The sequence below is a fragment of the Dermacentor variabilis genome, unplaced genomic scaffold, assembly GCF_050947875.1.
Source record: "Dermacentor variabilis isolate Ectoservices unplaced genomic scaffold, ASM5094787v1 scaffold_12, whole genome shotgun sequence".
Classification (NCBI taxonomy): Eukaryota; Metazoa; Arthropoda; class Arachnida; order Ixodida; family Ixodidae; genus Dermacentor; species Dermacentor variabilis.
The window spans coordinates 24,759,622-24,903,800 of NW_027460280.1; the positions used below are offsets into that span (position 1 = coordinate 24,759,622).

Sequence of the window (144,179 nt, forward strand, 5' to 3'; positions counted from 1 at the left end):
AGAATTATGCAGCGTGTGCCACGAAACCTGGTAGTAAGTAACCCAGGTCATCGCACTAGTCGCATTGTTGAAATCGCCATCATGTGAAATGGGCCCTCTAAAGATCACATTGCGACGCGTGCGACTGCACCGATTTTCCTCGTTCTAGTCGCAGCATGTGAAACATGCTTTACCTGCGGGCCTTCTACAGCCCATTAACATACGCTAGAAGCCGTTCTACCGCATTGGTCTCAACCTCCTCGGCCCATTCCCTACGTCTACGTCTACTTCAAGGAAGAGATGGGTCGCAGTTGCGATCGACTATGCTATGCGGTTGACCTTGCTATGCGTTTGACGACTATGCTATGTGGTTGACAGGTGGATGTCTGATTTTCCCTTTATTATGCTGTGCGGTACGCCATCACGTGAGCTTTGCTGACTAGTTGCGCCACTGATGTCGCCAATTTCCCGCTTCATGACGTTATCCTTCATCATGGTGCCCTTAGGCAACTGCTCACAGACCAAGGCCACTACTTCTTGTCCAAACTTGTCAATGACCTTCTTCGTTCCTCTTCTGCCCAGCACAAGCTCACTACTGCATACCACCTGCAGACCAATGGGCTCAGCGGGAGGCTGAACTGCAACTTAACGAATATGCTGGCGGTGTGCGTGTCTGACGATCATCGGGACTGGGACAGCACTTTGCCATACGTCACGTTTACGTACAACTCATCCCGTTACAACACTACCGGTTTTTTGCCACACTACCTACGGTTTCGTCGCCATCCAGCATTGCATTTCGACACGGTACTACCTGCTGTCGTACAACATAGCACACAGTATGCCCGCGATTCTGCCACCCGAGACCATCTGGCATGTTTAATCGTTTATGGGCAACTATCTGACTCGCAATTATCTCAGAAGAACCACTATGACCACAACCATCGACACCTCTGCTTTTCTCCGGGATGTCTTGTAGTTCTCTGGACTCCATCTCGTCGTGTAGGTCTTTCTGAAAAGCTTTTGTCGCGCTACACCGTACCTTACAAGGTTTTACGGCCACTTGGCCACGTGAACTATGAGATCATTCCACCGGACCGTTCTTCACCATTTACCCTGTCATCTCGTTACATCGTGTATGTATCCCCGGTTGAAGCCATACTTTTCCACCGCCTCCTACTTGTGTAGTTAGCCTGCGCCGAGACGGCGCTCCGCCAGCCGGGGAGGTTAGATGTTACGAGCCTCCTCCTTGGAGTAAAAGAAGACGACGATGGCCAGGACGTTGCGCGTGTTCAGCCATCTTGGTCATCTGTGCGAATAGTCAGTTTATAAATCGCGCTTCACTTTCATCTATTTGACATATGAGGCATAAACTTGGAGACTGACGAAGAAGCTAGAGAACAAGTTAAGGACCGCGCAAAGAGCAATGGAACGAAGAACGCTAGACATAACGTTAAGAGACAGAAAGAGAGCGCTTTGAATCAGAGAGCAAACGGGTATAGCCGATATTCTAATTGACATTAGAGAAAAAATTGGAGCTGGGCAGGTCATGTAATGCGTAGGTTAGATAACCGGTGGACCATTAGGGTTACAGAATAGGTGCCAAGAGAAGGGAAGCGCAGTGGAGGATGGCAGAAGACTAGGTGGGCCCATGAAATTAGAAAATTTGCAGGCGCTAGTTGGAATCGATTGACGCAGGACAGGGGAATTGGAGATCGCAAGGAGAGGTATTCGTCCTGCAGTGGACATAAAATAATAGGCTGATGACGCTGATGCTAGGCTTCTCGTCTGGTAGGCAAAAAATGGCCTTCGTGGCAGTGCCACTACATGGCGCAGCGTGTCCAATAAGAAGCGCGAGAGAAGAGTTTTTCTGCAGGCGTCCTCCTGCAATACACGCATCATACATACCTCATGGTGGCAATACATTCTGCCACTATATAGATTCAACGCAAACGCATTACCGTCGACAGCCATCGTGAGAGGGGTTCTGCCGCAATTTTTTTCGTCATTGTAGAGCCGCCCATTCTCAGTGGCACATACTTAGTTACCCAAATTCACGTCAGAGCCGTTCGCTGAAGAGTGGCACACACCTACTGGCACATACTCGTGACCCAAGTTGGCATCAAAGAAATTTACTGAAGACCAGCACAGACCGAGTGGCACCTACCCTGTGCTCCAAGTTGGCGGCAAAAAGTTTCCTCGAACCGCGGTAGCTGCCAAATCCCGCGTCTACAGGGACCCATGTCGGCGTGAAAGAGGTTCGTCGAAGAGTAGCACGTACGTACAAATCGCCTCATACACAGTGAGCCAAGTTGATCCGATGACTGGGTTCGAACCCTGTTACCTCAACACAGCAGCCCTATGAGCTACCCATTCGACCCAGTAGGCGGAGAAATACTTAGATACAAACTTAAACAGATAGATACAAACATAGATAGTAGGCGCCCGGAAAGTGCGTGAAGTGCCTTAAGAATGTAAACGCATTAAAAAGCTTACATTCGCCCACTTCTATATTTGAACGTGATAAATGGCAGAGCTACATATACAATGGGCTCAATGCCATGTCTTACCGCCTGATTATTAAGCATTCGGCAGCAGTGGTTCCGGCTGTGCAGACTGAATTGAGAGGACTTAGATGTGGTGTACTTAGCTGGCGGGCGGAGGAACTACCATCAGCATCAAAACGTGCACGAATGACACTGCGGTAGATGAATGGATGAATGGATGGATGTTATGTCGTCCCTTTCGAATCAGGCCGGTGGGTTGCTGCACCAAGCTTTTTTTTATTTTGCCTAATGCCATTCCAATCTTTTTTTACCAGAGAAAGAATTCCCAGCGTCAACGTTTCTGAATCCTTACTGTGAACTTTCATTTTGTACGCCTCCGTTGTTCGTGTTCTCCCGACTTTTTTCCTAGAAAACCTCCAATCGCACTTTACTAATCTCAATTGCGGGCATGTTTACTATCGCCCTGCTATCCCTAAACCCAAGGGCTTTAAGGTGGGTGGCCTGCATAGTCTAAATCGACAGCTGAGAAGATGTCTTCACATTCTAATAAAACATGTTTCATCGATTCCCTAGTTTTACCGCATCAGGCACATACTTCTCTGTGGCTCATCGGCTGCGCCCGCCACCTCCCGGCAAGACGCCCCACCTAATGTGACATCACCGGACTAGGCTATGCATTCCGCTCACTTGCCTTGTGTAGATCATAATATCATTGCGGGTGCACAATAAGCATTATCTCGAGAGGGTGTCGTTCTAGCTCTTTATTTATTTTTCTTCTGTTTACTGTTGCCGCGGAAGTGTCTAAACGCATGGGGGAATCAACAGTTTGTCGCTGTTTGTCCTTATGCAGCAATGTTTCTGTCACAGCAGTTCGTGCTCTGTTGTAAGATACAGGCCACTTCAGAAATAGGAACCAACAAGCCCGATTTATTTGCTTTGCGCAATATCACATGCAACATAACTCACAAATATTGAAATGCTTGCTGTTTTGTGGGCAATTCGAGGTAAAGCACTGGTTCAAGGTGGATATTCTTTTATCAAAGACTCTCTAACTACTGAACCACTATGTAGACCTTTATTGCATGAGACGCTAAAGGAACTTGCTACATTGCGCATATCTTTCAGTGGTTACCGGGATGCTTTAAGGTTCCCGGGAATTATGCCGCTGATAAAGCTGCGCGACATGAACATCAAGAAAACCGATGTGAGTATAGCGAGTCATAAATATTGTTACGGGAAGGAAGAAACGTTCACCTATTTATAGATGGCTTTTAATGGCTGAGCCAACAAGCGTAGAGCATCGATACTGCTCAACACTTCTTCGTCGTCTCCAAGACCACCATCAGCGTCGCCTTCTTTCCACATTACCGACTGTGACATCACCCCCGTCGGAAAAAGCATCTGATTGGTGTGGCTCATCGGTCTGAGAAAGGTAAGGTTTTAGACGGCTGACGTGGATGATGTCAGAGAGAGGTGAAGGCACCGTGGCATTCAGCGGAGACACTTCATATGTGACAGGGGTCACCTGGCGAAGGATGCGGTAAGAGCCATAGTATCGCGAGAGGAATTTCTCAGAAAAACCAACATGCCGAGTTGGATACCAGTGGCACTTGGAGGAGTTGAGCTGCAAACCAGCGCTGCGACAAACAGAAAGAACAGATGAAAGTCTTTCAAGATGAGTCGCAAAAGTTGAAGAGAATACGATGACGTCATCCAAGTATCACAAACAGATGGACCATTTGAAACCACGCAAGAGCATGTCCATCATCCGTTCAAAGGTCGCCGGGGCATTGCACAAGCCAAATGGCATTACTCGGAACTGAAATAGGCCGTCTGGTGTGACGAATGCAGTCTTTTCACGGTCCATTTCATCCACGGAAATTTGCCAATATCCAGAGCGAAGGTCTATAGATGAAAAATAAGTGGCACCGTGGAGACAATCCAGAGCATCGTCAATGCGGGGAAGTGGATATACATCTTTCTTGGTGATCGTGTTTAGATGACGATAGTGAACGCAGAATCGCCAGCTGTTATCCTTCTTTTTGACGAGAACAACAGGGGACGCCCACAGGCTGGAAGAGTGTTCAATAATCCCTTTGGCAAGCATCCGGTCAACCTCGTTCTGGATAACTTGTCGCTCAGAGGGCGACACCCGGTATGGGCGTCTGCGAACAGGTGCTGCCTCGCCGGTATTTATCCGATGCTTCACGACCGTAGATTGACGCAAAGGGCGATCGTTCAGATCGAAGATGTCGGAGTAAGACTCGAGGAGGCCACGGATCTGTGCGGCTTGTTGGGTTGAGAGGTCCGGTGCAATCATCTTTGTAAAGTCGTCGGTCGGGACTGATGCAGAAGGCGCAGAATGAGCAGTGGTCGAAGACGGCGCAACAGATAGAGCAGAAATGTGGCACTCGTGCGTTGGTGACAACGTGGCAAGAGACATGCCTCAAGGAACTACTTGCGCGCACTGTCCGAAATTTAGGATGGGAAGACATGTCTGATTGTCCGCAACAGAAATGATGGTGTGTGGGAAGGAGACATTGTGAGAAAGCAGGACTGACGTCGCGGGAGTAAGGACATAGTCTCCGTCAGGTACAGGTGGGCTGGCTACAACAGGGATGAAGGTTGCTGCAAGAGATGGTAGGCGTATAAAATCCGCGGAACAAAGCTGAGCTGGAGCTTGAGCAGGAAGGTAATGGGAACAGGTAGGGGTAGGTCAAGTTGTACAACACCGGCGGAACAGTCAATTAGAGCAGAATGGGCGGACAAAAAGTCGAGTCCGAGGATCACATTGTGAGGGCAACGTTCAAGCACAGTAAACAAAACGGACGTGTGGCGACCCGCGACACTGACACGAGCAGTACACATTCCAAGCACAGCCGAAGTTCCACCATCGGCGACCTGGAGCAGTCGAGTCGGAGCAGAAGTAAGTACTTTGTTCAAGCGCGTTCGAAGCTCCGCACTCATGATGGATATTTGGGCTCCAGTGTCGATGAGTGCTGTAACGGGCAAACCATCCACGTTCACGTCCAGAAGGTTCCGATTAGTAGGCAGGGTCAGCAGAGGAATTTCAGGCCGGTGTTCTAGAGCAGCGTCACCTCCAGGAGCTGCCCCAGTTAGTTTCCCGTCGGAAAGCGGCGACGGTAAGCTGGGGATGGAGAACGACGCAGGTGGGGCGAACGGGAGCGGCGACTGTGTGGTGATGGCGATCGGCTTGTCGCAGTGGCTCGAGCGTTGTCAGGTGCGTCTTCAACCTCGGTGGAGAGTGATGGCGGGCGAGGATTCAGGGGGGAGCTGCGGTAGGCGGGAAAGCTTGGTCGAGAGTGGGCTGGCCAGGAACTTCGACAGTGGCGACAGATGTGGCCCACACGTCCACAGTAAAAGCAGATGGGTCTATCGTCATGGGTGCGCCATTCGGCCGGGTTGCGATAGCTCGGATATGGACCGTATTGGCTCCGGTGAACAGGGGCAGAGGCAGCAGACGAAGCAAAGTCAGGACGTCTGGCGGAGCAGATGGATGGAAGACCTACATTGGCAAGTTCTTGGCGAATGACCGACAGAATGAGGGACACAAGCGGCCGGGAATCGTCAAAGCACTGCGTGACTGGCGTGGAAGGAGACGCTGCTTCGATTTCTCGCCGAACGATACGTACGACGTTCTCGCAGTAGGAGGACTCACGCGGTGCACAAATGTCTTCGCACGTCGACGAAGCTGCGGTATCAGGTAGACGCGTAAACTGTCGAACTATGCGGCGACTCTTCGCGTCTTCAAAGCGGCGACATTCGTTAATGATCTCATTGACCGTTGTGATGTTCTTATAAACAAGCAGGTTAAAAGCGTCGTCCGCGATGCCTTTTAAGACGTGGCTGACCTTGTCTGCCTCTGCCATATTGTTATCTACTTTGCGGCAAAGAGCGAGGACGTCCTGGATATACGCCACGTAAGATTCAGTGGACGTCTGTACACGGGTCCCAAGGTCCTTCTTCGCAGCACGTTGGCGGCCGACGGGTTTGCCGAACAAATCTCTCAGCTTCTGTTTACACTGGTCCCAACTCGTAATCTCTTTTTCATGTGTTTCGAACCAAACCCGTGCTGTTTTCTTGAGGTTGAATATTATATTAGCCAGCATAAGCGTGTTATCCCACCTGTTGTGTGCGCTGACCCGTTCATAATTCTGTAACCAGTCATCGACGTCAACGTTGTCAATCCCGGAAAACATGCCAGGGTCGCGAGGCTGGGCCAGGATGACCGTCGGTGGCGACGACGGGGCCGCGGTTGAACTCTCTCCTTCGGATGACATGACGGCCAGGTTACGTCCGCTGCGGAGCTCCGTCTTGCTCAAGTGAGTACCCAGCACCTCCACCAATGATGTTACGGGAAGGAAGAAGCGTTCGTCTATTTATAGATGGCTTTTAATGGCTGAGCCAACAAGCGTAGAGCATCGATACTGCTAAACACTTCTTCGTCGTCTCCAAGACCGCCATCAGCGCCGTCTTCTTTCCACATTACCGACTGTGACAATATGTAACTTTTATGCAAAGGCATCTTCCAGTAATAGTAGAAGGAAATGATGAGATATCAATTTTATTTCCGACATTGACGCGCTTGTTGAATTTCTTATGCTGATGCATCAACTGCTGCATCGCGTTGACTGGGCTGAAACGCTCGTTGCGAATTGTGCGGCAACTTAGGTGAAAACGCCGAACATCTTGTAGAGTGCTCCGAGCACAGAACGAAGACGCCGGTTTAAAATAACGGGGATTGATCAAAGACAATTATGAGCACAGAGAAGCTGCTGGGCCCTTGGCCAATACATGCTCCACAAAATGTGTCACTTGTTTTCAGGAAGTTTGCCGAAACCAGTTGTATTCTTCGTCAATATGAATGCAGATAACGCACGCTGTTTTCTATTTTTAAGCAGTGACATTACTTATAGCCTTTGTTTTCTCTCTTTATTCAAACGGCTGTGACGTGGCTCCATTTCCTCAACGTGACTAAGTGTAACCGGCACCATGCTCTTCTCTCCAACATTTCTTCATATAATTATAATCACAAAACTACGTTGTACTGGCTGTGGCTGGGTGTCGCATTTACGAAGTCCTACTCGGGTTATTATTGCATAGGCATACACTCCTACCCGTAACATTTGCAGCTGTGAAGAAATAATTTAATACCTTCTGTGCATATTCCTACCTTCTCTATGTTTCTCTCTATTTCTCTCTCTCTTCCATAACTACATCTACAAAAAGGTTCGTGACTGCTCACCGCATAATTTTTAAACGATAATCGACCGGGAAATGTGTTAGCCAAAAGTTAACCTGAACCTGTAATGCACTGTTCTTAAGATTCCACAGGACCGCCCGTCTTATTTTATAATGTAAATGAGTATTCGTATATATAATCTTATTATTTTCTATTTCTGCCAATTTCTGTCATGGTTCGCACCAAATAGTTGACTCAACTACCCACGGAAATTTTATCATTTACGATCCTGAATAGGTGCCTTCTTGTGCCCCTGTCTTTCTGAAATTCTCATCTGCTATCCTTGAATGCTAGTAAAAAGGAGGGCACCGAAGGAGGGTCATGCGAAAAAAAAAGAAGCTTTTTAAAACGTGTTCGTTCGCCTACCCTTAGCACCACAGCAAGTGCCTGCCTCTGGAACCCAACTCTTACAAAAGGCGAGCCGTGTTCAAAGCACTGTCGGAGGTGTGTAAGCTCGGCTGCCATGTTCATCGCCTTCGTCTTTCCTTTGAACTCAAAAGGGTTAAAGATTTCTTGCATGCGTGCGTATGCGCGTTTTGACCTTATTTATTTATTTATTTTTAGGACCACCGACACTATTTGGCAATCGGGTGGAAGGAATAGTTTCCTCGAAGTTGTTTTCTCATCTCGCCAATCTGCACACCCCTGTACCAACTGAGAAGAAAAAAAAATATTGTCAAGGCAAAGCAAAAAGACGACACGAGCAACGGCACATTTACATTATTCAAACGTTCAGGCAGCCAATTGCGGCGCAAAAGTGAAAGGAGAGGCAGCGGAAAACCGCAGCCACTCGGTATTTACGTGTTTTCAGCTTGAATAAGGGAGGCGGGACCGACGCAAGGCTTTCTCTCGCCACACTAGCTCTTTAATGTGTTTTCGCCAAATTCTTCTTGTAGAAGTGGCTAACGTGACGTCGCCCAAGGCGTCGGCATAGCAACTGTGACGTAGCTTTGACGTGCGCTCCCGAAATACGCCTACTAGCTGAATGTGCGCTCCTGCTTGGTGTCGTTTTCTATGGGACGCTGGCTTGACGGTCATTGCTCAACTTTGTGGCGAGCTGGTTAAACGTCTGTACCTCCTTCTGTCCTACGTAGATCTCAGCATTCTTTTCTTTCTTATATAACGAATACCGTATTTTCGGCTTGCTCAAAACAAATAATGCGATTTCATTGTATCAAAGGCACTTGCAGTGAGTTAGGATTGCTCAGCCCCCTTTTGAGCTGGCGAGTCCTTAATGTCTCAGTTATCAGCCATTCATCGCAATACAAGTCATACTACGAAGAATATTCTTGAAATCGAGGGTTCGACGGAAGCCCGTCTGGTCGGGATGAAGCATGAAGCATTTAATCATTTTTTTTTGCACTTCTGTTGGTCGGTGTCCATCGTTTTATTGATTCATGAAGAATATTGTTCAACCTTTTTACTTTCCTGATTAAGAAATGAATTCGCGTTATCTTTCTTTAAAGGCTGCTGACAAGAAGAAATGGGGTTAACCGAGGGGCCCGATATTTATTAGTCATATCAGAAGAAGCCAACAAACACTGATATCAAAGACAACATAGGGGAAATTACTTGTGTTTTTTTAATAAATGCAAATAAAGAAACGATAAATTAATCGAAATTAAAGTGGATGAAAAACCAACTTGCCGCAGGTGGGAACCGAACCCACAACCTTCGCATTTCGCGAATGTGAAACTCAGCTTGCAATCTTTACGCACAAATTGCATCGTGTTCTCGATCATTCGTCTATTGCAGATTGCATTTTTTTAAATTTCGCTAAAGCATTTGATAAGGTCTGTCATAAACTTCTACACTATAAACTAAGTCAGCTGAACCTTGGCACTAACGTCCTGAAATGGCTTGAATGCTTTCTATCTGACCGCTCTCAATGTGTAACTGCAGACGGCCATAACTTCCCACTTCGAAGCATAACTTCCGGTGTACCGGAGCATGCGCAGGTGAGTTTTGTGTCTTCTTTCTTTTTTTCGCCACAGTGCTTCCTTCAGTTGATAGTTGGTGTTCGTGTTGTCCATTTCTCTTCTCTTGTGTCCGTGTCTGCGCGCCTTACCCCTTCTTTGCATTATGAATCCTTACCAACTAGCTCAGTTTTCTGTTGTTCTAAGTACCTCAAGGTTCAGTACTCGGGCCTCTTTTGTTTCTCATTTACACTAACGAGCTCCCTTCGTCACTATCATCTAACATTCACTTATTTGCTGATGACTGTGTTGTTTTTCGTGAAATAACTAATGCAGAGGATGCTGACCATCTTCAGCCTGATCTAATTAGCGTAGCTGACTGGTGCAAACATTGGCTAATGGAGCTAAATCTTGGCAAATGTAAAATGATGCTTGTATCCCGAATAACTAACAGCATGCATACATATTACCCAAATAATGTTCCCTTGTAATTAGCTCAACCTTATAGATACCTACGTGTGCATATCTCTGCTAATTTATCTTGAAATGCTCATACCGACGACGTAATCCGCAATGCTAACCGCATGCTTGGCTACCTAAGCCGTAACTTTTCAAGTGCCCCTTCATCGTTAAAAATGCTTCTTTATACTACCTTTATACGTTCTAAACTTGAATATGCATGCGCCGTTTAGGATCCTGCCATTCACAAAATAATTAATTCATTAGAACTCGTGCAATATAATTCAGTTCATTTCATCTTACGTAATTACAACAAAACTGCAAGTGTGTTTGCCGCGAAACCAACCTCGCATTTGCCCCACTTTCTTTTCGTCGTAAAATTGCACGTTTAGTCCTTGTTCATAAATTACACCATCATTCAACACTTCATTTTTCAGCCACAATACGTATCGCCTCGAATCGACCACCGTTATAAAGTTGGTCTTAAATTAGGTAACACGAACTTTCTTGCAGACATTTTTTTCTGCGGTCATCCACGGAATGGAACCATCTTCCTGGTGAAGTCGTATATATTTGCGATAACCAAAGATTTCGAGCAGTTCTAGCTAACATTGTGTAATTGAAACATTTTTTGTTGCTGGTTACTGTATGGTTGTAACCTAAGTACGTTTGCATTTACCGCTTGCTATCTTAGTTTGCTACCAATTTATCATGACCTTGTTAACCCTAGCTAAAACTCTATATTTAGAAGCCTTTGTACTTAAACATGCGAACTACTCATATTTGTTTGATTTCTCATTTGCTGTAACCCACTCCCCTCTATAATGCCTTTGGCCGTGAGGGTAATAAATAAATAAATAAATAAGTAAATAATATGTCCCTGTTCTGGTATAGTAATGAAATTAAATGTTTTTTTACGCATAGCTAAAATAACCAGCAAGACGTGACGCAAGGCAAAAAGCTGCTTTGATGGAGCTTGAAAACCGTCCGGCATCCGTTGATCACATGACAGTATCTTCACAGTAACCGAGAACTCGGCCTAGCTCGTGTAGGCTCAAGCGCTGATGGCGAACAGAACCAGGCCGCGCCGGGTCGAGCCGCGTCGCAATCTTTTGGGCCCGGGTCAAGTACGGGCCAAGCTTAAAGACAGCGGGACGGGCTCGGGCAGGCCAGCGCATGGTACTGTTGGGCTCGGGCCGAGCCCGGCGATGAAAAACCGGCTCGTGCAGTGCTCTACTTTGGAATGTTTGATGAGCAGCAAGGTTGAGTAAAACAGCTCAAATCATAGCCTGCATCTTTGTTCAAGCAAAATAATTCAGTCAAGTTCTTTTTACAGCGAAGCTGTATATGGGCCAGCCTATTCGCCCGTCCGTCCGTCCTGTACGTCGAAAGCTCTTCCGGTGCAACCCCATGTGCATGCGCGAAAGAAGAAAGTCGCAGCGGTCACCCTGAACGTTATCATCTTCCGTCTATGTATAAAGTGCATTACCACTTCCGCGTGATGTTATTAGCCGCGGCGGTCGCTCTGAATGTTATCGTCATATCGTCCATATATATATATGACCTTCATGGCCATATACAGAACGTGGGATGGCGGCGCTCCTTCGCTCTCACTGGAAGGACCAAAAGCATAATAAAACGCAATAATGTACCCCCCAATCGTCGACTTTAACGTGGACCTAGCGCGCCCTGACGACAATTAGATGTATTCTTCCTGTTGGAATGGTCTCGAATACAGTGCAACAGGGACGTCAGGTGCCGATCACGCGTTACCGGCCGTGTATAGATCTAACCTTTGTCAAGAACTTGTCTAGCACAACAGTACAACCAGTCGTGGTGTACCACAGCGACAGGAATCTATGGTCACTGTGGTCACTTTATTCAACCAAAATAGCAATCCTATAGAAACAATATAAATCAGTACAGTTGTCAATATAGTCATTCCAATACAGCTACGCTGGTTGCCCTTCTTCACAGAGTGGAAGGCACTAAATTTTTTTTCCTTGCTCTTAAAGTTAAATTATGGGGTTTTACGTGCCAAAACCACTTTCTGATTGTAAGACACGCCGTAGTGGAGGACTCGGGAAATTTTGACCACCTGGGGTTCTTTAATGTGCACCTAAATCTATGTACACGGGTGTTTTTGCATTTCGCCCCCATCGAAATGCGGCCACCGTGGCTGGGATTCGATCCCGCGACCTCCGTGCTCAGCAGCCCAACACGTTAGACACTCAGCAACCACGGCGGGCCAACATATAATAGAAATATATGTGCTTGACCAATAGGAACGCATGTTGAAGGACAAAGTTCTTATGAATTTGTTCAGATGTCACACAATTAAATTTTGCACAGACCATTTTTACCCTCGAACAGACAACAAATTGAAATGAATCACATGCATCAAAGTTTGCCTGGCGAGTATTATGAAGTAAACTTTCAGTTTTCTTGTAATTTATGATATAGGACAACGCGCCGTGGTTGTGTAGTGGCTATGGTGTTGGGCTGCTAAGCACGAGGTCCCGGGATCGAATCTCGGCCACGGTGGCCGCATTTCGATGGGGGGCGAAATGCGAAAACACCCGTGTACTTAGATTTAGGTGCACGTTAAAAAATCCCTGGTGGTCCAAATTTCCGGAGTCCCTCACTAAGGCGTGGCTCATAATCAGAAGGTGGTTTTCCCACGTAAAACCCTATAATTTAACTTTTTTATGATATAGGACAGTTTATGTGACTGACTTCAATTTCCTATTTAACGTATAGGCTATACTGACCTATAAAAACTATTTTTTTTGTCATAGTACGGAAAACAGGCAGTAGAGTTCGTCTAATCAACACACCGGGACAATGAGCTGTATTTTGTCGATCAGTTTCTCGCCATGGGTAATATGGGAGCCCCTTTCTCGTAAATAAGTGTTTTGGTTTAGAACGTGCGTGTTAAAAGCGCACTGATAGTCCGCGCTTTCTGTGCAACCACCGAAGTGATTGTGAAAAACTTGCTGTTTAAAGGCTTAAGCCTTTCGATGACATGCACCTGAAATATGTACAAAGAATGCACTCGTCCGGCACTTAAAAGGTCGCAAGCATCATGTCAAAGTTGTAATTACCCTTCTACGGTTTAGTCGCGTCCTTGAGTTACGAAACCGGGGAGTGACAAGTCATTTTTGAACGACGTGCTGCCGCTTTTATCGTTATCACAGATGACAACTCGCCCCAACGTACCGGGCTTTGTCGTGAAGCTATGATGGTTCGTTCTTTAGAAATGGTATATATTTTTGTTCAACGACATGGCATACGTCATCGGGGCCGATTTAAAAATATAAAGGTGATGAGTCAGGCAGTGGCACCCAGGCGGAATGAAGTATGCCCAAGGATAGTGGACTTATACGGTCACATTCTTTTGGAAGCGATGATGGCGTTGCAATTTAACACACAACTTCGTACACAGTGCTTTTTCAAATAGGCTAACAGAAGGCTAATAAGTCCTAATATTATAAAACTTACAATTTCTTATAGGAGACACACTCAGATGACTTTAACATATACAATAAGGCATAGAGTTTCTCACTATAATACCTAGAGGGAAATCTGGCGCCACCGTCTATGGGAGTTTCTTAAGGGGGCACCGTGCCGTCATGGGAATGACGGTATATGTGTCTGCGAGGCTCGTGTTGGCTGGTGTTGTAAGAGGCTTCGTCTAAAACGTGGCTTTGGCTACATAAATAACGCGCTCTCAAAGTAAAATCCTAATTAAATGTTTCCATTCACGCATATTACATCTTTACTCACCCACAATGCATGATCAAGCGAAGAAAAGCAAGAACAGACGACTAACTGTTTCAAAGCGAGCGCGAACCTTGTCGTCTGTCCTCCAACTTTAGCGGCCCGCTGATATTTTTTACGTAACATATAGTCGTACACGCAATAGCAAGTTTTCATAGTTAAACAAAACATGTTTTCGCGTAATAATAAAGCTAAAATAGCTTTTTACGCGCTGTTTTAGTAGAAAATGAATCATTGTGACAGACGGAACGGTACTTGCCAGGCGCGTCTTCAAGGTGTCCTGTCTCTCCGAGAACGATGTCAATCCGAAGTCACAATATACCGGCATTCCCATGCATACCACAGCGCAGCAGCGCCAGATTTCCCTCTAGGTAATAGTGAGAAACTCTATGCAATAAGGGGCTCTGTAATTTCGACCGTGACTTAACGTAGGTAAAGGTCGTCCGCTCTTAGGGTGAACACGGCTCAGCGTGGAATCGTAGGGTGCCTCGATGTAGCGCGCCGTCGTACAGGGTGGTGACACCTTTTGGCCTGCGCCGCGCCGCCGTTTTGCTCCGCGGTCGCCATATTATGGGGCGAGTCGCTGCGCCCGTTGCTCCCAGCTTTGGTACAGCAACTTTGTTGGGGAGTTCGCGAAGCTGCTGTGTTGTGCGCCCGGTGCTGGGTGATTCAACTGCGTTCAGTCACAAAAACCCGCATGCCAAGGTGTTGTGTACCGCTGTGTGCCGGCTCGACAACGAAAGGCATGCGCCGTTATCGCTTTTCACGGCATAAGGAACGGAGAAAAGTAATCCGCTTTTACGTACCAGGATTGTGTGGTTAGAATAATGCCGCGAAGCTTGATTTTGTTTGTTTGATCATTCTTAAAGTGGCCGGCATGGCGCATTATCAGTTTTTCTGTGACGCGAGATGCGACCAGATTTATCTCGATTGATCCGAGCCACGCACGACTATGTCGGGTTCCAGAGTTTTGTCGTTGTCTTTAGCACGTTATCTCGAAGTTTCCTGACCAGCTTTAAATTGAGCTCGGCCGAGAGCGGCGGGCATCCTGTTCATCGATGACAGCCGAGCACGTTTGCTGCAATCGCCGCTGCGAAGTTGTGCAGTTCTTAGAAGGCGCAAGTCAGCCTAATAAAGTGTTTCTTTTAGGAGCCTCAACTCAACGTCAACTGGTTGCTGACTTGTAGTAAGCCACACAATTGAAGCCTACTGCATGTTGTGCACCTTATAAACTCTCATGCCCGACAGCACTGAAAGGCGTTCCTTCATAAAGCAGTCAATCTAGTGAAGTAATCCAACGCGGACCTAGCTGTACAGTAGTCATTTCCTCCGAGATCTATGCATGCAAGTAGACGGTATTTTATTTATGTGTGCAACAAGCGCTTAGGATTACGGGTAAATCTGCAAGATCTCTATACACCTGAATTTGCTGGCGCAAGCGCATGCTAAACAAGAATATCGGCCGACGCTCCATTGCCCGCCGTATCTGCGCTCGCTCCAATATAGCGGTCACGAAGGCCGTGTCTCCACCCTTCACGGCGGCGCGCTACATCGAGGCACACTATGGATGCCCTATGGAATCGTAATGTTCCTGTATATGCTCCCGCAGGGAGCAGTGTTGCGCATAGGTGCGGTATATGATACAGCTCTGCAGTGGAGCCACTCCTCGCGCGCGCAGGAGGCAAATACCGCGCGGTGTTCGATTTGCTTTTTTGTCTGCTGGGCGCGAGCTACATGCGGCAACTGTACGTAAGCGCTGAGCAATATGCCACTTTTTAATGGAGGCTAAGCTCGAACGATTGGCGTAGCAAGATGTGCCAACCCCACGAAATTTTTAGTTTGTGTCTACATATATAAACGCACATATACAAACACACGCACGAATGTGCATATAAAGAATAGGACCCCCCTCGATCCCTCGAAATGAAATCCTGACGACGCCCGTGGCTCGAACAGATCAAAAGTTCTCGTGCAAACGCGCATTACCTTGCAACAAAAAGCGGTGCAATGTTTTTCAGCATGCATTAGAAGTTTTCTCGCGGAGACGGAAGGCAAGAAATGTTCCAAAGGGTGTTTAAAGAAAACTTCACACACGACACACGTGTGGTGGAAAATTATGTGAGCACATTTTGGCTGCCGAAACAGTAAGAATAATGAACGTCGCCAACAGAACTATCATGCCTGCAATTATGTCAGTGACTGTTGACCGTCATTCATCAGTAAACGTCGTTCACAGCAGCTGCACGTTTTCGATATATGCCATGCAGACATGAAAAATTAAACGCATTTCAAAGGTTCACATGCGCACATCTTATGCAAAGCTTATTTTTACGATTCATACCGCAAACTTTACAGCTGCTTCATAGCAGCAAATCTGCAAGTGGAAAAAGATTCAAGATGCACGAGCGTCTAGATCAAATTTATTTCGTACAAGGGAATGGATGAGCAATGGATGGTGGCAGCAGGGGATGAGTGCTGGTTCTTGGAGCCTTGCGGTGCGGAATTCGAAGCCACTGGAAAGGTAACAAGGTATTAAGAGTAACAACAGGTTATTTTTATTGGACTAATCACATAAGATGAAAAACTAGCAAAGTAATTATTCACACATTGCAGACTGCAATATGAAAGCACATATTTCTTTATCTCTTCACACTACTCAGGTTAGTTTACTATAACACAGCACTTATTAAACGTACAAAAATCATTTCACATTCCTCACGTCGACTAAGGGTGATCGAACAAGCAACATATTTCGGGCGGTAAGTGCTGAAGCTATTGCAGCTGTCTCATAAGCGGGAGCGCACGATGTTTTCGCTTACTACAAAACAATGAACGCGAGCACATCAATCGACGTTACATGAAAAATCAGAACGTCGACAAAAATTAAAGAAAAACGGAGCAGAGAAAAGCCAGGATGCAGTAGGCAAATTGTGCCAGCTAGTATTTACTCTGTTCTGAACGTACTTTTCTGGAGCCGCATAGCCAGAACAATCGTACAAGCAACAAAGCGAATTGAGCAAGTTGGTAAGTGAACATTCTTGGCGTACATGTGCAGCGCGACACAAACGCGTCGTCCTTTCTTTGTACCGCGTCTGTGTCGCGCTGTACATATACACCAAAAATTGCACAAGTAAACAACCTCTCATGCCAGGCGTACGCATTTCAGCGTGTACAGGAGTGTTACTCGATATAAATGCCGCTTTAGTGTAAACAAGCCGAACCCACCTCTGTGAACATGGCGAACGGACTTCGCGTATCCTCGTCCCTTTCGGAGCCGGCTGGTCTCGTCCGTCCGCATGACAACGCGTAAAAATCTTTGACACCTTCCGTGCGATTTGCGCAGTTTGGTGCACTGCAACCCGTCATACTGGAATACAAGTGTCAAAATGATCTGCTTCGCAGCACTTCATCAAAGTCATTAACTTAATATCCTCGAATACCGTACCTGAAACCCGGAGCCGATCGTTGCTACGCACGCTCGACGGCCCGCTGATTGCAATTTCGATGGAACTGACAGAAACGAGTCGGCGCCGTTACCGTAAAGTTGGCTTCGGAGCGCGCAGTTCATCATTTGACGTCATTTTGCACCAAGTGATCGCGCTCAGCCAATAGCGGTGCGAGCTGCGCCGGAAAAGTTATGCGCAATTATGCTCCCTGCGGTAGCATATACAGGAACACTATGGAATCGCTCCGCGGAGCGCCAGTGTGTCCGGCGCGGCCACGCATGGAAGCGTAGCGGCGCAGGCGCACAGGGTCCTAAGGGAGGCGCTTCGCGTCGTCTGCTACAAAAGCACAGTTCGCAATAGGGGCTTAGCAAATTTGGTTGTGGGAGGTCACAGTGCTTTTCTTTCTTTTTTTATTATTTAACCTAGGTAGAACATTAGGCAGTATAATAGCAAGAGCTTGGTGGCGCAACCCACCGCCCGTTCCAAAGCAGACGCTCTTAACATCCACCCATCCATCCATACAGCGCTCGAGCAAGCCGCTCTAGCTCTGCAGCGAGTACACTTCATCAAACGCAAGCGACTCAGGTTGCTTCACTGGAAGGCACGCCTCAATCACTCGAGCATTTTCCGGCTGGTTTTGTTTACAACTTGCGAACAGTCTGCTTAGACAATATGCATGAACAGAAACAAGCGTCTCAGCGAACAAACGACTTCGAGCTTTTTTTTCTTCTAAGTGATGAGGGTAACAGAACAAATTTATTTTTGCGTGCTCTACATTAGGCCGGGCCATTTTATTTTACTGCCACAGCTGTTGGTGCAGTGCATCCAGAGAAAGCCATCAGGCGCGCTTTTCATGATTGGGGTCATGACGTAATGAGCCTAGCGCGCTGTTTCGCGCATCTCTTAATGCTATAATGAAATTGGTTATATCACTTAAGAAAATGGCCGACACCCGCCATAAATTTCACAGAAATTTAGAGAGGGGTCGTTCAATCGTGCATGTATACTTTTTGACGTTTGTCATCGATTCTACCATCCAGGAGGTTAAAAAAGAGTTCTTCGACAGTAACGAAAGAGTGACATCCGCTGTTCCGCGGCTCTCTTATGGCCGTGTTAATGTCGCTCGTAAGTGTGCGTGGATCGCTTTAAGTTGTGTAGGAAACTGCTCTCGCCGGAATAGCAACTGATATGGCAGTAATCTTATGTGGCATTTTCATCTTTCAAGATCCAATAAAAAGATACAACTCATTTTTTTTTGTCATAGGTTATGCAATATTGCCAAAGCGGCGCCGGCCATTGTCGCGTACGTGCACGTCGCGGCAAGTCAAGTTCTCATTTAGAGGAATCGTCGATGAATCTTTTGACAACATTGATAAGCTGATGTAAAATAGGTGGCGTGGACTTCCTTTTATTTTTGTTTTGTATCTCCCTGAGCTACAGCCTTTGGACTTCACGACAGTAGACAACATAAGAAAATTTATTCTCGCATGTTGTCCTCCACAACATCTGTATCTACAACAGTGGTTCACCTGACAGTCTAGTACACGTTATGCGTCTGAGCTCTCAAGCTACTAATGATCAAAACCCTACTGCAACCGCAGTCCGCAGTGGAACATTTAGAGAAGAGAGCCTCCTAAGGGCACTTGCAGAAGTCAAACGAGAAAATTTAAGTCTAAGATGGGGCTAAAAAGGAGGCAGCCACAAAAGCTGTCATAACGCAAGCACAGTGCTCAAACATGAAATGTAAGCTCGAACCAATGCTTGAACAAATCTGCTTTTGGCCATGTACAAGAACATTTTTGTTGTGTATGAAATAGTCATGAAAAGCATGTTCATCCAAAGTGCACTTCTTTATCGCCTGAACCCCAGGGCCTCGCGGATGAGGTGAAGTTTCTCTTCGTGCATCTGGCGGCGCTCCTGGCGTTCTTGAATGCGCTCAGCTCTCTTCTCCTTTGCTTTTTCCAGCTCTTCCTTGCGAGCCACTCACTCGGCACCAATAGCCCGCATTTCGTAAAAAAAACAATACATCTGCTGCATACGACTGGTACTAGCGCAGACTTCCCTTTTCTTGACCTCTGCTGCAGTGGCGTAGCCAGAAATTTCGTATGGGGGGGGGGGGGGGGGGGGCTAAAGTTGCAGCTCGGCCTCCTCCTTAAAAGGAAGCTTTAGCTCGGGTGCTCCAATCTAAACACATATAGAAGGAGAATTCGTTTTTCTCGGCAACCATTGCACCAAATTTGACAAGGTTTGTCATTGTTTAAATTTAAAAAACCTTAAATTCTAGTGACTGTTTGTTTCGAATTTTTCATTTAGGTTGTCAACTCTTTATTAAAAATTAGAAAAAAATGCAAATTTTCAGAAAACGAAATTATCAAGTTTAAAACTGTAACTCAACAATGAAAAACGATGTCACAATTGGGTGAATTGTATCTAAGTACGTCTACAGCGGACAAAATTTATGTGTTACACATGAATCTCAAAAAATTTAGTATGGAAATACGGCTTTTGCAGTACCCTTGTACACAACGTTACCAAGTCACGTAAGATGCAAACTGACACACCTAATTTGTCCGCTTTGACTGTTATAGTAGATGCCGTTTACAGAACCGCGATATATGTTCTTGATGCAGAGCTATTAGTTTGTAAACGTCGTGCTTCTATTTTTTTTTCGAACTTTCCATTTAAAAAAGTATTTTAAACAAAATTCAGGCCCTAAATCAAAATTCCGCTTCCAACAGACATTAGAATTGAACTTTCTCTCTGAAATGCTACAAATTTCGTTAAGAGCGATCCAGGGGTTATCTCAGAAAAGCCCTTCCGCGCTTTACATGTACTTGAATAGGCCGCGTCGGAGTCGGGCCCGAGCTAAAGCTTTGTCTTAAGCACTTTGCCGAGCGATCAAATACATTAATAATAACTGCATTGCCATTTCCAAAGGTGCTGCAAACGAGTTCTTGAAAGCTACGCACTGTCAAAACAAGAAAATTATGTACTTTTATTAAAAGAATACTCGTATGTGCCAAAAATTGTGCCCAAAATAACTGATATCAATACTTCCATGTTTTTGTCTATTTAATAAGTAAAGAAAATATCAGACGAACTTTAGAATTATATCAGTTCGAAACCAGCAAAGCAGTGCATGCCGCTGATATAAAAAATGTAAAGGCCATGAAATGAACAAGTTGAGGACAAACATGTTACTGAAACTTTGTCGTTCAAGAACCTTGTTTACATTTTCGTAAACATGCAACGGCCAGTGAAAAATATCAATGACGCTGTCATTTGTTCCAATTTATTACGCAGGAGCAGCTGTCACCAGTCGTGTATCGTGAGTGATTGCACCGAAATTATAGTAGCAACAGAGAGCACGTTGAAAAAGCAGGAGTTCTACCAAATATACGAGCGCGAGTTAAATGAAAGTGAGACAATGCAAATATATGACAAACGGGGTACTTTATTTAAGAGTAGCCTCCACGAGCATTCAGACATTTGTGCCATTGACTAAAGATTCGCTTGATTCCCGTCTTGGGACTGCTTGGGTTGCTGCTTCAAAAAGTCTGCTACTAACTCTTTCACGTCATCGTCCGACATAAATCTGGTTCCCTTGAGCTGTTTCTTCAGTTGCCCAAAAATGTGGAAGACGCAAGACGACAGGTCTAAGCTGTATGGCGGATGTTGCAGCGTTTGCCACTTGAACTTTGCCAGTTTTATAATAACCACATCAGCGACGTGGCGACGGGCATTGTCGTGGAACAAGATGACCTCATTCGTCAATTTTCCATGTCGTTTGTCCTTGATGGCAACACGCAGCCGATCCGGCGTTCTACGATATCGGAAACAATTGATAGTATCTCAAGATTTAGCAAATTCTATCAGTAATGGCCCCTGACGATCGAAAAAAAACTTCACCACCTTTCCGGTGGAAACTACGGCCTTTGCTTTTTTGGGGGGGAGGGGGGGGGGGTGAGTACGAATGTTTCCACTGTAACCTTTGCCGTCGTGTTTCATGCTCGTAGTAGTGGCACCATGGTGCGTCCACGATCACAATTGCAGACAAGAAGTCGTCACCCTCACTGTGATACCGGATCAGATGAGTCAAGGCAGCGCTGAACTTCTCCGTCTTCTGGCGGTGGTTCAAACTCTTGGGCATCCATAGCGCACACAAGAGCTGATAACCGATATATTCATGAATTATGGCGTGAACTCAACCGTGACTGATCACACGCTCTACCAGTTCATTGATGCCTATCCTCCGTTCTTGTCATCATCAGCTTATCAACCTTTGCATTTTTGTTGGGGGTGATTGCACGGTGGCTTTGGCCCGGTCTTGGATCGTATTTACAACTTTCACGTCCTTCTTTGAACCGTTTGTTCCAACGCTTCACAGTGGCCAATGAAATGCAATGTTCAACGTACACGGCAGCCATACGGCGGCTAATTTCTTTTGAGGAAACACCTTCAGCTGTCAAAAACCTCACGGCACCACGCTGCTCAACTTCTGGAGCGTCCATTACGTCATGCAACCATGTTCAACCCAGTCTATGAGAGCATTAAAGAACATTTATCCTCCCACCTGCATGTCACTTTTGTAAATGAGAGATACCTGTGTACTACGCGCATGCCTCGCAGATAATGAACGGAACCGTTATTGTGCGGACTGGGTAGGCTCGCCTTCATTTGACTCGCCCTCGTACATTAGAAATGCGAAGACACAATGGAATATACAAATGCGAAGATATAGCTTGATAAAGAGCAAAAAAAGTGTTACTGGAGACAAATTCACTGCATGTATGCATAAAACCTCGCAACAAGTTATTCGAATATACGTATGTCTCCAATAAATATACGTATCTAAGAAAAAATCGCCGTATATAATGCGTCAAACAAGGGAAATAAACATGTTGCGCTATCACAGAGTCACAGAATCCTAGATCCCACCCCCATTCTATCCACTCCCCCCTATGTATCGCGCGCGACGGAAGGCGGCGCGCTTCCTCCCCGCTTTTCTCCTTTGCGCACACAAGACTGAGCCGCCATCGTCGGCTCACCCCCCCCCCCTACGCTTTTACTCGCACCTACAGCATGCGGAGCGTGCTCAAGCTGCTATTGGGCTTTTGGGCCCCTGGGCTTTACACGGAATATAAGGACGACGGCAGGAATGTGCCTGAAGTTCCATATAATTGCTATCGCAATAATATAGTAAGAGTATCCGGTAACTGAAGCGTCCCGTGGCCCATCACTTCATGCAAAAGAAGTAGCAAAGTCGAACTTTCACCATGCGACAATCTGCTGCGCCACGACAATGTCTTTTTGTCTTTTTGGGACGGGAACACGGAATTTAAAAAAGAACGCAAAGGAAAGCATGTTGGCCACAATCGAATGCCTACTTTGGGCACCTAGTCTGGCTACCGAAGGAATTTTGAAGAAAACGTGAGACGCTTGGTCCACCGAGAACCATACGAATACTGGTCGGTATCCCACACCGGCGAGACAAGACTTTCCAGAGAGGCTGCCCTCAAGCGAACGCGATGCAATTCGTCGAGTCCCCACAGTGATATCGGCGAGCGCCATTGTTTTTTTTTCTCGTCTGCTAGCCTTAAAGCGTCCAAAACTCTGCCAGGGGAAAATCCACTCGGCCAGAGAAAACCGAACGCGCGTGGTCGGGACAACACCAGAAGAAACGCATACGCTCTCGCTGGTTCTGGTAGCCCGCGGGTAGGGTAGTGAGAACAAAAAAAAAATGAAGAGGCTCAATGTGTCCTCGCAAATAAAAGTCAAAATAGAAACAAGAAATAAGAACGTAGTTACCTTTGCTGGCTTTACTGTCTTGACATGGATGCTTTGGCCTAAGTGAAAAAAAAATATGTTGATATTTTTATGACATGACGGCACAAATGAACCACCACAACGCTTCGTCTCATCGGACCTCGCTGCGTGCTTTGTCAACTTGTCTGATATTGTGTTGATTTGGCTTGTCTCGTTGTATGTTCTGATGCACGACGTTAGAAAAGTCAATGCACCTTTGGCATCAAATGTTTAAAACAACATTAAACCCACAAAGTTCCGCAATTGAAGATCTAGAGCACAACTTTGGAAATGCAAATTCACCTTTCACATCAAAAGTTTATGCGAACTTTATACCCCTAAAATTTCGAAATTTACATCCATGCGCTCCGTAGATTCTGCCGCCTCCGCGAGCCCGTTCGCCATCAACACGCCCTTCAAAGTTTGTGCTAAGTTGGGGCTGCTTGCGTTATGTGACTCCCGGTGCATGGGCGTTGCCGCGAAATCCAGCCAGAGTTCGCAATGTTCGCGGTTAAATGTTTTTTCGAGCGTGAAAAAGACATTCTAGACAAAATCCAGAGTGATTTCCGGCGCCGGGGGTTGCTTTGGTTGGCGGTGCATGGACAGCACGAAAACTTTCTGAGGGGGGGGGGGGGGTCTGGAGCCCCATAAGACTCCCCTGGCTACGCCCCTGCTCTGCTGGCCATTTCGTGCGTTCCCCACTGTCTGAACCGCTGGCCAGAGTACTGGAGCTTTCGGGTGAAGTTGAGGGCACATCAGCTTGATGAAGTCGCGTTGTAAGTCACTACAAAAGAGTCCCTTTGGACTTCGGGATCCAGGCTGTCATCAATGCTTTCAATGTTTCTCATTTCATCGTCAAATGGGACAGGGCAAGGTGGAGCACCTGATTTGTTGTTCTTATCGCATGCCTTTTCCTTCTTCCTCCTTACCGTTCTTATGCTATTTTCACACCGCTACGGCGTTTTGATGCATCCAAGCACATCAGCCAGATCCTGGGAAACCTGTTTCAAAAGCATTTTCTCGTACTTCTTGAAAGTACCACTTCTGGCACTCGTACTTTGGCACTTCTTGAAAAGGCCAAGCTGAGGAAATTTGTGCTTGTAATAATAATCTAACAGCAGTTTAGTTTCTCCTGGTGTCCACTCGGGAGCTGAAATATAAATAAGGCAATAGTTTACTCAAAGTATAACATGTGTAGGGAACTGTAGCCGGTAGGAGCTCACGACCGCCACCTTTCTTCCCTTGTGGCGCTGGGTCCGTACCCTCTCGCCGGCGCTTCATACAGTGGGGGTTTCTGCACGTGAAAAATGAGTTGCGACTGTAAAACCTCTGCCGAGGTGCCTATGCGTGCGACGTGAAATGATAAGGTTTTTATTCGCGTAAGTAAATGCCTGCTCTCGCGATGGATGGAGCATGCTGAACGCAAAGATAAAGAGGCTTGCTTTGCGTAGTCGAACCGTCATACAAAGTATTTTCAAAGTGTCGACCGGTAGAACTGACGAAAAACCGCACAAGAAAGTATGAAAGCACAGCAAAGGAGTGCGGCACCGTGACGGGTACATACGTAAATTACGTGCTCCGTTCTTGTCCGTCGTTGTCTCACATGCCGCGACACTCTCGTTCACTGAAATGGTCCATTCAGCACGAGAAATTAAAAGAAAATGGTGAAAAGTATTGCGAAATATGGCCCCATGCCTCGTAGTTATTGGCGCCTACCGTCAGGATTCTCGTCAATGCTTTCCCGCGTGGCCAAGGCGTCGATAACGACTGTAGTGAGCACAAACAAAGCCGTGGGATTGACACCGTTATTTTCGCAGCAAATGTTTCGGAGACACGATGCTTACTTGCTGTAGCGGGTAGCGGTGACCCCTTTATCCTGGTCATGAACATCCGCTGAGCTTCTTCATTTATCGTCATGCGGAAGGCAGACACAAAACCACCGACGTGTACTGACCAAACTGACGTGGAATAAGTGCGTGCGGACAGCGCGAGCGCGCGAAATGTGGCGCGAAGCCGGCGCCGGAAAAGTTTGGTCACATGACGCTTGACATCATGCGCTCCCCCTATTTTCTCTTCTCTCGGAGCAGCGTGAATGTTCCATGCGGGAGACGAGAGCGCACGTCCCCGCTACTCCCGTGTGCTGCTCTCGCTGCTCGTTCCCCTTGCTCCTGTTCGCTCAATTGAAAGCGCTATTATAAAAGAACCGCGCAGCAGCGGATGTCACTCTTTCGTTGCTGCCGAAGTACTCTTTTTGCGTCTCCTGAATGGTGGCATCGATGACAAACGTGATCAAGTATACATGCACGATTGAACGATCCCTCCCTCACTTTCTGTGAAATTTATGACGGCTGTCAGCTATTAAGTCAATTAACCAATTTCGTTATAGCATTAAGAGATACGCGAAACTGCGCGGTAGGCTCATCTCGTCATTACCCCAATCATTAAAAGCGCGCCTGGTGGGTTTCTCCGGATGCATTGCACCAACAGCTGTGGCAATAAAATAATGTGGCCCCAGCCTAATAAAGAGCGAGCAAAAAATAACTTTGTTCTGTTACCCTCACCGCTTAGAAGAAGAAAAAAAATGCGAAGTCGTTCATGCGCTGAGGAGCCTGTTTCTGTTCATGCATGTTGCTTAAGCAGGCTGTTCGCAAGCTGTAGGCAAAACCAGCCTGAAAATGATCCAGTGAGTGAAGCGCGCTTTCCCGCGTAGCCACCTCGCTCGCCTGTGTTTGGTGAAGTGTACTCGCAGCAGAGCTGGAGCCGCGAGCTCCAGCGCTGTAGCAGACGACGCAAAGCACCTCTCTTAATGGAAGCTTTAGCTCGGCCTCATCTCCGAGGCGGCCTCTTCAAATACATGTAAAACGCAAAATGCTTTTATGAGGTAATCCCAGGACTGATTTCCATAAAATTTGTTGCATTTGAGACAGAAAGTTAGGTTCAGGGGACTGTTGAAAGCAGAATTTCGATTTATGGCCTGAATATCGTTAAAAAGCTTTTCAAATTCTGAGAACTCGAAAGAAAATAGAACCACGAAGTTTATCCCCGAAGAGCACCGGAGCTAAAGCTTTCTCTTAAGAGGAAGCTTTAGCTCGAGTGCTCCTATATAAATACATGTTAAAGGTGAATTCGTTTTTCTCGGCAACCACTGCACCAAACTGGACGAGGTTTGTTGCATTTACAAAAAAACTTAAAATCTAGTGTCTGTTGGTACCTAATTAATGATTTAGGAGGTCATTTCTTCTAATTAAATATTGGCAAGATCGAAAATTTTCAAAAAACGAGACTATCAAGTTTACAACTCTAACTCACCAACAGAAAATGGTATCACAATTCTGTGAATTGCATCTAATAGTACATCTAAAGCGGACAAAATTGATGTGTCACACATGAATCTCCAGAAATTTAGTAATATGGAAATACAGATTTTGCAGCACCCTTTTAAATAACGTAAGAAATTCACGTAAGGTGTAAAATGACATACCGAATTTGTTAGCTTTGAATGATCCAGTGGATGCCGTTCACAGAACCGCGATATCTTTTCTTGATGCAGAGCTATTGATTTGTAAACTTCTTGCTTCTATTTCTTTTTTCAAACTGGAATATTTGAAAACCTTTTTAACAAAATTCAAGCCCTAAATCAAAATTACACTTCCAATAGTCCCTAGCATTTAACTTTCTCTCTCAAATGCAACAAACCTCATTAAAATCAGTCCAGGGGTTATCTCAGAAAAGCGTTTCTGCGTTTTACAAGTTTTTGAATAGGGCGCGTCGGAGTTCGGCCCGAGCTAAAACTTTCTCTTAAAGGGCCCCTGAAAAGGTTCGGAAAAATTTTGTGAAACGTCTCATATTAAGATAGCTACGGGCGATTACAAGTCATCCTCCTCCATAGCCATGCATTTTCTCCTCAACTCGTTCGCCGACTAATCGGGGCTGTGCTCCGCCTTCACTGGTTCTGCGTCTTGATGGCACGTCGTGTCGTCGACTTCCGGTTCTCTAGGAGCGAGCGCGCGAAGCCTCTCGAAACTCTCCGGCTTCGGCTTGGCAGTCGACCCCAAACGATAGCTATCGAAGCAGCGTGCGTTACAAGCATTCTGTCCCAGCGCCGAACGTGTCTGGTATTCCGGTGACCACAGGCGAGCTGGGCGTTTCGACCCAACGGTGGAGGCATAAACTCAAGCTGATCAAGGAACTTTAGCGTAGACGTACGTGAGCTGCCTGATCGGTCTCCACGGTCCAGCCACTCGTTGGCGCAGAGCTTAACCAGCCAAACAAAGAGCTAATATTGCTCTAACCAAGTGTAAAACATTTTAAACAGTTACAAAAACAACGTGTTAGCGATTACACTTCTCCGAAAAAATTACGTATCAAAAGCTGTTGTACGATTTCATTTTTGGTAGCTCATTTCGCAGCCAACTATGTAAGAATTATGCGTGCAACGTATCACTCAAAAATCTTTGTTAGAAATAGTGTCGCGTAGTAGTGACGGTGAAAAATGATGCAGAATAAAAACCGGGAGCTACAAATTTAACTCTTTATTAGGCGAACTTGCGTCCAGCAAAAGCAACACTCAATCGCAACGATAGCGGCGGCCAAAATCGGCGATCGTCGAAAATCTCATCTGCCGGCCAAGCGCGTCAGCTTTCACACATCAGCCGTGGAAAGTTCCAGCGTATTTGCTGGTGCCCGCGTGCCTTCCAGAAACTACTGCACAACTTATGTCGCGTATGCAATCAGATTATACAAGGAGCGTCGACAACAGACAACCGACAGAACCATCAATAGCATTCACGAAACTTCGGATACGTGCAGGCGCGTCCTGCACAGAGTGATAACGTTTAGCATTTGTTCGTCGGTGAAATGCGGCCACCGGATACCGATAAGGTATCCCTGTCAATGTAATTACGCTTGTTGGTACATGAAAGAAACAGGAAAAAGTGGATAGAGAAAATCAGCAAGAAGAATTAAAATACCTGTAGCACTAATAAAAACATCTAGAATAGCTAAAATTTACGTAATTAATAGCTTCTCTCCTATCGATTCTTGATTGTCAAATCTTGCCCATAGAGCGCCTCATTTATTATTTTAGGTTGTTGAAGTATTTGGAGGCCTTCACATTGAGTGTATTGCTAGAAAAATTTTCACTTGTAAAGACCGTGTTCTATTGTAACTGGTTTCAACATGTCAAGTATGCCTTTCTCGACATTAATGAAATGACATACCGTCAGATAATACAAGCTTGAGAATCAGGAGGTTTTATTAGGTGCCTTTCGTTGCCCTTTGCCAGGTCGTACTAGTGAAACAATTATTCGAATGTATGGGGTCAGCTCATTTGCATATTATAAGAAACATATATTAAACAGATCATAAGAAGCAAACAAGCACTGACACCAAGGACCACATAGAGAAATTACTTGTGCTTAATAAATGAAATAAAGAAACGACAAATTAATGGAAATGAAAGTGGATAAAAAAGCAACTTGCCGCAGGTGGGGAACGATGGCACAATCTTCGCACCGTTCCCCACCTGCGGCGAATTGTTTTTTCATGCACTTTTATTTCCATTAATTTGTCGTTTCTTTATTTCATTTAGTAAGCACAAGTAATTTCCCGTATGTTGTCCTTGGTGTCAGTGTTTGTTGGCTTCTCATGATATGACTAATAAAAATTGGGCGCCTCAGTTAACCCCCTTTCTTCTCCTTTTATACATTAAACCGGTTATTTTCACAATTTATACACTGCAAGTAACCACACACAAACAATGCCAGTTTATTGCGTTCAGCCTACTATGATGTTTTGACTGAGAAAAACATTCAATTTGATCTCTGAGGCACAAAACAATTGCTGTGTCATATTATTTTATTGCACAACACTGGATACAGTAGCCAACCGTTATTAAAACTCAGAAATTAATAGCACAATGCATATGATCTGGCAGACAGAATTTTATTGCACTTTCCTAATTCATGCCTTTTTTTAATTGCACAAAAGCTACTGCACTGAAATAATATACTATTACATACTTAAGAAGCATGATTTAATACTGCAATAATAATCAATCAATCAAACGTACATTATAGTGACCAGAAACAGCTAGAGAATTAATTTATGGGGTTTTACGTGCCAAAACCACTTTCTGATTATGAGGCACGCCGTAGAGGAGGACTCCAGAAATTTTGACCAGCTGGGGTTCTTTAACGTGCACCTAAATCTAAGTACACGGGTGTTTTCGCATTTCGCCCCCATCGAAATGCGATCGCCGTGGGCAGGATTCGATCCCGCGACCTCCATGCTCAGCAGCCCAACACCATATCCACTGATCAACCACGGCGGGTAACAGCTAGAGAGCCTTCGTACTGCTGCACTGAAAAAGCAATATGCGAGACAAAATGTACAGAAACATGAATGTGGTGGACAAAGCAATGCGAGACAAAGAAACCAATAGGGTAAAAGAAAACGAGCAAGGGTAAAAGGGAGTTAATCATACACAAGTGTCTACAAATACACAAAACACAGGAAATGAACTCTGAAGTATGTCTACACAGGCACAATTATGACATTTTTTGAAGTCGAGTCAGATATAGCAGTATTTAATGAAACAAGGCCAGGTAAAGAATGCGGAATGCTGCCAGGTGTACTGTTGCAGCACGAACAATTGCACATGATCAAGAAGCTTTAGGAAATGTATACTGCCATGGAACACCACATACAGGAAGAAAAGGTCTGATTAATTAAATCTTCAGTCTAGAGTTGCAAGTTGAAGTATACTTGAGAAGGGTGAACTGTGGTGGTCAGAATGGCAGAAGTGGTATTTGAAGATACATATAAATTTATTCTGGGCGCGTGAAATGAGGTCGGAATTAGATTTGCACGTTGTACCCTCCTCTACAGAGGCATACTCTAGTAGTGGAAGCCGCAGAGCAGAATACAATTTCTGAAACAGAACTTGTGAGTGGAAATAATGCAATATGTGACATACAATTCTAAGAGCATGAAGGGCACGTTGTGTGATTATCTCAGTGAAGAGAAGCTTAGCGTTTTGTCGAAGTACACACCACGATCTTTCATTTCATTGACCCTGGGAAGTGGAGCACCCCGAAGGGTGCATGAAAATTGGATATGGTGTGTTTTCCGCATATAACTTAATGCCATAGTATTGAAAACATTTAAGAGTACCTTATTGTTTCTGACCCAGTTTGAGAGTAAAAAATCTCATTTTCAGGTTGATGCTGTGTTGAACACTGTATAGTTTTATGTCGTCGGCACACAAAGCCATGCTGTTCATTTATTAAAGTGTTCTAAGCACTAACAGAAAGCAAGGAATGCAATACTGATTCCAATACTTTTGACACACTGCAGAGTATAGATACAGCCAGGCAGAAAGTAACGTTCACTCGCCAGTTGCGAACTCGATGGACGCGCTACACTCTGGAAAGAAAGGAGTGAGGAAGAAGGAACCAGCCGTTTTCTTCCTTATGGCCAGTGAGTTTCTCCTTTACATGTTGCGCCCTCCTGTAGCAGTCCAAAGGGGAGGAACGTTTCTCTCTTGCGTGTGCATCTTGCGTCACCACCGCAGGTGACCCTAACATCGGCTACAACAACTTCTTTTCGACGGAAAGTAATACTAAGTAGCATAACCTGAGGTCTAAACCTCTCATGACAAGTGACCACCAGGGTCAAACCTCTAGCTCGAACGGGAGCTCCGATACGAGAATAGTTAACCTCAAAGCAGCGCCCGGCTGCTGACGCACAGCGACACAAGCCGTATACAGGCGTCTCGGCCTAGACACCGTAGATATCAGCCAGTCTCTCGTTTAGATGCTTGAAATTAGGATGAGGAGGAAGTTAAGCTATCTCAAATGCACGCATTTTTAGCCATTTTGAAGCGCCGTCCACGACGGCTGCAAAGCGAAACTGACTGACTGAAAAACTTTATTGTTTGAAGTATTTACAGGGAGCGTGTGAAGCAGTCCTTAAGGGGCCGTTCCTTATAGAAACTAGGTGGGCACCTCATTACAGGAGCCCATTGGCTGTAGCCGCGGCTCGGGCACGGCCGACCAGGGCCTTCTGGCTCGCCAGGTCGGAGCAGCCGAGCAGGGCCGCCTCCCAGTCCTCCCGGGTAGGGTTGGGTATAGGGGGAAGGTGAGGGGTTGATTGGCATGCCCACACCATGTGGAAAATGTCCGAAGATTTTTCCTCACAGTGCGGGCACTTCCCTGTGCACGCAGGGTCGAAATGTTTTTGGATTGCCGGGCACAACAGTGTTTTAGTATAGAGGCGAAGGAGTAAACGCTCATCCGCCTTCGTGAGGCCCTTACAGGGCTTAGGAAAGATTGCATGGCCATATTGGTAGTGTTGGGTGATTTCCTTGAAGGTAAATACCGGATTGGGGTCGGAGTCCACAGCGACGGGAGGCGAAGGCGATGCCCGGAGAGTGAGCGCGCGGGCAGCGGCGTCGGCCGCTTCGTTGCCCTCGAGACCCTCGTGCGCGGGTGTCCATACTATCGTGCGGGGCGCGGGGACCCCGAGATAATTGCTGCCTTGAAGTAAGCGGTACGCCAAATAGGGAATAAAGCCCCTTTCAATGTTCCTGCAGGCCCCTCGTGAGTCGCTAATAATGACCCGCGAGTCCTGATCTGCGGCGGCGAGCGCGAAGGCCACCTCTTCCGCATGTGTTATGTCTTGTGCTTTGAACGTAAGGCCGTTCACCGCGGTGTTTTGGTGGACGACTGCGGCCGTAAACCAACCCCCATGGTGTGGGCCGGAGGCGTCCACGTAGAATACTCCGTGCTTGTTCCCATAACGACGTGCCAATGCTTCCGCCCGCGCGAGGCGCCGGCCACAATGGTCGTCTCGTGTCATGTTGGCCGGAAGAGGGCGCACGTGCAGGGCGTATCTCCAGATTTCCGGGATGCGCACGCGCTCCTCCGTCAGTGTTGGATGGTGGATGTGTAGTCGGGCAAGAAGGCGGCGACCCGACGGCGTCGTTGAGAGTCTTGTGTAGTGGTTTGTCAAATGTGCTTCTCGGAGTTCCGCGAAGGTGTTGACCATTCCCAGGCCGAGGAGGCGCTGGTTGGATGTGTTGATCGGGAGGTCGAGAGCACGCTTGTAAATTTTACGGAGAATCACCTCGAGGGCGTTCTCGTCACACCTGCGAAGGTGGAGGTAAGGAGTCGAGTACAACACTCGACTGGTTACGAATGCATGCGCCAGCCGCAAAGCGTCTTTGCACCGTAACCCCCCGCGTTTATTGGAAACCCGGCGAACCATGCGGCCCACCTGGTCCCCCACCTTGCGCAGTTTGGCCAGTGTTGTGTCGACTCGGCGGTGTTTATGAATAAAGAGACCCAGTACTCTGATCTGGTCGTATTCTGTGATGGGTCCATTTGGTAGGGACAGTTCGATTTTGGTAGTGCACTTCGGCGAGGGGCGAATGTGCACAAATTGCGATTTGGCCGGGGAGCATTGAAGGCCGCAGCGGCGGGCGTAGGCATCTACGATCTCCGCCGCTTGCTGCAGGTTGGCTTCAATGTCTCCTACCGATCCATGTTTAGCCCAGATGGTGATGTCGTCGGCATACAGCGCGTGCTGTATGCCTTCTACATTCTCCAGCTGAGCCGGAAGTTTCAGCATTGCCAAATTGAATAGTAGGGGTGAGAGGACCGCGCCCTGCGGGGTACCTCTGGTGCCTAATTGGTAGGGGCCGTGTTCTTCATCTTGTATCCGGATGTACGATTGCCGGTCGGAGAGAAATTGTTTAACGTACTGAAACGTGTTGTGTCCACAGTTGGTTTGGGAGAGGTGTGTCAGAATTATGTTGTGTGTGACATTGTCGAAAGCCCCCTTCAAATCGAGGGCGAGTACTGCCTTGTCATTGAGGGGGTATTCGACGGGATTTAGAATTTCGCGGTCTAGTTGAAGCAGAACATCTTGCGCGGACCGGTGCGGGCGGAACCCGAACATGGTGTCTGCGAAAACGTTTTGGTTTTCCAGATACTCGGACAGCCTATCTCGCACCATAGTCTCCATCAGCTTTCCCGCACAAGACGTGAGGGAGATTGGGCGGAGGTTGTCCGTGGTTATGGCTTTGCCGGCTTTCGGAATGAAAGTGACCAGGGCGGTCTTCCATTCGATTGGGAGGATTGCCTCACCGAGCCAGATTGAGTTTATGTATGCGAGGAGCGCCTCGTAGGCCGGGTCGGGAAGGTTGGTAAGTAGTTTCACTGTTATTTTGTCTCTTCCCGGCGCCGTTCCTCGCTTCATTTTAGTGAGGGCCGCCTTCAGGTCATGGAGCTGGAACGGTTGGTCCAGCTCCGCGTTCTCGGAACCTGCATACGAGTACGCTGGCCCTCGGGGGTCCTGTTGTATACAAAGGTATTGATCGCGTAGTTTGCATGCTAATTTTGAGATGTCTCCGTCGAAGCTATGGATAGCCCGTTGGAGATGTTTTTGTGTCTCGACTCTGGTTTGAGTCGGATCGATCAAGGCGCGAAAGAGACGCCAGGTGCTCCGGCTAGACATTTGTCTAGCGGCCGTGTTGCATCGGTCCACCCAATTCGAGTCGGCGAGCTGGGCCGCGTACTCTGCCGCTCATTGGGTGAGCTCGGCGATGCGAATTTTGAGCCTCCGATTGTGTTTTTGGCGGCGCCACCTACGGACGAGGCTGTGCCGCGCCTCCCATAGGTGCAGGAGGTGGTTGTCGACCTCCGGCATGGCCTCCGATAGTTGAACTTGAGTTTCCGCCGAACGAAGGTGCGCAACCAATTCTTGCGACCACGCGTGGTAACCTTGTTCGTGGATAGGGGCCGAATTAGTGTAGTTTTGCCGGAACTTGGTCCAGTCGGGTAGGCGGGCTTGGGCGTGGGATCTTGCCAATGGTTTGCTTCTGACGGTTGTGTTGAGTATGCAGTGGTCACTGCCGAGGGTTTTCTCGGTGTTGGCCCATTCTGCGTGTCTAATGTTTTTGGTGAAGGTAAGGTCCGGACACGTGTCCCGAGTCACGGAGTTACCCACCCGCGTTGGATGTGCAGGGTCGGTGTGAAGAGTCAGGCCCAGCGTGGACGCAAGTTCCGCTAGCTTGCGCCCGCGCTTTTCTTCACGCATGTACCCCCAGAGTGTGCTGTGAGCGTTGAAATCGCCCACGATCACCAGGGGGTCCCTGCCCGCAGCCTTCAGGCAGCGACTGAAGAGGGCTGCGAAAGTTACATTTTTGAGCTTGGGAGAACAATAGATGTTGAGTATATATAATGGTGCGTTTTGTTTCTTAAGCGGAAGAAGGGTGACCATCACATAGGAATAATCAGTATTGAGTTCCAAATCAACCTGGTTGGCTGTATAATTTTTGTGCACGCAGATACAGGAAAAGGGGTCCTGCTGGAACGTGGTATAATTTTTAAGGGTGGCGTCACTCCCTGGCTCCTGGAGGGCAACCACCGCGGGGAGTGAAGCGAATGTTGACAGGAAAAGCCGGAGGTCCGCCCGCTTGGCGCGGAAGCGGAATCCCCGGCAGTTCCATTGGGTAATTTGGATGGGGGTGGCCGAATTGGTACGGAGAGAACGCTTAATTTGAGGGCTGTCCGCCATGGGCATTGAAGGGAAAGACCGATTGCAGGGACGCTGCTCCGGAGCCAGCACTCGCGGGGAGGGGAGCATCCTTCCTCCAGTCCGGAGAGCGAGCAGCTGTGATTGTCTTCTACTCCAATTTCAATGGTGCGTCGCGACGTTTTCGGACAGCGGCCAGACACGTCTTTTATAAGACTGCCGGTTCGTCGGACGCCACGCGAGGATTGAGCGATGTGCTGTGCGACGATTGTCGGTATGCTTTCAGGTATTTTGGCGATGGCGGAGGTGATTGCCGCGGAAATTTGACTTTCCAGGGTGTTGAAACGGGCATCTATGCGGGCCTCTAGACGGGCCTCAAGTGCAGCTTCCACGCTCTGTGCTGCATTCGGTGCCGCGGGCTCACTCTCCATAGCCTCAGTTGCGGGGGTAGAGGGGGGAGTGGTAGGCTGTTTTGACTGCGATTCCAGGAGCGTAATTTTTTTTATCAGCATCTCAATTTGGCCCTCGAGAGCTGCAATCTTGGCTTGCTCGGCACTGCGTGCCGCAGGGGGGGAGGAGGTAGGGGAAGAGGAGGCAGCCCTGCCCGTACCGCTCACCTGCGTTCCGTGTTTCACGGCGTTGGCCCAGGCCCTGGCCTCGCCTCGTGGTGGCGACGTCGACAGTTTTCCAGTGTCGCCGTGTGGTGGCGGCTGCGTCGGCGGTCGCTTGCCGGCTCCTCCGGTAGAGCTTCTCGGTGCCGGCTTCTCGGTGTTGCTGTCGTCCCGGCTCGGTGACTCACCGGGGAGGCCAAGATGGCGGCTCTTGTTCTTGGCCGCCATTTTCCTCTTTGTCCCGCCCTTCGGGGCGACCATCTTGTGTGTGCGGAATTTTGCCGCACACTCACGTGTGTTTGTGGCGTGTCCGCCGCCACAAACAGAGCACCGTGGAACACACTCGTGAGGGGCCCGCACCCCCTCCACAAGCGGGGCTTGTTGCCCGCAGAGTCCGCACGTGTTCTGCTGCGTGTTGGGACAAGCATCCGCGCGGTGGCCGACAGCCCCACACAGACCGCAGGCCGGGATTGTCCTGTAGTAGGTTTGCACTGGGATGAGCATGTTCTCATAGTGCACAAAACGCGGTTTCTCCCTCCCGGCGAAGGTTACCCGAGCTTTGTTAGAGGAGCCGAATTTCCTCACCTCGACAATGGTGCCTGCTCTCCATTGCACCTGCTCTCGAAGCGATTCAGTGGTGTCAGAGTTGCTGACGGCGATGACGCCGTGGCAGATATCGCCTCCGTCTTGCCTAAGGTATCCGTGGAGCGGAATCGGCCCACGGTCGGTGTTGATTGAGAAGTCCCCGAGGAGCCGATCTGCCGCTGCCGGGTTCGGAGTGTGGATAAATATCAGGTTTTGTTCACGGGACGGCAGAACCGTAACAGACCTTGCCACCTCAGGCCCGAGGTAGGCCGTAATGGCGGCACCGTAGCGGTTCTCCGAGAAGGCTTGATGCAGCGACACATGTTCGCGTGGCTTGAGCACGACCACGAAGTCATCAGGGCCCGGTTTTGGAAATGGCCGAGGCTTCCATTTGGTAAGGGCCTTGCGTTTGCTTCCCGCAGCGCGCGAAGCGGGAGGCTGCGTCTTGCCGGCCGGTGTGCCGGAGGCTGAAGCGGCGATGGACGCCGCCGTCTTGGCTTGAACGAGCGAGCGACGCGCGACCGCTTCATTGAGAGATTGGTGCCGAAATGTCGGAATAGGAGCGGAGTTTTGATCTTCTGATGTTGAAACCGTCGTCCAGGCCATGGCGTCGGGATCGTAACCCCTCAGGAATGACGCGGCAGCCGCCATTTTACCTCGGGAGGCCGGTTCCACGCCGCCGGGAGTCGGCGTCGCCGTGTGGCCTAACGGCGTCGCCCACGTAGGCGGGTGTAATTCGGTCGTAAAATCTTCAAAAGTGGTCCCACCTGGTGAACATTAGTATCCACGTGGTCCAGACGGTTTGCTGCGTCGATTGACGTCGGTCTTGCTGGGGTGCAGAGGATTGAGCCGTGACTCCAGCCAAAAATCGACGGAGCCGACACACCACACGTCTTACGCCGTCGCGCGCAAGCAGCGTCTCCTCTTCAAAGCGAAAGCAAAATACGTTTGCTGGCGCCGTCGGCACGTTACTGGCCGGTGTGAGCGCATCACCGCCGCAAGCGACGCTGTCAAATCCGCAGCTGGAGCACAAACCCTGCAACCAGAGCAAGGAAGCGCTCGAGCGCGCCATGCAACCAGATATACAGCTGTATATCCAGCGCCACTTGCATGCCGGTTCGTCTGCGTCTCCAACCTCGAGCGGCGGCTTCTCCGTGATGCATCCTGTAGCGCGCACGACAATACACAGACAGGAAGCACTGATCGACAATAGAAGATATACTTCCCAAAAGGAGGGATACAAGTAAACGTACAAACAAGAAGTATCCAGAAAATAAATTTGAAAAAATCTTTCACAAACTTCTGACTTCCGCATTGTAGTTTTGCACATACGGCTGCCGGCATCTGTGAAGAAAAGGAAGCACTCTCGAAGATATCATGTATAGGGACGATTGAAACTACAAAGCACCAAAAGCCCAATGAAAGGCACAAGGGCACGAGGCAAACGGGTATGCCCAGGCGTGAACGGGAGACCCAGCTAATGGTACATACATGTGTACGGCAGCGTTGTGCACTGTGTCGAGTGCCATCATTCTAGAAAGCTGCCGGGCACTGTCCAACTCGAACGTTGGTGCCGAAGCGAAATCACCCTCTCTCTAGCAGAAAGCACGGCTAACACGGCGCAGACACAGCTTTGCAGTAGAGGCGCTCGGAGAGAGACGCCATACTCCAAAGTCGGCGTTATCCTTCCCGGTAAGTTGTCGCGACGGTTACGCTTCACCCACTGTATTTACGCTATGACTATAGTAGTTGCAGCCTAGTAGACAGTATCGCAATAATCTTCGTTACCTCGACTCTCCTGGAGACGGATATAACACAACAGACACCAGCAGTTACACTTCTGAAATCGTCAATCCATAGTGAGCAGGACCAGTCACACCAACCGCGGTGAGTAATCTTTGGTCCTCGTATGTAGTAGTATCCTGACATCATGGCGAGTAACTTCTATCATAGGCTCCTTATATGCTATGTAAGCATATACATCCGCTTTCCTCTAATATCGCATGTAGCTTCTAAGCGCATAGAAGCGAACGACGTCCTCGACGGAGCCGAATACGTTTAGTCTGTGGACAGGAAGGCAAAACATGATTTCCAAGGCTTGCTGAAAAGTGGTGGCTTCAGCGTCCCGGTCAGATTCATCCCTACGCTATACGCCCGGCAGCTGCCGGCAGCTGCCGGCACGACGTTCTCCGACTCGCACGCACGCTGTTACGGTTGGCGTGTAACACCCCAGGGAAAATGGATGCTCGAAAGACCCTGCTCCACCGAAACGGAGGATGGATTCCTAATTTGATATGGTTGTCTCGTGTGGTTGCCGGTCTGGCAGGCGCCCTGCAGTGATGACAGGCCCCTTTGAGTGTGCGACGAAGGGGAGAATCCATTCCCCGAACTGTCCAACTCTAGGGGAGAACGCTTCCCGCGAACCAAAGAGGACCCGCGGGTTGCCGCCAGAGGAGGCAAGCCCGTGCCAACTCACCTGGGAGAAGGGATCTGACGCCTATCCCCGACCAGACTCCGTGGGTTGCCACCAGAGGAGGCAAGCCCGTATAAACTCACGTGGGAGAAAGGATCAGCCGCCCATCCACAACCAGACTCAGTGCCTGTCACGTTACGTTGACGTCAGCAAGATCCCGCCTGCGATTTAAGTGGGCCTATTTAAGGGGACTCGCAATGTACTTTTTCAATTCATTCAATCCCTCACCAACCATTGAACAAACAGTGCAACTTTCGCACTGGAAATCGTCTCGTCCTTGCCTGGTCGCCATGGTCTACCGGATGCCTGCAGCCCGCCAACCACGCCACGCTACCTAATAGTACCGCCGGTTGAGGTTCGATAAACAGGCGTCGCCACAACTGGTTGGCAGCGGAGGGATACGTTACCCTGGAGGCCCCAACTTTTGACGACATCTAAGAGATCGCCTCCTCTTCGTCCTAGTGTCAACGTTCGGAAGGAAGGTGTCAGGATTCATCACTGCATATGGTGAGTGCACGGCTTTTCTTCACTAAGATATCACTTGGCTTTACGTATTTTAGGGGAAGTACAAAGCAGTAATTTTTCTTTAACCGTTGGCGCAAGATTTGAGTACGTCGGGGTTGTTACAGAGTGAAGAGTTAGCAACACTAAGTGCAGCCATGAACTTGAAGATACTAAAGAACCCATAATTGCTTAGCTTCGCCAGAGAATTGGGCCTCCAAATTGCCGAATCAAAGAGAAAGCCAGCCGGAGATCATTGAGGCGATCGAGGCGAGCGGGACAGATGACGATGAACTGAAAGAATGCCTAGAGAGCATTGCGGATAAAGAGGAAGAGCGTAAGCGCCTACAAGAAAAAGAGTGCGAGCGGGCAGCACGTGAGGTAAAATAAGAGCGCGACGTCGAAATGAGGCGCCTAGATATTGAGTTTCTGAAGGCTCCAAATATTGAAAGACCTAGCACAGAGGCACGAGAAAGTGTGCACAGAATGACAGACTTGGTGGCACCTTACGCAGTAGGAGGGGACGCAGGTCTTTTTCTGGTGCAGTTTGAGCGCACGTGTGAGAAGGCAAAATTCGCGAGAAACATGTAGCCGCAACGCTTGCTTACGTTGCTGTCACGTGAGATAGCTGATATCATTACCCGCATGGGGAAAGAAGAATCAGACGACTTCGATAAAGTCAAAGCGAATCTGCTTAAAAAGTATAGATTATCAGAAGAAGCATTCAGGCGAAAATTCAGGGAGGTCGAGAAGGCCAAAAGTGAATCATACTCAGATTTCGCATACACCTTGGAGGTAAACCTGGAAGAATGGCTCAGAGAAGAGGGTGCACTCGGCGACGCCGAAAAGACAATGCAGTCCGTTGCTTTAGAACAGTTCTACCGTAGGTTGCCAGAAAATTTCAAGTATTGGGTTGAGGATAGGCCAGGCGTGGACACTATCACGAGAGTGGCCGATCTCGCTCAGGAGTACGTAACTCGCCGTGCGTTCGAAAGCAAAGAAGCTCCTAAGAAGGAGATGAATAAATACAGACCCGGCAAGCCAGAGCGTTGGTCAAAGCCGAATCAGTATAAATCCAAGGAAAGGCCACATTCGGGGAAAAATTAGTGACGAGCACAACTGACGAGAACAACAAGGAATAGGAGGAGTAACCCGAACAGAGGGCAGAAAGGCAAAAAAAAGCTTTCGAGGCAAAGAAACCAGTAATTTGCGACAACTGCCAGCAAACGGGGCATATCGTCGTGGGGTGGAAAAATCCCAAACTAGTGTTGATGTCACTAACTAGTAACGAGGAAAATCTGAAATTTCTAGAACCGTACATTTGAGACCTCGTGGTTAACAGCAAACCGTGTCGGGTGCTTCGCGGCTCGTCAGCCAGAATGGACGTGATGCACCCGTCGTACGTGGCGGAATTCCAGTTCACGGGAGAATGCGCTTGGATAAGGCAAGCTGTAGGGAGCTCCAGTGTTTGTCTCCCTGTGGCAAAGATTCGTATCGAAGGCCCTTTTGGAGTACTGGACACTGAAGCCGCCGTCTCGGCACCATCTCCCACCACAGTATTCATATTTGTTTTCTAACAAATCTGAGGATTTGCTGCGAACCAAGCGAATCAGGTTTAGTAAGGGAATAGTGCAAGCCCTAACTCGTTCCAAGGCAAGCGAGCTCACGGCCAACGCAGTGTACGAGTGTCCAGTGGTGGACGAAACAGGTTTGATGGAGAATTCGTCAACCAACACCAAACAGGACATCCCTATATGAGATACTGCGGAAAGCACACTTTCGAATAAAGAGGTTAGGAAAGCATCGGAGCTTGAAATGTCTCGAGACGCAGAATTTAGAAGAAAGTTAGTGAATCGAAACCCTGCCACATTGATTGCTGAACAGGAAAAAGATTCCACCCTGCGTAACCTAAGGCCAGACGCGAAAGAAGGTGTGGGCAGGCAGAACGTAAAGTTCCTCAAGAGGGCAGGCGTCCTCTATATGGAGTACACCAGTCGAAAGGGAGTGCAATTCGACGAACTCGTGGTGGCGCATCCCTATCGTGAGCAGCGCCTGCACCTGGTTCCCGGGATCTTTTGGACAGGGCATCTGGGCATTCGTAAAACAAAGGACCACTTACTGCAGTAATTTTTCTGGCCCGGCTGCTTCCGGGAAGCGAAAGCATTCGTAAGAAGCAGCGACACATGCGACGCATAAGCAAGCCCGTAGACAAGGCTAAAGCGCCCATGAAACTTGTTCCCATTATCACGGAGCCGTTTCGCCGGCTCATAATAGACACAGTGGGACCACTTCCTCCAATGCCGTCTGGCTATCGGCATATCCTCACTTTGCTATGCCCCGCAACGAAATTCCCAGAGGCGGTGCCCCTCAAAGAACTAAGCTCTGTGGAGATCGTCGACGCGCCTTTGTCTATCTTCGCCCAAGTGGGGTTTCGGCAGAAATCGAGTCAGATAAAGGATCCGTCTTTACGAGCGCACTGACTTCGACGTTTCTGGAAAGGTGCGGTATTAAAATCATTCATAGCTCAGTGTACCACCCGCTGTCAAACGCAGTAGAGAAAATCCACTCAGTCATGAAACTGCTTTTGCGAGCCCTTCGTTATGAGTACAAACCCGATTGGGAGGTATGCTTTCCTTCAGCAATGTTCGCGCTTCGAACTGCACCGCATGAGTCAACAGGGTTTTCACCTTCAGAGCTCGTTTACGGTCGCTGCCTTTGGTCCCCTCTTCACATTGTTCGAGAAGCCTGGGAAGGCAGGGCGGACGATCCTGTGGTTGTGGCATACGTGCTAGAGCTGCCAGACCGACTGCACACATTTCAAGAATTGGCAGGGCAGGAAATGCGCAGGGCCCAAAACAATGCTAAGCGATACTATGACAGGACGGCCCGAACGCGACGCTTTGAAGTTGGGGAAAAGGTAATGATCCTGAAACCCTCATTGAAAAATAAACTACAGGTTCAATGGGAAGGACCAGTCGACATAATTCAGAAATTATCTAAAACAAACCACGTAATCATGGTACCGGGAAAACGAAGGACCACCACAACTGCACCACAACAATCTACTTAAAGCCTACCGGCAGAGAGACGCCATTGTGAACATGTCGCTTAACCAATCTGAGGAGATGCCTGTCGACTTTGCGGAGTTAGCATCAATAACGGGGGCAAAAGACATTCACGAGACCATTGACCAGCTAGTAGAGCGAGCTGAGTTGAATACCACTCAAAGGACCGAACTGAGGAAAGTCGTGCTTGAATTTAAACACATATTTTCAGACACACCTGGCTGGACCACTGCGATCGTTCACGATATCGAGTTAACTTCACCGGACCCAGTTAGTTCGCAAGCTTATCCCCTTTCACCTCGTCAACGTCAAGTCATGACCGCTGAAGTAAACAAGATATTAGATATAGGTGTAATCGAGCCAGGAGAGAGTGATTATACCTCGCCTCTTATCTTGGTTGAGGTCCCAGAAAAGAAGCCTCGACCGTGTACCGACTACCGCCGGCTCAACTTAATCACGGAGGACCAGACCTACCCAATACCGCATATCGAGGAAAGGCTTGAGAGAGTGAGCAGTGCTACTTTCCTCTGTGCGCTTTATTCAGAGGGTACTGGCAGGTTCCATTGACCGAAAGGACAAGCAGGCTTGCGGTGTTTATTTCCCCGATGGGAACCTTTCGGCGGAAAGTCCTGAGCTTTGGATTGAAGAATGCTCCCTATTGTTGTTGTGTAGCTCCCTAGGTGCTACGGGGAATAAAGGACTTTGCACTTACGTATCTCGATGACATAGGAATCTTTTCTTCATCATGGGCGGACCATATAGAACACCTGCGAACCGTGTTGTGTCGTCTACGAGAGGCTAACTTAACTCTCGAGACTCCCAAATTCCAATTGGGGCGCGCGGAGGTAGCTTATCTAGGTCATGTAATAGGGCAAGGCTACCGTCGGCATTCCGAGGTTAAACTGGCCGCAATAGACAACTTCCCGCAACCACGCACCAAACGGGACAATCAGTCATTCCTTGGTTGGGCAGGTTACTACCAAAGATAGATCCCGCGTTATTCCGTGATAGCAAGTTCTTTAACATATGTTCTTAGAAAAAGACTGCAAACGGTAAAGTGGGATGACTCAAAAGAAAAGGCTTTTAGTATGGTGAAGAAATCATGAACGAGTCAGCCAGTGTTGAACGCGCCCGACTACTCTAAGCCATTCATTCTTCGGTGTGATGCCAGCGACAGGGGTGTGGGGGTGCTGCTTTGTCAAAAGAGAGATGACGAAAACGAGCACCTCGTACTGTACGCCAGTAGAAAGCTTTCAGTTCGTGAGGAAGCATACAGTGAATCAGAAAAGGAATGCGCCTGCGTAGTATGGGCAGTGCAGAAGCTAGCTTGCTATATCGCTGGTTCAAGGTTCACCCTAAACACTGACCACTGTCTCCTCACATGGCTGCATTCCACGGCTACCAAAAACGGCCGTCTTTTGCGCTGGAGCTTGGCTATTCAACAGTACACCTTTGATATTCGCTACAAGAAGGGTAAACTTAGGGCAATGCCTGTGGTCTGAGTCGCTGCCCCTAGAGTAGTGAAAGCCTCGTGCACACTCCGGTTTCTGTGGCATTTTTACGTTTGTATTTCTTTCATAGGTTTTTATTTTATCGCGAAGCTGTAGTTGATTGTTAGCCGATTTTAGTAACCACGTCTTAACGCTTTCAATAAATGGTTGTTTTTAATGTTTACGGGCGGAGGACACGCGAAAGGGATGGGAAAGCTGCAGCGGGTTTTCTTGTTTTCTAAAGCCTGGTGTGTCTTGGGGGAGGGTGGCCTTGTGCTCGCTTACTTTGAGTTCTGGGGTCCGGCACTGTTCTGGGTTGATTGCTTGCCCAAACAGGAGAAAAAGAGTTGCGGGGTCGTGCCGCTTCCGAAGCTTTCTGGGGGGGGGGGGAATAAAGTGCCATTACCAGATCTTTGTCATCCACATCATTTGTGGTTCCTTTGGCTTTCTTGACCTTTTCACTTGACATTTTAAAGGGGCTAATAGCATACAGCATCATTGTTGGCGCGGATGAGCACGGGTTTTAATTGATATTTTCGCTTTATTTCTACAAATCCTTACACTAGGAGGACACGAGCATTAGAAACACTAGCGGTGGCTTCCTCTTCCGTACTTTCTCACCTCAACTTTGTTTTAAATTTGCACTGTAAACACCGTGCACATGCACAATATATTTAAATATACACAGGACAAACTTTATTATAATTCGAAATAGATGGAGGTAGCCAATTAAAAATTATTTTTAAAGGTATGGGTAGCCTATGCCTAGAGAATGAAGATGTTGCTGTGTGTTCACCACGCTTCAAACTGCTTTGCGTGCTTTTGTGACCATGAAAAAAAAAGTTTCGTAGAATTTGCAACATTTATTCGGGCTGGAAACATCGTCCTTATATGTATATATATATATATATATATATATATATATATATATATATATATATATACATGCATGCATACATACACAAATTTTTTGAGTCCGCCTGCAACTTCTTTCGTCCACAAAACCGAATAACCCTTTGGTAAATTGAACTGAAAATACAGAATTTAATGTATTAAACAGTTGGGGGGGGGACGCATGAGAATTCACCCATATTTCGTCCTTTTTGGTTCCAGATGTTCTTGATGTTAAATTTGGTTTACTTTAGGGAATTTGCTTTTGCAGTAGCGAAGCCGTGCTTCGCGTTCGTGTAGAAGAAGAATGCATCAGTTCTAATAGCTTCATGTCTTTCATGCATTTTCTTATGGAAACAGCAGTGCGATCTCTTCTAGTGTATATATGAGCGCCCAAATGTTCTGGTTAGTGCTCTTAAGTATACTGTAGCTGTTGACATGCATTGTTGTTAGGCAGACATCGAGTTTGTGGGCAGTAGCAATCTTTATTAAAATTTAATTGAATTATGGGGTTTTACGTGCCAAACCCACTTTCTGATTATGAGGCACGCCGTAGTGGAGGACTCCGGAAATTTCGACCAACTGGGGTTCTTTAACGTGCACCGAAGTCTAAGTACACGGGTGTTTTCGCATTTCGCCCACATCGAAATGCGGCCGCCGTGGCCGGGATTCGATCCCGCTGCCTCGTGCTCAGCAGCCCAACACCATAGCCACTGAGCAACCAAGGCAGGTTTAATATTTATTTACCATGCTGCTTACGCACCCCAGAACAAACAGTGCACATTCGAATGTGTTCTGTAGTCCCAAACCATTACAAAGCATATCTCACGCCTTTTTGCAGTTCGTATTGCAAATTCTTTTTTTTTTAAGTTTCAGATGCAGTCAAAATTTCTGTTCCACACAGGCACTAATGAGTATAAAGTAACCAGTACAAAGCAACGCAACCCATGCACTAAAGAGAAGCTACTGCTTGCTACAACAAGGCCATTGTGTGGACTTTGGCTGCTACTACAAGGTAAAAGCAGTAGGTTCAGAAAAAAATATGCTACATTGGCTTACTAGTCTTGAGATATGGTCATTTGTTTGCAGCAGATGACATGAATATTTGTTCATATTTATGGTTCAGCATAATTGATTCGAACACAAAAGAAAATACTACATGAATTTGGCTAACCTGTGCTGTATCTCATGTGTCACTGTTCTGCCCCAATAGAGTGTGCACCAAGCACATCTTGGTCATCACAGGAGCACCCATCTACACCAGCAGGAAGGGGCGGGAGCCGAATTTGCAGCGCTTTTAAACCAGGAACAAAGAAGCGGATGTAGAATAATTTGGATGAGATATCAAGTATACGGAGGAATGTGTCTAGACTGAAAAGTACTTCAGCCATCATTCCACCTGCATGGATATTGGCCGAGTCATCCAGGTACCTCAAAAAGGGCTTTCTAGAAATTCTTGGCGTTCAGATGCACCTGCAACCTCTGAACAAGCACGGAGGACGTTGGCCAAAAAAGTTCCGTTACTTTGCCCTTCGTCAATCAGCTTCCTCGCTATGTCAAATACCATTTGTGCCAAGGATAACTTTTTTCTATGAATGCAAGCTTTTTCATTCCCCATTCTTGTTAGAGATCGTTCTTCCTCATTAAAGCATCAAGGTCAACCGATTCCTCGCTCATACTTAATACCAGTCACTGTCTAGTAGCATGACATATCTGTAGCAGTATTTTATAGTGTACGTTCTATGTGCAATTCCTCTCCTGAAAAAGCTGTTGTAGCATCGGCACGTCTCTTGCATTAAGCTATGCACCCTGTGCTATTTAGCATTTTAATTTTCTTAATTATTTTAGCATTCAGTGCTTGCAGAGCAGCACAGTGGCTTCATTTTTAATGCAAGCTTTCTCGTTCCCATATTCCTAGTCTCGTTGACTATTGCTCTTCTTCCTCGATAGCCTGGGTCTTTACGCAAGGTACGCTGGACTAATTGATTGTAGAATCTGGTTTCGCTGTCCCACTTGGTCGGGGTCACCGTATTACGTTTCTCAGAAGTGGGGGCCTCGTAAGTTGCATTGGGAACGAGTCTCTCGAGGCACAGCGCGCCGCATAGTCTGTGGCGACGGCTACCCACTTGTTCCCTTGAGGATGTGGGGGAGAGGCAAAGAAGGTCCATGCCGACACGGAAGAAAGGCACCGTGGGATAATCGATTGAATGAAGGTGGCCAGCGGGTTGCGCACATGGCCTCTTTCGTAAGCCGTAACGTAACATCCATCAGAGCTAATTTTGCGACGATAAATAATGTCGTCATGGAGCTCAAAGTTCTGGTTGAGCGATCGGGTTGTCCAAAAGTCTCAATGATCTGGTTTCAATGTGTCAATGAGCGATCTGGTTGTCCAAAGACTCAATGATCAACCGGAGAGAGGCGTCCTTTTGCTGCTTCGTAGCAATGTCGCGAAAGTAAGAAATGTCCAGAAGGCGAGTGTTGGCATCCTGTTCGTCGTTGTGAGGAGGATCGACGGGATGACTAGACAAGTAGTCGGCGTCCAGATCTAAGCGGCCGTACTCGTACATAACAACGAAAGAATACTCCGGAAGTCTGAGGGCCCAGCGACCAAGGCGGTCAGCCGGGTCTTTCAGTTCGTGATTATATTGCACTTAGTGTTACACAGACGAACGATAGGGACAGGACGCGGACGTACGTCCGCTTCTTTAATCGCAATATATCTCTAATTGCAATATACCGTCTAAGCGCAATATAATCATGAACGTCCACCAACTAGCCCCGTTCATTGCTTTACTAAGGGTCTTTCAGTGACTATAGCCAGCACAGGGCATGACGGTTCATGGTGACAGAAAATAGGCGGCCAAACAAGTAAGGGCTAAATTTAGCCACTGCTCACACCATAGCGAGGCGCTCCCGCTCGGCAATAGAAAAATTGCGCTCTGAAGGGGACAAGAGGTGACTGGAGTAGGCAATGACGCGCTCGACTCAATTTTGCTGTTGCGCGAGGACAACACTTATGCCATGGCTACTGGCGTCTGTGCGAATTTGAGTAGGTGCAGATGGATGAAAGTGACCTAATATTGGAAGCGTTGTTAACAAGCAGATGACGATGTAGAAGGCGTCGCCTTGTTCGCGGCCCCAAAAGAACGCAGTGCTCTCCTTGAGAAGGCCAGTCAGTGGCCAGGCGATATCCGCAAAATTTTTAGCAAACCGACGCAAATAGGAACATAATCTCACGAACCTGCACACATATTTTGCTGAATCAGGTGCAGGAAAGTTCTTGACTGCGTGAATCTTATCAGGATCAGGATATATACCGGAAGCACTGACAAGGTGGCCAAGATGGCACGTACAAGAGTTAAGTTGAAGGCCAGCCTCACTAAGGAGTTCAAGAAAGCGGCCAAGCGACTGAGGTGACTGTCAAACATAGGGGAAAATACGATGACATCGTCTAGATAACATAAGCAGGTGGACCACTTATAACCCCGAAGGAGAGAGTCCATCATTTTTTCGAAAGTTCCTCGGGCATTACAAAGTCCGAGAGGCACAACCTTAAAATAGTAAAGGCCACCAGGTGCAACGAAATTGGTCTTTCTGGTCGAGTTCATTAACCGAAATCTGCCAATAAACGGATTTGAGGTCGATTGAATAGAAGTGTTTCGATCCGTTAAGGCAGTCAAGAGAATCACAAATGTGCGGTAGAGGGTACACATCCTTTTTCGTAATCTAGTTCAGTTGACGGTAATAGACACAAAATCGCCATAAGCCATCCTTATTTTTGACCAAGACAACCGACGATGCCCAAGGACTCGAAGAGGCCTCAAATACACTTTTGGTTAGCATTTTGTCTACTTCATCTTGGATAACGTGGCATTCTGCGCGGGACACGCGATGAAGTAGCCGGTGGATAGGACTAGTATCACCGGTGTCAATCTCATGGGTCGCAACGGAAATCTATCCCAACGAGCGATCCTCTAAGTCAAAGACATCGCGGTAAGTAAGACTGCAGGACGCGACAAAGATCCGCAGCACGTTCAGGAAGCAGGTCTTGAGCAATCATCTTCGAAAATATGCCTGGATCGAACGTTGCGGAACTGATCGGACAGCAGGTGGTTGCAGACGAGCACGGAACATCCAATACAGATACAGTGGTATCGTCGATGGAAGCGTTGCCGAGTGACATGCCTTTCGGAATAACTTGCGTATTTAAATCAAAATTTAAAACAGGAAGCAATACGTCGTCATCGGCGATGGTCACAATGGTATGAGGAACGGCAACTGTGCGTAGCAGGCGAACATTCACATTAGGAGTTAGCACATAGTCAACTTCAGGAACAGATGGGTAGCACGTCAAAGGCATAGACATGGCGGCTTGAGGCGGCAACCGTACGAAGTATACAGAATATAAACGAGGCTCAGCTGACTTTTTAGGGTAGGAGTGCATAGGCAGCTCCAGTTGGAGGAGGCCACCAGCGCAGTCATACAGTGCTGAATTCTCTGATAAAAAGTCGAGGCTGACGATCAATTCATGGGAACACCGCTGCAGAACAGCAAATAAAACGGAAGTGTCGAAACCACCAGCAGTTATTCCGGCACTGCTCATGCCAAGCATAATGGACGCTGCTCCATCAGCGACCTGGTAGCACGGATGCGTCAGGTGTAAGGACTTTCTTCAGGCGGCAACGAAGATGGTTTCCCAGCAGAGAGATATGGGCTCCATTGTCAACAAGCGCTGGGACAAATACACCGTCAACTTCTACATCGACTGTATTGCGTGTGGTCGGCAGGCTGAGAGACTATGGCGGAGACGTCGACAAAGCGGCGTCACCTCCGGCAGCTGCATAGTTTTCCGGAGCTATGCGCCAAGGTCGGAATGACGGCGACTGGCGACGGGACTGGCGTGGCCTGGACGCCGGGGACGACTTTGCGGTGAACGGGACTGGTTACCACTCGGCGACGGTGATCGATGGCGCCAAGCGGTCGTACCGTCAGTGGCGTGCAAGTTCGGCTCGGCTTGCGGCTGGATATGAAAACCGCCGTCTGGAGGAAGGCTGTTCGAGAACGGCATCGAGGGCCAGTGGTTGCGACAGTATCGGGCGACGTGACCAACGCGGCGACAACTGAAGCAAATAGGTCGGTCATCCGGTGTTCGCCACTCCGCCATGTGCGAGAACCTCGAGGCATCCATTGATTTTGAGTATGCACGATCGAAGGACGTTCAGTTGGCCGGGAATTGGCCACAGTGCAAGCTAACTGAAAGCCGACATTGGCGAGTTCTCGGCGCTCATTAGCTGTACAAGGGCAACCATAGCAGCGCATGTATCCTGTACTGGTGGGTACACACCAGCGGGACGCATGGTTTCCAGTTCACGGCGCACGATCTTGGTCAGCTGCTCTGAAGGCTTCTCCTGCCGCGGAGGGGAGTCCTGTCGGTCTTCACACGGTGATGTTGCAGCCGTATTGGGAAACTGTGCAAATGACTGATGGATACGACGGCTTTTCACTTGCTCCCAACGCTTGCACTCCGCGATAGTGTCTGTCTTTAACCGAATGACAGTTCTTACAAATGAGTAAAGTGAAGGCGTCATCAGTGATCCCTTTTAAAACATGCCCGACTTTTTGAGACTCCAGTATTTAAGTGTCGGCCTTGCGGCAGAGTGCCAGCACATCTTGTATATAGGCGACGTAGCCTTCGATGGACGCCTGAACTCATGATGTCAACTCTTTCTTGACGACGACTTTCCGACCCCAGTGGTTTCCCGAAGCGATCTCGCAGCTTCTGATTGCAGGTATCCCAATCACGGAGTTTTTCGTGGTTTTGAAATCACACTCGCGCATTTCCCCCCATCTAAAATATTATGTTCATCAACATTACTGTGGAATCCCACTTGTCGTGGCTGCTCACCCGCTCCTATGTCTCTAGCCAGTTGTCGACGTCGGAGCCATCGGCGCCGGAGAATGTTCCTGGATCACGCGGATGCGTGAGTGCGACATTCGACGCAGTCGACAAGGCGTTGCCGAACAAGCCACCGTTTCTGCTAACATCGGTGAAGAACCGAAGCGGCGGCCACTGCGCCATTCGAGTCGTTACCCAGTGTTGTGACTGGAGGTTAGAAGATGTAGAATTCACTTTGCTCGTGGAGGAGTAAATGAACGTGAGACTGGGCCCGATATTCAGGACGATTTACAAATGCGTTTATATTTACATATTTGCAAGAAAAGTCAAAGTAATACAGAAAAAGTTCAGGATGAAGTTGTAGCAGCCGATCACTCCCGCCGTCCGTTATTCCTTTTATGTCCTGCGTGGTCATTGTTCAGTCACTTCCCCGAATCCGGCGTCAGGAGACCGACGACATCAGGTCCCACAAATCGGAGGTCTTTTGCCGTTTCCCTCCGAAGGGAGCTTTGTCGGAAACGAACACACATCACTGGGCACAAACAGGGAAATGGGGAGCATACGCTGACTCAGTTCGCACACTGACTCCGTCCTAGGCGTAGACATACCAATTTGGGCAGCTGACAGGTGATGAACCGTATCATTGCACTGACCGCGTCCCTGGCGTGGACGTGCCAAATTGTGCGGCTGTCAGGTAATGGACCGTATCCTTGCTAATTGCCGAAACTTCTCCTGACCGAAGTCCTCCCATGTTGGCCATAAATCATCTGTATTGAGAGCCATTTTGACGAGGTTGCCAACCCGTTCCCCAAAATCGCGCGAGCCGCGACCACAGGGGGTCGCAGGGTGAATGGCTGATCACAACAGTCCGTCTACTGCGAGGAAGAGGGCTCGAAAGGAGTCGTATTTGTGCTATGGAAAACGTTTGCTGATTCGTGTAATTATTTGTGAAGACGTTTGTACCAAGCACCCTAGATAACGCGTAAGATTATTAATTTAACACGTAAACTAAAGCGGGCTAGAAGGTCTACTCCCAATCCCATTCTCATTGATGGTATCAGAAACAATCTCACACGCGCAATGCACGAGTAGAAGGACTTCTTTTTCACAACAACATTACCTAACTTTATGAATTATGAACCGAGAAAATTTTGTGATTACTTGAGCGATACTGACAGGCACGTGACGCAGGCTTCCGTTGATGTTAACTCTGTTACAGATCAACAGGTTATCGCTCAATATTTCAATACTTATTTTACTGGAGTGTTCTCTAAAGCAAGTACACGTGTGAATCTTCGTCATGGGACAGTTCTAGCATCGCAGGTTTATTTTATCTCATGTCACGGTGTAGTCCCAATGCTGTGAAACCTCAAAACAAAATCGACTTGTGGTCCTAATGGTTTACCCAATATTTTCCTTCACCGATACGCCGAAACTATTGCTAAATTTCTTGCGATATTGTTTCTATGTTCACTGTTGAGTGCAAGGCTGCCTGATGAAGGAAACACAGCTCAACTTGTACCCGTTAATAAAAAGGTCACCGTTGCTTATTAGAAAATAATCGCCCAATATCCTTAACATCTTCTTGTTGTAAATTTTTTGGAACCCTTCGTTAGCAAAACGCCTAATTCAATTTCTTGAAGAAAACACTATACTATCAAGCTTTTAACACTGATTTAGAAGAAATTTTTCTGCAGCAACACAATTGGCAACACTAGTTCATTCATTCACAGTATGCATAGTAATAATGGACTATATTGACAAAATATCTTTAGACTTTAGCAAAGCGTCTGACAGAGTCATGAAATGTTGCTCAGTAGCTAAAAAAATACTACCTGCCTGACATTTTGGTCTCTTGGGTTTTTATTACCTACATAATCGAACGCAGCTTGTTTCAGTTCATGGTTGTGACTCCTGTAGTCTTCCTGTAACATAAGGTGTGCCTCAAGGAAGTGTTCTGGAACCCTTGCTGTTTCTTTTATGTATAAATGGCATTGTCTCTCTAATTACTACTCGAATTCAAATTAGGTTATTTGTGGATGAAGTTTTAGTTCCTGAAATCAGAGGTTTCCATGATCAGGTTGAGTTAAATTCTAGCCTTGCTAATATATCTAAGTGGTGCACAGATTTTGGCATAACAGTCGACACCGATAAAGCTTTTTATCTTTGTGTAACGCTCAAGAAAACTCCCCTTCAGTATACTTATAACCTGACATCTTTTCCTTTGAAACAGGTGACCGATTATAATACCTAGTAGCATAGGCGCAAAGTTTTTGTTTTTCCAGGAGTAGCTGGGGCCCGACCAGCTTTCCTAACCCTATATATACATATATTAGTTGAGGCCTCTCGGTCACCTGGCGATATAAAACAATATCTCTAGTCATTTTAGAGTACCGTACCCATGAACACCGCCCCGAAAGCGGCGTTGTTCGCGTGTAGGGTATACTGTAATATCTACAAGGTGTTTCAGCGAACCATTTCAAAATTTTTTTAAAGTTTTTTTTGGCAGTAGCTCAATTCTATTTGATGAGCCAGTCCACTCGCAGCGGCGGACAGTACTTGCGCAAAAAATTGAAATGCAAAATCGACGAATTAATAAAAATTCATTAATTGACTTTTTAGCTAATTACCTTATGACCCCTATTGCAATTTAGAAATTCTAGCCGCGGGCTTCGCAAGGCGGATCCACTTGGACCGAATTCTGAGGCCGACAGCAGTTTCGAGATAGAATTCCCGAAATTTACGGAGAAATACATTAGCGTTCCAGTTATTGTGTGCTTCAGTGCATAAAACGATGTTTTCTTAACAAATGAACTAGAACGACAATGCATTTCTCCGCAAAGTTCGGGAATTTATATTTCGAAACTGGCGTCATCTTGAGAATTCGTTCTAAGCGGACCCGCCTTGCGAACTCCACGTCTATAATTTGTAAATAACAATATGGGCCATAGCGTAAATAGCGTTATAAACTTCATTAGCAAATTTTTATTAGTTAGTCCATTTTCCATCTCAAATTCTTGTGCAAGTATTGTCCGCCGCTTCGAGTAGACAAGCTCATAAACTAAAATGGTGATATCTGCCAGAGGCAACTTTTAAAGATTTGTGAAAATATGCGCGGAAACACCCTGTATATATATATATATAGTCTGTGTGTGGATATATTTTTTCTACTTCAAGAGACTTCCTATGACGTCGAAGTGACGTCATCCAAGTGACGGCGTTCTACAAGAATTTACAAGACCTCATAGTAGGAGACTGTTCAGTTTCACAGCCTGAGTCCTCTTCTCCCACCACCAAGAATTTGGCGTCTCTCGGTGGTTTAATCTTCCTGCGTCTAAAACTCCTATAGTTCGCTATCATTATTACTGCTTCGCATTTGCGGTGAGACTGCAGCCTCTCTGTCTTCTTTTTTTTCTCTTCTTCTATGAGTCAGAGTAGAAGCGTTCCTGCGCATGACTGCCGTTGATTCTGATATCGAATGAATCTGGCTTGGCCTCATTTCCGTTACTGAGTGAAATATACAGGGCGCTCTAACTATCGTGCACCAAGATTTAAAGAAAAAGCAGTTGTGATACTCGAAGAAAACATAGTGCATATTGTTTCCAGTGCAGTGGAGTCACCGCCAGTAATTCTTCCCTTCCTGAAATTTAATTCGACAATTGCAAGTAGTTATCTTGTTCGAGAAGTACTGTCCCAATGATCAAAGTGTCAATGAGGCATTTGTAGGCACCCTCAGGCGCCTCCAAATGACATCTCACTGCTGTGTTCTAAGCGACGTACTAATTGTGTGCAATTTTTTTCGACTGGCAACAAACCTTACGAAATATGAAAAATACCATGTGACTGCGCTCCCACCCGCATCATAAAGCAGCGACCTCAAATAAGCTGATTGCAAGTGACTGCACTGCCTGGTCGCAAACACGAAGAGACAGCGCATCAGCTTGATAATGGTAGGGAAGGAGCAGCAACAGCAGGGTTCGCGGCTTTGCAGCTATTCCTCCCTCTGTATACGCCACACTTATTATCTGTCTCTCAAGGCCGACTGATCACTTTGATAACAAAAGCCCCTTGATAACGAGGCCGAAGCGCCGCTCTGACCACGCACGAAACGCAAAAAGCAATGTAATAGGCATCTTTCAAAATACCAGCTTTGCTCGCCCCGCATCGACAGCGTGCGCACACAAATATATTTCGTACCAGAAATTTTCTTCGGACCAAAGTCAAATTAAAGAGATGGTTTTAGTTTTCATGAGAATGTACACGTGCTGCAAAAACAAGTTCATGGCATGAAACAAAGGCGAAATAAACAGACCGGGAAGCGACCCACGTGTTCAGAAAAGGCAAAACCAATGCGTTCAAGAAAGTAAATGTAGCACTTCTACATGAGCCGAATTGGCAATCGGGACGCTTGCACAAAAACAAACAAACAAAACTATATCAGATATCTGTGTGCCTTTATTATCTATGAATTCGTAAGCACCTCTGAACCCCAGCTAGAGGGAATGTTCTAATAGATCTCCTTCTGCAGCTATACGCAGTACTGAATCCGCTTTATCACATCTTCAGTGGCTTCTGTGATGGCCAATGCTCGAATTCTATGGAAGCCATCCGTTGTCATTGTCTTGAGGTAACCTGACGTGTATCTCTATCATGTAAGCACGAAATATCACATAACCCCAAAGAAAGAAATTGAGTGGAGGGATGTCATGTGACCTAGCCGGCCAATTTGCAGGCTCGTACTTTCTCATTTATTGCGCTTGAAAAGTCGCAGCCAGCCAGTTTCGTGCTCTGCTGCTACCGTTTGCTGGCGCCCCGCCTTGGTAATACCACAGAAGTGGAGGACGTGACAGCAGGACTCCACTGAGAAACTCATCCACCACTCCTTCAAGGATTTTGTCCACGTAACCCTGTCCAGTCAATGTGTGATCGAAGAATATGGGACTGATTTTACGCACCGGCTGAATCCACGCGCCGGCGTAAATTCGGCACCTCACATTGAACGACCACTGGTACAGGTGCCGATTGCGCTTTACCCAGTGTGAATTGCAGTCACTCCAATAGTGTGCATTATGCAAATTTACCTGGGCGTTTCTGTGAAAATTGGCTCCATCTGTGCACATGATGTTGCTCAAGAAGTCTGGTGACTCATCGGCTTTTGTGAGGACCCAGTTCGAGAAATCTAGACGATTCTACAGTTCTCTATCTTCCAAGCATTGGTGCTGGTTGGGGTGGTACGGGAGAAAGGCCGTTGTTTAGGATGTTGCAAACTGGTGACTTGGAAATAGGTACCTGGGCGTCCACGCTAATATGAGGGTTTGAGGCCAAAATACAAAAACATCCGTGCGTAGGCTAGGGCTCAAAGGTGGAGTCCGATGCCGCTGTTTCTTGAGGCTGTCTGTTTATCTCAGGTTTTCATAATTTCTGATGATAGTAGATGCGTTTGGTCTACCGCCACATATCCATCACTGATATATATATGTATTTGCGGCCTTCCTCTTGTCATTTGCAGCTCCCAAGGCAAGGATTATTATTACCTTAATTTTGCTCATTATAGAAAGACGTGGCGACTCGGATGAAATAAAACGCACCTTTAACCATTTGCACTGACGTTGTCCATTCGCTTTTGTGGTGATAGGTTTTGTGGCAAGAAAAAATGAACCATCCGTGCACTGGCTAGCCGATTCGCCCGTCCGTCTATCGCATGTACGTCGAAAACTCCTCCGCCGCAACTCCACGTCAATGCACAAAAAAGAAAGCGAAAAGAAGCGTGACTGGCTGCGACCCAGCCAGCAGCAGTTTCTCTCCGGCTCCGAAATGGGTAGGCCGGGCGGCATACGGACTCCTGAGGAGCAGGCAACTTTCGATCAGCGAAGCCGTGGGCAGAACCGGGAATGAGCTCGCGTACGCCGTCCCGATGCACAAGGCCGGGCACAAGCACACGCTCTTGCAGCCGAGCCCAAGCAGCAATCGTGTACCGAGTTTCCGGCAGCCTACCAAGCAGTCTTTTAATGAACCATCGGGATTAACCCAGTGATAAACACCGCGACCGCCCGTTTAAGCTTCGCTGGTTAACCTTCTGTACTGAGTGCTTGGGCGGTGATTTTTTTCTTTATTTCCTCCATTTCGTTCTGGCTTTGTTTATTTCGAGGGCATTGCTTTATGAGGCGGATGGGAGCGCAGTAACGTGGTTTTCACCTTATTTCGCAGAATGAATTATCTGTCGGAAAACATTAGTACGCATTTAGTACGTCCCTCAAAATACTGCACTTAGATGTCCCTTGGGTGAGCCTACAAATGCCTCATTGATACTTGGATAATTATGATAGTACGTCTCTGGTTGGATAATTATTTACAATTACCTAATTAAATGTTAGTGACGAAAAAATTACTGGCAGCTACTCCACTGTACTGGAAACAATATGCACTAGGTTTTCTTCGAGTAAGGCATTGCTTTTTTCTATCTTAGTGCATGATAGTTAATTGGGACACCCTGTATATGTTTATGACCTCTGTATGCAATTGAGGATCACTAATAAATGTTGCAAATTATTATAAGTGTTATGTTTAAAGAATCGTTAGTTTTGCTTACTGGAAAGATAAGCGATACTGAGACACATATAATTCACGCGCATTTCACACGCCCTTGATAAAAGACTCTGCCGAAAGGGTTTCAGGATCAAAAAAGTACGCAAAGCATTTTGAAGCGAGGTGAACATACAGCGACATATTCATTCTGTAGGCATATGCTATCCATACCCTAAGTAATAATTGTTAATCGGCTACCTCCTTCTCTTTAAGAATAAGCTTTGTCCTGTGTATATATTTAAATATATTGTGTATGTGCATGGCGTTTACAGTAGAAATCTAAAACAATGTTAAAGTGAGAAAATACGGATGAGGCAGCTGCCGCTGGTACTGCTATTGCGCTTGTTCTCCTACTGTCAGGATTTGCAGAATAAAAGCAAAGTATGAATTAAAATCCGTGCACGTCCGCGCCAACAATGAACCCGTAAGCTATTAGCCACAATAAGATTTTGAGTAAAAAGGTCGAGGCAAGTAAAGAGAAATCTGAAATGATCTGGGTGACAAAACTCTGGCAAGGGCACGTTAGGTGGGGGGGGATAGCCCCCCCCCACCCCCCGGAAAGCATTGGAGGGGCCTCGTGGCCCGGAGCCCCACCCCCGTAGTCGGCGCATACGCCTAGTAGTGACAACCACTAATTATCACTCTTGGAATCTGCACATTGATATCATATTCTCGTCAGCTTAGCGCAAATTTTGTTATTTAAAACATAAACTTCGGAATTCTCCTCCTAAGGTCAAACTTCTTGGCTATTTCGCATTCATATGACGTAAGCTTGAATATTGTTCTATTGTTTGGGACGCTTACACGAAACTTAAAATTAAAAAGATAGGAACGTCCCAGCGAAAATCTGTGAGGTTTATTTATTCTAAATTTAAGTAAACTGATTCTCCTTCTGAACTTACGAAAACTAACATTGAACTACTTGAATAGCGAAGATAAAAATGTCGCCTGAATTTTTTACCTTACTTCTTAGCGGTAAAAGGGCTATTGATCAGACACACTTTCTTTCCCCATTGTCTACAAGAGCAACGCCCAATTACCAAACAGTCTTTCTAACCCAAATAACATTTATAAGTATTCCTTTTTTTTCCGCGTTCTGCGTCCGACTGGAACGGCCAACAGAACCTTATCACGCACTGTCCGACTAGTTGATGATGTCTTTTTGTGTCCTTTTCAGAAATGCTATGATGGTTTTTTTTATTTTTGTTGTTTCTTGTGGTACAAATATATTGTAAATTGTATTGCCCGTCTTGCTTGGACCAGATTGGTCTGCAGTATGTAATAAATAAATAAGTAAATAAATAAATAAAATCCCACCTTTACCTGTAATTTCCTGCTTCTTGCATTTACAAAAATCGAGTAAGCTGTATCAGGGACGCTGGGGCAGGGAACAGGTGAAACGTCTTGTGCGTGCTACGGGAGGTAGAAATGACGTACCCAAATACGCAAGTTACATTTATTCGCGCATTAGAAAGCCTACATGCAGTTACATCCAGCGGGCGTCTTGTGGTCTAATTTTGCAATCATATTCGCTACCTATTCGTGCCGTTCCTCTTGTAAAGGATGTTTGGGCAATATAGAGTAAAGAAATGACCGCCCTACCGGTGGCTCCCGAGACTTGCCTGCGCTGCTCGAGCCCTCGTGCCCTCCGCCTCCGCTGCTCGAGCCCTACAGCATATGGCTGGGGCTCCTGCGCTTCGCTCTATCTTATGTGCTTGCGCTTCCTATGCAGACGTGCACGTTCCAGCGGGGTAAAGGGGTTCGATATACCTGTTTCCTGCAGCCCTGTGAAATCCTTCAGCCCAGTCGTGGCTGCGCATGGATGTCCGCGTGGCTGAGAATAAACGTGAGGTGACGTAATGATATTTGGAAGAAGCAATGACGCGAGCGACAGCACGAAATGTTCGCTCCCCGCTGCCGGAGCTCTTCATCACGTCAGCTTCGTGACACTGAGTGATCGTGGTCATCTAGTGAAATCTGTTCATGTTTCAATGTGCGGCGCGTAACACCATGCTTCATAATTTAATTAGTGAGCGAATGTTTACAGTAATTTATACAGCCAATGAAAGGACCTTACTTCGTGTAATTGAGTAATACTTTATTATCGCTATCAATGCTACGCCCTTGGGGCAAAATTGCGACTTATGTTATTTTGGTACTTTCACCAGCTCGTGCTAAGAACATGCCACCCTCATTTGGAGCAAAATAGTGAAGTGGGCAAAGTGTCGCTTCACCGGAAAATTACAGAGGAAGGCGACGGCGTGGCATTTATTCGCGCATTTCGCAACATAAACGAAGAAAGAGTCGTTCTGGTTAATGTTATTGCAGGTCGGTATTTCTAGCGAGGGGGCAGGGACCACATGCAGCAGGCAAACTCAATCATGAGTAGACAGATTCGGTTTTACTGCGTTTCATTTCATTGACTATTTGCCCCACCTGGTCTATGTGAGCAGGAGGGTCGCGCAGCCGCTCACTTTGCTCTTTTGCTCGCTCTGTTCGCGAGTCGCGTTTTCTATTGAAGCCTTTTTAAACACATTCAGTCTCACTTCCTCACGCGCAGATTGAGCAACGAAAAACAAAACAGACTAGAGAGGAGAACAGATGAATCTTCTGAGAAACAGAGACGAAGTTCTGCCTGCGCTGTGAGTTGTCCACAGCGGCTAACATTAAAAGACGAATACAGGTGGGTTCTTGAAGGGGGAATGCGACGAAGAAAGTAATTCTGGTTTCACAAGCCGGCGTCCCGAAACAACAATACAATAGGTTATCCCATTTTCTTTCTTTCCCGAAAGGCTAACGATCCGAACGACTAGACTTTGCTTTTTCCCCCTGTGTCTGTCAATGTCGGACGCGCCCGCGGCGCACATGGAGAATACAAGATGCAAGGTGGGTCCTCTGGAGATGAGAGGAGCATAGCCTTACTTTGCTAGCTCCCAGAAACGTGTGCTGCTTCCAAAGAGCGAATTGATTTACATTGGCATTGATATGGAAAAATAAAGAAAGTTGTTGCGGCTGTCGAGCTCTCGGCATAACAACACCTCTGCAGTCTTCACAACGACAGAAACGTGGGCAAGGAGCTAGTATCAAGAATGAGAACGCTTCTAAATCACTCGTTAGCCTTTATTCGTTAGCCTTTATTCCACTCCGAACTACAGAGGCCAGCACGTCCGTGACGATGTCCAATACCTAAATATTGACATAAGCTTTTTACAGCAAGCTGTCTGTGGCTAGGCTCGGGCGGATGGCATCCGCGCGAAGACCAGTAATTTTTCATACGTGGCCCAATCCCGAAGCTAGTGCAATACCGGGCTGACCCGCGGCGGAGGTGAAGCAGGCGTTAAGCACTCCCCATGCGTGGGCGGATCCCGAAGTTAGTGCAATGCCAGGCTCACCCACGGCGGAGGTGGAGCAGGAGTTAAGCACTCGCCATACATGGGCCGACCCCGTACATAGTGCAATACCGGGCCGACCCGCGGCGGAGGTGGAGCAGGCGTCAGGCACTCCCCATCCATGGGCGGATTCCGAAGATAGTGAAATACCGGGCCGACCCGCGGCAGACGTGCAGTTGGCCATTAAGGGGTCCGCTGGTCATCCTTCTTCGCAGAGTGGAAGGCCAGTGAGTTTTCCATAGAAAGTAGCCCTGCTTCGGAAAGCTTGCCTCATAGATTGTTGTGTGTTATAAAATATTACGATAGGTGCCGCGTGATGACGACCAAAAAATGTCGCGGTTCCTCCAGAAATGCGAAGCATTGATAGCGATAACAATTTAGCAGACAGCTATACGAAGTTAGATGGTAGTTCTGTCGACCGTACAAATTTGTAAACATTCGCTTACTAACTACGTTAACAAGTATGGCGTCCCGCACGCACAAGCAAATATGAACACATCACATTCGATGATTGCAGACACTCGCTTTCAGAGCGCTGGCGTGAGGAAGAGCGGCGACAACAGCGAGCGAATTGACCTTCGTGCTGCCTCTCGCTTCAACGCGAACTAAACGACGAGAACGCAGGTCACACGAATCTATGAGCACTCAGAGCACTTTGTACCCACCGCAGTTCATTTTCAAGATAGGGTCTGCGTATCCGCGCTACACGTAACCCCTCATTCCCATTACTCCGGTGCCTTGCGCGCGACGGAAGACGGCGTCCTTCATCCCCGCTTTTCTCCCTCGTGCGCGCGAGATTCAGCCACCATCGCCGTCTCACTCTCACCCGCTTTCACTCGCACATACCGGATACGGTGCGCAGCGACGATGTTATCGCCCTTGGACTTTAGACGGAACATTACGGTGGCGGCCACGGCAACGACTAAAGCAGAAACCAGCGCAATGGGGGTACACAAAACACAAGAAAGGCGACAAGCACTAGCGCTGACTTCCAACTGGCGTTTATATGACCTCGCGCACTATATGACCTTGCGCAATATATGACCTCGCGCAATATATGACCTCGCGCAATATATGACATGAAAACTGTTTACAGCGCAAACACATGCAACCACAAAGTATAAGGGACAGGACAGGTGTCCTGTCCCTTATACTTTGTGGTTGCATGTGTTTGCGCTGTAAACAGTTTTCATGTCAAGTATGCACCAACTCGCCCAGAAAGAAGCTTTAACGCAATATATGACCTCGCGCAATATATGACCTCGCGCACTTGATCTTGACCATATACAATTGTGCAAGTTAACATGAGCACCACAAATAAACAAGAGCGCGCCAAGGCCTAAAGCGGACCCCTGCCCACAGACCGCAAGTAAGTAAATTCTTGTAAAGCTTGCTTTTTACTATCTCGACGTTATCTTAGTTACCTTGTCATGAGCTTACCTTGTCGTCTAGGATTTGTGTGTCTTTATGTATGTATTGTATAAGCATTTCAGACATGTTTCCAGAAAGCGCATTCAAGCACAAAAACTAGGACATGGCACTGGAAGCAAACATAAGATTCTGCTAACCAAAAAACGTCATGAGTCACTTTAGTATACATATAAAACACGGGGAAGGCGGGAGATGCAAATTCACGACGACGAGTAAAATGAGATTAGCAAAACGAATTTCCATCTCCCGCTTTCCCCGTGTTTTCCCTGGATTTCTACGGCTCCTGTTTTCACCTTATTCTCGTTTTGCTCATTGTCCTCAGTATACATGGGGTAATTTAACAGGTGCCACACTACGTTTGAATGAATGAATGAATGTTTCATGTTTAACGGCGCGAGGGCCAGGTATGGCCACAGAGCGCCATGCCCGTGGTAATGAGTTAGCATTGTAGCTATGAGTTCTATGAAGTTGATGTGACGTGGCTGTAAAGGGGCCTTAAAAATGGTCACTCTAGAGTGTTTAAAATGTATGCGTAATAAGATTATGGCGATGACAAATTATGTGTACTATGAGCATTAAGGTGCATTGCAAAATAATGATACGATATACAAAATATTTAAGATGCTAAAATTGACTAGAGCACCACTGCCTCGTTAAGCCCTTGAGACACAAGGGCCTGGAGGCATGTGCTATACAAAACAACTATCACAGCGGTATCCTCTGGAAAGAGTATGCGCTACGAATTTAATGGGCTTATAACATGTAGCAGATCATTTAAGAAATCGAGGACTGCTTTGGGGTTAAAAAACGGTTCTTTACCAAGAAACATAGCCGGGTGAAGAGGGACGCAATAATGGTATGCAAGAGGAAAATGTTTCTTTCTTTCAGATTCGGCTTTCCGACACTCTAAGAGGACGTGGAGGGCGGTCAGCCTCTCACCACATCGACCACAGGTTGGAGTTTCATTTCCAGTAAGCAGAAAATAGTGAGTGCCAAATGTGTGCCATATTTTGAGACGACAGAATATGACATCTGTTCTCCGTGATTTTGTTACGGAGGGCCAAAAACCTATCTGTGGCTTTATAACGTGCAGTTTATTATTTATTTCTGCATTCCGCATGCGTTGCCGGTGGTTTCGCAGTTTCTTTCGTAAGAAAGGCTTCAGATCTGTGACAGGGACAGCGGCCGTAAAAATAATAGCTAGAGATGTGAGTGATGTGGCCATTTTATCAGCTAGTACATTACCCTCGATGCCTCTGTGGCCAGATACCCAGCATATTACATGTCTATGTGATTAAAAAATGTTGCATAAGAGTGAGTAAAGTTAAATGAAAACAGGATTTGTATGCTTTTGTAAAGAAATTAACGTTTTTACAACACTTTACGAGTCTGTGAATATTCTTGCTCTGTCGAGTTTTAATTTCTTTATATGTTTTACTGCAGACAGCACTGCATAGGCTTCTTCGGTGAAGATACTTGTTAGTGGGTTCAATACGTCAGATTTAGAAAAAGAGGGTCCGACAGCAGCATAAGATACACCAGCATGTTGACGCGTCTGTGTAGAATTCGGAGCAGGAGTAATTCGATTGAAGTTCACGGTAATGCATAGCGATTTCGAGGTCAGGAGCGTGCTTTCTGACCTCTACAAAGGATACATCTTAGTCTATCACCTGCCACTCCCAGGGCGGTAATACCTTAGCTGGAGGCATTAGGCGATGTTCTACAATTGGGATATCCATTTCTTCGCTGAGTTCTCTTGCGCGCAGTGACAAAGGAAGTCTCATAGAGGGTCTATTACGAAAAAGTGTTTCACACGTCAAGTCTTTAACGGTTCTGTAACACGGATGTATCTTATTAGAGCGCACTTTGAGAAAATAGGTGAAGCTGATGTATGTTCTCTGACAATGGAGTGGCCAGACGGATACCCAGATGGTGAACGGGGCCTAACATCTTTAGCGCACTCGGTGCGGCAGAGTGATATACTACGGCACCATAGTCCATTCGTGATTGAACCAGGCCCCTGCAAAGATCCAGTAAGCACTTCCTGTCGCTACCCCATGTTGTGTGGGATAGGATTTTGACTAAGTTCATTGTTTTTAGACATTTTGCTTTGAGACATTTTATTTGTGAAGTGAAAGTAAGCTTGGAGTCAAGTATAACAGCTAGAAATTTGTGCTCGTTGTTGACTGTTGTCCGCCCAGTTCTACACAAGGATCTCGAACCAGGCCTCTCTTTCTTGTATGGAGAACAGAAGAACTTTAGGGGGGGGGGGGTTCATTTTAAAACCATTTTGGTCTGCTCACTTGGACACCTTGTTTAAGCCCTGCTCTACCTGTTTCTCACACACTGTAAAATCGCAGGATTTGAAACCTATTTGCATATCGTCCAGGTAGACAGAATAAAAGATGGCTGATGGTAATGATGCACGAAGCGTGTTCACCTTAACGACCAAGAGCGTGCAACTGAGTACGCCCCCCTGGGGTAACCCAGTTTCCTGTATAAATGTGCGCGACAGTGCATTACCTATTTTCACCCGAAATGTATGGTTGTCTAAGTAGCTTTATATAATGTTTAACATATTGACGTGGATGCCCAGCGCCGAAAGGTCGCGCAGGATTCCGTACCACCAAGTTGTATCATACGCTTTTCCATATCAAGAAACACGGATAAGAAGGATTGTTTGTTTACGAAGGCATGGCGAATGCTTGCTTCGATGTGCACGAGATGGTCGGTTTTAGATCGCCCTTCCCTAAAGCCACACTGAAATGGGTCAAGCCTTTTGCTGGACTCTAGGAAATAGACGAGACGGCGATTGATCATTTTTTCAAAAAGCTTACAAAGCCAGCTCATAAGCTCTATACGACGGTAGCTAGTCAGCAATGAAGTAAGTTTACTGTGCTTCAAAACAGGGATCACAATAGCTTCTTTCCATTTAGATGGGAGATAACCAGCAGCCCAGATAGTATTGAAAAGTGTGAGTAGCCTGATTTCTGTGCCGGGTTCATGTGCTTAAGCATATCGTACATGATTCTATCGGGGCCCGATGCAGGGCTCTGACATGCTGATAAAGAAGCTTTAAATTCGGCAATGGTAAAAGGGCGGTTATAACGATCGTTTGGGATACATTTCCGATTCAGTGGCGTAAGTTCTTCTATTGCTTTATGTTTCGAAAAGTCCTCCGAATAATGAGTGGAGCTAGACACGCGCCCGAAGTGTTCACCAAGAGCGTCGGCTTGATCTTCCAACTTGTTTCCCTGCATTACAACAAGGGGCAACGGATGAATTTGTTCTCCCTTAAGTCTCCTTAGCCCATTCCATACTTTTGCCTCCTGTGTGCATGAGTTAATACCCGACAACAACCTCTCCCAGCTTGTCTTCTTAGCTTGCCGTCGCGTTTGCCTTCCCTGTGATTTAATATTTTTTTAATTTATCAAATTTTCTGCAGTTGGGGATCTGCGCAGTATGGCCCACGCTTTATTTTGTTTTTTCCGCGCATTCTTGCATTCATGATTCCACAACGCAACTCGTCTTTGGACGAGCTACCGCTTGATTCATTCGCAGCGAAGTCATTCGCTCCTTCGATGATAAAAGCGGTGAAATACGCTACCGCGTCGTCAATAGTAAAATCGGAGATAAAATCTCGTGACAGGTAGGTCGATTCCCTAAAATGGTTCTAATTGGCAGAAGCTAGCTTCCACCGTGGCGCATGTGGAGGACATTCATGTTGTACAATTAATTTTAAGAGTACAGGAAAATGGTCACTTCCATAAGGATATTTAATAACACTCCATTCTAGGTAAGGGATAAGAGCTGCCGAGCCAATAGGTAGGTCTATCGAAGAATGCGAATTCTCATAGATATTATAATAAGTCGGTTCGTGTTTACTGAAGACACATGTACCCGTATTTACTAAAAAGTTCTTTATCAGTCGACCTCTCGCGTCGCATGTGAGTCTCCCCACATCGTGTGGTGAGCATTAATATCTCCCACGAGTATGTAAGGCTCGGGAAGCTGGATAATGAGGTTATAAAAGTCTGTCTTTTCAAGATGATGGTTTGGAGGTATATTAACGGTACAGTGTTTAACTTATTAAAAAAGCACCGACGATTACGTTACTTCCTAATGCGAAATTTGAGCGCAGCAAATAAGCTGTTTCACCTTTCCGATAGATTGAGGCAAAGAAATCGAGCAACACATATATGCGCTATCACAGAATTTTTTTTTTATTTTTCACACGTATTCCTTTAACAAAGACTCCACTAGGTAAGCTTCTGCTTCGGCGGCACGCACCTCTGGATTCTGACGGCGACGGCGCTGGGCCTCTGCTCTGGCAGCTCGTTTAGCAGCAGCAGCAGCAGCAGCAGACGGAGGACTTCCATCGGTCGTCTCGCTCATGGCTCAGAAAGAACTGGCAGATAATTTCGCAGTGGCGAACGGCAGCGGCAATTTCGGCTCGGGCGGTGCACATATACAGATCCGCCGCCACCGATCTGGCTCTCTGATTGCCACCGCACAGGGGTTGCATTGGAGGAGGAGCGAAGAAAGGAATTAAGTTCGAGCCGGCGCTTTGACAACCGGAGACTCGCAGGAAGAGGGGGGAGGGGGGCGGCGTGTACACCCAGCGGCAAACGATGGGGGCAGAAGCGCGCGCAGCAAGCGGACAACACGATAAAGAGAGGAGGGAAGAGATAGCAGCGACTGACTGATGCCGCTGACGCCGATAGTGAGTCAACCCCAGCTGCGGAGTTGGTTTCAGGGACAACGCCGCCGATGCCGACACAAACAATATGATACCCTCGCTTCCGAAGCGCTAAGAACCCGGTCTAGCCGTGGGAAGGTGGTCACGTATTCGTCGACGTGCCGGGGCCTACGTGAAATAACCGGCGCGTCGGCAACTGAAGAGCACCCTATCCGCCACACAAGAACAGGGGGGGGGGGACCCTTTCCTCCTCTTTCTGCATGGCGGCGACGGTGTTCTATGCAGTCACGTTATCTTGACTCTCTAGCGGCGTCAGCGGCATCCAGCGGTATCAGTCGGTCGCTGCTAGCGCTGGGGGGATGAAAGGGGGGCGGAGCTGGTTACGAGGCCGACGACAACGCCGACGACGACGCGAAACCCAGGAACGGACGCCAAAGAGCTGCGCTCTAAAAGAATGGCCCCAACTGACACTGCCTCAAGGGGCGTCTGAAGGACGACGTGTCGGCAAGCTACAGACTTGTCGGCTACTATTGCTACACCACCAGAGGCGTTAGCCTCGTCGCGGTCCTTTCGGAAATTGAAGTAATTGCGAAGAAAGTTAGTGTTCGTAGGTTTCAGATGTGTCTATTGAACACACAGCAACTTTGGATTGGGTTGGTGTAGCAGTTCTGTAATGTCGTCGAGGTTACGAAGGAGTCCTCTGCCATTCCACTGTTGTATCTGTGTCTCCATTGTGATAAATGTGTTGTGCGCTGTTTGGTAAAAGACGAGGATTAGCTCACGGGCCTTTTGCAGGCACCGTGACGCGAGTTTTTTTTTTTTTTTTTGGAGCGATGGAGTCGGGTTTGCCGCTCCTTAGGCGCTGATGGCGCCGTCTCGCTGGTCGTTCTGTCCATCGCCTCTTGCGAGGCGCTGGAACCGCGCTCTTCCGAGCGCTGTGTGTGACGTGAAGGCCTCGGCACGTTCGACGAAACCTTTGAGGTCACCGGCCCGGAGGTCGATGGTCCCTTCTTCAGGGGTGGCGGAACAACGCTAGCTGTAGCCGCCGTGTGCGAGGGGGGGGGGGGGCAGATGGCGTAACTGCCGACTCGCTGCGTGTGGGCCGGACAGCCGCCGGACGTCTTTGTGTCGCTGCCCCTGACGCGTCACATCAGCAAAGGTGTTCTTTGGCGGGAAGGAAACCCCCCTGCGTGCCTCCTTGAAACTTACGTTTTCTTTTACTTTAATTGTAACAATTTCCTTCTCTTTTTTTTCCAAGATGGGCACGACCGCAAGTATGCAACGTGTTCCTCATCACAGTTTACGCAGTGGAGAGAGTTCTCACAAGATTCAGTGGTGTGCTCATGAGCACTGCATTTCGCGCAGCTTCAGTGGACTCGGCAGCTCTGGGAACTGTGACCGAAACGCTGGCATTTGAAACATCGCAGGGGAATTGGTACATAGGCCTAACATGGAGCTTGATATACCCGGCCTCGGTGCACTCGAGCAGGACACTTGAACTGAAGGTGAGTATTAGGTGTTTGGTCTCGATTTCTTTACCATCCCGCCTCCTTTTTATTCTTTTGACATTTATTTATTTATTATTACCCTCAGGGCTTACAAGAAGCATAATAGAAGGGAGGGGCTTTACTATATCAGTGCATATCAAATAAATACAAGGAGAAGTGAAGAACGTAGTTATATCGCAAAGAAAATAGAGAAACTACGGGTAACTGAGCACAAAAGTAACACAGCAAAAAGTAACACTTAAAACTCAAGAAACAAGAATAAAAAAACGAAAACACGGAAGAAAAGCAATGAAAAAAACGATAGCAACAGGTGACAACGCCGTAGTGACGCAGTTTTGAAGTAGGTTTATAATTAGTTATTTAGTGCTCTGCGAAAACCGTCTTTATATGTCATAGCGACTGGTGACGCAGGCAGGCGGCTCCACTTGAGACATGTTCTCGGCAAGAATGAATATGAGTAGGTGACTGTGCGCTGCGCAAGTACATGAACTTTGAAGCGATGATCGACACGTGAGGAGATATAAAATGCTGGTGTAATGTACCGGGACTTGAACTCGTGGTTACGATAGTAGATTTTGTGAAAGAGGGAGAGACGAGATAATTTGCTTCAGAGAGAGAGAAAGGGAATGCCAAGAGCAAGTTTCATGTTATTAACCCAAGCAGTACGATGATAATTGTTAAGAATGAATCGTACCGATCAATTTTGCACACTTTCAAGGATATTTATTAGAGTAGCATGCCCAGGGTGCCATATCGAGCATGCGAATTCGAGGTTAGGTCTGACATAAGTGACGTAGAGTTTTTGTTTTAGTTTCGCTGAAGCTAAAGAAAAGTTACGTCTGAGAGAACCAAACATGCGGTTAGCTTTCGACGTAATGTACTCAATGTGCCTTTTCCATGAAAGATTGCTAGTAGTGTGCACACCGAGATATTTGTACAAAAACTACTGGGTCGAGGGGAGAATTATTAAGTACGTAGGCGGGGCAAGCTGACTGGTTACGGTAGATTCTCATTGTTGTGCATTGAGAAGTGTTTAGTTCCATAAGCCAAAGCGTGCACCATGCACTAGTGTTACTGAGATAATGCTGGAGTGTTAAAGAATCGTTAGTGCTTTCAATCTTGCGCTATATAACACAGTCGTCAGCCAATAGACAAATATAACTTGCGATTTCGTTAGGAAGATCATTGATATAAATTTAAAAACGTGTGGGTGCTAAAACAGAGCCTTGAGGTACCCCTGAACCGACCGGAACTTCAGGAGACTCATTATCCTTAATGCTCAGATATTGTGTACGGTTAGAAAGAAACTCTCGAATCCAGTTGAAAACCAGGGAATCAATGCTTAACTGGCCGAGTTTTAGTAGGAGTAAGTGGTGGTTAACTCTGTCGAAGGCTTTTGCAAAGTCTAAAAATATACAGTCTACTGTAAAGCCGTCGTCTAGAAAAGTATGGAGATGGCTACAAAATGTTAATAACTGCGTTTCGCATGAGGATTTACGGAAACCATGCTGACTGTTATGAAAAAATCTGTTTGATTCCACAAAGTCGACAAGATGGGAGAAAATGGTGTGTTCAAATATTTTACATGCTGCTGAGGTCAAAGAAATAGGTCTGTAGTTGTATGGCTTTAGGGTGTCGCCGGACTTATGAAGTGGAACCACCTTGCCTTTTTTCCAGTCTATGGGTAAGGAGCTATTGTTCAGTGATTTTGTAAAAATCAGGTATAATATAATGGAACTATATTCGGTAGTACCCTGCAAGAATTGGGGCGTAATGCTATCAAAACCGCAAGAAGAGGATCTTTTCACATTCTGGTCACTGAAGCCCTCCAAGAGCTCTGACTCTGTCAGCTATAGCAAATCATCATCTGAGACAACGCCACAGCTAGTGTTCATAGTGCGGTGCGGAGTTACTGCCACTTGAACATCCCCAAATTACACTAGACTGGGTAACTTTTCGAATTGTTTCAGATCATGGAGCTCCAAGAGGAGATCACCACTTGCCATCCTTGATGCCTTGTAAGCTGAACCAACAGCCTCAGTTAATGACTTTGAAACTAGAAATGGGGGGAATTGTTCGTACTTGTTTATCTTACCGAGTGAATGACATGAAATCATGGAAGTTGGGTCTTTGACGTCCAAAGAACTGGAATACATCTTCGGTGCGCCCCCTTTTTTGAGGGCGATCAGGAAGGGGGGAAGGAACTTGCCATAGAAGAATGTAATTTTCGGCAATAACGCCTGCCACCCATCGTGGAGGCCCACAAGGGGACACTACAGGGACTGTAAAAATAGGTCCTGCAAACGCCAGCTGTACGTCATCACTATAACCAAATATGAATTAACCTAGGTAGGCTATTCACACAAGGTTAACCCTTGTGCAAAGATTGGAAAGATTGGAAGTAAAGGGAAGCCAGGAGAAGACAGGAAAGGTGGAAAGTGAGAGAAAGACGAAGGTTGGAGAGAGAGAGAGAGAGACAGGAAAAGGCAACTACCGATTTCCCCCGCGTGGTTCAGTCCGTGAGGCAGAGGCCAATGTGTTACTTCCGCCGGGGGGCCTTAAAGGTCCGAACACCCAGCATCGGCTCAACCCCCAGGATCCCCCTTTCCCCAGACACAGCTAAGCCGGGCACGGCTACACGCGGGAAGGTCCAACCCCCGTGTGCTCAGGTACGTGGTGTCGCAAGACATCAAACGCCTGCTGACGTAGACGCCTCTGCGGGGCACACTAGGTTTGATGAGGAGTTTGACGAGTTTCTCTGTATTACGGCAATTAGTGTTATTTCTCGCTTCGGAACGTCTGGAACTCTATAATTACCGGCGAACCTACTGGTAATAAATATTTCAGTTCTTTTCATGAGGCAGCGCGTCACTTATAAGTGGTCTGTATTATTAAATTATTTTTATAATTATAAGGACTGGCCTTAAGGGGCATAATTATTTGAGCTAAGATCGTAAATTTTTTCTGCAAACATCACGCCATTTTGCAGAAAAAATATATGAATGCGAATGCGTAAACAACACTTAATAATTATCCGTGACCGAATGGGATGTACAAAAGTTTAGCTACTACAGGGCATTTCCTTCTTCGTGGCTTGTTGCGAATATTCAATAGAACTGCGCTTATTTCAGCATTAGAGGAGACAATGCAGTAGTCTCAACAGTAATGCTATGGTCCGAAAGCAAAGAGCCATTAAGGCTTGACAAAGGCTTTCACCCCGTTAACACATAGCAATGGCAACAATGGAGTTCATGAGCTCATGTGTCTTATACAATTTCAAACATATCAGTGAGTCTCATATCGAGTGCATTTTGAATTCTCGTACATTGCATACGAAATAGAAAAAAATAAGGTTGTTTGTAGAAAAGAACAATTGTATGGATTTATTATGAAAGTGTGTTTAGCGTTGGCGGCAGTAAAATAGCTCATCACTTCACGGCTATAGTTGGGGCGTACAGGATTTTCGAAGCATCAGTGGCTCGCGTGCTGTATGAGCTGGTGCATGGCGCTAAATGTGTTAGCTCAATGAGAAATGAATTATGATTTCTTTCGGAAAGCACGATATCGCTTCAATAAAGTGCATTTATGAATTTCAGGCATTGGTTGTTAATTAAGGGCATCGGAAATTGGTTTATTGTGTGCATTGCATGGAACACTTGCCCAGGCGTCAGCCCCCTGTGTGGGATGGACAAATTCACCTCTATTTACCCCTTTCATGGCGATTCCGTGGGCGCCGCCATGTTTTACCACGTAGTGAGACGTCCATTGTTTGCCTTAGCTGTCTCCTTTCCTCCGTGTTTACAATATATGTGCAGGTAAGCCCGGTACAGCTCAGCAAACATCTGAGGCCCAATTTAGGGAGCTTTTTGTTCCAAAGTGCTGTTTGTCATTGGCTGGTTGCTTTGTCTAATCATATGTTTAACATCACTATTGGCTACCATCTGTTCTTGCGAAAAGTACCAGCGGAAGAACGTTGTTGTGAATATGAGCCCTGTTCCGGTGGATATTTATTTATTTATTTATTTATTATTCATAGTGCAGCCTCAATGAGGCTATGGCAGGAGAGGGATAAACAACAAATATACAACATTTATAAGCAAGCTTGCGTGAATTGTTTCAATGGTAGTGAACGGATGTTGCTCGGTAATGAATACCAGACTTCAATTGTTGATGGAAAAAAACTGTGTTGAAAGGAATCAGTGCGGGCAAAAAAGGTTGAGATATCTAGAGCATGGTGATTCCTCGTACATTAGGGTTTGGAAAAAGTCAAGTAGTTATCTAGAAAAGAGAGGCGAGGAGAATTGATTAACGTGTGAATAAATTTTAGGGATTCAAGTTTGCAATGCTCTGCAAGACAAGTGTGACCAAGTAGGGGAAGAGGCGAAAATTCCTTGTGGTATCTCCTACAAACAAAATCCACTGCCCTTCTTTTTTTTTGCGCTGATTCTAGTTTTTTGACGTCACAGTCTTTGTATGGGTTTCATACAACGGAGCCATATTCGAGGATGGGGCGAATGAGGGTTTTATATGAATGAAGTTTTGTTTCTTGAGGAGCAAGACGCAGCGCACGATGTAAGTAACCTAGTCTTTTAAAGCATCGTAGGCGGCGATTGGATGCATGATACGAAGGTTTCGCCACAGCTCCAGAAGACATGTAAGCGCCCTCACAGGTCATTACGGCTTGTCGAAACGGTGCGAGACGGGTATACGTTGTTTGTGCTATAACGGGGCTCGAAATGTGTTTCAAGCTGTCCAAATTTTCCGCTTGTCAATTAAATCAGAATCAGTATGCTGTGTTTTAAGTTCTTTATTTGGCAAACACTTTGAACCAGTGGCTTGCCATGTTTCTGAATCAGTAGCGTTCCTCAGTACGGTCTCCATCTGTTTGTTTATGATCTGTCTAATCGCTTACTGGTGCACTTAGTCCCGATAGATTTGTTCTTGCTGCGCGCAAGGCTTGGGACGTATACGTTGTGTACAATAATAATAATAATATTTGGGGTTTTACGTGCCAAAACCACTTCCTGATTATGAGGCACGCCGTAGTGGAGGACTCCGGCAATTTTGACCACCTGGGGTTCTTTAACGTGCACCTCAATCTAAGCACACGGGTGTTTTCGCATTTCGCCCCCATCGAAATGCGGCCGCCGTGGCCGGGATTCGATCCCGCGACCTCGTGCTCGGCAGCCCAACACCATAGCCACTGAGCAACCACGGCGGGTACGTCGTGTACATTCTAATAGCTTGTTGCAAAGACATGTTACAGCTAGTCCCTTGTTCATCTTGTGGACCATCACGAAACGTTCAGCTTCGAGCATTCGTGTGTTTCTGGCGTAGTCGCCATCCCTTATGCTTTAGCGCAGTGGTTCTAGAGAACGCCTATCCACTTATTCTCGATACCTGGATAATAAAAATCACCACTCCTTCTAGTTCGTGAAGATGATCCAACAGCGAAGCTGTGTTAGTCACACCATTCAAGTCAAACTTCGCAAGCAGTTTATATTGTAAATCTTTTGTTTCACCATTGTTTCACATCATTTTCGCGTTTGCGGTAGGCAACTTCTTCCTCAGGAGTACGCACTACTCGTGGTCTTCCCATAGTTACAGCTGCGATGGAATGTGCGGAACCACTAATTCAAAGCTACGTATATTGGGCGCAAGGCCCACCACTGGAAATGCGGGCACCGCAATCGTTTTGACGATTGGTTGGATTGGTTTGGCGATTGACGTGGCTGCCTGCACTTCTTGCTACGTGCAATTCTACGTACTGACGGTGGAACACCGATTCGGCTCGTACAAACACTGAAAATGCCCCCTCCCCTGCACAAACACACGTGCGCGTGCACACACACATATTCAGGCACACACACACATACACACGCACACACACACACCTAATCCACAGCTACATCAATACACAGAACGTCCATTCGCACAATATACTTGCTCTGCAGACTTGTCTGCGTATGAAGCACGGAATAAATTCACGAAATACCAACAAATATAACTGCAAACAACAACGCGTCCAGCGATGCCTTCGCCATTTTACAAATTTTACCGAAAATTTACACGGGAGAGTGTTTCCGCTCTTATGCCCTCTGCTCTCTCGTAATCCCTCTGTTTGATTGGCTAGCGACAAGCGATGCCACTTCATCCGATGACGAAAATAGGCGCATCGAGGGCTTTTTTCTGTCGCCCGACGTAGATATTTAGGCCAGCGACAACGGCGGCTACCGGAAATCTCCCAATGTCAGCGCGCCGCTTTCCCAATGACAGCAAGCTGGGGAGCTCCTATCTAAACGCATGAAAATAGAGAACCATGGCACTCATTTTGATGGAGTTTCTTGCATTTAAAAGGAAAAGTTGATATGTACGAAATGTAATTTCTTGACATGCAGGTTGTGGTTGAAAGCTAAGCCGCGGACAGTGTTTTGATAGTGTCCTCGACCTGGTAGATCTGCTAGGTAGAAATGGTAGGTCTGGTTCTTAAGTTCCTAGAAGGTATACATTTTCCGAGTCAATGGTCAAGCTGTCAACTTTGTTGCAGAGAATCAGGAGAAGCAAATGCCGACACTAGCGGTGCGATAGAACTACCACCCCCAACACTTTATATAGGCTAAGTAGGATAAGCTTACTTGTCCAACGTGGGACACGAACATTCTCTTTCCTACGGATGGTTTCCTTTTTTTCGTTTATTTTTTAAACTTCTCTTGTTTTCTTCTCTTTTCTGCCCTTACCCCATCCTCCTGTGCAGAGTAGCCAACCGGACACTTCATCTGGTTAACCTAGCTGCCTTTCATCTCTTGTTTTCCTTCCTTCATTCTCTTTCCCACTCAATACCCTCATGAAGTCATGATTATGTGCGCTCAACTCGCTCCTTCGCTTTCTTTGGAAAGTTGGTACTGCATAAGAAACTTCACGCAACGTCCAATGCGCCCGTGTGACCTTGTGTCCTTATACCACTTTTCTGCAAACGAAACATTACATAAAAACGGCCCGATCTCGGCAAACGCTGCATAGACAACTCGAGCTTGCATTGTGCGAGCTACAGCTGAGACTGTGGGGCTTTGTCTTAGAGCGCAGCTCTTAGGCGCTGGTGCCTGTGGCGAGCGTCGGTGAAGGCATCCGTCGTAGCCTATCGAATTAGCACAGCGAAGGATGAAAGAGCGAACGCAGAGCGCAGCGGGGGATGAAAGACGGCGATTGCAAAGAGAGCGTCAGGAGTAAAGCAGAGGAGGAGGGTGCCGCGGTACCAAGAGGAGGAAAGTGGAGGAGGAGGGCATGGCGAAAGCGTGCGAAGAAAAGCCTAGTGCCTCGCAAGACGGGCTCTGCGGCCACGATGGCTACGAGATGGCGCCAGAGTAGCGCTCGTCATCTGTTCACCGATGACGCCACCGATACCAAACATGGAAACAAAGCGCTGCATGAGCAGAGGTCTGTCTGCGGCTGCAATTGTGAATCGCGCCCACTTGTCAAGTGCTGCCTCGCGCGATCGTCTGATTAGCGACGCAGTCGCACTACACTTCGCTCCGTTTTCAACGTGCCGCACGAGAGAGATTGTCCGCGCTAGCCCATATATCGCGAAATGAAAACACGTATACAGCTGCGCTCAAAATTTGCACTAGGGAGTATCGTAGTTATGTGTGTATTTTTTCGCTCAGCTGTTTTTCACAGTGCAAGTTGGGTTGCTATTCCCTCACTGTTTCCTTTTTCGTGTGAATTTGGTACACTTCACGACCCACTTATTTGTCGTGAGCCATAACTATCTTTCTTGAGTACGTTTGTTTTTACAGCGGAATGTCTTAGGCTAGTTTCCAGCCTTTCCTGATGCATCGGGAGCAAAAACTATCATAATCTTGGCCGCGTTTACGAGGACATGAGCCATTACTTAAGGTGGTATGAGCCTGTAGGGGGTGTGACTCTATAGGCGAACGACGTAGAGATCACGTACAAGTACGACGAGCCATTCGGCGGTCTGGACATCATAATGCACGGTGATCTGAGACAACTGCCTCCGGTTCCTGCTAACGAGGTCTTTAGGCGTGCACGCGGTGACAACAAGGGGTTCAGCCCGGAGGTCAAGTGACATCATCTCTCCTACTTCCCCTTGCGGCTCGTTGTGCGTCAAAGACACCGCGTTCTCAGCAATCCTCGCGAAAATCGGGGACGGGAGGGCCCTCTATGCGGAAGAGGTGCGCGTCATCGGGAGTCAGTTCGTCAGCGCCGATCGAGCCTTGGTCGTTGCGCGCAGTGGTATGTGACTTTTCTCAACAAATAAGGACGCTGATGCGTTAAACAGACATGTTTCCCTACAGGGTGTGGGAGACTTACACGAGGCTAGAGCAGTTGACGTGTACCTCAGATACAGATCCGACAATGAGTGTGCTCGCGCACAGGTGAAGATGGCCTGTATGACGCATGTCGAAATGGGCAATTTACCCTATATGATAACGCTCGCTCGGGGAAGCCCTACGTAGTGTCGTTCAATACCGCCGTGAAGGACGGACTCAAACGGTGCCTTCAATGTACTTCGACAGATCGAGTACAGGGAAGGCGACGCGTGTGATGCAGTGCGTATTTTGGTGAAATATGACGTGCCAAATACTGGCCGTCTGGCTCAGATCAAAGCCAAGCCCCTCGCGCATGCTCCTTGGAGACGGGAGATAAAGATTATGGCTGATTGAGCGTCCATCAAGTTGCGTACCATCACCCTCACGCTGGATAGAAAGACTGTACTGAGTTGTCGACGAGGGCAGTTTCCGGTGGTTCAAGCTACTACGGTTGCCGTGCAGACTAGGGACGGCATCGTTATCACCACCGTATACGTTCATCTGGAATGTCAGAGAGGGACCTTGAAAAATTTATGAACGACACATTTTGGTGGATCCTCCCGGTGGAGATCAGTGCCATCGCCATTGTGGATGACTTTAACGTCGATGCGTCTCGTGCCGACGGAGAGTGGTTCTTGGCGTTCCTCTTGGGAAGGCTCGACCTTCAATGTTACACCAATACCAACGTCTCCACGACGCGCCATCGGTCGTGCATCAACCTAACTTTCGCTGAGAAGTACTCCAGTGTCGTCACAGAGACCATGGCCGTCTATCATAGCGACCATAAAGAAATAATTACTGTGGTCACGAGATAAACGCTAATACAAACATAAAAAGTGCATACGTGTGCAATATGGTTTTGTTGCTTTATTTTACTTTCTTTATATATATACAGCTCCGCTTGGTCATCCACCTCCACAGAGAGGAAAGGCTCTCACTTTCTTGTTTTTAATACACACGCGGTAATTCTTGTTATAAGCCATTCTCTATCGTGGACAGGAGTCACTACAACTCAAGCGATTCTCTCAACCCACCTTGTGGTTTTAAAAACACCTGCGGTTTTCTGAACTGGATGAAGCTAACGCCCAACGACAATTGGACGTAATTTTTTTACTTTATTCGTGAGTATTCGCATAACCACATGCTTGTGCTGACTCTATAGAAACAACAAAAGCGATATAAAAATAATTGTACATTTATGAAATTGTCTTGCGTGATTTATATTCGCCTGCAGACCCCTCTATGCTGCTGACATTGTGCTAGCCTCCATACGCAGACCCCAGCTCACGCACCGCGGTGTCATTAGCGGCCCTTCTGAGCAGTGCCGTCCTCTGCACTTTGTCAAACCAAAGCCTACGCGTTCGCCCTTTGCTTTCAGCCGCGGTTCTCGCGCATTGCCGGAACGGCGAGTGCAGCGTAGTTGCTTGGTTGGTAACCTATAGTGGTCGGCAGTCACCCTTCCATTCAGACCTGCCTTTCTACTGCACAGATCTTTTAACGCTGTTTAACTGTCCCGTTTTTCTTTCACACGAATCAAGGAATCAAAATAGAAAACACAACGCCGTAGTGCGTGGAAATTTTCGCGCTTACATCCATAAAAAGAAAGAAGGAAAAGAACAGCGCGAGGAGCACACGCTTCTGACGTCGTTAACCGAAGGTTCCGGCCGAAAAGGTCGCAACGCGCCTACAGGCGCTGCTACCAACAGGCGGGGCATTCATTAAGCTCCTCCAGAACGTTCTCACCTGCTCTTGAGAAAATCGATTTATGGCACATGCTGTCGCGGCGGGTGCCGACATTCCTCATCTCCCTCAGCCTGGCGGCACGGATGCCTCCGCAACAATTTCAATCACGCATCTTCCGGGCCCGAGCCGAGGACGGTGAAAGCAAAAATTCGGCGACAAGAAACCTAAGTCGGCGCGAAAGGACTGCTTGCTGAAGCATGCGAAAATACAACAAAAGAAAATACAGACAGAAAAAGCACGAGTTCTTTTCCTTGAAGGAAGTTTTATCTGTGTCATTTCTGTTTTTCTTTTCTTTTTTACTATTTCTTAGTGCTCTACAGCTCTCAGTGCACAGAGCTCGGGGCACGTGCTCTGCTTTGTCAGTATTCATTGTGACCGCACTAGCCCTTATAGGTACGAACTATCTCTGAACAAAGCCCATAGGCAAAAATAAGAGGGAAATCCTTTTTTGAACACGAGTACGGCAGTACGGTGAGGCTATAGTCTAACTTATGTTACAATGCGTAGATTTTCCTCAGTGCACAGTAACATCAGTATTCAGATAATGCAACGGAGGCACGCGTGCGTTTCGCGTTTTAGTGAAAGTCGACTGAAATCAGTCACGTTGAATTCGGAATCAAAGGCCTGGCATTCGAGACGACAGTGTCTTGCTTTCCTTCCGCTGCCCCCCTAATATTATTACTGCAGGACATAGGGGAAAAAATTCAGTTGAATTCCACCGACGCAAAGATATGTCTCTGGAAGTATATATTTATTTTTTGCACTCTGCATATATTATCTCTAATAGAATTTTTGGTCACTGCACCGACGTGCTGGGAACAGAAAGGAGACCTGCTGCTCGCTTCTTGTTTGTTTTGTGGTTCTGTTTTAGAAGTTGGTCTCAGTATTCTGTTGCGGACGCGCAGTGCTTGTAGTAGCCCTGCGGTCCATTAGCGCTGATAAATTAGCGCTTGCTAAAAAGCTGTATGCTGGGCACGTTTATCAGCAGTGTAAACGCATTAACATTTCTCCAGTGCGCATACGAGGTTTATGTCCTATTGCAGGCAGATTTGTATTGAGACCACCACTTCTGCCGATGCACTCTCTCCAAATGTTTTTATGATGTGCATAGGTGTTGGCATATCCTTTCGTTAATGAAATAAGAGCGTGTGTTTGGGAGGAGTAGGCAAGGGGGAAGGAGGTGGCATTGGTAGCGCACTTTCTCCCGTCGACCCTTCCCTTCATTTTACTCGTACAATAAAATCACGCAATTTAGTGAGCATGTGGCGATTTGAACGTTTGCGAAGCGACTTTCATTGAGCCCTTCCTCGTAGAACTGACAAGTGAGCTAGTTGGGACGTATTAATATTGTAGGATGGGAAACGCACGAAAAGTGGTATACAAGACAGACGCTAACACTCAACTGAAACTTTTAATGAAACAGTTCTGGTGTATTAAGAAAATGTCTCAAGGGCTTTGTCAAGATACAAAGCAGTAAAGCTCACAGATCCTCACGTTGGACATGTCCAGTTCGTATATTTTCATAGCCAGTATGAAAACCCGACAGCAGGAATTCCGCAGGTGCCATCCCATACACGTGCCGCCGTGTATGGGATGGCACTTCGACTTTTTGGCTAAGATCTATGTACATGGCTAAACCGACAAGAGGTTGACAAAGAATGAACAAGCCTTACTAAAGGTTAGCAGCATTTGTAGCCTTTTATTTCGTGACGTAACCAAGGCCACTGCCAATGAGCAAGAGGCGCAGCCAGTGAATCTAGCATGATAAGCACGTGTCAGCGGCGCATGCGATTCACAGTAGCCCGGGCGGCACGTAAGCTCGGGCAAACGTTCGAAGCGTATTGGCAGTTCCTCGCCCAATGATGGCCTAAGATCAATAGCGTGGCTCCAATATGGGCTGTGACATCTGATTCCTGGCCCAATAATGGCCTAAGATAAGCAGCGCGGATCGAATATCGGCTGAGCCAGTCTGATAGACATCCAACGCCGGCCCTGTTTGCACATGCAGCAAACAAATTAGCCCTGCCGTTCAACAAGGTGGGAATTATCGGACCGACATTCATGTGTTTTTGCCAACACGGGTTACTAAGTTGGCTTTCTCGTAACAACGCAGGGCTTGCAGTAAGCAAATCTCTTGCTCCTGATTTTCAAATGTATTTTTATGCTACTTGATAAGCTTAACTGACCTTCAAAAAAACTAAATACAAACTTAAATCTGCGGTTTTACGCGCCTAAGCCCCCATGTGATTATGAGGCACCTCGTAGTGGGGGATTTACGATTTATCCTAACAACCTGTGGTCCCTTCCCGGGCACACGATGAATGGTACACGGGCGTTCTTGCACTTCGGCCCCACTGAAATGCGCCCCCCTAAAAAGAAAAGCCAATGCACAACGTAGCAAACAAAGGAAGTCGTGGATCGGTCACGCTAGCCGCTGCTTCATCGTGCAAGGTAACATGAGCTTTTCAGGCGAAACAACGGTATGGAGCAGTTGGCTGCGCACTGTAGATTTAGAATTCACGGTCCGCGGCTTTGGAGGATCAAGACTCTGGGCAGAATCATGAATTGCATTCCCAGGCAGCTGATGGAACAGTTTTTATATAGGGGCCACGCCACCGCAGTTGCGTGCTGTCCTCCCCATTTGCATTTGTACAGGTGCTCGTGACAGGGCTTGGTCTACTGACACCTACATCATCGACTGGGCTCTTCATGATACAGGAAGGATGGGTGTTGACGCTTCAATGGGGAATGCCGCTACTGAAATGGAAAAATGCGTCCTATCTACGAGCTGGCGGCAACTTTCGCCGCCAGCTCTGGACAGGAGAGCACACCTCGTCTGGCCACATGGGACTTTGTCAGCTGCATAGAGTTACTATACTGACTCTAGAGGACAAGCTACCCATAGGGCCCATGCATTGAAATCGGCAACCGCAAGAGCGCCGCCATGTTGCTACGCGCCGAGGTTGCCAGCTCCTGAGACGCTTGCTAGACTTGGTGACAGTAGTCAGTTTTAATCCGGCAACAGTAGCAGCGTAGCAGCATGGCGTCTCGCTTGTACTGTCGTGATCTGCGCGTGCAGCCGTGTGTTTGGGCTTTATAAGTTGGTTCTTTATTCTATGTTGCGGGACGGTGCGGGTGTGGTCCATGTTGGCCGTACAGGTGGCAGTTATGCAACCGAGGGATGATCCTGCTGAAGTTTCCGGTGGTATGCGGTTTTCAGCGGTCACGCCTGTTGCAGGAGTGTCACTCGACGAGGTTACGAGCTCGAAGCTGTGGTCAGATTCATCGTTGGCGTTCCGTAATTCTCTTCGCACGGGCGCGGTATGTTGCGAAAGCCGCTTTCGCGATCTATCGTCGCGGCGATAGATCGGGATTTTTTATTATTATAAGCACTGATCCATTTGGGGTAGGGCACATGTAACCTACAAACGGAAGTATCAGGAGAGCACCTGAGATTATAATAAAGCAGGCGGCGCAGGAACTCCAGGGCACCCAAGGGACAGTGGGGGGATCAAAGCTCGAAGCAGAATGGTACGTAGGTATGGGGCCGCCGAGGCATGTGTGTGCCAGGGAGTGTTCGCACGGACAGCTCCCCTGGCACGCGCAGCAGAGCCTCGCAAGGACGAGATACCTTAAAGGCACCTGCGCCCATGATCTTTCTTTTGCCTCGGTGCAGTGTGCACGATTAAAGAGAATAATATGGAGGGCATCCGGTGCAGTCGCGAATGCGTCATGACAAATGTAGCTCGCGTCGCCTGGCGTGTGCAGTAATACCAGAGTTGGTTGTGTGAACTTTATGCATAATACGCTTTGTTACGGTACCTTAACGCAATGGGTCTAGAGGACGGTGTTGGTACATTTTTTCGTGCCGCCCTAATCCTATACCCCCTACTACAAACACACACACACATACCCCCCTCTTTTTATGTATACATACAATTCCTTGCCATGACGGATCCATAGCCTCCTTTATTTTTGAAAAATAGAGGAGGCTATGGACCAATTGACCAGTTCAAGTTGTCAACTTGTCAGTAACTGTCATAGGAATCACTGTATTAAACACAATTCCACGATCGGATTGTTTACTTTCATTTTTTGTTGTAACACTGAGGACTACATAGAACTTTATTTTGTATATGTGAGAGAAGTATGTGGATATCACGAGCTTAAGCCAATGTGCGATACACAGACAAAGCAGCTGCTACAACATGAACTGCATTGAGGGCCACACAACACATACGTAATTAAAGGTGCAAAATATAGGGGGAAGCTTCAAAATACGCTCTGTAGCACTGCAAAGTGTAACATATATTGTATGTGTACAATAAATGTTCAAAAATACAATGCATCAATGTCCCATTTGCCTTCAAGTTTATTATCAAGTTCAAGTTTACTGAAGTTTATTATGAGCATATGTAAAACAGGAATCTACTGACACACCCGCAGTCAAGGTGGCTGTTCCGAGGTGTGCTGGCTGCCTCAGTGTAAGAAAAAGAAATTGGGTGAATGTCGACACCAGTGCCACTGCTTCTTGCCTCTGACCTGCACGTGCCTCCACGGCATCTTTGTGCACAAGTGTGCTGGCGTGGCGAGGCGTAGGAGTCATCCGAGAGAAAGAGTATCGTTTACATGGAGAAGTGGCTGTTCACATTGCCTGCCGCTTTCCCTCAAATGTTTCCTTGGCGACTAGGGTGACACACCCGCAGTCAAGGTGGCTGTTCGAGGTGTGCTGGCTGCGTAAACGAAAGGAAAAGAAAGAAATTAGATGAATGTCGATACCAGTGCTATTGCTTCTTGCCTCTTACCTGCATTTGCCTCCATGGCCTCTTGGCTTGCAGAGTCTGTATGAGGGAGCTGCTGTGACTAGGTGTAGGCATTGTCTAAGCAAAAAGAAAAGGCCATTCAAATGGGAAATTATTGAAATCAATGCAGTTATGTCTGCTTCTTGCACTCTTCTTGCCCAAAAATTTTCAAACATAGTGTCCAGTACACACCAGGACTTTGACTGCTTTTGCTTTTTACCTGCAGGTGTTGCTGCGAGATCCTTAGTATGGCTGCGTGCAGCATTGTAACTCTTGGTGGAGGCATTTGAAGTGGTAGCCAAAAATATAAAGAATCATCCTTGTCTGCACGAATGCTTTCAATTTCTAAATGCAGTGGTAACTATCACTATTAGTGCAAGGCCCCCCACATCTATGCGGCAAGTTCCATAGCTCGAAACTGAATTTTTCCTTTAGTGTTTCACAAGGCGTCTGATATGTCCACATTAGATGTGATGTGTTTGTTTTTATTTATCCCAGTGTGCAGAGAGCATCATTAAATTGTTTTTTTATTTTGGTTGTCTTGTTCTTTGGTTTATTTCTGAATTTATCAAGCACCAGTCTCATAATGCTAAAATGACTTATGTAATGGCAATCAGCTTTTGTTTTGCAGAAAAACAACGCATTTCCTGACCCATTGTTTGACATCCCCTCACTCGCATAATTTTGCAGAGTATTCTACCTATATTGACTTGCTTGACCTCCACTAAAGAGTCTTGCATTTTCAAATACGACTCTTTCCTTAAAATCATTCGACACTTCTCATAATTTCTGTACCTTGGGCTTCGATACTCTGCATTCACCATTTATGCTTGTTTCTGACTAAAAACGTCTTTTTTTAATTTAGAGCTTAAATTTTACCTTTGGAACACACGGAAGGGCTTGCCATTGCATATCTGCATAAAAGGGAAACATGTTTCATTAAACATTTGCAAAATCCAATTGAAGATTGATGAATGCAGCTTGCAGTGTGATATGACTGAATGAGCCATAAAAGTAACTCATTTCACTTGGTAAATTAAAGCACACATTAGTGTGATGTGCAAGATACGTTACACTAACGTGGTGGGTTCTCTTGCTTATACAGCAAAATAATCGGTACGCGAGAAAAAAATTATTTTTGCATACCCCTTGTACACACTGATTTAAGGAGAATGAGCTGGAGCTGTCCACATGATCTACTTATTTTACCTGCGAGTATCGTCAACAAAAATGTGTCCCAGCTGCTTAGTGGTACTCGGGATTATGTCAGTATTGCATATGTGCCTGTTGTCTAAAGTAATTGAATTTTGAAAATGCTCGCAGGGATCTGAAGTGCATATCTTCAGTTTATGGATACATGTAAAAGACTCAGCATCAAGTGCAAGTGAACGTTCCCGCAGGCCCGGAGTCAATCATGCAAATAGATTCGCTGCACAAATTTGTGACCAGAAAAGATATTCCACATGAAATGGCATGCAAGGAAGTGTTGAAAATATTACACAGTTAATAAAACGCCTACGCTATTAATATGTGGGTTGATGCACTCGTTATGCAAAACGGAGGTGAGGCGTGCAGACAGGACACAAGAGTAGAGTATTTACAAGCAAACAACACGAGCGCCGCCCACATCTCTACTCTTGTGTCCTGTCTGCACGCCTCACCTCTGTTTTGCATAATAAATCCTTACCAAGTAGCTGAGCTTTCTGCCGTTCTAAGTCTCGATGCACTCGATTTCGTCCGCATTAGGCATTCGCCTCTTGATTACTTCGTGGCACAGAAATACTCGGCATCAGGCTGTTTGTCTGCTGTGACCTTTGTAGAAGCATGATTGTTCAAAGTGCAACAATTAAACAGATTCTTTGAGTTGCTTGCGGCTTCGCCAGTACAATTCCGGTGCGCTGGTCCGCCTGTGCAGCAATTTCCTACTGAAGGGAAACCTGCAAATAAAAACACCGCTCCGCGTGCAGAAAAATGCTCTACTGTGACGCTTCTCAAACGATGGTGATGCACCACAAGAGCTGCCTATTCGCGTGATATTCTCAACAAGGAGATACATTTGTTTACTTACATGTGAAGGTATATGCCAGAGCACTTCGGGGCTTCGGTGGCACACAAGGCACGAGTGTGTGTGCCATAGCGTCCGATGTCGACGCGCGATCGCATGTCAAACCTAAACTGTACGAAACTACTACGCATCCAAAAAAACAGATTCGAAACCGAAATTCGCGTCATCCTTTATTGCAAGAATGCGTACATCGTGATTTACATAAGTCTCGGACTTAGCGATCGCTTTCTATAAACTTAATATTAACGTACCACCTTCATAAAGCCATCAGGTATGCGTTTTTAGATGAGAAAGCATAAGCTTGCTTTCAGCTCTTTCAATAGTAATTGCGCTGGCCACATTGACCAGTAGCAACAGGGCGGCGCCCTAGAGGTTCCCACTTTTCCGGCCCAGCTTTTCCTCTAGAGTTGTTCTACTAACTCTATGGTCAGCTGATCGGCCGAGCATAAGAAGCGTCAACATCTTTGACCCGTCGGGCCACGCCAACGCAGTTGCGATGCTGTCTTCGCCGTTTGCTTTCTACAAGTTAGATATCACGATTCCTATGCTTTTCGTGACGACAATGTCTGTCTTGTAGCGGTGTCGTGGCCACCTGAGTGTTTCAAGTGTTATCGTACAGTTGTGATGTACCTATAGCAGATTTTGTAGCTGAGTGGAGATATCGAGGCGAACCCCAGTGCGATGACTAAGGCACAAGAAGAGAAGCTTAACTCAGTGTGTAATGCAATTCTGCGCCTTGAGACAAATAATATAAGCCTTTTGGTATCTGTCAATAAAGTTCTAGAAATGCACAACGCCCTTAAAAGAGACCTAGATACGCTTGCAAAATGCGTCGATGACCTGGAATCTAAATCTGTGTCCATACCCTGTAAACAGCCTTCTGAAACCTGCGAAAACGACGTTAGCAAACTCGAATGAAAAATTCACGACCTCGAAAACCGTTCACGTAGGTCGAATGCATTGCTCTTTGTCATTGAAGACACCGACCATTTAGAAACGCGGGAAAGTACCAAAACTGTAGTTCGAGAATTTTGTATAAATAAGCTAGGTGTTTCAGTCCAGTCTACTGCGAGGGCCAACCGCCTGGGTAACTTCTCGAGTGACAAAAATCGGCGAATAATAGCGAAATTCTACAATAAAAAGAAATTGCGACTTTACTAAGTAATGGCAGAAAGTTCAAGGATACCAACTTCAGACTAGCACCGTACTACTTGGTTGCTGTGCGCGATAAGCGTCGTAAACTTTGGCAGTTCTCGAAGTCGGTAAAGAAGGAGGGTGATCGCCTTCACCTTGTCTTTGTAAATAATGACACTTACGTCTGGGAGACGGATGCCAACTGCGCAATTCGTTTGCAAATGTCTGAGAATGGTGCGCCACCAGTAGAAAATTGAGCCTCGGGAAGCCACGATGAATGAATCGATCATCCGCCTGCCTTTGCACAATCACCTAACCCTTCTCTGCCTCCACTCGGTGCGCTTAGTCGTGATAATTCACTGTGTTTCCTTCATACAAATATAAGAAACATCCTCTAGAAAACCGTCCCACTTTCCTCGCTCATCGACTCGTGTTCTGCATCAGTAATGGCGCTCACGGAAGCATAGCGTACAGACAATGTACCTGACAACATTTTTCTTACACAGGCTTCGTTCAATATTTTTCGCTGCGACAGAGCGAATCGCAGAGGCAGTGGTGTTTTGTTGGGAAAAAAAGAGAATTATCATGTTTACCCATTATGATTACTACGTTCCTTGAGTGCTTGTGGGTGCTGTTAAAATGTAGTAGTGATGGCATGCTTATTGGTGTATTTGATCGCGCCCCAGACATGGGCAGTATTCTTGCTGAAGAGTTTTTCGCATTTTGAGTGAAGTATGTAAGAGATTTCCAAAGTGTTCTTTGTTAATATTTGGTGACTTTAATTACCCACATATTAACTGGGCAACACTATCTGTCGCAGCGAGTGAAAGAGGATATAACCCCGTTTACATGAATGCGACAGTGGCGCATCGCATTTCCAAGCGCATTTGGGAAAGGCGATGCGACGCCGTTTACATGTAGCGCATTAACTATCGCGAGAACGTAGCGCCACATGTTGTTGTATAAGGGAAGTGCAGCCGACTTCCGGTGTAACCGGTTTCCGGTAGTGGGCCGAGTGCACTCCGTGGCCGAGTGCACGTTGGTGGCTGAGTGCCGGCTGTACCAACTACTGAGAGATGACAGAGAGCCGGACGCTTGTGCAAAATCCTTGGGAATGCAGCGTTCCATCTCTCTAGCAGCTCACCAATATTTAATTCAGATATGATGGCAAGGAAAGCAGTGGTTTCCTCTGCGGAGAAATAGATTCGCGTAGAGCACGCTGCGGCGAGCGAAGTTGCCGTGGGGGACGCTATTTTGCTTGGCGTGACAGTCCCGGAGCTAATTCCTTCCCATAATTCCTAATGCGACGATCCTGCATTTACATGCTCCGCGAGAGTCGACTCGCACCCGTAAATCTACCCTCGCCTGGCGCATTAGTGCGATGTGCCTTCCTAGCGCATTACCGCTGTTTACATGAATGCGATGCGCAAGAAATGCGATGCGATGCGACACTGTCGCATTTATGTAAATGCGGCTTGTAACTCATTTCTTCAGTCATGTTTAGATTTTTCATTACCTCAATTTATCATGAAACCGACACGTCGCACTGCTCCAGTATTCTCGATCTCATCCTCACTAATGTTCCTGATTTTTGCAGCAAAATTACTCATTCAGATGGTTTCTCCGTCATGACGTCATCACTGGTAACATAGTCTGTCCACCTCTCAGTAGAAAAATCATCACTCAGAAAATCAAATGCTGCAACAGAGCTAACAAACGCCGGACTGAACTCTTTTTGCGACTCAGTTTCGTTATGACTACCGGTCCCGCACAGTTGACGATGACTGGACTGCGTAAAAAAATGTGTTTACTGACCTCATTAGTAAATATATAGTGATCATAACAATTAGCAGTAAAAATTCTACATCGTCGTTTAACCAGAAACTGGGGCGCCTAACAAAAAAAAAATAAGGGTTTGTACAGGCAAGCCGGCAACTGCAATTTTTCATCATCGTGGCTTACATACAAGCAGTGCGACAAGGAATACCAGGCTCTCCTTAAAACCACTCGATGTCACTTATTCAACCACGACCTATCATCTGTGCTGACTAACAATCCTCGTAAATTTAGGCAAGTTATAAACCCAAGCAATCATCCTGATGTAACGCTCAGTGATCCCACAGGCACCAATGTACCCGAGTCAAGCTGTGCACAGGCGTTAAACGACCGTTCTCGTTTGTATTCATCCACGAGGACGACACTTCATGCCCAAACATAGGTACACTTCCAGCTATCGCCATGCCGCAGATAATTGTTTGTGAGTCCGGTATAATATTGTCACGAGAGGAAAAGCCAGCCAGTCAGTTCTAAGCGAACAGCCGTTTACAGTTCGTGTTTGCAGCAGCTCCCACGCACACTTCTTCCTCCTCGACCTCTAGCGTAACTAGTGCGTGCCATTACCCCTCCCTCCAAAAAAAGAAGAAATAAATAAATAAAGTTGGGGAGATGTTAAATGCCACAAGGAAAAATAAAAGAAATGAGAAAGACAACGGACGAGACGACAGGGGCCGCATCACAAAGTTTGTGGATGAGAGTCAGCGCGAAACGTAAGGCTTCATCCTGGTAACATGAACAATGTCAGAGGAACGTGGTCTACGGGAGTGGTGCGAAGTGTCGGCTGGAATAACTTCGTAGTTGACAGGACTTAGACGACGCAAAACTAGGTAGGGTCCAAAGTATCGGCGCAATAATTTTTCTGACCGGCCTCGTTGACGTATAGGGGTCCAAACCCATACAAGATCTCCCGGGTTGTATGTGACGTCTCGATGGCATATGATGTATCGACGAGCATCTTGACTTTGTCGGGATAGAATTCGTTGCCGCGCAAGGTGCCGCGCCGCTTCGGCACGCTGAACAAAGGCGTCTGTATAGGTTGTGGTAGGTTGAGACGAAGTTGGTAGGAGCATCACGTCGAGCATAGTGGTGACGTCGCGTCCGTAGACCAGACGAAAAGGAGGAAACCCGGTGGTTTCTTGTAAGGCAGTGTTGTACGCGAATGTCACATACGGGAGCAGTTCGTCCCAATTTTTATGATCCGTGGCAACATACATGGAAAGCATGTCCGCAATCGTTTTGTTGAGACGCTCTGTTAAACCGTTAGTCTGCGGGTGATACGCAGTTGCCGTACGGTGCGTTGTTCCGCTCAGCTGCAGAATGTCTCGGACCAACTGGGCAGTGAAGGCCGTACCACGGTCTGTGATGACGACAGCGGGAGCACCATGTCGAAGGACGATATTTTTGATAAAGAAGTTAGCAACATCTGAAGCAGTAGCTCGCTGAACGGCTTGTGTTTCGCAGTATCGAGTGAGGTAATCGGTGGCGACGACGATCCAGCGGTTATCAGCCGAAGACTTGGGAAATGGGCCAAGTAAATCCATCCCGACTTGTTCAAAAGGTGAGCAAGGAGGTCGGACAGGCTGAAGCAGACCGGCTGGTTTTAGTGGTGGAACTTTGCGGCGCTGGCAATCTCGACAACTTCTGACGTACTGCTTCACGGTTTTTGTGAGTTTTCGCCAATAGTACTTCTGCTTGATCCTCGCGAGAGTACGCGTGAAACCAAGATGCCCGGACGTTGGTTCGTCATGGCATGCACGTAGAACGTCGTCGCGGAGAGTAGCGGGAACAACGAGCAGGAAAACGGCTGCCGTAGGGTGAAAGTTCCGCTTGTATAGGATGTCGCCACGTAGGCAGAAAGAGGACAAGTGGCGCGCGAACAGCCGTGGGGGTTGTGGGCGGCGTCCTTCAAGGTATTCAATCAAGGGCTGGAGCTCGGAATCTTGGCGTTGCTGTTGAGCAAGGTTTAAAGACGGAAGAGTGCAAAGAAAACCAGAATCGTCGTCACTATCTAGTGGTGCGGGTTCGACGGGGGCGCGGGAGAGACAGTCGGCGTAAGTGTGTTTCTGGCCAGACTTATAGACGATGGTCACATCAAATTCCTGTAACCGAAGGCTCCATCTTGCGAGACGGCCTGAAGGATCTTTGAGATTCGCCAGCCAGCAGAGAGAGTGGTGGTCGCTGACGACACGGAAGGGGCGTCCGTACAGGTATGGGCGGAACTTCTGGATAGCCCATATGACTGCCAGACATTCTTTTTCAGTTGCTGAGTAGTTTTTTTCAGCAGCGGACAAGGTTCGGCTGGCATACGCAATAACGCGCTCAACACCAGCTTGAAACTGAACGAGTGTCGCTCCGATACCAACGTTACTAGCATCAGTATGCACTTCTGTGTCAGCCTCGGTGTCAAAGTGACCAAGGATCGGTGGTGTCTGTAGACGTCGCTGAAGGTCGTGGAAGGCGTCGGATTGTGCTGGGCCCCAAACAAATGTGACGTCGTCCTTGATGAGTCGTTGCAAAGGTTCGGCAATTTCACAAAAATTGGGTACAAAACGGCGGTAATACGCGCAAAGCCCTAAAAATCGGCGGACATCGTGTTTTGTCTTCGGTATCGGGAACAGAGCAACTGCCAGGGCTTTGTCAGGGTCAGGGCGCACACCGGTGCTGCTGACAATATGACCTAGAAATTTGAGCTCCTCGTAGCCAAAGTGACATTTTTCGGGCTTCAGGGAGAGGCCGGCGGTGCGGATAGCTTGAAGAACCGCCTCAAGCCGCTGGATGTGTTGTTCAAACGTGGTGGAAAAAACAACTACATCGTCTAAGTAGACTAAACACGAGTTCCACTTGAGGTCAGATAAAACTGTGTCCATCATGCGTTGAAATGTGGCCGGAGCGGAACACAATCCAAAAGGGAGGACCTTAAATTGATAGAGACCGTCGGGTGTTATAAACGCCGTTTTTTCCTGGTCCCGTTCGTCAACTTCAATTTGCCAGTACCCACTACGTAGATCCATTGAAGAAAAGTAACGGGCATGTCGCAGGCGATCCAAGGAGTCGTCAATTCGAGGAAGTGGGTAAACGTCTTTTTTCGTGACCTTGTTCAGTTTGCGATAATCGACACAGAATCTTAGTGAACCGTCTTTCTTTTTAACTAATACAACAGGTGAAGCCCAAGGACTTGTCGATGGTTGAATGACATCATCGTCGAGCATTTGTTTCACTTGATGACGAATAGCATCCTGTTCTCTTTGCGACACGCGATAAGCGTGTTGGCGAACAGGTTGGACGGTCGGTTCAGTGATGATTCTGTGTTTGATTAAAGAAGTCTGTTTGACCTTCGACGTGGTGGCGAAACAGTCGCTAAATGACGATAGCAGAGTAAGGAGCCTCTCCTTCTCGTCTTGGTCGAGCTGTGGGTTGACGTTGATGTGACTGGTCAAGTCCACATCGCTGGGTTCCGGAATCGAGATTGTCGTTACCGAAGCACAGGCGTTGGACTCGGCCACCGTTTCAAAGTAGGCCATGGTGGTATGCCTCGCAAAGTGTTTGTATTCGCCACTGAAGTTCGTAACTAGAATCGTGGTTTGCCTATGTTGGAGCTCTACGAGACCTCGTGCGACGCCGACTTCGCGATCCAGCAATATGGTGAGGTTACCTTCGGCGATGCCTATTCCTAGTTGTTCTTGAGGGCATTCAACGAGGACGAAGATGCTACTTCGAGGCGGTAACGTCACGCAGTCATCGACCACGCGTAAAGCCGCGCGGTGATGTGCATCCGCCACATTCGAATCCGAAGAAACATAGTTAGAAAAAGTCACGAACAAGTCACGAAGGTTAATGATCGCCCCATATTCCTGGAGAAAATCCATGCCCAGTATAACTAGCCGAGAATACTTGGGCAGCACAAGGAAAGACGCTACGAAAGTCGAAGTAGAAATTGCAAGTCTGGCGGTGCATCGTCCAATGGGTGACACGAGGTGTCCTCCGGCCGTAATCAGATGTGGGCCGTCCCACGCTGTCAGCACCTTGCGTAGCCGAGTCGCCAGTGAGGCACTCATAACCGAGTAGTCAGCTCCCGTATCTACAAGTGCAGTTACTGGATAACCGTCGATGGAAGCAGTAATAGCAGCAGAAGTTTTTTTTGCAGTTGCGAATGAAGGCGTCAGTGGTACGTCGCGAGGGGATGGTGTCGGCGGAGGATATTTGACGGTTCGCATGACAGCGGCCTCACCCCCGGAGGTCGCCGTTTTCAGTTTCCCCGGCGCGGGCTTCCACCGTTGACTCCAGCGGAATCAAAGGCGGGTCGAGCACGGTTCGGTGACGCGTACCGACGAGGTGAAGGCGACCGTGACTGTCTTCGCTGTTGGGCAGGAGGAAGCCGGTTACTTTCTAAGTATTTCTCGATTTCGTGCGGGCGTTCGCCATAGCGCGGGCAACGGGCGTCCGGATGGTATCCCCGCAGACCAATCCGTCGGTACTGGCAATCGCGATACATGTGACCAGCCTCCCCGCAGTGATAGCACAACGGACTGTTGTTGGGGGCGCGCCATACTGTAGATTTGCGCGGACCAGGATGAAAGGGTGCTGGCGGATTCGTGCGGTGGATTGGACTTTGGGAGCGTCGAGAAATCCCAGCAGGCGGCTGCGAAAAACGGTCCGTCGACGGCACGCAAGCCCGAAGAGCATCCGCGTACGAGAACGTGGGAGGTTCGGGTCGTGTTGGTGGCGAGGGTGAACCACTTTGCCGATTTCTTCTCGAATGACATCCGTAAGAACCGCGGCACTAGGAGGTGTCGAAGCCGATGCATAGGACTTTTGCAGTTCTTCTCGAACAATTTGTCGTATTAGCTCGGTAAGTGACTCCTTGTCATCATTTGCAGGTACGAGAGAGCATGCAGCAGTCATGGTGGTCTGGCGTTCATACTGCGAGAGCCGCTGCCGAAGCATACGTTCCATGACTGTTGCCTCACGAACGAACTGAGAGACTGTTGCAGGAGGATTACGCACGAGGCCCGCGAAAAGCTGTTCCTTTACGCCTCGCATTAACAGACGCACCTTCTTGTCTTCTGGCATTAGTGGGTCCGCCCGACGGAACAATCGCGTCATGTCTTCGACGAACATGGCGACGGTTTCGTTTGGCATTTGGAACCTCGAAGACAGTGCCTGTTCGGCTCTTTCTTTCCTTTCGGGAGTGCAGAAGGCTTCGCATAGCAGTCGGTAAAACTCCTGCCAGCTGGTAAATGAGGCTTCGTGGTTCTCGTACCATACTCTCGCCGCGTCTAAAAGGGAAAAGTAGACGTTCTTCAACTTACGGCGATCGTCCCAGTCGTTAAAGGCGGCGACCCGGTCGAAATGGTCCAACCAGTCTTCAACGTCCTCAAAGGCGTCGCCATGGAACGGGTTAGGCGTGCGAGGCGCGTTGAGAATGCATGGTACGGGAGCATTTGGGATCACCTCGGTTTGGCTTGCGGTAGTTGTTGACATCTTCCTCACGGAGCTTGCCAGGGGACTGTATTGCGGTGGAAGACCTTGGAGGCGACGGCTGCTTCGATAGATTTCTGCCGTCCCCGAGGTACTGGCGTCGGTAGCTTCTGGTTCAGGACCCGTAGGCATACGATGGATGCGTACCCAGCACCTCCACCAGTTTGTCACGAGAGGAAAAGCCAGCCAGTCAGTTCTAAGCGAACAGCCGTTTACAGTTCGTGTTTGCAGCAGCTCCCACGCACACTTCTTCCTCCTCGACCTCTAGCGTAACTAGTGCGTGCCAATATCATTACTTAATAATCGTAAGGTATCATCTGCATCTGATCACGTTGGATTCAACAAGTTACGCAACAGTACATCACAAGGCATTTCGAGAGTCTTGTGCGCTCTTTCTTGGCAAACTTTTTCATTGAGCCAAATCCCTAATGGTTGGAGGACAGCCAAAGTTATACCAGTTTCTAAATCTGACGATCACTAATCACCACTTAAGTACCGGTCCATTTGTTAACTAGTACCGTCTGCAAACCACTTGTACATGTCAAATGTGCAAATTACAACATACCTAGAAGAACATAACATAATCCTTAAATATCAGTACGGCTTTCGTAAGGGACATTCATGTGATGGGCAGCTAGCTGGATTGACTAATGACTTGCTTTCGTGAACTGATGCTGGCAACCAAGCTGACGCCATCTTCGCAGATTCTTTCAAAAGTCTCTGGCCGTGCTCCTGGCCACAGGCTACTTCTCAAATTAAAATACCTTAACATTCACGCAAAAGTCCATTGCATGGATAAAAGATTTCTTGTCATACTGAAATCAATTCACAAATATTAATAACTACAACTACTCCTTTATTCTACAAGGGAGAGTGCTTAGACCTTTGCTTTTTCTACTCTATATTAATGATTTGCCAAGCTACATGTCGCCCAGGGTAAGACTGTTTGCCGATGATTGCGTTATCTACCGTAAAATTTCTACTGACACCAATCATGAAGCACTGCAATCAGACCTAAACGCATTGAATGCGTGGTGTGCAGTCTGGAAAATGACCCTAAATTCTACTAAAACTAAACGTATGTCATTTACACGCTCGTCATCTCGCAGTGCAACGTTATACTCTCTCGATAATTATACTGTTGAGCTTATTACCACGTATAAATACCGAGGTGTGAATTTTAACTCTGATCTAACATGGCAACGTCACATCAATGTCACTCTTGCATATGCTAACGGCACGTTTGTATTAATCAAACACAGACTAAGGCAAGCGCCTTCACACTACAAAAACTCGCGTATACTATATTAATCATACCTAAAACTGAATATGGTTGTGCCATCTGGGATCCAAAGCAGGACTACATCGTACGTAACCTTGAATCCTTGCAAAGCCGTGTCACTCGTTTTATCTTTTCAGATTATTCCCCATACTCTTGTGCTACATCTTTTAAAACACGTGCCGAATTGGATCGCCTATCATTACGACAGGAACGCGCGCGCCTATCACTGTGTGTGCGTCTGTGAACTGATGCTGGCAACCAAGCTGACGCCATCTTCGTAGATTCTTTCAAAAGCCTGTGGCCGTGCTCCTCACCACAGGCTACTTCTCAAATTAAAATATCTTAATATTCACGCAGAAGTCCCATTGCATGGATAAAAGATTTCTTGTCATAATGAAATCAATTCACAAATATTAATAACTACAACTACTCCTTTATCACTTCTACGTACTTCTGCTTTTTGCACTACAGGAAAAACTGCAAAATGTTACACCAACAAGCCCAAATATCTACGCTGATGGCCTATATCACTTTCATAAACTTTATCCTCACGAGCATCGACATGATGAATTCTTTCAGTCACCCTCTGTCATTTTCCCTCGCCGAGATAATCTTTTTAAAGTCGAACGCCCGGTGTGTCACTCAGCTCTTTACGAGCATTCATTTATAACCAGAACGACACCTGACGGGATTAACATACCATCAGATATTGCTACTGAAGCTCACCCTGATAAATTTCAACAAATGCTGTGTACGTATATCAGAACGTGAAGTCTGTACAATGTAAAACAAGCACTTTGTGTAGTTTTCTATAGTGTATTCCTCTGGTACCCTCGATATCCGTCTGTTATTGTTTCCAATTATTCTCTTTTGAGTGTCTCATGTATGCTGAATTTTAGGCGCTTCAATTATCTAATTTCTTCTAATTATGTGCTAATTTGGTTTTATCTGAACTTTGATTTTACTACACAGAGTCGTGTTTGCGTATATTGTCGAGTTTGCTGCGTTTTTCTAACAAATTGTTATAAGAGTATGTTCGCGTGCCGCCCCCCCCCCATGTTATATCCTCTTCCAGAGGGCCTTTAGGGGTATTTTGCATAAATAAAAGATAAATAAGTAAATAAGGAATGGCTCGAGATGGAGCGCATGTGTTAGTGAAACTTCTATTTCTTTGTTTAGCAGCGAAGAAAGGTTCATGCATGGCATGCTGTGGCGACGTAATCATTCTGCTCATATTCAAGTAGGTTTGCTGGTTTGTTGCTTCGTTGCGTGTGTAGTAAGCTCCTTGTATGGAGGCCTCTGGCAGAAAGAAAACTTCGTTGAAAGTTTGCGCTTGTCCGCCTCAACACCCTCTCGTCCTTGCCTGTCTTTGGCAGAGTGCATTTTCGCTTTTTTCGGCCTAATTTTCCGTCCTTCAACCACGACCACCCATCCCCCTCCTTCCCCCACGTAAACCTGGTCAGTGGTATGAATGAAGTGCTCCTGCCGCTGCATGCTGCTGCGTCGAACTGGCTGCGCGCGCAGGCACGGGGGAATGCCCGGTGGGGTCACTATAGTCCCGCTTGTCTCCCTCCGGCGCTGCCGGTAGAACAACGCGGTGAGTCTAAGTCCTGTGGGGGATAGTGTGGTGGCGTTTACGCCGTTTCTTTTTTACTCACCCTTTCCTTGTACCCTTTCCTTCTATGCATGACTAGCAACCGACTGGGTGGCGTGAGTGCTTCCACTCTTGTTCGTTCTTGTCAGCGCACTGCTATCGCGAAAGATGCTCGCTTGTTGTCATCATTCCTACTGGGAAGTCTACACATCAAAAAAACGCAGCAAAATGGCAATGGATCTCTGTGAGTGTTAGAAATAATTATAGGCAAAGGCAACAAATAAAAAAAGTTGGCGCGGGTGTCCACCGTTTTCGATTTGTGATGAACTCGGAAACACAGGAACATGTATCTTACAATGGAAGGAATTAGGAAACGGCGCGTTAAGCAGTGTGTTTTACAAGCAAGATTGTTTGAATGAACTAAACTTCAGGATACTGTTGCCTTGAAAATTATGTCCAGCTACTCAAGCGCTTTTTCTTGCTTCTTTAATTCCACGATTTATGGGCATATTGCTGTTTAATTTTAACATTTCTCGTTGCTTTGTTGCTTTCTTAACGTTGCAATTTCTTTCCATTCAGGTTGCTCTGCACTGCATCGATTTGTCAATTTGAGACGGCCTAGAGCACGGTGTGTGGTGGTGATTGCAATGTCAAGTTGCGTTTGCCTGCTATAATCTTGGGACAGTGATGCGCTGATTATAAATTTCGGTTTACTACAAATTTAAAAGGGCTATTGCTGTGCAGTGATTGCATTTCAAATGTGATATGTTTTTCAATATACTTTATTCAAATGAATTTATATTGACACGTGTACATGTTTGTTTTTATCGGGCGACACGTTTTACCGCCTAACAAATGTTATCGCACAGAGCAGGACGCGTCTGCATGTATGGGAAGCTTCTGGAATGTTATCGATGCTTCTATCCGCTGTGTGTAACCGAACCTTGTGTAATCTGATCGCATGTGTGGGCGACGCGAATAATGTAGAACTTTGTGGAAGGCACGTGGGTCCCAGCGATTACTGTGGAACATTCGACGACTGATGTATAAAAGCCCCCATCGATCCCCCGCCGCAAGACGACGAGGACGACGACGCCTTCCTTGGAATAATAAGCGCGGAAGACTTCACGAAACAGCAGCGAGCAGACTCGGAGCTAAAAGGCCTCGTCGAGTATTTGGAAGAGAACAACGACATTGTCCCTAGGGCATTTAAGCGCGGATTGTCTTCGTGCACGCTACAAAACAACCTGCTTCTGAAGAAGAACTTCTCACCAGTCCGCGCCAGCTACCTTCTTGTTGTACCGCCAGCGCTGTGTCCAGAACTACTGCACGCGTTATACGACGGTCCAACCGCTGGGCACCTCGGATTCTCCCGGACGCTGTCCAGGATACAGGAAAGGTATTACTGGCCGTGTCTGACCGCCGACATCGCCCGTTACGTCAAGACATGCCGAGACTGTCAACGACGCAAGACACCGCCGACAAGGCCAGCAGGGTTACTACAGCCGATCGAACCTCCTCGCCGACCATTGCAGCAGATTGGTATGGATTTGTTGGGGCCGTTTCCGACGTCAACATCCGGGAATAAGGGGATCGTCGTGGCGACGGACTATCTCACCCGCTTCGCTGAAACTAAAGCTCTACCACAAGGCAGCGCAGCCGAAGTGGCGAAATTTTTCGTCGAGAACATCCTGCTGCGACATGGTGCCCCAAAAGTCCTCATCACTGACAGAGGAACGGCTTTTACAGCAGATCTCAAACAAGCCATTCTGCAATATAGCCAGACAAGCCACAGGAGGACAACTGCCTACCATCCGCAACCGAATGGTCTCACGGAGCGCCTGAACAAGACCCTCGCCGACATGCTAGCGATGTACGTCGACGTTGAGCACAAGACGTGGGACGCGGTCCTGCCGTATGTAACCTTTGCTTACAACACGGCGGTGCAAGAAACAACACAGATCACGCCATTTAAGCTGGTTTACGGCAGGAACCCGACGACGACGCTCGACGCCATGCTGCCGCACGTCACTGACGAGGAGAATCTTGACGTCGCTACCTATCTCCAGCGCGCCGAAGAAGCCCGACAGCTCGCCCGCCTACGGATCCAGAACCAGCAGCGTACCGACAGCCGACACTACAACCTCCGACGACGCTTCGTCGAGTACCATGCAGCCCGGCGACCGTGTTTGGGTTTGGACTCCGATACGCCGCCGAGGACTGAGTGAGAAACTATTGTGCCGCTATTTCGGACCCTACAAGGTCATCCGACGTATTGGCGCGCTGGAATATGAGGTCGTGCCAGACGGCATTTCGCATTCACAGCGGCGCCGCGCACGATCTGAAGTGGTCCACGTGGTGCGTTTTAAACCCTTTTACGGACGCGGACGAAATTTCCTTATTTTGTTGTTTTCGTTGCTACGGGTGCTTCTTTATTACTTTCGTTTGTGTGCAGCATCGGGTCGATGCTTTTTAAGAGGGGGGTGTTGACACGTGTAGTTGTTTGTCTTTATCGGGCGACACGTTTTACCGTCTAACAAATGTTATCGCACAGCGCAGGACGCGCCTGCATGTATCGGAAGCTTCTAGAATATTATCGATGCTTCTATCCGGCTGTCTGTTGTCGCCGAACCTTGTGTTATCTGATTCCATCGCGTAACGCGAATGGTGTAGAACATTGTGGAAGGCACGCGGGTCCGAACGATTAGTCTGGAACATTCGACGACTGCTCTATAAAAGCCGACGCGCTTGACCCGCTGAGCAGATTTCCGACGATCGCCGACCGTGTTCGCCGCTATCGTTGTGCTATAAGGGTAGCCTGTTTTTTGTGGGAACAGGTTCGCCCAATAAAAGCTAGTTTTGTGTTTCACCGTATTGCTTCTTTCTTCACCGTCACTACCACGTGACATCTGGTGGAGGTGCTTTACGTCTATGTACCGGTCGCCCCCGACAAGCCGTAATCCAAGCCCAGACCGCAAAGACAACACCAGCGCCGTTCCGGAACATCGAGCAAGCCGCCGTCTTCAACAGCTGCCCCCGGAGCACGGACTTCTACCTGAGAAGACCAAGAAGATTGTGGCCAAGGAAACCCCAATGGCAGCCCCAGCGTCCCCCATCTTGCTGCAGCAGCCCAGGAAGCCTCCAACGTTCCGCGGTTCAACATTCGAAGACCCGGAATCATGGCTGGAAACCTACGAACGGATCGCGACATTCAACAACTGGGACCCCGACGACAAGCTGCGGCATGTCTACTTCGCCTTAGAAGACGCCGCCAGAACTTGGTTTGAGAACAGGGAGTCGACCTTGACAACGTGGGACCTGTTCCGTAGCGCCTTCCTGCGCACCTTTACAAGTGTCGTGCGCAAGGAAAGGGCCGAAGCTATGCTGGACGCCCGAGTGCAGCTACCAAATGAGAACGTTGCCATCTTTACGGAAGAAATGAGCCGTCTGTTCCACCACGCCGACCCGGATATGGCAGAGGAAAAGAAAGTACGCCTACTCATGCGTGGTGTGAAGGAAGAACTTTTCGGCGCAATGGTACGAAGCCCACCGACGACCGTAGCAGAGTTCCTTCGCGAGGCCACCGGCATTGAGAAGACACTCGAAATGCGGAACCGGCAATTCAACCGCCGCACAAGCTCTACCCACTACGCAGGAATTCAATCACTGGCCACGGACGATCTGCGCGAGACCATCAGGGCCATTGTGCGCGAAGAACTGCGCAAGGTCTTGCCTTCGTCGCAGCCTCAAGTGGCCTCTATCGCCGACATCGTGAAAGAAGAGGTGCACGGATCCCTTGGAGTTCCTGAGGTGCAACCAGAACCACCGCAGCCGGAAGCAATGACCTACGCCGCCGCCGTCGCCCGCCGCCAAGGCCCCCCTGCGCGACCGCGCCAAGGTCCTGCAACACCGCAATTCCGTCGTCCGCCGCCGCCGCCAGCGCGCCCACCCGTCGCCCAGCGCACCTATGCGAGGAAGACGGACATTTGGCGAGCCCCCGACCACCGCCCGCTCTGCTATCACTGCGGAGAAGCCGGCCATGTGTACCGCCGATGCCCATACCGCGACATGGGACTGAGAGGGTTCGCCGTCAACGCGCCGCGTCCACAGCTTGGGGAGCGCCCACGTGACATTGCCGATTACTTAGCCGCCACTCAGTGGAACTCTCGACGACCGTCCCGTTCGCCGTCACCAGGCCGCTACCTGTCGCCGCAGCGCCGTCCATACACTGGCCCAGCCCGGGGCCGTTCTGCGAGCCCATACCCGGAAAACTAAAAGCAGCAACCGATGGAGGTGCGGTTGCTGTTCGTCGAACTGACGAAGATCCTCCGCCGCCGACGAAGACGACGAAGAGACCATCTCGACGACATAACGACACGCCGCCGTCCCGACGAAGTCTGGAAGCCAAAACTACACCGACGAAAGACGACTTGACGACGCGACGTTCCAACTTCAGTTCAACACGACGCAGCCGTGATCCAACGCCAAGACCTAACTGCAATGCCAGACAAAGAACAACCGACCTCGACGTGCTTCTCGACGGCCACGCAGTCAGTGCCTTAGTCGACACAGGGGCCGATTACTCCGTAATGAGTGGACACATCGCCGCCCAGTTGAAGAAAGTTAAGACCGCATGGGAAGGCCCTCAGATTCGCACCGCTGGAGGACACCTCATCACGCCGACTGGGATCTGCACGGCAAGAATAACCATTCATGACCGGACTTACCCTGCCACCTTCGTTATCCTCCAACAGTGTTCACGAGACGTCATTCTCGGTATGGACTTCCTGGACCAACACGGCGCAATCATCAACCTGAAGTCGAAGTCAGTAACGCTGTCGGAAGATAAAGCAATGCCGCCGGAGAGCCCTCGTAGTCACCACGCCTTGAGCGTGCTCGAAGATCAAGTGAGCATCCCGCCTCGCTGCAGCATTGTTATTTCGGTCAGCACCGAAACACCCGCTGACGTAGAAGGCGTCATCGAAGGCGACCAACGTCTACTGCTAGACCGTGAAATTTGCGTCGCAAGAGGGATCGCTCGACTGCATGGAGGGAAAACTGAAGTGTTGCTGACAAACTTCAGCCAGGAGTTCAAGCACATCAACAAGGGCACGACGATCGCGTACATCGAGGAAATTCTGGAAACAAGTAATGCCTTTGTCCTCTCGGATTCCGCCGCATCTACCCCGACGACCATGGTTCCCGAACCAGACTACGACATTAATCCAAATCTCCCTATGATTAAGCAACAGTAGCTCAGAAGTCTGCTCCGACGATACAAAGGCTGCTTTTCGACGTCATCGAGGATTCGACAAACACCAGTCGCCAAGCATCGCATAATCACCGAGGAATGCGCTCGACCACTCCGTCAGAGCCCTTACCGAGTTTCGGCGCGAGAACGTGAAGCTATAAGAGAACAAGTCGACGAAATGCTGCGCGACGACATCATCCAGCCGTCGAAAAGCCCGTGGGCATCCCCTGTTGTTCTGGTAAAGAAAAAGGACGGAACCCTACGTTTCTGCGTCGATTATCGTCGTCTGAACAAGATCACGAAGAAGGACGTATACCCCCTCCCACGGATAGACGACGCATTGGATCAGCTCTGCAACGCTAAATACTTCTCGTCCATGGACCTCAAGTCTGGCTATTGGCAAATAGAAGTCGACGAAAGAGATCGCGAAAAGACCGCCTTCATCACCCCAGACGGCCTCTACGAGTTCAAGGTTATGCCATTCGGACTGTGCTCGGCGCCTGCAACGTTCCAGCGCGTGATGGACACGGTTTTAGCAGGATTGAAGTGGCAGACCTGTCTTGTATACTTGGATGACGTCGTCGTCTTCGCCGGAAATTTCGACGTTCACCTTAGGCGGCTGGCAACAGTACTAGAGGCCATCAGGTCTTCAGGACTTACTCTGAAGCCGGAAAAGTGCCGCTTCGCTTACGAGGAGCTTCTATTTTTAGGCCACGTCATCAGCAAATCTGGAGTCCGCCCCGACCCGCAGAAGACAGCTGTCATAGCAAAGTTCCCACAGCCCATCGACAAGAAGGCAGTGCGTAGATTTCTTGGCATGTGTGCCTACTACAGGCGATTTCTCAAGAACTTTTCACGCATCGCTGAGCCGCTGACGCAGCTAACTAAATGTGACGTCGAGTTCAAGTGGGAAACGCCGCAGGCCGACGCATTTCAAGAACTCAAACGACGCATGCAGTCGCCGCCCGTACTTGCGCACTTCGACGAGCACTCCGATACCGAAATCCACACTGACGCCAGTAGCCTAGGCCTCGGCGCCGTCCTGGTCCAGAGAAAAGATGGACATGAACACGTGATTGCTTACGCTAGCCGGTCGTTGTCAAAAGCGGAAGGCAATTATTCTACAACCGAAAAGGAATGCCTCGCCATCGTTTGGGCTACAGCAAAATTTCGCCCTTACCTATATGGCAGGCCATTCAAAGTCGTCAGCGACCATCACGCCTTGTGTTGGCTAGCGAATTTAAAGGATCCCTCAGGACGGCTGGCACGGTGGAGCCTCAGACTACAAGAATACGACATCACTGTAACATACACGTCCGGACGAAAACACTCAGACGCCGATTGCCTATCACGCGCCCCCATTGACCCACCGCCGCAAGATGACGAGGATGGCGACGCCTTCCTTGGAATAATAAGCGCGGAAGACTTCGCCGAACAACAACGAGCGGACCCGGAACTTAAAGGCCTCGTCGATTATTTGGAAGGGCACACCGACGTTGTCCCAAGGGCATTCAAGCGCGGCTTATCTTCCTTCACGCTTCAAGACAGTCTACTCGTGAAGAACTTCTCACCAGTCCGCGCCAATTACCTTCTTGTTGTCCCGTCAGGACTTCGTCCAGAAGTATTGCACGCCCTACATGACGATCCCACCGCTGGACACCTCGGATTTTCCCGGACACTATCGAGGATACAAGAAAAGTATTATTGGCCGCGCCTGACCACCGACGTCACCCGTTATGTCAGAACATGCCGAGACTGTCAGCGACGCAAGACACCACCGACAAGGCCAGCCGGATTACTACAGCCAATCGAGCCTCCTTGCCGACCATTCCAGCAGATCGGGATGGACTTGCTGGGACCCTTTCCGACGTCAATAACCGGAAATAAGTGGATCGTCGTGGCGACGGACTACCTCACCCGCTTCGCTGAAACAAAAGCACTGCCGAAAGGTAGCGCAGCCGAAGTGGCGAAATTCTTTGTCGAAAACATCCTGTTGCGACATGGCGCCCCAGAAGTCCTCATCACCGACCGAGGAACGGCCTTTACGGCGGAGCTCACCCAAGCCATTCTGAAATACAGTCAGACAAGGCACAGGAGGACAACGGCTTACCACCCGCAGACGAATGGTCTTACGGAGCGGCTGAATAAGACCCTCGCCGACATGCTAGCGATGTACGTCGACGTCGAACACAAGACCTGGGATGCCGTCCTGCCGTACGTAACATTCGCTTATAACACGGCGGTACAAGAAACAACACAGATCACGCCGTTCAAGCTGGTCTACGGCAGGAACCCGACGACGACGCTCGACGCCATGCTGCCTCACGTCACTGACGAGGAGAACCTTGACGTCCGTACCTACCTCCAGTGCGCCGAAGAAGCCTGACAGCTCGCCCGCCTGCGAATTAAGAACCAGCAGACGACCGACAGCCGACACTACAACCTCCGACGACGCTTCGTGGAGTACCAGCCCGGTGACCGTGTTTGGGTTTGGACCCCTATACGCCGACGAGGACTGAGCGAGAAGCTTTTGCGTCGCTATTTCGGACCGTACAAGATCATCCGACGTATTGGCGCACTGGACTATGAGGTCGTGCCAGACGGTATTTCGCTATCACAGCGGCGCCGCTCACGACCTGAAATAGTCCACGTTGTGCGACTCAAGCCCTACTACCAGCGTTAATGAACTTTGTGGCTTCGCGTAACTGACCTTTGGACTTTATTTCTTTTTGTTGTTACTTATGTTTAAGAAGTGTCTTTTTGTGTTTCGCTCTCTTATACTTGTAGCATCGGGACGATGCTTTTTAAGAGGGGGGTATTGACACGTGTACTTATCTTTATCGGGCGACCACGTTTCGCCGCTTAACAAATGTAATCGCACAGCGAGGGACGCGCCTGCATGTATCCGACGTTTCTGGAAAGTTATCGATGCTTCTACCCGGCTGTCTGTTGTCGCCGAACCTTGTGTTATCTGATTCCATCGCGTAACGCGAATGGTGTAGAACATTGTGGAAGGCACGCGGGTCCGAACGATTAGTCTGGAACATTCGACGACTGCTCTATAAAAGCCGACGCGCTTGACCCGCTGAGCAGATTTCCGACGATCGCCGACCGTGTTCGCCGCTATCGTTGTGCTATAAGTGTAGCCTGTTTTTTGTGGGCACAGGTTCGCCCAATAAAAGCTAGTTTTGTGTTTCACCGTATTGCTTCTTTCTTCACCGTCACTACCACGTGACAATACCATTCTCAAGCATTGAAAACCAATGAATTTTTAGAAGTACAGGAAAGTCCTTAAATTTGTACACTTGGCTAGACTTAGCAGACATTGGAAAGCGTATTTTTTTCCCTTCTGTGACTCTCTCGCACATCAGAGAGAATTGTCTGTGGAGGTAATAGAAGGAAGGCGGCATCCTTTAAGTTGAAATTACAAAGGAGCCGCGGATACCAGTTTTAGGCACATGGAACCGGTAACAAATGTATTTGGAGGAGCAGAAGCAGGAAGCTCAACAGTTGAGGCAGTCGAAGAGAAACCGTGAAGACTAAATGGAGAGCTACAGACCTAATAAAAAGGAACTAGAAATGACTATTGCTTATTTAATGGTGAAAAGCTGAGGCAACAAGTGACATCACAAACACTGTCAAATCAAACAGTACTCAAGAAGTGCAAATGTTGCAGGTCCAAGCAGTTAATTATGCTACTGAAGAGAAACTTCGAGCGCTTACTTGAAATGCCTCCTTGTGTGTGCGTTTAGTGATGGGCGGTGAAAGGCAAAATAACAGTTTTTCGAATGTTTGAAATCAGGGAAATGCGATTTGTCTTGTTTTCTTTTGTTTGCATTAAAATTAACGATGTCGTTGTTTAACAAGTTATTGCCCCTCCAAGCTACTAAACACATCGCATGGCATCCTTGAAGTTACTATGTCGGGGCTTCGATAGTCCTTGAAAACCCTTGAATTTATTGCTTCAATATGGCTACGAACCCTGTAGAACAACTGTCATGGAGTAAAAACTTTGGCTGAACAGGGACTTACACACAGAGCACAGGAAGACAAGAAATGCAGTAGTAGACATGGAAGGCCCTGAAATAATGTGCCACATCTGCTCGTCTGCCTTTTGTTTGTGCACTGACTATTGCATTATTAATAGAAGTGCAGACTGTAGCTCTCCATACAAATCAGTAGCACCAGCTACTACAACCCTAAAACAGGCATGAATTTTTTTTTCTAAAGGGCGTCCAATGATGCAGTCTTGCTTCATTGTGCCTGTGCTCTGAATAAAATGTCATAGTTTACTTTGATGTTCTGTGTACTACCCCACCCCGGCCCATATTCTGATACCTGTGGCTTTTACAAAAATGCTTTGTCAAAAATGCATAAGTACCTCATCTTCTGTGTACTACAAGATCTTCCAACATATCTTCTGAAGCATGCTTGCAAGTTAGGGTTGCCGCCTGCACGATTTTCGACTGCTCTTGCCAGTTTTTTTATAGCGAGCCGGTTGCCCGTTGGCACATAAGCCCGGCCGTGACTGACTGGTTTTTCAGCCAACACAAACATTCTTTGTGTATGTAATGTCACTGGTCTGGTAGAGTCAGACACAAAGAAGAGCTTTTTATGGGCTAAGAATGTGCCATTAATTTCAGTGCAGCATATAACCAAAACCTCAGTCAGCCTTAGTGCACACATTCGCTGGTATTTTTATGCCAACCAGCCTAGTAGTTGGTTAGCTCAGCGTTTTGTTTTTGTAAACATATACGGTATGTTGACTTGTCATTTTTCCAGCGTAAATTTAAGCTTTTGTATAAATAGCCCTCCCCCCTCCTTTCGAAGGGCCAGTTTTTTTTCCGGCAAAGGTTGCAACCCTATTTGCAAGTCCAAGATGCAAAAAATGCGAATAACAGAAAAGTGAAAGCCTTACCAACGTTATCAGTGCCTGTTTGGCATGTTTACCCCTCAGGTAGTCATCAATATTAGGAAAGTCCATTTAATGATGTCTTGGGATTACATGCAAGTTGAAACAGTAATGTTGCTACGCTGCTGTGGTTGCTTATGTGGATGAAGGATATGGTGCAAGATGGTGGCATAAGATAAGCAATTGCCTGCCTGTGTGTCTTATGCTAATATTAAAAAGTTGCATCTATAAACAAACCCATTCCTCTTTAACCTCATTAACACTGCACAAATATTACCACCTACCACCTATAAACCTGTTGCCTGTAACATTTTTGTGAAGCTGCCCTCTGAATGGACCAGCCTTATCAACTTTCTGATGAAACAAGACATTTAGCTGGCCACCCACATCAAGTAACAAAAATGGTTGATGCATCAGGTCCTACTAATACTGAACCTCTCGATAAGCCTAACCGACAGGACGTTGCAAGAGACCTATGAAAATTTTCAAGCAATGTTGAATGCAGATGTCATTTACCGGCCCAAGCACTACCAGAATAAGCCATCATTACCACTGGAACATTTAGCTCAGCTGGGTAATGTAGTCTATTTACCTTGCCAAAACTGCACTCCTCTGGTTTGATAAAAGTAAGGGTGTCGTTTGACTGGTTGGGTGATCTTTGAAGATTAACTGAAGAACTACTAAAGGAGGTATAACATGTTCAGCTATGAGTTCTGTGTGCTGACCTAGGAAGCTTGCTTGATTTGCATTAAGGCCGTTTTGAAGCGCTGCAGAATATCGTTGCTGTCACGTCTTATAAACAGAAGGAGGGGTATTACTTAAATGGCATAGCTGAAGGTATGAACAGTTTTCTTGCTTTGCAAAAGCTCAATATCCTGATTTCAAATCGCATGGTTGCACATTTGGGGCCCTTGAAGTATGGATTATGCCAAAGTGCCTGAAGAATGTCAATACAGCGGCAAATACAATGTGTCTACACTGATACCCTTGTTTCACCCGTACAATGTGTAGTTAAAGAGCTCGGTCATGTCTAGGGAGCATGCTTCAGTTATGTGTGCCACCAATGACAACTCAAGAGCTTTCCCTTGAGTCTTGGCCTCATTCTATTTTAATAAAAATTTTAATTAATTTCCCTTCTTGGCCTCAATGAAACTACAGAGAGCATGAAGTGACTTACAACAGTCGCTTTGAGCTTGCAGATGTCTGCACCCACAATTCACCAATAGCAGACGCAGGTATGAAATAGTGCAACGAGGCGACGTTTCAGCACCTCAGATTCAGCAAGTCTTAACCATGCTTCTAGACCTAAGAGCAACAGATGTACACCACTCATTTGCTATCTGGCACATTCTCCAACGAAATGGGAGACACTACCGCCCTCGCCAAGAGTATGTGAGGGCTTCACAGATAGCCACTATGAGGTGCATTCCCGCGACTTCAGCAAGACTGACTGAGATCTCCAATCGCACTCTCACACCACCATCAACAAAGTGTAAGTTGCCACCACTACATTAGCGATTCTGTTCACCACAACCCCCTTGCGACTAACTGATGCGGCTGATGGGAGTCATATCACAAGATAGTCACTTGCACGAGGACTTCCGTTTGCTGTTATATATGAATAAGGCGTATGTTTCTACAGATTGTACAGGTATGTCCCTCATGGATACTTATGCACATATATTTCTCCGGCATCAGTTATTAATAAGATTTGTAGTTAAGGAATTGGCCCCTTACCAAATAAAGCAAAACAAAGGGAGAGAGCCTCTTTAGCTGAGCCTTAGCTTAATACTTACAATGTTCTCATTTAGGAAGTAGCATGGCAAGCGACACAATGAGCCTCTCCTTGTCAAAAGGGCCAGCTTGTCCAACGGCCACTTGAACCACCTAGAGAGTAAAAAAAAAAAACATGAATTCAACTGTGTAACCAACCCCCATCAAAAAGATGCTAGACAGTCTAGAACGCTGAGAAGGTGGCATGTTTTATGATTGTTAAATAAAATACACTGAGTTTGTCCAATTTGCCTCTTTTTCTACCAATCGGGTTGGCAAGTTCTATTTCATCATAATACAGGTTGAGAACATTTTCTTTGTGTTTCTTAAAAATTGGATTTGAATGAAACCTTGTTCCATCCCAGAAGTCCCTAAGTACAGAGTCAGTCTGTATTCTGGAGGGCTTCCTCAAGTAGTAAACAATGTGTGGGTGCCTTAGCACATTTTGAAGGAAGTCTACTAACTTCACAACATAAGCCTTTACATTCCCTTTGAGCTTCAACAGAGTTGGCGGCACATAGATACCGAAATTTTGATAGTGTTGCTTTCTCAGAAGGTTGCTATTTATTTTCTCAATATCAGTTGGCACTTCAGCTGCATCAAACTTCTTTTTTACCTCTTCAACAACAACATCAACAACAATCTTATGACACCTGTGTTGTCCTTCTAGTTGCCAACAAAGACCAGTTAATCTAGCAACAACACTGACAGTCTACTATCTTCTAATGGGGGAGAGGTGTGTCCCACCATGCGTTCCACATTGTTGTCGCTATATGGGTTGTCCGGGGAAGGAACAACTGTAATATGTTTGCATATTTTAAAGTGCAGCTTGTACTGTGTTATAACACCAAACGTAGTCTTGCACTTGCCGCTCAAGAACACTGGCTCACAGTCGTGGTGAAAAGCTTTTGTGTGTTGAGCAAATGAGTTGTATGCACTACAAAAAAAGTCACAGTGATAGCACACATGTTGCCTTACCAGGCCTGGTGCGGTTCTTCTGATACTGCTGCAGATGCTGACGCGCTGCTGCTTGCCTCGTACTCTGTTGCAGCTGCAGTAGACACGGCAGTCTCTGTATCTATTGCTGCTGTGTCACCTGTCATGGTAACTTCAGGTGGTATTGGGCTCACTTCTGCAGCAGCGCTGTCGTTTTCCCCTTGAGGCCTCTTGTCATCAAGGACAATAATTTCGTAGGCATTGTCTCCTGCATCAAAGAATCAATAAGAACAGCCTGAAATAATAAACGTAGCTCTAAAAATACGGACATGAAAACCTAACCACAAACTTTGCACATCAGTGACCAGGCTTAATGAATAATACTTGCAGCGGGAGTTACACAATTGTGTGTGCACATTACACTAAAGCTTCATTAGAAGATATACTCAAGAGGCACGGGAAACATGTCTCTTGAAACCAAAAATTTTAATGCACTGAGGAGCCAGGCTAGATCACTTTATTATACATCATCACTAAAGTATGTTTAAATATATCTGAAGGAATAATTGCTCAGGGTGGCTTAAAGGGCCCTAAACCACCTCTCGATATTTTTTGAACATTTCAAGTAAACATGCGCGTCGAAATCAGAATGCCGTCACAATCGACGCTGCCAAATGCCGCAGTGCTACGCACTGCGGGAGCGCCACAAAATGAAGAAAATGAACCCGTGCGCCTCTCCGGACTTATCCTGCACCCCTGAGCTCGTCCTGACATCACCAGGCTGTCTCTAATGATGCGACCAGTTTCTGGTGCTGTCGATTGATTGAACGAGAGTGTACGACTGCCGGCAAGGTCTGCAAGCAATCACATGCACTCCCTGTTCCTCGTCGCGTTGCTCGCGAGGCCATTGTGGGAATGAATGAAAGTATGTTTTTAATGGCGCAAGGCCCAGATATGGCCAAAGAGCGCCAGATCCGCGGTGATGAGTTTGCAATGTAGGTATGAGTTCTATGAAGTTGGTGTGGCGTGGCTGCAAAGGGGCCTTAAAATAGTCGCTCTAGAGTGCGTAAAATCTATCTGTAATAAGATTATGTCGATGACAAATGACGTGTTCTATGAGCATTAAAATCCACTTTAAAAGAATGATGCAAAATAGGAAATATATGAGATGGTAAAATTACCTGGAGCACTGCTGCCTCGCCAGAGTCCTTGAAACACAAGGGCCTGGAGGCATGTGCTATACGAAGCAGCTATCACAGCGGCATCCACTGAAGAGGAGACGCCACTAACTTGTGGGGCTAAGAACATGCAACACAACATGTTTAAAAAACTTAGGACTGCGTTGGTGTCAAATAGCGGTTCTCGGCCGAGTAACATTACTGGATGAAGGGGGGTGTGCTGCCGGTATGCTAGGGGAAAATGTTTCCCTCAGATTCGGCTGCCCGACACTCCAGGAGGACGTGGAGGACGGTCAGCCTCTCCCCGCATCTACCGCAGGTTGGAGGATCATTTTCAGTGAGTAAAAAGTTATGCGTGCCAAATGTGTGTCCTATTCTGAGGCGACAGATTAGGACATCTGTTCGCCGTGATTTTATTACGCACGGCCAAGAACCTAACTGACTTTCACGTGCAGTTTATTTCCTTCTGCGTCCCACATACGTTGCCAGTGGTTTCGTAGTTTCCTTCTTAAGAAAGGCTTTAGGTCTGTGACAGGGACCGAAGGAGTAGGATTAACTGCATGCAATGAAATTGCTGTGGCCATCTGGTCCGCTAGAACGTTACCATTGATGCCCCTATATCCAGGCACCGAGCATATAATCACATGTTGATTAGATATATATGCTTTACACAGGGCGGAATAGAGTTCAATAATTACCTGATTTTGGTGGTAACAGAATGACATCAAGGCCTTCGCAACACTAAGGGAGTCCGTATAAATAACTGATTTCTGGAGTTTTGATTTCGTTATATGCTTTACAGCCGACAACAGGGCGTAGGCCTCAGCCATAAAGATACTAGTTTCCGGATGCAGTACATCGGTTTCCGAGAAGGATGGACCGACGGCTGCATAGGACACCCCGTCGTGTGACTTCGATGCGTCTGTGTAGAACTCCGTGCAGGAGTGTTTGTACTGGAGTTCCCGGAAATGCATTTGGATTTCAATCTCTGGATCGTGCTTTGTAACTTGTAGGAAAGATATATCACATTGTATCAGCTGCCACTCCCAAGGCGGTAGTAGCTTAGTTGGAGGCAATAAACGATGTTTGAGGAGTGGAACATCCATTTCAACACTAAGCTCCCTCACACGAAGTGAAAAGGGCTGTCTTACAGAGGGACGATTGCGAAAGAGTGTAGCATATGTAATATCCTTAACGGTATTAAAACACGGATGTTGAGGATTAGAGTGAACTTTGAGAAAATATGTTTGGCCGATGTATGTTCTCTGCAGATGGAGTGACCACTCATTTGATTCAACATATAAACTTTCAATAGGGCTTGTCCTGAAAGCGCCAGTCGCCAGTCGGATTCCTAGATGGTGGACCGGATCTAGCATCTTTAGCGCGCTCGGGGCGGCAGAATGATAGATCACGGCACCGTAGTGCAATCGTTATCGAATGAGGCTCTTGTAGATTCATTAAACACTTCCTCTCACTACCCCATGTAGTCAGGGATAGAAGTTTTATTATGTTCATTGTTTTCAGGCATTTTTCTTTAATATGTTGAATGGGGGACGACAGTGAGCCTATAGTCAAGTATAACACCTAGAAAAATGTGTTCGTTGTTTACAGGTATCTCTTGTCCACACAGTTCTAAGCAAGGATCTGGGATCAGGCCTCTCTTTCTTGTAAAGAGAACACAAGAACTTTTGTTAGGATTGATCTTAAATCCATTTTTGTCTGCCCACTTTGACACTTTGTGCAGGCCATGCTGTAACTGTCTCTCGCACACTGCGAGGTTACAGGATTTGAAAGCTATTTGAGTGTCGTCCACATACAGAATAAAAGATGGCCGCTGGTAATGAAGCACGAAGCGTGTTCATCTTCACGATAAAGAGCGTGCAGCTGAGCACGCCTCCTTGGGGTACACCCGTTTCTTGCGTAAAAAGACGTGAAAGTAAATTGCCGACTTTTACCCAGAAGGCACGATTGGACAGATAGCTTTCTATTAGGTTTAGCATATTACCATGGATGCCAATTTCTGACAAGTCTCAAGATTCCGTAACGCCACGTTGTGTCATACGCCTTTTCCATATCGAGAAATATCGATAAGAACTGTTTATGTACAAATGCATCCCGGATATTTCCTTCAATTCGTACGAGATGATCGGTTGTGGAGCGCCCTTCTCGGAAGCCGCACTGATAGGGATCAAGAATTTTGCTCATTTCAAGGAAATGGATGAGTTACCGATTAATTATTTTTTTCAAATACCTTAGAAAGGCAACTTGTGAGGGCGATCGGGCGGTAACTTGCCACTGAGGCAAGATCTTTGCCTTGTTTCAAAACAGGAACCACAATGGCTTCTTTCCATGTAGTTGGAAGGTATCCTGCAGCCCAAATGATGTTGAAAATTGTGAGTAGTGTAACTTGCGTGTCATTGTGTAGGTTTTTGATCATTTCATACATGATTCTGTCAGATACTGGTGCACAGCTCTTGAATGAGATCAAGGCAGCTCTCAACTGGGCAATACTAAAAGGACTGTTGTACGGTTCAATCTGTGGACATTTCTTATGAGTGGCTTACATTCTTGTACTTGTTTATATTTCAGAAAGGATTGCGAATAATGGTTTGAACTTGACACGCTCTCAAAGGGCTCCCCAAGTGAATCTGCCTGATCTTGCAGTGTATCGCCCTGTGTGTTTATCAGTGGGAGTGAGTATGGGTTTGCCGCCCTCTAATCCTATTAACCCTGTTCCAGGCTTTGGCCTCATCTGTAAACGAGTTAATACTCGCTAAAAACTTCTGCCAACTTTCTTTTGCTGGCCTGTCGGCAGGTTCTCCTGGCTTGGGACTTTACTTTTTAAAGTTGACAAGCTTCTCTGCAGTGGGAGAAGCGCGTAGCAGCCCCCGCGCTTTGTTCTGTTTTTTACGAGCGATCCTACATTCGTCGTTTTACCACGGGACACGCCGTCTGCATGCCGAGCCACTTACTTCAGATATGCATTTAGCTGCGGCATCTATAATGAAGGCTGTAAAATACTGCAGAGAAGCATCAATTCCTAACGAGGACATGTCATCCCATGAGATACTAGTGAGAGTTCGGAACTTCTCCCAGTCGGCTGTATCGATCTTCCACCTAGGAGCCTGTGGTAGATATTCGTTTTCTTTATAATTTCTTAGCAGTATGGAGAAGTGGTCGCTCCCGTAAGGATTGTTCATAACTTCCCATTCGAGTTCAGGCAGTATAGACGGGGAAACTGTGCTGAGGTCAATTGAGGAAAAGGTTCTGTTTGCAAGACAGTAATATGTCGGTTCCTTCTTATTCAGAAGGCACGTACCAGAAGAAAAAAGGAACTGTTCAACAAGACGACCTCGCGCATCTATACGAGAGTCGCCCCACAGGGAACTGTGCGCATTGAAATCGCCAACAACAACATAACATTCTGGCAATTCATCTATGAAGGACTGAAATTCATGTTTGCTTAATTTGTTATGGGGGGTATATAAAGCGAACAAATAGTGATAAGTTTGTTTAGCAGAACAACCCGAACCGCCACTGCTTCAAGGGCCGTTCGTAGCTGTAAACGTTGACACGTTATGCTTTTTTGAATTACAATTGCAATACCGCCCCTTGATGCGACAGCATCATGGCGATCTTGGCGAAAAGTAACATACTGTCCAAGAAAGTTTGTGTTTTTTGATTTTAAGAGTGTTTCCTGTAAACACAGCACTTTTGGATTGTGTTTATGGATGAGTTCTTGCATATCATCAAGGTTCCTAAGAAGACCTCTCACATTCCATGGAATGATTTGTGTATCCATATTTAAAGAAAATTGGTGCTGTGTGTACGGAAGCGGAAGCGATGCCTTAGATTACAGAGCTCTTTCGAGGCCCTGTAACAGGGGTTTTGCCCTTTCTGAAGCATTCGAGGGAGCCTCGGCGCTCCTTAGGCGTTTGGTGCGCCTCGAGGATAGGTTTAGTGTCCATGGCCTCTTGTGAGGCGCCGGACACGCGCTCTTGCGAGCAAGAAGTTTTCCTAGAGAGTCCTGCCCCGGAAGGCAAGACCCCTGCGCCCACCTGCCCGGAGGTCGCTGGGGCTCCCTGAGGGATTTGGCTGCGCCGGCTGTTGCCAGCGCTGGAAGGGGCCTCGGAGGTTGGGGCAGCCTCGGCTGCGCCCACCTTCGGGGTCGATGACCCCATCTGCTGGGTTTGCGGAGCACCGCTAGCTGCAACCGCCGCGGGGGCAGATGGTGTAGCTGCCGACTCACTGCTTGTGGGTCGGACAGCCGCCGGAGGCCGTTGTGGCACTGTCCCCCTGACGCGCCACATCGGCAAAAGTTTTCTTGGCCAGGTAGGATACCCGCCTGCGTGCCTCCTTGAAACTTATATTTTCCTTTACTTTAAATGTTCCAATTTCCTTTTCTTTTTCCCAGGATGAGCACGACCGCGAGTGCGCGGCCTGCTCCCCATCACACTTTACAGTGGAGAGCATTCTCACAAGCTTCAGAGGTGTGTTCGTGGGCACTGCATTTCGCACAAGTTTGGCGGCCTCGGCAGCTCTGCGAACTGTGGCCGAAGCGCTGGCATTTGAAACATCCGAGTGGATTGGGCACGTACGGCCTGACACGGAGCTTGATGTACCCAGCCTCGATTGGCTCGGGCAGGACACTTGAACCAAAGGTGATTATGAGGTGCTTGGTTTGGATCTCTTTACCATCTCGCCTCATCTTTATTCTTCTGACATTGATAACATTTTGCTCATTGAAGCCCTCCAGGAGTTCCGCTTCAGTAAGCTCAAGCAAATCATCATCCGACACAACACTCCGGGTGGTGTTCATTGTACGGTGCGGAGTTACTGTTATGTGGGTCTCCCCAAATGACACTAGTTTCGGTAGTTTCTCATATTGTTTCAGATCGCGGAGCTCCAAGAGGAGGTCACCGCTTGCCATCCTCGACACCTTGTAACCCGGACCAAAAACATCAGTCAAGAACTTTGAAACAAGGAATGGTGAAATGGTTCGCACTGCTTTGTTTGACTTTTCATAGTGAATAACGTGGAAGCGGGGGAAATTCTAGATTTGGTGTCTGAAAAACTTAGATATCTTCGGTGCACCCTCGTTTCTGAGGGCGATCAACAAGAGAGGGGAAAGAAGTTTCCATGAAAATATGTATACATTCGGTAACAGCGCCGACCGCCCACCACGGAGCCCGACGAGGGGACGCGGCAGAGCTTGCATACCAGTCTGCACGACGCCAGTCGTAAGCCGTCACTATAACCTGATATGGTGTACCCACGGTTGGATAGCCACACAGGGCTAACCCTTGCCGCGAAGGAGAAAGGAAGTAAATAGAAGAGAGAAGGAGCCAGGAAAGGACTAAAAGTGGGAGAAAGACGAAGGTGTGAGGAGAGAGAGAGAGACAGGAAAAGGCGACTGCCGACTTCCTCCAGGTGGATCATTCTGGAGGTGCCGTCTGTGTGAAGCAGAGGCCGAAGAGGTGTGTTGCCTCCGCCGGGAGGCTTTAAAGGTCTAAACACACGGCATCGGCTCAACCCCCAGGATCCCCCTTTCCCCGGACACGGCCAAGCCGCGCACGGCTACACGCGGGAGGGTCCAACCCTCGTGTGCTCGGGTACTTGGAGTCGCAACACACCAAACGCCTGCTGACGCATACGCCCCTGCGGGGGCCATTCTGGGCTGCCAATGGGGGCAAAAAACAGAAATGCCAACAGAAGCGTCTCCCTATGAAGCTCTTAAACGCAGCGAGTCACCATACGGTTCTGTTGTATTGGCGAGGTCATTAGCGGCACCCCTCGCAGGACGATGGGCCGGCACGGCAGCAACAGAGCTCCTTGGTGATAGCCTGTCACGTAACATTTGGAGGTGTACTCGGCGAGGACCATCCAGATGGCGCGTACCAGATGAAGGAGTGAAATGAGCGCGGACTACTTTTTGATAATCAAACACACGTAATTCCACTATTACTGCACCGTTTTGAAAAATTCTCGTGGCTACGTGCTTGTTGCCTTATCGTGTACAACTGCAACACCGCAACTAAACTTCAACCTCGGTTGTTTAGGTGCCCTTTAAAGAAGACTTGAATGAGTAAAGGCAAGGCGCAAAAGACAAGGTCTGAAGAAAGACACAAACGATAGGACAGGCGCCGGTCCTGTCCTTTATGTCCTTCTTCCGTCCTTGTCTTCTGCGCCTTGCCTCCACTCATTCAGGCATGAACCAACTCGCCCAAGCAAGAGTTTTACTTAAAAAAGACATTCACAGCTTTTTAGTGACTGTAGATTATGTTAGTTTCCTTCCCAGCTTCTGGAAGTTAAACACTTCACTTTGCAAGCCTCCTTGTTGCTCGCAATACCTTTGAGGTGCTCTTAGACGCTCGTCAGCTTCAACTGCTGACACTTTCTGCCGCGCACTGTCCTCGTTGCCCTCCTTTTCTAGTTCATGCTTAAGGAGACATGCGCAATTGACTTGTGTGAGGATTGCGTGATCTTTAAGCCCTTCGGAGCACACAAGGTGCACGAAGTGAATGTGTCTGGTTTGTGTTCCTTCGAGATAGTGAAGAATACTTAAAAAGTCATCCTTAGTAACAAAGGTGTCTTGTATACAGTGTTGTTAACGTGGCAAGCATCGAAAAACCAACCAAACCATTTTCAAATGTCTCTAACAAACAAGTGTCTCTTGTAACGAGATTCTACTGTACTGAATATTTTTCATCTATGGATCATCTGCATGTACATATAGTCACGAAGAGCGTGGAATGGCGAATCAGGAAACAGCTCTTATTCTTACTTTTTGTCCCTAACGTAAGTGGCTGATAGGAATATCATAAAAAAAAGCAGGCAAAGAGGCTAGCATGGCACATAATCCTTCAGCTCTAACGAATTTTTTGGACCCACATCACTCCCTCATATGACATAAGGAAACAACTTGATTGCAGTAATGACTGCATGTGATCTGGGTTGATTGAAACAAACAATACGTAAGGTTATCCTGTATATAATTTTATCAAAGTGCTTTTTAGATGTCCTATGGGTGATCCTGGCTGCACAATGCTTCTCATGCTTTTTGCATGATTGCTTTCTTTTCCACTCGACTCTTTTTTCTGACTTTCTCCCCGTTCCCTTCCCCTTGTGTAAAATAGCACACCTGAAGTATCAAATCTGTTAACATGTGTGCTTCTCCGCGGTCGGTGTTGTATATTTGTGCTGTACAAGTAAATTTACGATTAAAGATGGAACGTCCCTGCATTTTGTTTATGTGTATATTATATATATATATATATATATATATATATATATATATATATATATATATATATATATATATATATATATATATATATATATATAGCGAGAGAGATAGAGAGAGGTGTGTGTGTGTGTGTGTGTGTCATGTTTTGAGATATATATACATTCAGGAGTGCCTGCATGCTCTTCCCCCTGCTCCAGTGACGAAAAGGAGAGCCTTTCTATGTGCCATAGTAAAACATTGAAAGGTTTTCGCTGTACCCACTACATCTGTCACAAATACAGAGTAGCAGTGGTCCATAATACTAGCCCATCCTAACATAACTATAAATTAGCACATACCGACATGCTGTGAAACAGCTGTTGCAACGCCTCTGGTGCTGGCAATTTCCGCAGCACTGCAGTGGTACAGCTGAGTGCCAGCTGCATAGTTATAAATGCATATGCATGTTAGCAACTCAGTAGTTGCCGACGCTTTCATAAGCTGTACACTGCACAATAAAGTAATCTAGACAACTTTGTTGGAACAAATGCACATAATTAGGACATCATTTAAACATGTTTAATTGCCCACAATCTGTCACTCACTAAGGGATACTACTGAAACATCAGTGGAGAGCTCAGAACAACACAGGCTATAAAGGACAAGCTTTCTTTGAGGAAAACAGCTATAACAGCGGTTAGTGTTCTCTATCATTTTATGTGCTAGCTTGGCTTTAAATGCCATGCAGTACTATAAAAGATGAAGTGCAGCATTTCTAGCAGCAGAAGTCGTCGTCAGCCTCATGGTACAACTGATTTTTTTCACTGTTTGTGTCAGTGAGCCACCACATACAAAGAAAACCGAATTCACACATGCATTTACAGTGTCAAGTGCACTGTCAAAACACAGCCACGAGTTCGAATGCTCTTGAAAGGAAAGGTAATACAGAGTGCAGCGCTGCATGGAAATACCACTTATGACTGTTTGTGTATGATATGCTGATTGGAGCGGTAGTCACATGCCATTTCTAGTCTCTTTTAGAAGCATTACTAAAGGGTGAATTAAAATCCTTTCATATGTTTCGAATTTCACACATCCAAAGTTTGGTTATATAATTTGTGAGAAAAAGACATGTTTACCTGGAATAGCAACCTTTTTCCTGCTGCAAAACATTCCTTCGAATTAATAAAATAACTTTACAGCATCACAATATATCGTGTTTCTCGCAACTACTTGCTGGTACTGGCAAATTACAGTGTTCATGTCTGACTCATTGGGTGACAATACCGGCTAATACAAATGCTTCACGAACACGAGCACATGTCCCTCGCAGAGAATGGCAACCATATATACCTCTGTGAGACATGACCGCGCCTTTTTGGTCAAAATTCACGTTAGAACGACATCACCGCTTCATTAAAAAAACTCAGTACAAGCCAGCAGCCGACTGGATAATGTGAAATTGCAACTGATGTCCACTTACTGGTGGCCTGTGTTTGAGTCACTTGTGGCAATTGACTGGGTGCTGAGAAATACACGTCATGGGTTGCCCCTACAAAAGATACAGGGTTATGTCAACTGCTGAAAATGTATATACGTCGGCATTTCATAATTAAGTCGCAAAACAAGCGAGCAAACCAGTAAACAAATGTGATGTAAACAGAGTACGCATCATAAGATAGGCTGTCAACTGGTAATGCATTCCGCGAAAAACTTAATGCATAGGAAAGACTATATGTGTACATACGAAGCTGACACACAATTTAATTCGCTCAAGGCTTTTCCGTGCAATATAGTCAAATTATTATTTGTCTCGTGGTTAGAGCGTAATTAGTGTAAATTACGCACTAAACTATGTACCCTGCAAAACTTTTCTTCAAGACTCACCTGTGCGCGCTTCGAATAAGTAGCGTTGTAACATTTAGGTACATGGCATTTAACATAGTTGCTAAGCACGGACTTCCTTTGCCCTGTGTCGTGTACAGTGAGCTACATATACCTGCACTCCCCCCCCCCTTTTTTTTTTGTATTAGCCATACTGCGTGGCACTGCACCTACGTGCGTCAGTAAACCTCACGACATAGAAATAGAAAAAAACACAAGTGCCACTCACCAATTCGTGCATGTTGTACTGGGCTGTGCCCAAAGTATGACCGCCAACCGGCCTGGAATGGTGCAGCAGGTTCATTGTTCGCGGAATGGCAAAATCCGTCGCACTCACACTCTGGGGCATTGCATTGGCTTCGCAACGCACCTTTCATGTCCACTGGTGAAAACATACCGTCCTGCTGCGGGCGCGAAGGGCGCCACCAACGCAGTTACAAAACTTTGCAACCAGTATGCACAAATAGTCCGCAGAACGGGAACTTCGACAAGGCTCGTCCGCACGGCTCCTCCGATGTCACTGAAAATTCTCCTCTCTTGTATATATTTTTCTCTCTTCATTCGCGCATGCGTGGTGAGTTTGTTTATATATGGCACTTCGGCAGTTTCGGTTTCGGCGCATTCGGTCACGTATCGCGCACGAACGTCGGTGTGCGGGGCCGTATACGGACAAAGGCCGCGTATCAGCGAGTGCATATAGGCAGTACTAATTGGTTTGGAGGCCGCTTGAAGAGCGTCACGTATATCTCCCTTTGTCGGGCTGGCTGTAGCCGTTATATTAAGCAGTACGTCGAATGGTACCGTTTCTAGCCAGCCTCTTATCCAGGACCGGGCTAAGAGTGAGCGGCAGATCGGAAAGCAGCCGCTCAAGACGTGCGCGTTATGTTTGTTGTTTGGCCATGGCTTCGAAGTTAACAATATCCAAGCATGCTTTAAATTAATTACCACCTTGCACATCCTTCCTGATTCACTCTTCCTGCCAAAGATCTTCGTTTCCTGTAGTAGGCGGCCTTCGGTGCGAGCTTCAGCTGCTCGCCCGACGAGGAACTATATTTGCTTTGTTGAGGCATGTACCACTAATGCTTGCGCTCGTGCTGCTGGTCCAAAGTTAATCCCTGGTTAATGTGGTCTCGGTTCGTTTCGCGGAGCAGTCTGCACGACCCATTTCTCATGAGCAGTGAAAAGATACCTTGCTCACTAATGCAATGAGTTGCAATGACTCCAACATCTGCATTCAATAAGGCGCGACGTACACTAAATATTTATTGCATCATGATATAAGGCAATATGCGCCTATGTAGTACTTAAATTGTTAATGTTGAGCAGATGTGTGTTTTAGCTGTTGTGCTCTAGGAATTTGTGTACTCTGGGAAGAAAACTGTTTTAGTGTTCTGGTGAAGCAGCGCACTGAGCAGGACAAGGCCGACACACACAAGAATACATGACCCTCGCTGTGCTTGTAACACTTGCTTTGTACTGGTCAGTGCGCCGCTTCACCAACACGGTATGGTTATTAATCACCAACTCGCTGAACTTTCTACGTTACTGCGTTAGCTGTATAATAATGCAGTTCTCTTCGTGTCATGCAGTGATGTTATGTGACAAGAAATAGGCAGCACAAGTTACAGGCCTCTCCAAATCACCATATATTAAAGGCGTGTACAGTTTGCCAAAAGCATCTTAATTTGTGATTTGCCTGAACCTAAGGCTGAGAGGGTATAAGGAGCTAGAAGCTATGCCAAGTTGCTGATGATGGGAAGAAGGTCTTTCTCGTTAGTATAGGGCCATGCTTATTGGTGCCTAATGCATGTGTTCTTTCAGTGCTCACAGTGCTGATGGCACTCCCTGGGAGACATCAAAAAGCACGCGGATTTGCAGCACCCATTCCGTTGGCAACTGCAAGAGTGACCTAAGTCAGCATCCATCATACATCCCTACCATCTTCCGACCTCTATACAGAAAGAAAGCACCAGATCGAGAGAGGGCGAGAAGGTATGATTGGCAGTGTGCAAGTATCACAACTTGTAGTGGTAGCACTCTTGTAGAATAATATATGCACACAATCACAGGAACGTTACCTTTGCAAACATATTATTGGGAGTAATTTAATTCCCACAACAAATAGGCACACATACTGTCTGATTTCTATGCGATGCAGATGGGAGTGGCGTCCAACAGACCAATGGCAATCACAGCATTCTTCTCAGCAGTCAGCACTACCAGGACGTGTGCTTTCGTACTGCAGCAACATAGCTTTTGAGCAACAGCAAGACACATGTGAAACAGACCCCAGTACATGCCTTTCTGAAGTGACAGAACCGTCAACAAGAAGTCGACTGGATCTGCAATCATCTAGTAGTATGACAAAAGAAGTTCCTGCTGCCAGAGTGACTTATGTTGTAATTGAAATAAAAGTGGCTAACTTTCTGAACTTGGTGCATACCTCTAACTCGATGTCGTATACGATCTTGTCGGAACCTGTGACACGCACTTGGCTTTCACTGTCACATCACCGTCCAGAATTTGTTCAACGCCGTACACGTGCGGAAGCAGACGCTCCCCTTTCGTGAAGTTGCCGCTACGAAGAAGCTGTCGGCGTCGGCAACCTTCTTGTAACCGCACTGCAATCTTTGCATCGCTGTTGCGCAAGCAGGCGATCTGCCGCTGTCAAAAACGGAGCGCCGTGAGCACTAACAGCGAAGAAAAGCGCGGACGAAACAACGTAAACAAAGCGGAGACTGCGCTACACTGAGCCACGGCGCGACCGCGCTACTTGATCTTTCTACATTGGGGTTGCTGTCAGGAGGCGCAGTAGCGCCGCCTGGCCATGGTTTTCTCGTGTATGAACTGCTGCGAACCCAAGCATTATCACGCGGTATATATACTATTGAAACACTCCTGGTTAAGGTGGAGTGCCTGTAGTTGCCTAAGTTCTTTCATTAACAGCTTTCGAATAGTGCACAGCGGAGAACACGTGTAAATTTGTGAATTTCACTGAAATTCCAGGAATTTTATTTTATCACGCGATGTGTGCTGCCTTATCCTGCTAGTCATTCCGAGTTACCGCGCTTGTTCTCACTGTTCCAAGTCGAGCATCAGTTCCAGCAAGCGCTAGCGGCAGTATTTTTTCTTTCCGTGTAATAACTGCCTATTTTGCCAGTGATTCCTGACGCAACTTCTCGGATTTCACATGCGAAAGTTCGCACGAAGACCGCATTGCATCAACACTATTTGAAACTAGGATTTTTATGCTGTAATAGGTTTTGTTGCAATTCTTTACTTCTAAAGGGCTACTTTGACTACGTGTGGGGTGTAAACTAGACGGACAGATCTTGAGCATCTTGTGCTTGTGTTCTAAGGGCGCATTCACACCGAAGGCGGGGCGGGCAAAGCGGGCAGGCGGAAAGCGGCGAAACCCTGCTCGCCGAGCGGGCAAAGCAGGCGGAAAACGAGGAGGGCTGCCCGATCGCTCTCGGACCGATTTCTTCCGCCCCGCCAGAGCTTCCTGCTTGCCCGCAGCCAATCAAGGCTCGATGAGACAAGCCGGCTCAAGATGGCATCCACCGAGACAGCTGGATATTGCGCTGCACTTTTGATCGACACAATCCCGATGCCACATGATGCTACACAAGCACGATGCTACATGACAAGAGACACGACAGATACAAGGACACTGAATACAAGAATCAAAGCATTGGCATGACCCATTCTCTCTCGTTCTTGCAAGGCGGGACGAATCCACCAGCGGCGTTGGCGGGCTGTCTTCCTTCGAGCTTTCTGCTGCTCGTCTCGAAAAGCTGCTAAAGAAGCGGCGAGTACAATGCCATCTACTTCGTCTTCTTCGTCCGACCTGACCATGCTTCACAAGTGGTTAGCAAGCGAGAGCAGCGAAAGCGCGCGAAGCGGCGCAACCTCTCGGGGCGTTCGTGAAAGGGCCAGGCTCCGCGAGCGGCGGCGGCGCGAGCAGCTAGGCCAGGCGGGCGGTCTGAACAACTCCGCGCGCGCGCCGCCACGCCGCGTTGAAAATCCGCTTGCTTTCTGCCGCTCCCCTCTTTCCCGCTTGGCCGGTGTGAATGCGCCCTAAATGTTCTTTGTAACATTCTATGAAATATGCCGTATATGTTGACATATTATAGTGTTGCCTTACATATCTCTTGTAGCAAAATTTATTGATTCACCCAGCGGAGTTCAGCGTTGTTTGTGCGGGCGGCTGCATGTAAGGATCACGCGGGGTGGTCAAAAGAGACGCGTCGTTCGACACCAAGACGGCGGTGAAGCGTTATAGCCATTGGGAGCTGGGGAGCCGCGGTTTACGAAGGCGTGTAAGCGAGTTGACTGTGAGTCGGGCTTTCGCCAGTCCGTTCGCTGAAGCAGTGCCGTGGCTTTGAAGTCAACCCCTCACCGCTTAGCCGCACCATGCCGAGACATTCCACAAAAGGTCCAGATGGCCCAACGGGGCGTGGAAGTGTTTCCTTCGGGGAAGTGTGTTTTGCGAGGTTGTGAGACAAGGCACTCGTTGCACTGCAAAGGATTTGTGGCAGTGGCCTTGACGTATTGGAACTCCCGATAGTGGCACCCTGGAGCCCCGATGTGTGCACGCTGCTCGCACCGCAGTGTGATTGGACGAACGATGGGGCGATGGAGTTGCTGGGGGGTGCTTTTAGAGGCGTGCAGGGCCGTTGGAGGTGGACTTTGTGGAGATTCAGCTAAGAGAAAGAACACCAATATTCTAACTTGTGACCCATAGTTTGATGTCTGTTAAACAGTTTCCATTCTATTGCTTGCTTATTCTATCTTAATGAACAGTCAACCCCTTAGAATCAGCGCCACAGCCTTGCCTAGTGTAATATGACTTCGCGAGATCCACATCTTGCAAGCTTCCCTCATTGACATCGAGGCAGACATCAACTCACCCCTTCGATATCGCCGCTCAAACTTATATTCTTGCAGCATGGTGATTTTTCAACATGAAAACATTGCCACATACCTGTCATTCCGACATCTGATATTTCTTTTTATTCTCCAGTGCAGGCATCTCCTCCAATTAAGGAGGAAGTCGCCCTGGCATGTCTCAGCAAATACTATGAAACCACTGCGTCATCGCGGTCTTCAGGGGCCTGAGCAGCCCGCCGTCATCCGAGCACTCACCAACCAGCCTAGCGACGCCAGCACCCTGCCGTGAATGCCCTTTCCAGTCCACTGTCCTCGGCACCTTTCCTAATCCACTGTCATCCACCTAGCTCCAGGAGAAATGGCTCTTTAGCACTTGCTTGTACATAGACTGTTTGAACATAACACGGCGTCACCCATTTAGGTCCACGAAAAAGGCCTGTTTGTGCCTAGTCCTTCGTGAATAAACTTGTATAAAATTGTCTTTGAGTATTCTGTTATTCTTATTTTCATGTGTAGAGGACTTGCTTCTCGACCTTATATATTTCTATCGCGTTTTCGCAGCTACAACCGATGTAGACAGTATGGGGACACTTGCTATCAAAAACGCCACTAGAAAACGTTCGCGGAAATAATATCTGTGTACTCTAGATTCAGCGTATTTACAATATTCGTCATACAAAGGGAATTGGCTCAAAGCGTACATTAATAATGGCAACGATATGTTTCAGCGATGGTACTACGCTAGCAACACAATGGCTGCTGCATTGACATAATCGCTCAACCTTGAATTTAACTATGCGCCGGCATTGGATTGGGTTGCACTTTTCGTATATATACCAGCGTTCTTTCAAGATTGGTACCAATTTCTGCCAGAATTTGGTCATGCTTGCGCCATGCTTGGACCATTATTGGTGCGCTGCTTCAGAATTCTTCCCCTTAAGGAGAGAAGCGATCGGCGTGCCGGAGCTTCCGTCTCGACCTACGTAGTGTCACTTCCGCGTGGTCAATCACTTGCCTCTCGCTGGTAGCGCCCTCGGCCTCTAGTCCTCGATAGTCGGCGCCTACTTGAGACTGACTCACTGATGTCGTGCCGTTGAGACTGCGAGTTCATACCAACGCGTTTTGGCTTCCTGTAGCCGTTCGTGCATCCATGGGGGCCTCGAGTTTAACCTATGCTCCTCCCAAAATGGCCCTCCTGGTCTTTAGCTGATCGAGGTGGCAGTGACGTTGCTTCCCATTTGCACTCTTTACCGCTGTCATGTACGAGTCTTCGGTGGACTCTACTACGCCTGATTTCCACTTGTCATCCGCTCCGTAGTTCTTGAAGCAGACGTCCTTGCACAGTGGTTGGCCGCTGTTGCACGCAACTGCAGAAGGGAAAGGTCGTGACACGCCGTTCTGCAATAAAGAGCGTGGCCGATTACCAAGAAGCAGCAAAGCTGGGGTTTTCCCGGTTGGGAGAGAAGTGCGCCGATAGTAAGAAATAATGTGGTCCAGCCAAGCTTACAAACTGCCTCACGCGTTTTTGTTTATTCCTTGTTTCACATTGCGCACCGCTACTTGCCCCAGATCACTAGACTGCGGTTCGTAGGTAGCTGTCCGCAAGTGAGCAATGGCATGACGCTTCATAGATGCCCTGAACTCCTCGCTAGTAAACTGCGGGCAGTTGTCCGTAGTAAGAGTCCTCGGCAAACGGAACCGGCTGAACATCGTCGGCAATGCTTCAATGGCTTCTGCCTTACTGGCAGTCTTCACTGCGGAAACGTCGATCCATTTCGTATGCGAATCAACCGCAATCATGCACGTGTGACCTTCTACAGGATCCACAAAATCGACATGTACCCTAGACTACAGCTCCTCTGTGCCTGGACAAGACACGAGTTGTCGGGCACGAGGCATGCGGCCTCATTCTATGCATGTTCGACACGCGTTGGCCAGCTTCTCAATATTCCGATCAAGTCCTGGCGCGGCCTCGGAAACTCCGCCGCTTCGGCGGCAGAGGTAATTGGCGCTATCCATCAGGAAGGCGGGAAAGTGAATACGCTGCCCTTGCACTGCTACCTGCAAGACGTCATCACCAGCCGTCAGACTGACCAGCCAGTGGAAAACCAGCGTAAACCCTTCGCGATTGAACTTTTCACTGTAAGCGATGTGCTACTGAAGGGTTGCAATGTCGTGATCCCGAACAGCATGCGACCCAAAACACTACGCAGAATTCATGATGGCCATACGGGGCTAAATAAGTGCAAGGCCCGTGCGCGTCACTTAGTCTTTTGGCCAGGTGTGAACGCTGATATTGAAAACTTTGTAAGAAAGTGCTGAATGTGCCAGAAGTGCGCATATGAACAACACAGTGAACCCATTCTGATCCACCCAGTTCCAGCTCATGCGTGGCATACGATCGGCGTAGACATATTCTAATACGCTGGGAAGTCGTAGCTGTGCACGCATGATGCGTTATGAAAGTTCTCCGAGGTAGAGCTGCTCCAGGAAACATCAGCAGCCAGTGTTGTCCAGAAACTAAGTGAAATACTTGCCAGATACGGCATGTCAATCAAAGTGTGCACTGACAATGGACCGCAGTTCTCCAGCCACAAATTTCTGGTCTTCTCGAAATGATACGATTTTAAACACATAACTTCGACCCCGTGGTTTCCACGCTCCATCGGGATAGCAGAAAAAGGATTCAGGTGGTAAAAAGAAACCTCAAAAAGAAACCACCGAAGGTGGGAACGACTTCTGGCTGGGACTGCTCAGTTACAGGTCCTCCCCTTGGAAGATGGCAGAGCACCAGGATAACTGCTGCTGGGCCGAACGCTACTGCCGGACTTCACTGCGGCGCCCAGTACTTCTGTGCGGGAGCATCAACAAGTGAAGCAGTTGAAACGTTCTCTGGAGCCCTTACATGAAGAACAAGTCCACGTGGACAAGTACGCGTAGACGGGTGGGTCACAAAAGCCAGGGGGATCCACGTGGAGCAGTCTAGGTCGTACTGGGTCAAGATAGAAGATGGTAAATTGGTGCGGTGGAACCGTCAGCATCTGTTAGCAACCACCGAACCCTTCAGCAGTGAATAATCCAACGAAGACACCACAGACGTCGAAGGTTACAACACCGGTGCAGTAAGCCATGTTCAGACGACTACCGCAGGTACACCGGTGGGGAAGGCCACTCAAACTAAAGCCCCTCCATACACGTTTCCGCCGACCAGGTTAAGTAACGCCAACTTGCCCTCCTCCTCCACGATCCTCTCCCACTCACCCCCTTAGCTTCCGGCGCCAAGCGGAACTTACGTAGCTGCAGCTTCCTGTTCCGAGTGGAAGTGACGTTTTGTTTTTAGAGTTGTTTACTTTTGCGTCGCTGGAGAGGCATTAAGTGCACCAGCGGCGGTTGAAACCGCGAATGCGATTCCATCCAAGAACCACCGCCTATTGTAACCAGCGATCTGCTCGTGTTCGCTGCTTCGCGTCAACCTGCGACGGGTTGTGGCACGAGCGACAATGTACAGTGGAATGTAGTGCCTGGGCGCTTGGAGACCACTGCCGTTTTTCGTGCATTTGGAAAACAGTGACCGCGAACTACTACTTTAGCGGAATACAACAGCTTGTCCCCTTTGCATTCTTCTTATGGTGACTGCCACAGCTCTGCTAAGCACGCGCGGGCGTCCCACCATCCTCTAACAGCAGTCAAAGCGGAAATTCCTGCAGCGCAACTCCAGGAAGCGGAAACGCCGGAACCGGAAATGCCGGAACCGGAAATACCGGAACCGGATTTGGTCTGAGGAGAGAAGGCGGCGCACAACAAAGGTTGTCGCTACTTAAGAAAGCGGTGGTGGCACGTGGATGCAGGGGCTTTAACTCAAACAGTCTGCCTTAGAGAAGATCGATGCACCAAACAAGACCGCCTCACCGCCTTAATATGGCAAACTTTGTTCAGTTTTCCTTACTTCTCGTCATTTATTAAGCGTGTCTTTAAGCATAACATGCTTTTAGCTGCCATTGTCGGCACCTTTCACGTGATCTCAAGCCAAAAGTCAAAGCCGTTATCAGGACACACAAACAAGAACATCCGGGCAAGTTGCGAGAACAAAACGGGATCATCCGGGCAACGCGTCAAAACTTTAAAAAACGCGGTCTCTGGCCCCCCACCCTTTTTACAGGACCGTGTTACTTACGCTAGTTACTGCCCAAACAAGTTACAAAAATTTTGCTTCCATGTATCTCCTAATGTTTGTTCACAATATAACACTGTAGACGTAACTTCTAGTACGCTGAAGTTTTGTCATTTCCAATAGCGACGTTCAAAAGGCACCATAAATGTCACTGACATCTTCTGGCACTGAAGCAGGCTTGCATGGGCTCTTTTGAACGCCAGCGGTCCGTGAGTTCTGCGGCGCGGGTTTTGAGTCACCTCGAAAGATGGCGCCACGCCACGTGGCGCCTCCTTCAGGCGCTTTTCTTCTAGCTGGGCCGTGCGCCATGTCTCCCTGGCGTCTTTCGGTGTCTGTCGTGCCGCCTTCAACCAGTTTTCTTCTTCTTGCTGGGAAGCGTCCACATGGAAGAGTGCACAGTATGACGTGTTGCGATGTAGTGTGGTGTGGTGTGCCGTTGCAAACTTGCACTACTGTGATGTGTGGTGCGCGACATGGTGCGGTGATCGGGACGGTCAGGAGCAGACGACGAGGAGTGCGCGCGCCGAGGCAAATTCCGTGCTGGAAGGTGAAAAACGACAACGCCGAAGAGCGTCCGGCACGTGAACGCGCGGCGCAAGAAAAACAACTAAAAGAAGAAAAGCAAACCAATTAGGAAAGACAACGGGGCGTCAGGCAGCCAATCGGAGAATGCCAATCGGCCAGAGAGAAGAAAAAGCGTGATGCGCTGGCAGAAGCGGGAGACGCAGGGGAGACGCAGGAGAGACGCAGGAGAGACGCCAGGAGAGTTCCAGGAAGCGACGCCAGGAGGAGGTCAACCACCGGAGCGGGCGTTGAAGACGGGCCGTCGGCTCCGGACCCGAGCCACCAGGACTTCACCCGACCGGGGCCTCCTGCCAACCTGTTCCTGTACGTCGCCCGTCTACCCGAGCGTGCCGCCAGCTCCTCAAGGCTGGTGAACTTCTTTGCTCGTGGGTACGACGAGAACAGTCGGGCTACGGGCCCGAATTCTACGCCAGCTGCCCGGCCAGAACGCCGCCCCGCCTTTCGTGCCGCCTGCTGCCCGAGGCCGGCGTTTGAGCTGTGCCCGTGGGCAGGACAAGAGCAGTCGGGCTACGGGCCCGAGCTCTATACCCAGCTGCCCGGCCACAACGCCGCCGCCGTCTCCTCGTGCCACCAAGCCGCCTGCTTTACCTCTCCAAGCCAGAGCTGGCGCGCTCCGGTCGCCCGGTCAGCCAACTTACACCACGACCTTTGGTGAGACCGGCGCAACTCCTTTCGTCAGCTTGTCGCCGCGTCACCACGTCGAGACTGTTATGTGTCCCTGCCGTCGTGGCAAGCCCGGACTCGCGCACTAGTTAGCTCCATACTAGCCCCAAGTGTGTTTCTTTCTGCGATTATGTCTGTTTGAGTGTTTCTTTTATGTTTTCTATTTTCTTCTATTTATTTTAAACCTTTTTTTGTTCCATTAAAAGTTTGTGTGTGTGTTCAAACCAACGACTTTGTCCTCAATTGGGTTCTCGGAGGCTCCGCCGAAGAGAACCATTAAAACATTTGAGTGCACGAACCTTTGCCCCCATATTAGGGTCATCACAATTACATACATTTTAAGACTGTGGTTAGCGTCATTCCACACCAATCTACTTTGCCGGTTGCCATTTCATGCTTACATCTGCTCTCGATTACGGGAGAGCCAGTAATTTTTTTAACGTTTAACCTTTATATTGTAAAGAAAGGGGGATGTATCGCGCTTGATAAAGCTAAGCGCATAGGGCGCACATGTTCAAATGATTGCTCTCGCTGCGCATGCGCACCGACAGTAGCTTTATTACGCGTTCCCTCGGAACCCTCCTCAAGTATGTTCCCCCTGCTATCTGCGCTGAAAAAAATTCAGCAGCAAAAAAAACCACGGTGTTCATTTCGCCGCCTCACACGCGACTCGGTCGCTTTGCTTGCATCAACGACACGAAACAATGCTTAACAAGTCGGTCTATTTCATTAGATGCGTCCTTTCGCATTGCACATGACACAGAATGTACTTTTCAGAACCACGGCATCGCATTTTCACACAACTGCAAATGAACTACGGGACCATCAATGAGCCCTATACCTTACGGAAAGGGATCGCTGAACTCCTCTGAGAGTTTACTAACCAAAGTACTGTCAGGAACATTTTCCTCGCCAGAGGTTGCGTCGGCGAGAATGCTGAGCACGGCCCTTCCGCTGCGCCCAAATGCGCTGATGACATCGCGTCCGCACAAATTCGAGTTATTGCATTGCAGTACGATTAGCGTTGCCTTTAGGATTTTTCCCGCGCAAGAGACCCGAAGTTCCAGCCGATTCTTCACGGGAAGCTTGCCTAGGAAGCAGGACAACTGCGAAGACGTGTCGCGGAGCGCAGGTCAGACTCGCCGATAATTGCAGTACGTTTTGCACGTAATAATGGCAACAGGCGATCCCATGTCTACTTGCATTGTGAGCGGACTTCCGCTCCAGCAGACAGTGTCGACCACGGGCTTGATCCAGTTTGCAGTCGCTGTGTACAAACTCGCCAAACAAAGCTTGTTGCCGTCGCTCTCTGAAGAATACTCCTCACAATGGGCTTGTTTCAATGCACACAATTTAGCTAGCTGCCCTTTACATCCACAACGAAAACACTCAACCTTGCCCTTTGCTGCCTTGCGCTCAATGTTACAACAACACCGACAAACGGCGTCTTCGCTTGGTCGAGATGAACTGTGCGTGTGACTCTTGTGGAAATACGATTGGCCCTGCAGCTTCCTCCTCACAGCATGGACGTTGCCATAACCCTGTATATATGATCAGCGTTTAGAACTGCCATCTCGGCCGCTAAAGCTGTATCATCAGCTTCTTTCAGCGTTAGCGAAGATTTTGCCAAAAGCTTACGACGAACTCCGGCATCATTTATATAGACCGAAAACAAGTATGTCTCGTCGCATCATGTCCCGTGCCGCGCCAAAGTTGCACCTGCAGACCTTCTTCCGAATTCCCACAATAAAACCCTCGTCGGGACGCTGGAATCCGGTGAAGAACTTGTAGGACTCCGCTCTTTCGTTGCCCTGGCGTAAAGTGTTCCGTCAGCAGCTCAACGAGCTTACCGTAGGTGAGCTCTTGAATCTTGGCCGGCGCACAACGTCACGTGATTATGCCGACTGTTGCAGTGCTTAAGGCTGCCGTTAACAGGGCTCGTCGTTTCTTCGAGTTAATGATTCCGTAAGCTTCAAAGTAGGACTCCAGACGCACCTGGTAGGCGTCCCAACTGTCTTCCGTTTCGCCGAAACCCGGCGGTCTGGTGCGGGCCGCCATGGAACAGACTGCGATGCGGTGGTCGGCAGCCTAGTTGCCGCGGAAGTAACTCGACAAGCGATTGGCAAAGAACGAAGCTTGATTAACTGTTGGAAACGAGTGTTCTTAGGGAAGTGTGGAAGAGCTGTCTGCGGAAGTACACGCCTCGTACATAACTCGTCTAGAAAGTGGCAATACGTGATGCCGCATTCTTGATTCAACGCTAGCGCATCACCGTTGGCATTCATCTCCACGGCATGCTAACTTTCTTCGTCGATATCGTCCTGGACCAGCTGACGCCGCCACGACTGTTAACTTAATTAAAATTAAATTATAGTGTTTTAACATGCCAAAACAACGACTGATTATTTGATTATGAGGCACACCGAATTGGGGGATTCCGGAAATTTATAACACCTGGAGCTCTTTAACGTGGACCTAAATCTAAATACATGGGTGTTTTCGCATTTCGCCCCCTCGAAATGCGGCCGCCATAGCCAGCTCTTTAACTTCGTTTACTTGCGATACCCTTGTGTAACATTCCTCAATTGGCTGATGATGCCTGCGGTCTCTGGTGAGTACGGTCTCTGCAGCGTTGTAGGACATGTAAAGACATCATAACATACATCATTATAAGATCTTGTTGGGCTAGTTGGCAAATTTTTGCCAAAGTTGCACGTTATGTAAAGGAACACTGCACACAGGTACACAGCACAAGCGCAATGTCTCGTCAACGCTTAAGTGCCATGTTCCATTGCAAGGCAAATTCCACTGGCGACAAATGCCTGCCATATCACACTGCTTCATGTTTATGGAAACACAACATGAAAAGCCCGTTCATTATCACATTTCTAGTGCACGTGGCAAAAACAACTGTTTTCGTAAAATAATACTTTCAATCCACCTAGGTTATTTCTGATTATATTTGGTAACAGGACTTCAAGTATACATATGGATCCTATGTTTAATAATGTTCCAGTTTTTCAGTGCTGCTATATACATGTGACATGTTCAGCATTGCCGGCTTCTCCATAGGTGGCTGCGAATGCATGAGCTTTTAGAGCTACTTTTCTTGATCGATGAAAATTTTTGATTCATCTTGTTAACGATTGGTTAATTGAGCGTAGTCTTTTCAATAACTTCACTTTCTGCAAAATACCTACACGAGGGAAACTAACTTACAACAGTTTAAAGCTTCTGGGCAACTGAGCACTGGAATTTTTTTTCCAGAAGAATTTCTGCTATAAAGCGGCAAACCAGACTTACAAGACGGCGACGCGGTGCAAGAACTCTCTTTGCCTCATCGTATGGTGTCGCACCAGGTGCGGCGCGACTTTTTACGAACGTGAGTTCGCTCATTAGAGAGTTACAGCTCTGCGAGCCAGCGGGTCAGCGGGTTAGCGTAGACGCCAGGGCGCATGTGTGGTACCACATGCGCAGAGGCGTCTACGCTAGCCCGCTCTATTATCTACATAGCTATAACACTGTATTATCAGTGAAAGTTGTTCGGATTTTTAGTTCAGCGTATAATCGAGACCATCGTGCACCGCAGACGAGCAAGGGATAAAGAGAAACTCACAAGCAGGAGGTTTCTTGGTGTACGCGGAGCAAATTGCGCTGCGTAACTTAGCACGGCACCCGGCGCCGGATCAGATGACGTGGAAAAAACAGCGCTCGTCGTACTCATGACACTTGCGCCGTGCCCTGTCATGTGGTTTCTGCGGGAAAGTAATGAACTACAGAAGCTCACATTCGCAACCGCTAATAATTTGTGCAGGAATAATGCACAAAAGCACAAATTCGGTACCACTAATAACTTGTTTCCTTACACTCATGGAGCAGGGAACCCTCTTTCACTCCAATAGACGCCAAAGCCGACCACGACAGGAAGGGTCATCGGAGTCCACTTTTGTGAAGTGGCCCAAGCAGAGACCATAGCCGTTGTACATGTCAGCCTCGGGAGGACTCCTCATTTAGCGTAACTTTTCCATATGTCACATCTGAGCAATTGACAAAATACCGCGTCGTCATGATTCAAGAACACCTAAAGGCAAAACCAAATTACGAAGAAGCGACGAAAAAGTTCTTTCATTCTAGGCACAGGTAGAAACCTGAAGCGCACCTCGGTCGTCGCGCAGGTAACTCGAACTTCGTGTAATACAAAATGCAAATGGTAACTGCTACGTATTGATTTGTTTCTTTTTTGCTTCTGTCATATTCATGACATTCAAAGGTGGTAATGTCACAACAGAGAACTGGTCACCGGAATGCTCTCCAGCGTAACCAGTTCGTGCAGCAAGCACTGGCAAAAACACTTCTACAATTAGACACAAGTGGTATCTGCAACTGAAGAAATATAATGGGTCGAGAGAACTATTGACCCACTCATCTAGAATGTACAAATAGGTTCGTGCAGCAAGCATTCAAATACCTTCGGCAAATAAACACTGCAAGTTTTCTACTCGTGACAAAAATGAAGACCATCCCCCAACATATACCGAAGCGAAATCTTCGTCTGCGCGTCAGCTATCACGAATCGGCCCATGTGCCACTGTCAATAAATAGCTTCAGTTAAACACCGCAGAAGAATGCGCCACGTCAAATAAAAAAAAAAGATATTCCATGAAAAGCAACCGTGGAAGATCTTTCGTTTCGTCCTATAGCCGTTTTGATAAAGATAGCACATGTTTCTTCATAACGACTGGAGAAAACGTTTGCTTACCTGTCGTTCACTGGGAAACGAACAAATTTTGCTCTGTCCTTCGTCCCCGAGTCGCCACACCACACAGCCGCGCAGCACGCCTTTGCTCTTCCTCGGTTTTTCCGACATTGCCGGAACGTTCGCGGGGGCCCAGAAAGAAAATTGTTAACTGCAGAGCATACGAAAAAACGAGCACGCGCATAGAAAGCGGCAGGAGCAGACGAACAGAATGACAGCCGAAGCTAAACTGTAGCCGCATTGTAGCAGCCGAAGCGATAACAGTGAAGGCGCCGCCCGCTGGTGCAAAAAATGAGGTTACTAAATAAAGATATAAGACGCCGAGAAAGAAAATAGCTAAAAGCACATTTTATTTGTACGCACGCATGACTTTATTGATATGTAGGCTGAAAAGATTGAGTTACATATGCAAAAGTTATTTAATTTTTTTTGGTTACCAGTGTCATTGTAATGCTTTATTGCCAATGCCGAAACTAGTCCCACTGTTCAGTCACTGGTTACAGTGAGTGACTTGGCGTAGTCTACAAGGTCGATTCAAATAGGTCGCGAAGCTTCGGGCGAAAAGCGGTTCAGTACAGATTGTCACCGACATCAGCATGGGGGGTTATGGGAGCAGCGATTGAAGCGCGACTATGTTTGGAGGGAACAAACATTGGGAAAGAAACACGCGTTTTTAATTCAAAGGAGACACAGTTAGATTAATTCAACGAAAATAAAATTCCTAGTCAATTTTATATATTCGTCACGAGTTAAGGAAATGCAAGTTTAATTTTATTATTATTAATAAATGCATTTCTTTTCAGCGCCCATCGCTACAGGGGGCGTTGACGCCACTATCGCTCGCAATGCAATACACGTGTTGAAATGGGCAGAAAGGCGCACTCGTATCACCTGTTGAAATACGCCCCCCTCACAGTTTGTGCTTTCTTGCTTGTCGAAGTTTGTCTGAATTTGGTGACGCGGGTAGCTTCATTGCTTCTTAATCTGTTCAGTCAAAAGTAGTGAGTTACGATCGCCAGATAATTGTGTAGTTGTTTTCGTGTGACTGCGCTGGCCGACGGGCTTAGCATCCAACAATAGGATCAGCGCTCTACACCTAAAGCTTTCGTCGGCCTCCAAAGAAAGTATGTTCTGTGCAGGGATGCAATTTCGACAACCATACGGCTGGCCTTTTCCAGCATCGCTTTCCACGCTGAAAGCTCGAAACGCCCATCAATTCGAATGGCGGGGCATTTGAATATATAGCTCCAAAGGAAGAACAACAAAACAAATTTCGCGCCTTCGAAAACAAAATGACGTCACTTCTACTTTTAGCGGACATGGCGTCACATTATTTTTTCTTCCGCCGGAAGTGTTCCCACCACATACAGATGGCGCTAAGCCCCATGGACCGCCGATAGACCGCCATGTTTTGTACGTATGGGCTTCTATGGAAGCTTCACTACCAGGTATATTTACCTTGTAGTCTACAGCGTGGTCAACAGAGCTAGCGCGTTCTGTGTTGAACGTAGCGCTTCTGTGCCATTACATCAAGTCTTCACGACTGCTACCTAGGAGGATTTGTGGCCAATGTACGGTTTGCAAAATAATGAGCGTCATCTGGCGCACAAAAGCCGAAGCTGGAAGCGCTCTGCGAGCGAGTGTATGTGGTATAGAAAGCGAGTTTCGTTTCTCGACTTCTGCGTGGCCTCTGCCACGGCAACCGCGTGTGTTCACTGCGGCAAAAGTAATTGAAGACGCTGTCACTCCGGTCCAGTTTTCGTACATGTCACGGACCTCCGCCTTCTCGAAGCCTATCATTCAAACTGAACACGTGTGGAAATATCTCATTTCTATAACTGCCCCTATTTCCCAGGCCCATCGAGGCTCGGCACTGAAGGAAGATTACGTTAAACATATCGTACATTCGGAGGCCGTTGATGCCAGCACCAGACTGATGCGAGCGACATGCACTCCTTCAACAAACAGCAGAGTGTATGTCGTCGAAACACACGGCCGATGTGTCGCCGAGTGTCTACACTTGGTGTCGCAGACTGGCCGTGCGCAGCGGCCACCGTGCAAGGCGGCTCGCCCTATTTGCTCTTTGCTGCCGACAGTGCATAGAGAGAACCAACTCTGTTTTCATTTAACCGCGACATAATTGTCCAGACGATAAAATGTTCACGAAAATAAACGCTTTATGACTCGCGGCGTTTTCATTGCATGCAAGCACCGTCGGCTTTTGCTTCGATAACCAGTAGCTAGACCTACCGCGGCTCGGGCGATCGGCGGCTGCTGACAAAGTAAGCGCGCCGAGCGTGATACTCCGCCTAGGAAAGTTTACCGTACCAATATGGCCCATCTGCAACAAAGCAATGTTTCACGAAGTTGTTTGTCTTATTACAACAGTCCTTTTTCACGTACGGTAAATATGAGAAAGTCTCAAACGGCGCGCCGTTCCCTCGACCGTATGCACTAACTGCCACCGATGAAGACGGTAGGCCTTGCTCGCTGGCCGAGAATGTCGCCGGTTACGTAGAAGCTTCTCCTAGCAGTTGAACGCATAGTTTTTTCGCGGACTCTTTGACGTATGCGTGAATATTAAGAGGCTGAATGAAAAATACATTTGGATATCTGTACACCACCTGCAGAAAAGAAAAAAAACGAGGCGAACTCCGTCGCACGGTGGTCGCTCCGCGCTGCCCGTCGGCGACACCAACTGCCCTCAGGTGGTATGTTTCGATCACTTCAGTGGCGTAGTACTGGGCGCTGATTGTCATGTGAGGCGCACTTTCGACATCACTTTATAATATTTATTTTAATTACATGTCAGCAACAACTGAGTGACACCACTGCGCTTTCGCAAACGCTGTCCGTCATCGCTCATCTTGCGCTTTCCACATTCCGACAAAATGCGGCTGCGTTTAAGGGTGTCTCGAAGCTTGCAGGCCGAAACAACCTCGCGGCGCTGGCATATGCCAATTCAGTAGCCTCAAGTAGCGCGATGAGAACCGGCTCTGCGAGGAGCGAGCAACTTGTGTGCTGTGATGGCATCTACGGCCGTCGCTTATCCATGCTGCTTTCCTCGCCGGATAGCTCTTCTCGGACGGAAACAGAAATAAACTCATACTCCGTCTGCCAGTGAAGTAATTTGTGCACAATACTCAATACAACTAGCCGGCCTTTTCACGAAAATACCGCTATCAAAACCACCCTGAACCGTCGCCTCAAGGCGCGCTAAGGCTGTGTTGGTTCACCGTCTGCTTCTCATCTAACCATGCAAAGGGCGCTCGGGAAATCAGCTTTCGCGCATGCGCAACAGTATTTTTACAAGCCACCCGTTTCTTGCCCTCTCTTTGTACTGTAAGAGTTTGGGTCGGGCCTGTCAAAAGGGGTAGCTGGCCCATGCTCTCGTCCGACACATCCACGCTAACAATGTTATTGAAGGGAGGAACATGTTCTCATCGAGAATGAGGAGTACTGGGTTTATTTACAATATTGGGGGCGAGGACTTACGGAGTCGCCATCAGTCGGAACCGCCGCCCTTGCGTAGTATGAGGGATCACGCGGCGCGCTCCCCATAGGTTTCGCTTACGGCGCTCAATAAAAACACCACGAGGCAGCCTTCCTGGACGTTTATGTAAGTACTCTCAAATCGAGGGAAGTTTTTGACTGTCGATATAATATTCTTGGGCAAACTGAAAGCACAGAATCGTTTACAGACGCTATCTATTTACCGAATACGTACAGTGAACGCCACTGCGCGCGGTCGGCGCGATAGAGTGTCCCGAACCGGCTTCTTGCGTGAAAGGTAGGCAAACGATGCGAGTAAACTATGTGAAATATGTTCTTATAGTGGGCTGCCTGTATAACCAAATAGAGCATAATAGAACGAAGCCTCAATGCGCCGATCGCACGGGTTGGCAGCGACCGAATGCGCGTCTGCTTGCATGTCCGCGCACAATGTTTTGCTTTCGCTGTGAGCACGTTTTCGCACCGTGCCGTGAGCTTTAGGCCGCAGCATATGAGCATTTGACAGTACAATAGCAACCGTAGAACGACAGAAAGCTGAGCTAGTTGGTAAGGATTCATTATGCAAAAAAGAGGAGAGGCATGCAGACAGGACACAAGATTGGGGAAGTGGACAACACGAACGCCGACTACACACTGAAGGGAGCACTGGGGCGTAAAAAAAGGAAGACACAAAACTCATCTGCGCAAGCTCAGGAATGGTATCACCACGTGTCAGTCGGGTACATGTGCCAGTCTACGTGAGAGATAACTGTTAAGAAACTTAATCTCTTCCTTATGTAAAGTAATCGAAGGCTGACTCATGCACGCACTTCCACCATTATAGATATGCCATGCCTCTACCATAGGACGCGTATCTTTATTCTTATGCCTGTACAATATCGCGCATCCATCTAACTCTGGCGTGCAGTTACAATCTTGGCAATGTAGGGAAAGATTAGAAGGCGATCCACCGGTTAACGACCTTTTCTGTTCCAGTAGCCTCTGATTGATACACCATTCCGTTTGCACTACGTAGAACTGGCCACAGCTAAGGGGAATTTTATAAACCACACCCATACGACAGTGAGTAAAAGTTGTTCTTACTGTGCTTCACTGGAGAAATATCTGTTCTTTTTTTGCCTTTTACCTGCTCCTTTTTTTTCTCTGTACGGCAGCGCATATCTTACCTAGCTTATTGGGAGCAGTGAAAGCAACATTAACATCATATCTACTTGCAACTTTTTTAAGCCTGTGCGGCACTAAATGAATGTACGGAATAGCCACTACTCCTTTTTCGCTATTGCTGCTTTCCGTAATGACGTCCGTCTACCTCGAAACCGACTTCTTTAGGCGCTCAGCCACATTGGCCACTGCTACACTAGGATAACCTGCTTCTAATAGGCGCCGGACCTGCGCATTAAATATGGCGCTCATTGTTTGCATGCAGGATCTGGAGAGAGAATACTTAAGGGATGACATGGCAATTCCGTTTTTTACTACATTGGAATGCTTGGATTGAAAGTTTAGCAACGGCTTCGAAGATCTGGGGGAGTGCTGACAACAAACGTGATTTTGTTCGAAGACCAAGGAAATTGTAAGAAGCTGAATTACGCGTCGCTGAGGGAATTCCTTGATAAACTTTAATCCACCTCCATAAAGTTTAAATTGCTCACTTACTGAGGTAGCAGCGGAATCAAATTCTCTCCTATAGCAGGAAACCAGATAATCATCAACGTAACGAAATATCTTCATAACGCTGTCACCTAAGGCTTTCTCTAAGCAGCTGTCAACCTTACTCAGGTAAATATTGCTAAATATAGGGGCAACCTTTGAGCCAATACAAATGCCGGATTTCTGCAGAAAAACGCCATCTCTCCACCCAATCAGCGCCGACTTCAAGTACATTGAAAGAATTTCTAGAAAAGCTCCCGTGGAAACACCGCATTTGTCAATAAAAGCCGACTCTTGCACTTGTTCTTTAATGCACTCATTTACGGAATTTAGCAACCCGTCATGCAGCAAGGAATAATACAGGTCTTCGATATCCATACTAAAAGCTGTACAATCACCATGATTTTCCTCCCTCAAATACTGAACTAGTGCCTGAGAATTACGCAAGCAAAAGGGATCTGAAAAAGCTAGTGAAGCTAAGCAGTTCTGTAAGTACCGACACAGACCTGCCACGTCCCTTTCTCTGACACTATAGCACGAAAAGGAATTTCTTGCTTATGGGTCTTCGCCGAGAAAAACAGTTCTAAGGTGACGGTCTTCTCGGTGTGCGGTTTCCCTCTTCTTCTTTTTCGCAATCCAGTGCATTAATTCATAACACAAACAAGACCATATGTCATGCATTTTTTTTATGTGCGCCTTACCACTCCCTTTCCGTTCCAGCGAACTTGCCAGTATCAAGCATCAATAAATTCACAGACCAAACCGTCCTGACTTTAGCCGGGCAGCGGGCGCGGGTGAGCGTCTCAGTGCGCGTTTTCTGCTACTCACCGAACATATCGCAGTCCCGGCGCCGTAGCAGAAATCTTCCTCGTGTCTGTGCTTGCTGCCTACCCGAGTTGTAGCCGATGGCTGACTGCCAGTTCTAAGTTTCGCGAGCCGAGCTTCACGCAGCTCCTTGTCCTGCGGCTGTATACGTGTGAATAAAGCTGACACCGGGCTCTGTTGCGTACGTCCGGTACTGCAGCACCGAGCAGTAGCCTACCATGCTGCACGCCTCCAAAGGCAGCCACTGCCTATTATAGTACTTTCAAATGTTGTCAAGCAGACACCCAAGGCGGTAAAGCCCCACCACTTAATCAGAACCGCAGCGCAGGTGGGACTTTAAACTTTCGTTTTCAGCTCGCTTCAGCGCTTTCGAAGCAGCAGACGCGGCCGCTGTGTCCACGTGATCCCTCATGCCACGTTACGCCGACGGTGGCGCCACCTTTTCCAGTGGTGGAGCTCGCCCCCAATATACATTAAGAGTGTAGAACCTTACGTCTCATCAGTCTAGCATGAGTGAATTGAAGCACACTAAGGAGCCGAAAAAGTCCGCTTAAACCCCCTCTGTCCTCCTTAGATCTCTAAGCCAGGGATATCTGCCGCGCCACCTTCGCCCAGTCGAGGCGTCCAAGGTCGTCGAAGAACCCTCGTTGAGGGCGACGGTTCACATAATCACTCGATCCCGCCGCACCTTTGTTCACTGAACACAGAAAAAGGAGGGGAGCTTGGTAGACAAAGATTGTCACGCTTGAATGAAACTGGCTCGTCTTGGTTCCTGGGATGACCCTGCAGTTAGCTGGAGCCTCCGTCAAGCGACCGTGGCGTTTACCGGAGTCCGTGAGGAAACGCCGTAGAAAACCCTCTTGCAGGAGTTTATTTCTCCCATCGTCGGTGACGGAAACAGTGAACCAACAAACAACACTCGATCCTAGTTTCATGAAATAAATACAGGTATGCCTAGGGCCCGGTCGTTGTACCAATATTATTGTATCAAATTGTACCAAATTAACGACCTTCCGCTCACGATAAAAACTTTTCAATAAGTATACTGACTAAACCACTCTCACATGCACGAGACTCACCGGGCCAAACTTTCACTTACAAGCGCGAGTTCTGAGCTCGAAGACAATCAAAAATGACTCTCTTCGAACAGACTAACGTTAAACACAGAAAAAAAGCAAGTATGTTGCTTTTAGTTGACCACGCAACACCCTAGAGGAACATTTATGTACACTCACACTAAGCGAATCAGTACTAGAATGTGTAAAGTGCGTAAATTCTTAGGCGGCCATGCGGGCGCCGTATCTTAAAAGCGATCTAGGACGCGGCAAAAGTACGCGCCCGCGCGGGCGTCATCTTCAAAGCGATCTGCGATGTTTACAGAGAGCACGCTGTACCGGTGGCTTCGTATGCGTCCTGCTTTCGATGTTTCGTTCGCGTTGAAGCGAGAGATGCACGAAGCTCAGTCCGATCACTGCTGCTGAGAATCGCCGCCGCGATTCCTCATTCCAGCATGTTGACAGCAAGTTTCCGCGCTCATCGAGCAAGATGGGTTCATGTTTACCTGTGCGCGCGTGACAGCGTGCTTGTTAATTTAGCTAAAACACGTTGGCGAGCTAGTTAGTTTGAATCCATGATAGAATGTGTAAACGCGACTGAACGAGAACGTAGAAAGAAACAGACATAAACAGACAGCGCTGTCTCTGTTTCTTTCTACGCCCTCGTTCAGTCGCGCTTACATATTATATCATTGTTAATTTAGTTAGTAAGCGAATGTTTACAAGTTTATACTGCCGATAAAATTACTATCCTTACTATCGCCATCGGTGCCTCGCCTTTGGGGTGAAACAGCGACTTTGTTAACTAGGAAACTGCACACATGGTTCATACTAATTTTAACAGCAACTATCCAGTTGATTATTCACTCTTGTTATACTCTGGTTAAGAAACCCGTAACAAAGTAAAGGTCAAATAACTCATTCACCAAGCAAGAATTAGCTCTGGTGAGAGAAAAATTACAACTAATGGAGTCGTCGTGTGGAATAGCATTCCACTAGAAATAAATCAGAGTAATACCTCCCCTTTCGCCTTAAAAAGATATTTCTTTTTTTTATTTAGCCTCTTTCGTGTTCGAACAAATAAAAACTAGAAACAGAGGTGATTTTCTTCTGGTGTTTAAATATTTTACACTGACAAGCATTAATTCATTTTCAGTTGTGATGTGTTTGTGATATTTGATATATTTGTAATGTTTATTAAGTTGTAATAGCCATGATTTTCTATTATTCGTTTTCAGTTGTAATATATATTGCCTTTGTGTTCAGCATGCTATGTACACTTTATGTGACTGTGATGCCTACATAAATGTTATAAGTTTTTTGTATTGCTCCTGACAAATTGTTTTCCAGCGTTATGAGATTTTCCGTATAGACTAATCGTGTTAGTGTGTGACATCCTCTGTTATTTTATTCTTGAATGAATACCAACTAGACGCAGGCTAAGGATTCAGATGCGTCAATGCAACACACTTCGTACATCGAAGTCTGCTTACTGAATTGAATCGAGGGTGACCTCACGAATTGCGTGACATTCTAGCCTTCCTAATAATGTTTCTTATTAATTTTGACAAGTTTGTCAGCGGTGTTAAACATATAAAAACACTCCCAGCGTAAGTACTTTTGCTTGAATAGCTTTCAGAATCAATTCTTGCTAAAAAAGTTGAAAACTCTGTAAAGTCCGATCTAAAACTGTGTTGTGAGGGTGCTATAATAGAATTTTTTTTTTAAATTGTTAGCCTAACAAGTACTATTTTTCAAGTCTTTTACTAAACTGCGGCAATATTGAAATGGGCCTATAATTGCCGGAATATATTTAACACTGCTTTTATATATTGCCGTCACTTTCGCATTCTTCATACGCTGAGTGAAAATACCAAAAATACCACCTTCTAAGGAAATGTTGTACATACGCGCGTAATATTGGCACAGAAGATCAATAACAAATTTAATTGGTTTCATTTTTTTGCCATTTCTCTCGTCACTCTTACTCATCTTAAAGCTTTGCAATATGCTTACATCATTTTTATCAGGTGTATGAACAAATGTTGATTATTTTAGCGGCGCGGAATAGTAATCTAGGGTACAATTTTCATGAATTTTCTCAATTACTAATGTAAAGTATTCATTGAATATGTCGGCTAACGTCTTCCCTTTAAGTATTTCATTGTTAACTATGAGCTCGACAATGCTACTATTCACTCTGCCTGGACATCTGATGAAATGTAATTTGTTCCACATTTGTTTGACATCTGTGATCCTCTCGAACATGGAAGAGTAATGATTAAGCTTTCCTTGGCATTTCACTCTAGTGCCCATATTTCTAGCTGTTTTACACCTCCTCGATGCATCTAGAATCCAGCTAACAAAAATACATTACATAAGCGGACTCCTTCTTTCAACACTTTTGGAATTTATGTAGTGACCCGGTGTTTCGGCACGCTTTGGCACGCAAACCTCAAGTGGGAGGGGGGGGGGGCGCGTGCTTGTTGTAAAAAGAGCTAAAAATTTCAGTGAAATGGCCATATGCTAAATCAGGACAGGAGAAAGAAATCATTCCCCCCCCCCCAACTTGTGCAAATAATTTCATCACAGAAACGCGAAACAGTTTGTAATTATGTCACAATAATATATGCCAGAAGCAGTCTGTCTGGGCCTATAGGAAAGCTTTAAAAATTAAATTATGGGGTTTTACGTGCCAAAACCACTTTCTGATTATGAGGCACGCCGTAGTGGAGGACTCCGGAAATTTTTACCACCTGGGGTTCTTTAACATGCACCTAAATCTAAGTACACGGGTGTTTTCGCATTTCTCCCCATCGAAATGCGGC

At 47.4% G+C, this 144,179-nt stretch overlaps 1 protein-coding gene across 1 annotated transcript; it reads right to left on the reverse strand.

Annotated features, from left to right (window-relative positions):
• Window positions 1-31,124: 31,124 nt before the first annotated feature.
• Window positions 31,125-32,122, reverse strand: LOC142565982 (uncharacterized). Its single transcript, XM_075676639.1, has one exon. It carries the CDS (start codon window positions 32,012-32,014, stop codon window positions 31,166-31,168), a length of 849 nt encoding a protein of 282 aa, XP_075532754.1. The 5' UTR covers window positions 32,015-32,122; the 3' UTR covers window positions 31,125-31,165.
• Between the last annotated feature and the right edge of the window lie 112,057 nt (window positions 32,123-144,179).

Coding starts and splice junctions, on each gene's coding strand:
- LOC142565982 (XM_075676639.1), bottom strand. CDS start 32,014: ATGACACGAGACGACCATTGTGGCCGGCGCCTCGCGCGGGCGGAAGCA.